This window comes from Erythrolamprus reginae, chromosome 1 (assembly GCF_031021105.1).
Source record: "Erythrolamprus reginae isolate rEryReg1 chromosome 1, rEryReg1.hap1, whole genome shotgun sequence".
In the NCBI taxonomy this organism is placed as follows: Eukaryota; Metazoa; Chordata; class Lepidosauria; order Squamata; family Dipsadidae; genus Erythrolamprus; species Erythrolamprus reginae.
This window is the reverse complement of record NC_091950.1, coordinates 354,746,874-354,861,790: the sequence shown is the minus strand read 5'-3', so window position 1 is coordinate 354,861,790 and position 114,917 is coordinate 354,746,874. Positions and strand designations below refer to the sequence as shown.

General features: G+C 39.7%; 3 protein-coding genes and 2 non-coding genes across 5 annotated transcripts; 1 reads left to right on the top strand and 4 right to left on the bottom strand.

Annotated features, from left to right (window-relative positions):
• Positions 1-51,716: 51,716 nt before the first annotated feature.
• WDR43 (WD repeat domain 43) lies at positions 51,717-82,782 on the bottom strand. The gene is made up of 18 exons (XM_070734296.1): positions 82,394-82,782; positions 78,568-78,702; positions 77,970-78,088; positions 75,900-76,020; positions 74,438-74,577; positions 72,901-73,003; positions 71,067-71,131; positions 67,114-67,285; positions 65,754-65,840; positions 62,704-62,826; positions 61,671-61,811; positions 61,309-61,395; positions 59,056-59,087; positions 58,075-58,138; positions 57,151-57,264; positions 55,083-55,152; positions 53,018-53,070; positions 51,717-52,920 (listed from the first exon to the last, which is right to left on the bottom strand). The coding sequence occupies exons 1-18, from the start codon at positions 82,676-82,678 to the stop codon at positions 52,786-52,788; spliced, it is 2,046 nt and encodes a 681-aa protein (XP_070590397.1). The 5' UTR covers positions 82,679-82,782; the 3' UTR covers positions 51,717-52,785.
• Positions 75,649-75,733, bottom strand: LOC139158206 (small nucleolar RNA SNORD53/SNORD92). The gene has a single exon (XR_011557608.1). It is a non-coding gene; the product is annotated as a small nucleolar RNA SNORD53/SNORD92 (small nucleolar RNA).
• LOC139158204 (small nucleolar RNA SNORD53/SNORD92) lies at positions 76,660-76,737 on the bottom strand. Its single transcript, XR_011557606.1, has one exon. It is a non-coding gene; the product is annotated as a small nucleolar RNA SNORD53/SNORD92 (small nucleolar RNA).
• Positions 82,783-86,202: 3,420 nt separating the features above from the next.
• On the top strand, positions 86,203-98,215 carry TRMT61B (tRNA methyltransferase 61B). The gene is made up of 7 exons (XM_070734293.1): positions 86,203-87,196; positions 88,295-88,397; positions 94,326-94,516; positions 94,818-94,909; positions 96,689-96,909; positions 97,764-97,832; positions 97,984-98,215. Exons 1-7 carry the CDS (start codon positions 86,405-86,407, stop codon positions 98,085-98,087), a joined length of 1,572 nt encoding a protein of 523 aa, XP_070590394.1. The 5' UTR covers positions 86,203-86,404; the 3' UTR covers positions 98,088-98,215.
• A 2-nt stretch (positions 98,216-98,217) lies between these two features.
• On the bottom strand, positions 98,218-114,564 carry SPDYA (speedy/RINGO cell cycle regulator family member A). Its single transcript, XM_070734295.1, has 7 exons — positions 114,511-114,564; positions 107,295-107,547; positions 106,665-106,723; positions 105,337-105,422; positions 102,611-102,782; positions 99,125-99,413; positions 98,218-98,346 (listed from the first exon to the last, which is right to left on the bottom strand). Exons 2-7 carry the CDS (start codon positions 107,527-107,529, stop codon positions 98,273-98,275), a joined length of 915 nt encoding a protein of 304 aa, XP_070590396.1. The 5' UTR covers positions 107,530-107,547; positions 114,511-114,564; the 3' UTR covers positions 98,218-98,272.
• Between the last annotated feature and the right edge of the window lie 353 nt (positions 114,565-114,917).

The window sequence follows — 114,917 nt, the reverse complement described above, 5'->3', positions numbered from 1 at the left end:
TGGTTTTACAATAAACTTTACTAACTAAAGGTTAGTAAACAGCCCTTACTTCTATTGATAAAGATATCCAAGAAGGTTAATGCATTGCTTTCTTCTTGTCTTGTGAATTGTATTCCTCTGAAGATGACGTTGCTTGTTTCAGGTGTCTTTACCTTTAGTTGTGCCTATTTTATTATGATGAAGGTGTTGTTTCATCATATCGATCTGTACTTTTGATTGTATGTGTGAGACTGCTACAGTTTCTACATGCTGTATAATGGTTTCTGCTATGAGTCCTGAGAGCAGTGATCCTATGGGTTTTTCTCTGATTCATTGGTATATTTTTCTGTCAAATTGAAAGTAGGTAGTAAGGCAAAGGTCCATGATTCATGATCCATAAAATTTATTAGTACACAATATTGCACACATCAAGACTACTCCAAGACATTTTTTTCTGTCTGCAGCAAACAACAAGATACCTTTACCATTCAACCTACAGATAAGTAGTTGAATTTTATTACTGACTCTTGTCTGAGAGAACACCCTTCTGCAACCGAGGGCAGCAAAATAGCTTGGGGAATATTAGACAAAGTGTCTGAAAAACACATGATTCTGCTCTTAAAATGAGGATGCTATCTGGGGGCTATTGCCACCATTCTCCAGCCTCTTTAACTGAAACTAACCAATTCATGCTATTTAATGACCCAGATATCAATCATGCTTTCTTTAAGAATACATATAAGCAGCAAGAAAGTGATTGTTTTGTGACAGGATTATACTATACTATTATTCCATTCTTTTTCCCAAGTCAGATTTACTATAATGGATTTGCCTGATCTGAACCCCAGATTTGTGTTCAGGTTATGCCCATGTTACACCAACACTCCTCAGTCTGCATTGATTGCCGATCAATTTCCGGTCAGAATTCAGTGTTGGTTATGACCTATAAAGCCCTTCATGGCATCAGACCAGAATATCTCCGGGACTGCCTTCTGCCGCACGAATCCCAGCGACCGGTTAGGTCCCACAGAGTTGGCCTTCTCCGGGTCCCGTCGACTAAGCAATGTCGTTTGGCGGGACCCAGGAAAAGAGCCTTCTCTGTGGTGGCCCCGACCCTCTGGAATCAGTTCCCCCCAGATATCAGAGTTGCCCCCACCCTCCTTGCCTTTCGCAAGCTCCTTAAAACCCACCTCTGTCATCAGGCACGGGGGAATTGAAATTTCCCTTCCCCGTAGGCTTATAGAATTTATACATGGTATGCTTGTATGTATGAGTGGTTATTTAAATTGCGTTTTTTTAGATTATTTTTAATATTAGATTTGTTTATATTGTCTTTTTATATTGTTGTGAGCCGCCCCGAGTCTTCGGAGAGGGGCGACATACAAATCTAATAAATACAAATACAAATACAAAGAACCCACTAAAAATTGCCACCAAACTAATAGGCAATTGGCAGGAAAGAAACATCATTAAATGCCCAAGGAAACATCAAAAATCAGCATTGAATTCATTAAATGCAACTTAAATTAATTCATGTTTAATTTTAGCTGTATGATTCTTCCATTTTATTTTTTTTAAAGGCATGAAAATAAATAGGTAGTAGAACCCTGAAGAACCCAAAACAGTCACATGGCAAAAGTAACACATGGTGATTTCAGAATAAATGCCAAATGTCCCCTGAGAAAGTAGCCCATATGTAGCATTTGCTTAAAGAGAATAAATTATTTGGATATTAGAGTATAGACCATGGAAAGAGACGGTAATATATATTTCAATGATGGGCAAAGGTTGATCATTATAAGAAATGTTTTAATTCCACAGTAAAAAGAAGAGACATTTCCACAACAAATCAACTGATCAATCATTGCAAGGGGATTGGCTTGTGAAGGCAAAATCTGGAAAGACAAATTGAGTGCTTCATGCTTGCTTAAAGAATGACAATAGAATAGGAACTTCGGATGGAACAATAAGTATTGATTCATTCTTCCAATAAAAATGAAATATTGAGAGTGCTTCTATGTATGCCTCAATGTGAAGTCAGCCAATTAACTATGACTCTGGATATAATATATTTCTCCATTTATCATACTATAACCTGTCAGCCATTGCTTAGGCATCTTCCCCGTGCAAGATTTCTTCTCTTTAGCACTCTGCTCTGTGACTGCTAAATTTGATCATATGAAGGATTAAATAAGATTAAATAAGATCATGTCAAATGCCAAGATAAATTGAATGTTTCATGCTAAAAAAAACAAACCCTGCTTATTTTATAAAGGAAACTTCAGCAATGAAAAGTTTTTTAAATGACCAAAGTTCCCATATGTCTTCTTTAGTCTTAAGGGTAATGGTCACACTTCAAAGCAAATGATTCGTCTGTAAGTGGCTCCACCATTCCCTGTAGGCTGCGCGCGTGAGCGCGCGCGCACCCCAAACTACCACCCCGCGCGCCCTTTTCCATGGGCACGCAGTCCCCATCCCCCTGCCAGCCCGCGGGGGGGCGGGGGTGGGGAGGTGCCGGCAGCAGAAGGGAAGGGAGCCGTGGCCGCCCCTGCCTCCCCACGGTGCCTCCGGCCCCCTCGGCCTTTCCGCGCTGCCCACCGCCCACCCGATCTGCCCCCTCTGCTCCTCCGCCACCTCCTGCCTTTCAGCGCAGCTCCTCCCGCACCCGGAACGCACGCCCTGCCCATCTCACCTTTGCCAAGAGCGCTTTCGTCCCTGGCTCTCAGCAAGGGGGGCAGCCGTTCTCTCAGCGGAGGCCGGCGAAGGTGATATTCAATGTTGGGGGCGCACGGGCGGTTGCGCGTGCTCCCTATCTCCCTGCTAGCCCACTCGGAATATTCAAAATAAGAAAAACCTTCGCCGGCAAAGGCTTTTCTTATTTTGAATATTCCAAGTGGGCTAGCAGGGGGATAGGGAGCGCGCGCAACCGCCCGTGCGCCCCCGACATTGACTATCACCTTCGCCGGCCTCCGCTGAGAGAACGCCTGCCCCGTCTCTCCTGCAACCCCCTTGCTGAGAGCCCGGGACGAAAGTGCTCTCGGCAAAGGGGAGACAGGCAGGGCGTGTGCGGGTCACCGCTGAGAACGGAGAGAGAACGAGAGTGAGTGAGAGCAACAGACAGCAAGATAGAGAGAAAGTGAGAAAGAGAGAGAGAGAGAAAGGGGGAGAGAAAGAGATAGCAAGAGAGAGAGAACAAGAGAGAGAAAGAGTGTGAGAAAGAAAACAAGAGAGAAAGAGTGAGAGAGAGAGAAAGCAAGAGAGAGAGAGAGAAAACAAGAGAGAAAGTGAGAAGAAGAGAGAGAAAGAGGGGGAGAGAGAGAGAAAGAGAGAGAGATGAGAGAGGAAGGAAAAGAGTGAGAGAGAGGAAGAAAGCAAGAAAGAGAGAGACAGAGAAAACAAGAGAGAGAGAAGAGTGGAAGGAAGAGATAGAGAGAAATAATAGAAAAAAGGGGAGAAAAGAGAAATGAGAAAATGATTGAGGCAGAGAATGGCAGGAAAGAGAGAGAAACAGAGAGAGAAGTGACTCTTGATTTAAAGCATATGGTAAAAGCACTTAAATAATAACAGAGAAAAAAAACCCAGCCCTCACCTGTTTTTATTAATAGTTATGTTTTGGTTTTGCTGGTTGATTTAATTTTAATAGTAATGGATTTTGGGTTTTTTTTATTATTAATTTCTTTTAATAAAAAAGAAGGGATTTTTTTCTTATTTATTTGTTTGTTTGTTTGTTTGTTTGTTTGTTTATTTATTTATTTATTTATTTATTTATTTATTTTTCTATGCCGCCCAGTCCCAAAGGGACTGTTGCTCAGACACTATACTTTTCCGCCCACACCGAAAAAAAATTAGAGGGTACATTGAGTGGCTCACCTATTTATTCTTTTAAAAGTTTATGAGACCTTTTTAGGGGTCAGTAGCATTCTCAAAAATAAAGATAATTTTAGAACTAGCACTTGTATTTTGCAGCATGCTTTTTGATTGATTGATTGATTGGTTGATTGATTGATTGATTGATTGTTAATATAAATAATCAAGTGGCAGAGAAAACCTTTAAGTACAAAATGATATGTCCACATTGGGAACTAGATGTAGGAGATGACAGGCTGAGCCTGAGGGAAAAAGTCAAATGCATCATAAGTCATGAATCCCTGGCATGCTAAACAAGAGATCTAACTCCATCCGCCTTGAAAGCCTCTCTTATCGCCTGCTCATTTCCCTTGACTGTTAGTTGGTCAGATTATTATAGAGAGTTTAAGCTTGCAATAAATCTTTATACTCATTTGAACTGCGTGAATCTCCTGACTTCCCCAGCACTTGACACTGAATTCACCAAAAAATTGCTAAGGATGGTTAAGAGAAAGTGAGAAATAAATCTACACAGCATATATTCTCACATATATGTCCACCCTCAGATAAACCAACCTTTGAATTTCTCATATGTTTTAATTTTCACAATTGGCTTATCCATGGATAATGCATTGATTATTTGGTGGGGGTTGTTGTTTTGGTTTGGTTTGGTTGGTTTGGTTTTGGTATTTTGGTTAAAAATTCCACAGATGGATTATCCACAGATGGAGAAAGAGATATTCCTGAATGACCCTCAAAGCTATATTCTTTGGAAACAAAAGAGCCCAGAACTTATTTAAAAGAATTTACAATATAGGAGAAGAGATTTTGGTGAAATGTAAATACCTCCTTGATAGTTAAGAGGCTTGTGACATACAGACCTACCAGGAACAGGCTGAATGGGAGACTTAAATACAGCACACACAATACTGGAAGCAAAGTTACTCAGCAGAACCCACTTTTCAAGTTGTGTATAACTGTGAATAATTGCAACCACCTTTTGAAATGCCCAGCTAGAATTTTTATGACTTATAATTCTTTTTTAAAAAAACAAAACAAAACAAAACAAAACATAGAATTATTAAAAATGCAAACTCAGCCACAAAAATTCATTATATCTAAAATAGAAACATAGAAACATAGAAGTCTGACGGCAGAAAAAGACCTCATGGTCCATCTAGTCTGCCCTTATACTATTTTCTGTATTTTATCTTAGGATGGATATATGTTTATCCCAGGCATGTTTAAATTCAGTTACTGTGGATTTATCTACCACGTCTGCTGGAAGTTTGTTCCAAGGATCTACTACTCTTTCAGTAAAATAATATTTTCTCATGTTGCTTTTGATCTTTCCCCCAACTAACTTCAGATTGTGTCCCCTTGTTCTTGTGTTCACTTTCCTATTAAAAACATTTCCCTCCTGACCTTAATTAACCCTTTAACATATTTAAATGTTTCGATCATGTCCCCCCTTTTCCTTCTGTCCTCCAGACTATACAGATTGAGTTCATTAAGTCTTTCCTGATACGTTTTATGCTTAAGACCTTCCACCATTCTTGTAGCCCGTCTTTGGACCCGTTCAATTTTGTCAATATCTTTTTGTAGGTGAGGTCTCCAGAACTGAACAGAATCTTATATTAGCATTGAAGTACAGTAGAATCCAGTAATAAGTTACATATTCAAAGCTTTCCCATAAGGGAAATTGTAATCTTGTTTATATTCTCAATTCTCCCAGAGCTCCGTTTCTTTAAAAAGGTAGTTACACTAAGATAGTGCATAAAGCAAGTTAATCCCAGAGTAACTATTTTGGAGACTCACTATAAGCAGAAGCATGAATTTAAATAAGGGAGGGTAGAGGCTGAGTCCTTTTGAATCCAAACTCTTGCTGTAATTTGACGCGTCTATGGAGTGGCAACTTTAGCATACTGCAAATTATTTAAACACCTTGCCCAATGTTTTCAGAGTACATATTGTTACTGTCTCCATTAGAGCCGTGGCCAAGACACACAGGTTTCTGAAAGGTGGTTGATGGATTGTGCAAGAAGCTTTCACAGTTAAACAAAGAGGCAAGGACAAAGAGTATATTCTCATTCATTTCTCTTAGGGACCGTGCAGTCAATGACATGCTTCTTTTCATTTCAATCATTTAGAGATCAGACTCTTGTGATGAAGACGCTCATGATGGGAACAGCTTCCATTTCCTCTCATTGCCCGCTTCAAAATCAAATCAGTCTGTGAGTTGGGACTTTTTGTGTTCGTGAGAAAGAGGAGTGGTTCAAACACATGCATTCTTTCTTATTCTTTCTTATTATCTCAGTATTTAGTGATGACATACAGGTATGTTCACCACAAATACAGGCCCATCCTAGGCTGGATATCAGGTCTCTCTATTCACTGTCTGTTTTCTTTAAAGCTGCTCCCATTATATTGGATCAGTATTTAATGTGTTTATTTAAAATTGAGCCAGGGATACCAGGAAATAGGCAACTATTTAGGGGACCATCTCCTGCCTCATACCTCACTGTAACCAGTAAGGGCCCACAGAGTCGGCCTTCTCTGGGTCCCGTCCACCAAACAATGTTGGTTGGCGGGGTCTCGGGGAAGAGCCTTCTCTGGGGTGGCTCCAACCGTTTCAAATCCACTGTCTCCAGAGATCCGTACTATCTCCACCCTACCGGTCTTCTGGAAAGCCGTTAAGGTCTGGCTCTTCTGGCAGGCCTGGAATTAGGAATGACTGTGTGTATGTATAGCTTTTTAAGTGGTTTTAATGTATTTTATATTATTGTTGTTTTATTGCTGTTGTACTTTTTTTACTCTTTTAGTATTTATGATTATTGTTAGCCACCTGAGTCCTATTGGAATGGGCAACATATAAATATAAATATAAACAAACAAACAAACCAGCTCAAGTGTAGGCTAAAAACAGTTACATATTATATTATATTTTTATTTATTTAATATCTATCGCCATCCATCTCAACCAAGTAACCCTGTGTGCTAAACAGTTCTAAAACAATTAAAACCAGTGCAAACTAATTATAGATTTTGAATAGAGAAGAAGGGAGAGATTTGACCATCTAATATCAAAAGTGTGAAGAAATATTTACATTTTAAGTCTGGCTGGAAAACCTTCATATTCTAAATTTTCATACTTGAATTTACCATTGAAACACTAAAAGCAGTGAGCTCTTAATGCTTTGACATCCGCAAGAGTGAAAAACTTTTTGTTCTGAGCTAAACTGTACAATCAAGGTCAGCACAAAATGCTCCTGAGCCTGATTTTATCATTTTATCTATCAATGCCTGGGCATAGGCCTGCTGGCATTCAGCCCACCATTTATTTGAGGAACCACGGCATGATTTAATATGTCCCTTCTCTGAAACGTTTTCAGTTGCCTCTCTAGAGTAGACTAGGAAGGAAGGAAGGGCAAAAATCAAGTTCCCACGTAATTACCTTTTCATTTCAAAAATTGGGCCATTTGTATATTATCCTCATGATTTGACTTTTCTACCTATTCCTTTCTGCATGACTCCACAAACTGAAACCTCAATTTCTATGCCTCATAAATTCATGTTCATTAAATAATTTCTGCAATGGGCTAGGTAGAGTTCCCTTAAAAATATATTTCACTAATCATGAAAACTGCAACGAGATCTCTTATTCCAACATTTAATCTCTCCTGATTAGTTTATACTGAATGTTCTTGCATTGTACATAGGAGAATAAGATTTCAATTTTGGACATAGCGACTATAATCCAAGATAATAATAAGGAGACAGCTGCTTGCTGTTTAATGGATAAAGAGACCATCCGGCTACTAACTTTGCTTTGCAGATATGAACGGTCTATAATAGCTGGGAATTCACTGAAAAGATAAGAAAAAAAGAGGGGACTGAAATAAAATTACATATCTGTAATTTCCTCCTGGTTAAATCCTATTAGTAGGCATCATCTCATATTGTGTGTAATGCTGCTGCTAAAATAAATGTTAAGTAAGCATAATAATAATAGCTAGAATGTTGGCCAAGCCATGCTAATCAATATAGCCATCCAAGTGGACTGTTGTAGGGTTATCTATTTATTTATCTATTTATCTATTTATCTATTTGTCTATTTGTCTATCTGTCTGTCTGTCTGTCTGTCTGTCTGTCTGTCTGTCTGTCTGTCTGTCTGTCTATCTATCTATCTATCTATCTATCTATCTATCTATCTATTTATTTATTTATTTATTGGATTGGTATGCCGCCCCTCTCTGGAGACTCGGGGCGGGTAACAGCAATAACAAGACAGCATACAATAATAACAATGCGTTATAGGGTTAACCTATAACACATTGGAATGTAAAACTTTTTTTAATCTAAAGGAAGGGAACGAGGAGTACATGTAAAAAGGAAGATGTGGAGATAGAACAGTCAAGAAAGAAACAGAAAGAAACAATTGAGCATGTTGAAACACTATGTGTTCTGGAAAAAGAATAGTCTTTGATTCTACAGAAGCAGGCTACTGAGCTTGGCTTTTGTATAAATGCAAATTATATCCTTCTAATCTTATAAGAAAACCAGGTTCCAACAGAAAGGGACAAGCACACAACAGCAGTCTATGTAGGTTCTGAAGGCAGGATGCATTGTTCTTTGCTCCTCCCATTAATTAATAAAAGCCAAATATATTATGCTAAATGAATATGTAGATATGTTTTACATTAAAAGGAAGAAGAAAAAAATGAAATCCATAGTGAGCAATATACATATATTAGGACTATCCAAATGACATCCAAAGCAGTTTTTTCCACTATTTCTTAACATAGAGATTTAGATTAACATAGTGAAAAATCAGAACACCTTTTTATTTATTTTAATTTACTTTCCCATAACCAGACAGGAAAAAATCGTTCTAACTTCTCATAATTGCAGGAAAAACAATTGCTGCCAACCTGCCTTCCATTGAGGACCTGTATACTGCACGAATAAAACAGAGGGCTGTGAAAATATTTACTGACTCCTTGCATCCTGGACATAAGCTGTTTCAACTACTACTCTCAAAACGTCACTACAGAGCACTGCACAACAAGACAACTAGACACAAGAGCAGTTTTTCCCCGAAAGCCATCACTCTGTTAAACAAATAATTCCCTCAACACGGTCAAACTATAAGTCTGCGCTACTATTACTACCCTGTTTCCCAGAAAATAAGACATACCCCGAAAGTAAGGCATGTCAGAGGTTTTGCAGAATTTGCTAATATAAGGCACCCCCGAAAATAAGGCGTAGTCAAGTTTACTTACGGTATGGTGGAAAAACATACGGTACCATTCAAAGCTGTTCATAGCGGTACCGTAATAATGTGGCGTCCCCTGCTGGCCCCTTCCATCGCTTTGTACCGTCCAGTACAGCAGACACAATCTGCTGCTGTCTCACCGCCATTACAGTCTCCACTACAGTGCGTAGACTGTAGTTCCTCTGGTGGCCGGAAGCTGCAATAGCAGGAGTATACTGTTGTACCATATAAGTGCCGTCGTTTGTGTGTGTCTGGTGCTATTCTGACAGGTACCGTACCGTAATCAGTGTACCATACGGTACACTTTCTTTGGGGGTGTCAGCTTTTCTGCCTGTGAATTTGTCTTATTTGAGAAATATAAGGCACTCCCTGAAAATAAGACGTAGCACAACTTTTGGAGCAAAAATTAATATAAGACATTGTCTTATTTTCGGGGAAACATGGTGCTAGTTTTTTCTCATCATTCCTATCACCCATTTACACCCAGTTATGGTTGTATGATTGTAACTTGTTGCTTGTACCCTTAAGCAAGAAGGGTTTTTATTAAGATTGATTGTTTCTTTATTGCTTATTTGACCCCTATGATAATCATTAAGTGTTGTACCTCATGATTCTTGACAAATGTATATTTTCTTTTATGTGCACTGAGAGCATATGCATCAAAGACAAATTCCTTATGTGTCCAATCACACCTGTCCAATTGTTCTGTCGAGCTCTCTGGTAGAATCCTCCCCAAAATGCACAGATACAATTTCAGACACACACACGTTTGAAAATTCAAAACAATGTTCTTTATACCGAAAATGCAAATAAACAGAGCACTCTTTTTGTATAGCAAAGAGCACTTGTCTCCAAACAAATTGGTAATTTGTACAAGTCCCTTATCAGTTCTGTGATACTTAGCTTGCAGCTGTGAGGCAATTCACAGTCCTTCTTCTTTCCCAAAGTGAAACACACTTTGCTCTGGGTTAGTTTCAAAGCGGAGAAAAATCAGCACACAAAGATCAAAGTCACCAAAGCAGTCATGAAACACAACGATCAGATAATCCTCCACAATGGCCAAAACCACAGGCTGCTATTTATAGCAGCCTCACTAATTACCACAGCCCCACCCAACCACAGGTGGCCTCATTTTCTTTGATAATAATCTCTCAGTTGTTGTTGCCTATGCATCGCTCTCCGCATGCGTGGCTGTATCATTAACTCTTGTTCTGAATCCAAGGAGGAGCTAGATAATTGATCTCCTTCTGAGCTGTTTGCCCCACTCTCCTCCTCCCTGTCACTCATGTCTTCTTGGTCAGAGGAGCCTTCATCAGCAGATTCCACCGGGGGCAAAACAGGCCTGCAGCATGTGGATGTCTCCTCCACATCCACAGTCCTTGGGGCAGGAGCTGGGCCAGAGCTAACCACAACACCAATAAAGAATTCTATTCTATTCTAAATGGGCAGAGCGAAATAATAATGCAGATTTTGGGTCAAAAGATTACAAGAGTCAAGATTATGGATCAGTAGTTCTGTTTTGCAATTCAGAAATAAGACTTTGACACATTCCATTCAGACATCCTGGAAGAATTATTGAATGATTATGTTCTAATAACTCTAAAATATGTATAGCCAAACTCTAACACACAGCTCCTCTACTTCGGTTTAACTATACAAGAAATAAAGAAAGGTTACCTGAAAAAAATTTAGTTGGTCTTTTATCAGGAAAGTATAACTATGTCACACTTATTGTGTGAGCCAAAAATGATTTGAGCATCTCTCAAGTCTACAATAGTTGATTTTCACACATTTCATAAAGCCAGAAGAGATCATTACAGAATGGTCAACTGCTTAGAAACAGTTACGGTAACCAGACTCATGCTATTCGTGAAAGATAGATTGGTTAGTTGCTGAAAAAGTTCGCCAATCTTATATTGCTCAGATATGTTTATTTTATTATTTAGATTTGTATGCCGCCCCTCTCCGCAGACTCGGGGCGGCTCACAGCAGGATACAACAATTCATGACAAATCTAAATATAATTTAAAATATTTTTAAAAACCCATTTACTAAGCAAACATACACACAAACATACCATGCATAAATTGTACATGCCCGGGGGAGGTGATTCAGTTCCCCCATGCCTGACAACAAAGGTGGGTTTTAAGGAGTTTACGAAAGGCAGGGAGAGTAGGGGAAGTTCTAATCTCTGGGGGGAGTTGGTTCCAGAGAGTCGGGGCTGCCACAGAGAAAGCTCTTCCCCTGGGGCCCGCCAACCAACATTGCTTAGTTGACGGGACCCGGAGAAGGCCCACTCTGTGGGACCTAATCGGTCGCTGGGATTCGTGCGGCAGAAGGCGGTCTCGGAGATATTCTGGTCCAGTGCCACGAAGGGCTTTAAAGGTCATAACCAACACTTTGAATTGTGACCGGAAATTGATCAGCAGGCAATGCAGACTGCGGAGTGTTGGTGAAACATGGGCATACCAAGGTAAGCCCATGACTGCTCTCGCAGCTGCATTCTGCATGATCTGAAGTTTCCGAACACTTTTCAAAGGTAGCTCCATGTAGAGAGCATTACAGTAGTCGAACCTCGAGGTGATAAGGGCATGAGTGACTGTTGTTGCTTCCCCCTTACCATCAAAAAGAAGATCAGTAGCCTTAGGGCTGTTTTATATTTTTTGCCCACTTCTCCTTCTTATTTGCTTTTTGTACTTGGGGACAAGAGATTCTAGGCCAGAAAAGGTTGTCATCTTCCCCTCTCCATGTTCTAAAGCAATTTTAGCATCATAGCTGAGGCACACTGCTGCAGTAATAGCAAGCAGCAAAGCAACAATCCAGAGGGAGAAAGAGTACCAGCAAACATCTCTAATAATGTGCTGAGGGAGTGTCTGCTTCATACCCCATGGGAAACTGAAAATCTTGGAGCTTTCAATGGCAGGAGAATGGCCAGAAATTTAAAAACTTTCCCAGGAATTTCCAGAAAGAAAGAACAAGTGTTGCTTCACGGATCTTGCAGCCTGTATCTATGTATCAAATCAGTTTCTTCAAAGAGAGCTTGGGTTTTACTATCTTTACTAAGGAAATTTCAAGACGTACAGATGCACAAACCGTTCTAAACTCAACTGCGGGAAATACGACTTTAGTAACCAAGTAATTGATGCATGAAACTCACTACCACACTCTGTAGTATCATCTCCTAACCCCCAAAACGTTACCATTAGACTATCTACTGTTGACCTCTCCAGATTCCTAAGAGGTCATTAAGGGGCGTGCATAAGTACACCAGCGTGCCTTCCATCCTCTGTCCTAATGTTTCTTTTTCTATTTTACTAGTACTGTATCATGTATATGAATATTATTATATCTTTATATACCTCCAATATGTACTTGACAAAACAAACAAACAAACAAATAAATAAATAATACTTCAGCCTTCATTCAGTTTATTTGTTATACGTATGCAGCACTCATACCACAGGGATTTCTACAGAAACTTGGACTCTAACACTCAAGAAAGAGAAATAGAACAAGAAGTAGAGATGGATGGGAAGTAGAACAGTCTGACATTCCTTGATACACTTAGAATTCCTCAAGGCATTAGGTACTACAACAACAACAACTATTATTATTATTATTATTATTATTATTATTATTATTATTATTTATTAGATTTGTATGCCAACCCTCTCCAAAGACTCAGGGCGGCTCACAACAACAATGAACAATGTAGTACAAATCCAATAATTAAAAACTAGAGCTAAAAACCCACTATCTTTAAAAACAGTCAATACTAACCAATCATACCACACATAAATCTTACTAGTCAACAAGGGAATACATAAATTACCCCATGCCTGGCGACATAGGTAGGTCTTCAGAGTCTTGCGGAAGGCAAGGAGAGTGGGGGCAGTTCAAATCTCTGGAGGGAGTTGATTCCAGAGGGCCAGAGCTGCCACAGAGAAGGCTCTTCCCTGGGTCCCGCCAGATGACATTGTTTAGTCGATGGGACTCAGAGAAGGCCAACTCTGTGGGACCTAATCAGCCGCTGGGATTCGTGCAGCAGAAGGTATTCTATTCCGATGCCATGTAAGGCTTTATAGGTCATTATCAACACTTTGAATTTTGGCCGGAAACTAATCGGCAACCAGTGCAGGCTGCGGAGTGTATCTGGGAAGGCCCATGATTGCTCTCACGGCCACATTCTGCACAATCTGGTGCATCAGGTGAACCTGGGCAAACGCCCTCCTCTCCACAGCCAAAAGATGGTGTTCTAAAGTTAGCTGTGGATCGAGGAGGATGCCCTAGTTGCAGACTCTCTCCGAGGGGGTCAATAACTCCCCCCCAGGGTAATGGACGGACAGATGGGAGGCAAAACCCACTGCCTTGGGTGGCAAAACCCACAGCCACTCCATCTTTTCAGGGTTGAGTTTGAGCCTGTTGACATCAGGGTTGAGTTTGAGCCTGTTGACATCCATCCAGACCCTAACAGCCTCCAGGCACTGGCACATCACTTCCATTGCTTTGCTGACTGAACATGGGATGGAGATGTACAACTGGGTATCATCAGTGCACTGATGATACATCACCCCATGCCCTTGGATGATCTCACCCAGTGGTTTCATGTAGATATTGAATAGCGGGGGGGAGGGAGGACCAACCCCTGAGGACCCCACAAGGGAGAAACCTAGAGGTTGACCTCTGACACCCCCCCCCCCACTAACACCGACTGCAACCGGCTGGAGATGTAGGAGGAAAACCACTGTAGAACAGTGCCCCTCACTCCCAACCCCTCCAACCAGCGCAGAAGGATACCATGGTTGATGGTATCAAAAGTCGCTGAGAGGTCAAGAAGCACCAGGGTAGAGGATAAACCCCTATCCCAGGGCCACCAGAGATCATCCATCAGCTCGACCAAAGAAGTTTCCGTGCTGTAGCCGGGCCTGAATCCTGACTGCTGAGGGCCTAGATAATCGGCTTCTTCCAGGGACTGCTGGAGCTGGAGTGACACCACCTTCTCAACAACCTTCCCCATAAAGGGAAGGTTGGAGACTGGATAGTAGTTATTAAATACGGCTGGGTCCAGGGAAGGCTTCTGGAGGAGGGGGCGCATGAGTGCCTCCTTGTAGGGAGCTGGGAAGGAACACTACCCCAGAGAAGTGCCATGTTTATCAATTTTGGCAAATTTAAGCTATCTGGAATTCAATTTGAAGAATTCCCAGCAAGTCCTATGGCTGAGGAATTTTGGAAGTTGAAGTCCTCAGGTCTTAAAGTTGCTAAAGTTCAGAAATACTCCAGTTAAGTATGGAAAGCACGAGACTTTGAGAAAAAAGCTTGAAGGATATAAGAATGGTGGCATTAGAATACATTCAGAGAAATCAGGTTTAGACACAATAAGAAAGACTTGAATCTTTTGAACATGCAGAAAAGGTCATGTGTTTATATTGTCAAAATCAACAAATAACATCAAATGAACGGCATCTCTGCCAAGTTTTTCAAGCTCCTCAGTAAACACCCCCCACCGCACAAACATTGATCCATATTGTTGGACTATCAGAAATTGCAAAAATTATTACTTTAGTAACACAGCCATCAAAACATTCTTCAAATTTCTAACAAAAATTGGAAGCTTATGAATTTTTTGGTAGAGCTTCATAGTTCAAAGCAATATAACTTAAATGAGCCTTGTTTGTTTCAATTTTTAGATTGCTTGAATTCTAATAGAAAGGAATTTAAGATTATCTACTTTTTTATTAGGAATTTTGGTACCATGGGCTGGAGACTCCTGTGTTCTCTCCTTTTCCAGAAAAAAAAATGCCACAAATCCTATATAATGCAAGTTATCTTCAGGAACTAGTTTTCCATATAGTTGCTGGATTTTTCCTTTTCATATATTTGATGAAATCAATTGGACATATTTAAAAAGATTTGGTTTCTTGAACACACTAAAGTAACTCATGCATAATATTAATCCGCTGTTGATAAATTTGTGCATTACATTAAGATGAGAACAAACAAACACTGCCTAATTTAACTTATGAATATGAAATGAAGGTTCCACTGGGGCAAGCCCAGCATCTTGGATGCTGTAAATCTGTTTTGGGATGGTTATGAACTTCAGCTTCCATAACTCTCAATCACAACGGACAAGTCCATACATTCACATTTCCACCTGATGGTTTTTCCCTCCAGTATTCCACCTCACCAATTACAAAAATATAAAATTATTGGATGGCTGGTAAATTACTCTGAGATCATTTTCTACCCTATGATCTACTATATTGTCACTCTTTCACAGAGGCCATTGCAAATGTCCAGCTATTTCATCAACCACCAGAAGTAAGAACTTGTCATGTCCTCCTTTGCTTGAGTCCTATGTTACACTCTTTCATTACTCCTTATAAGAATCTCATGGACAGCCCTTTTCTTTTCAGTTTTCCAGAAATAGCTATTCTTTTCTTTGGAGGGTTTGAATAGCCTCTCCACCTGGGAAGACTTGTACCAGATCTGGAACAGCATTTATCCCTTAATTTTTAAAAAAAATTAATGCCAAATAGCTTTGGGGCTGCATGGCAGGTTCTACAGGCTGTGTCCTTTGACAGAGTGAACAGCCTTAGAGGGAAGGGCTGATCCCTCGAATAGCAGTGAAGTCAGTTCTTGTCACTCACCTGTTCTAGTCTTTTATGTCAGGATCCTGAACAAATGTGCTGTGTGTGGCAAAGTCTCAGAAGGTGGGTACAAGGGCTTTCCTTTCCCCTTAATAATTTTGTCCTTCCTCGGCAGCTTTCAAAAGCTGTGGGTATCTTTTCAAGGGCAACCCTCGTCAGCACTAGGCTAATAAGCCCGTACTTGCAGGTTACACATGCAGGGCAGCAAACAGTGTCACCTACCGTGAACAAACAAGGCTGCATAGCAACCATGTTTCCTAAGAAGTCTTGAGATGCCGGTGGCGTGAGGAAGAGTTTTTTCTGGCCCGTCTCTCCTGGGGTTTGCATGCATGACAAGCACTGGAGTGATCTGTGGGCACCTTAATTCTGAAAAACTCTCAACAATAATAATAGAAAAGGGGATTGTGTGCACTGGGCTTTTGTTTCCAGGAGCCAATAACATGATCAAATGTATATTGCAAAGATGCACTAAATTCTCTAGTGTGTGTGTGTGTATGTGAGAGAGAGAGAGAGAGAGGGAGGGAGGGAGGGAGGGAGGGAGAGAGAGAGAGAGGGAGAGGGAGAGAGAGAGAGAGAGAGAATCTTCTGCTTACTGAGGGGACAAAATTGACGCCTCACAGCCTTTCCTCATTCATGCTTTCTTTAGATAACAATTACTGACTGGATTAAAATATTACTCCGAGGGAACAAATTGTTTTTCAATTGTCACATATCTCACAAATAATCCCGTGAAGTAGATAATATGACAGATTGATTATTATGCCTCATTGAATCAGTGCCTACCACTTTTGCATAAAAATTTGTAATCAAAGAGTTGGAAGGGGTAGTAGAAGTTGTCTAAGATGTCCCCCTGCTCAATTCATTATATCTCTGGAGCCGGGGTCACCAAACTTTTGGACCTCAGGGAGCACTACATTCATAATTTTAAATCCTGCGGATGACTAATATGATCAGTTGGATGGGTGTAGCTAAGTGGTCATGTCACTGGGTGGGCATAGCCAACTCGACGTCACTTACGTCAAGGGGCATCTCGCCAGCTTCTATTTGCCCCTCCCCTCCCAGCCACTCCTCACCTGCCCACCTGGGCTCCTTAGGGCCCCAACAGGAAGAAGTTGTTGGTGCTAAGCAGCCACCACAAGAAAGAGTTGGCCAAACAGCTGGCTCAGTTCAGATTGGATCTGACCAAGAATGAAGCTCAGCAGAGGCATCTCACTGAGGACTATGAGCATAAGCTTTCCAAGTAGAGGGAAGATTGGCGAGAGTGCAAGGCCAGATACAGGCACCTGGAGGCTCAGTGGGCTGAGATGGGTAGTCAGTTCCAGGCCATGGAACAAGGCCCTCTTCTCTTTGCTACAAGCAGCACTTCCTTCCATTCCACTTCCTTCCTTTGCTAAAGCCCCACACCAGGAGGCTAAAGCAGACCCCAAGTCAGAATTCTACCCACCCACCCACCCAAAAAAAACCCTGAAGTGAGAGACTCTCTGCAACAATACAAACGTCAATTGCACAAATCTGTCCAAGGGCTGTAGTTTGAGGACTCCTGATTTAGTGAAATATAAAAAATGCAATTATTATTATTATTATTATTATTATTATTATTATTATTATTATTATTAATTAGATTTGTATGCCACCCCTCTCCGCAGATTTTATTGTGGACCACAAAAATTTTTTTGCAGACCACCAGTCCATGGTCCATGGACCACCAATTGATGACCGCTACTCTGGAGGATGTTTATCCAGGCTGTTTTGGAAGTCCTCTAGCAAACTGGCCTCCCTATCTTATGTGGCAGTCTGTTTCACTGACTCCTCTGTGCAGCATACTTACTTGTAAATTTAACCTATAGATTCTTGTCCTGCCCTTTGGGATAGTAAATCCACTCTTTATTCTATGAAATAAACCTTCTGCTATTTGAAGTTTACTATCATATGTCCCTTCAGTGATCTCTTCTGGAGACTAAATGTACCTAGTTATATCATTTCCCTCTGAAAACATACCATGACTGAAAACGTACATTGTATTGTATAATATTTTTTTGTGAAAAGCTCTGATTTGTTGACTAAGACAAAACTAACTGGATTCCCACATAATTATGCAATTTCTGAATGGGAATGGATGCTATTGCTATTAGGAAGACCAAACCCATTTCTTTTCAGGTAATCCATGACTATTCTAGATATTTGTGTACTGTTTGTTGATATCATCTAATTTTCCTGGTTCACTTTATTAAACCAATGGCATGTGTGTCCTTTTTCTTTTCCATCATGTAGCTGTGATCAGACTCATTTGAGACAATGATGAATCTGCATACAGATGGGAGGTTGAACAACTATCCTTGTGGTGTGATCGGAACAATCTAGAGCTGAACACACTCAAAACCTTAGAAATGGTGGTAGACTTTAGGAGAAACCCTTCCACCTCTCACAATACTAGACAACACAGTATCAACAGTAGAGACCTTCAAATTTCTAGGTTCTATCATATCTCAAGACCTAAAATGGTCACCTAACATCAAAAACATCATCAAAAAAGCACAACAAAGAATGTTCTTTCTGCGCCAGCTCAGGAAGCTCAAACTGCCCAAGGAGCTGCTGATACAGTTCTACAGAGGAATCATTGAGTCTGACATCTGCACTCTATAACTGTCTGGTTTGGTGCTGCAACCCAACAAGACCGACACAGACTTCAGAGGATAATCAGAACTGCAGAAAAAACAATTGCTGCCAGCCTGCCCTCCATTGAGGACCTGTATACTGCACGAGTCAAAAAGAGGGTGGGGAAAATATTTATTGACCCTTTGCATCCTGGGCACAAACTTTTTCAACACCTACCCTCAAAACGTCACTACAGAGCACTGCACACCAAGACAACTAGACACAAGAACAGTTTTTTCCTGAACGCCATCACTCTACTAAACGAATAATTCCCTCAACACTGTCAGACTTACTAAATGACTGTGTGCCTGTTTTTTATATATACTGCTTTTTATGAGATTATTAATTTCAATTGGAACTGGATGGGTGGGCATTGGATTTGGTATTGTGTACTGTACTGTTTTTTATTATTGTTGTGAGCCGCCCCGAATTTGCGGAGAGGGGCGGCATATAAATCCAATAAACCTAACCTAACCTAACCTAAATCTGTACTTCTATTTCTACTAGTTTTTCTCATCATTCCTATCATCCTTTTCCTCCCACTTAGGACTGTATGACTGTAACTTGTTGCTTGTATCCTAAGATTTTTATTAATATTGTTTCTTCATTGTTTATTTGACCCCTATGACAATCATTAAGTGTTGTACCACGTGATTCTTGACAAATGTATCTTTTTCTTTTATGTACGCTGAGAGCATATGCACCAAGACAAATTCCTTGTGTGTCCAATCACATTTGGCCAATAAAATTCTTTTCTTTTCTTTTCTTTTCTTTTCTTTTCTATTCTATTCTACTCTATTCTGTTGTTTAACATCTTAAACAATAAATATCTTAAACCCTTTTTGTGATCCATCCCCCATTCACCCAACCATTGAAAACAGTCCCCATTGCATGGCGGCATGAAAGACCTGAAAATCTGCTGAGCTAAAAACTCTCAAACTTTTAATCATGGCAAGGGATGTGTTGCCCTGTTTAGACCCATATGCCAAAGACTCTCCATTTTGTGGCATGAGATACAAAGCTTTTTCAGTAATGGCATCGTTGTTCTAGAATCTGTCCCTAAGAAAGTTCATCCCAACAAGCCTCATTTGGCTGTTTGTTTTTAAAGCTTATAGTTTACAAATATATTATGTGAGGAAAAAAATATAACTATCCTACACAATACACCTGTGGGTATTTGCGCCTCTCTTAAATTAGTTCTTTAGTCGGTCATTAGTGTTTGGCTGCTACACAGATGAATTCTACTCTGAGAAATATATCTAACTAACAACCAAAGAGAAAGGAATGTGATATCTGTATTCAGATAAGTCATAGTAAGAATTCTTCTCTCATCCTGCCTCTCCACTCTGAGTTCTAACTGATAGTATTCTGCTATGGGTCCTTAAAAGGGACCAGGTGGCTTGATGGTTTTACAGATTTACATAGCAACCCTGCTGACTTCACTTTAAAATACACCTGGCATTGATCTGAGCTATTTTGGCTCTATGTAGATTCTCGCAACATTCCCGCATTGCCCATGACTTTTAGCTAAAGCAAGAGAAACAATAAGAAGTTAAAATGAATTATGCTCAATTCCCTTCTGTCTTCCAGCAGGAACCAGTTGCTGCCAAGCACCTGGATTTTTTAAGCAACTGCTTTTGTGGTGAAAATATTTTTCTTTTGCTGCTGCTGTTGTTCTTATAAGGCTGTTCTTGTTTCGTGTTCCTGACGTAGTCATTTCTCATTATTTGTTGTAGTTATATTCTATTGGGTTGCCACAAATATTGAATTAGTGAGTTTAAAGCCTCCTGGCAATGTATGTATCTGGCAACTCAAATGTTTTGCTGTTCTGCATGTCTGCAAACAATTCAAAAAACGTCATGAGTATTGATTTTGCAGGTACGAATCCATTTTAACAAACAAGTGAATTTGCAAATACAGAATCTGCAAATAACAAGAATTGCTTGTACCTGTTTCTAGAGATACGTGTCTACCGTATACATTTTGGGTATGTACTGAAGAAATGGAAATCAAATGGACAGAATGGAGGCTGCATTTGTTTTCTTCCCTGCGTTTTGGACATGATCAGGCTGAAACTCAACTCCTCTCTTTGTCTAATCCAGTCAGACCCAAATTGACCCTCCCTACTCTCCACAATCCCATCTAAACCAAAGAACGGAAGCTACCTCACTGCCTCAAGAGGCAGTCAAGGCAGCCTAAAAAGAGAGTGGCAACATAGCATTGTAAATTAAAAAAACCTCCAATCTATGTGTTTACTTCAAGACCCACTGCAACAATATAGCCAAGAAACCTAATCCTACGTAGCTTCTGCTCTGGCAATCTCACACTACTTACCAGAGCTTACAAAACTTTTGCCAGACCCATCCTCGAATACAGCTCATCTGTTTGGAACCCATATCACATCTCAGACATTAACACCCTTGAAAATGTCCAAAGAAACTTCACCAGAAGAGCCCTTCACTCCTCCACTCGAAACAGAATACCCTACGAGACTAGACTTTCAATCCTGGGCCTAGAAAGCTTAGAACTAAGACGCCTTAAACAAGATCTAAGTATTGTCCACAAGATCATATGCAGCTGTCCTGCCTGTCGGTGATTACTTCAGCTTCAGCCACAACAACACAAGAGCACACAACAGATTTAAACTTAATATTAACCGCTCCAAACTTGACTGTAAAAAATATGACTTCAGTAACCGAGTTGTCGAAGCGTGGAACTCATTCCCGGACTCCATAGTGTCATTCCCAAACCCCCAACACTTTACCCTTAGATTATCTATGGTTGACCTATCCAGATTCCTAAGAGGTCAGTAAGGGGCGAGTAAAAGTGCACTAGAGTGCCTTCTGTCCCCTGTCCTATTGCTCTCCTATATCTCCTATACCTTTCTTCTATTCCTATATCTCTTCTTCTATTCTTTCATTGATATGTTCTATTACTATATCTTCTTTTCTATTCTTTCTTAGATATAATTTACTATGGGTATCTCCTCTATAACCTTCATCATGTATTTTACTATGTGTATATAGATATATACCCACTAAAACCCTCATTGTGTATTGGACAAAATAAATAAATAAATTAAATAAATAAATAAAATAAACAATGGGCTTCCTCAGCATGTACAGGGACAAGGCCCTGCTTAGCTCCCTCGAAGGTTTCCAGAAAATCGGATCCTTTGAATTTACCATATTGTAACTCCCAATTTCTATTTAAAAATTGCTTTTCTATCCAGCCCCAACTATACTCCTTACTGAGGGATTTAACGGGAGTCATTGTGCAGGTTCCCTCTTTTTTGTAAAGCAGGCACCTGACGTTCAATGCAGTGCAATTATCAGCACACTAAACATGTCGCTTCGCCTCAGCGTTAAGCTCTGTACTTCTGAATTTCCCATGACAAGTATCATCCCTTCTTCCACTGTGGCTGCCAAAGCAACTTGAATGATTATAGCTACTGGCAAAAGCTTCAGCGTGCCAAAACGTTCGCATATCTTTTACCACCACAGGTAGAAAAAGGCTTTAAATGTAACATGGGGATGGTGCTTTGACAGGTTTATACAAAATGTTCCCTTCCCCCCCAACACACAACTTCCCCTTCACACCACACCCAGATAAATGTACAGAAACCCAGACTGGACAGAGAGTAGTATATTGCCTTGGACGGGAAATGAACACTCGGACACCAAGCTGGGTAAAATGGGTCACTTTATTAAATATTAACAGAAAGACCTGCAGGGGTCGCTAAATGGGGCGGAGTTTCCTGAACACAACATACTTGGGCAACTCAAATGGGCGTTACTCCATGCCTGGTCAGGGTGAGGCATGCCCCGCCTACTCCGACCCAAAAGCCACGCCCAGCATATGGGAGGGCTCGCCTTGCATGACCCGGAACCGTAAATGACGTAGGTGAGCCTCAAGGGCACCCCCTTCACACCTCTCTGTCCGTGGAGGAAGCTTGAGTTGTGCAATGGGGGTGCCAATCATCTTACAAAAGATGCCCAAAGGAGAACACACAGTTGCTACTGATACCCTTTCCGCCCCGTTTCTGCCATATAGTGACCAAGAATATAAACATCCAATTGTTGAATCAGAAGCTATTTACATACAGATGCACCCCGTAACCACAAATCCTTACCCTCGTCCAGGATGGAGTAGGCGAAAAACAATCCGTAGCAAATGCCATAAGACTGCAAAAATTCCTACTCGGCCCCAAACCAGGCGACCTATAAAAACATCCTGGATTGAGCGGAGGGTGGGTGGGTGTCCGTTTGGTGGTGAGCTCGGAGGCAAGAGAAGCCGGGGGGGGCAAGCAAGCCCTGATAAAGGGCACACGCCCCGCCCCTCGGCTTTCCCAGAATGCCCGAGCAGCCACTGATTACTCTGGGGCGTTCCCGCGCTATCGCGGGGAACGCCCCCAGCTGATGGGGGAGCCAAGTTGGTTCCCGCCATTGGCAATTTTCGGCCTGGCGTTATTTCGCCTGGCCTTTCATTTGTATTTATTTTGCATGCAGAATAGAGAGTTGAGAGTTTGTTTGTTGTTTTAGAGTCTGTAGTAGGTTGGAACAAGGTAGTGATTTAATAAATTTTCACACTCTGATTGTTCAGCTAGAGGGAAAGCATAGATTAACTCCATTTTCCTTGCCTGCTCTCTGGGCTCCAGCTTCAGAGTAACTGAAGAGCGAGAATCCTGCTGTCAAAAAAATGCCTTCAGTGATCAGTGGCACTGATTACATTTTAATTACCTTGCTGCTGGTTATAGAAATTGTTTTGTTTGCTCTGGAAGAGTGCTACTTCTGGTTATTGGGGGAGGGGAGCATTCTCCAACCTCCCAGTGTTTATTGTTATTTTAGATATGCATTTTATAGCCACTTAGCTTCTTTTAGTAGAACTAAGGCTGCAGTCTTATGTACGTGGGTATGCATCAAGTGTTCTTGAAATCAGTTGAGGCTGACTTGGAAACAGACACACGGAGAAATTCACTCCTAATTAAAAGTAATAAACAGTACCAGGAGGGAAGAATATTCATTTGATTTCTTATGCCACACACCCGTTTAATACACTTGGAGCAACAACAACAAGAAAAAACACAATAACATATCATCGAAAGCCAAATGGAGTCCTGCAAGGGAGATTGGGAAATGGCTGTGCCATCCAAAGGAGATGAACTTTTGATAGAAAGAACCATTCTGGAAAAACAGATTAGAAACATAATAGATAGAGCCGGGGTGGCACAACAGGTAGAGTGCTGTACTGCAGGCCACTGAAGCTGACTGCAGATCTGTAGGTCAGCGTTTCAAATCTCATCACCGGCTCAAGGTTGACTCAGCCTTCTATCCTTCCAAGGTGGGTAAAATGAGGACCCGGATTGTGGGGGCAATATGCTGGCTCTGTTAAAAAGTGCTATTGCTAACATGTTGTAAGCTGCCCTGAGTCTAAGGAGAAGGGTGGCATTAAAAAAAATGAATGAATGAATGAATGGATGGATGGATGGATGGATGGATGGATGGATGGATGGATGGATGGATGAATGGATGAATGGATGAATGGATGAATGAATGAATGGATGAATGGATGAATGAATGAATGGATGAATGGATGGATGGATGGATGAATGAATGAATGAATGAATGAATGAATGAATTATAATATTTACTACAGGGCTAATAAGGAAAAAGCCTTAATCTTTGATTCCCCCTATATTCTACCTACGTATCCAGTTCCTACCCAGCACGGGCCACACTGCGCACTGTTAGCGAAAATGGAGTGTTGTGTGCATCTCTGCATCTCCTATGTGCACCGGCATCCCAGCGAGATTTTTCTTCTGCACATGCACAAAAAGCAAAATATCACGAGGGGACACACATGTGTGAGTTTTCAGCAATTTTTTTTGCTTCTGCGGAAAAAAAATCACCAAAATCTCACGGACGTGTGCATCTTCTCACGAGATTTTGCTTCCTGCGCATGCACAGAAGCAAATCTCGCTGAGAGGCAAACGTGGCCGTGCTGGCAACCTAAAGCTGCATGTGCATGTGAATGAATGGATAGATAGATAGATAGATAGATAGATAGATAGATAGATAGATAGATAGATAGATAGATAGATAAATAAAATAAAATAAAATAAAATAAAATAAAATAAAATAAAATAAAATATAATAATATAATATAAAATACTACGGGAATTTAGGAAAGAACCAAGAAATATTAAGGGTGTAGACCAGGGTTGGAAGTTGAAAATAGATGTTCAGAAATTGTTAGTGAGATATCACCCCCACTAATTTTATTGTTCCCAAATACAATTAAATGGAAGCATCCATGAATCACCAACAGTAGAATGAAAAAAGGTTTACTATTCTCCAAATACAATCTGCAGATCCAGAGGGATCAAAAGATGAACATCGAAGGTTAATTTACACTGCAAAAAAGACAGTGCAGACCATGTTTATTAAAAAGTGTACATTCATTCCTCTTCTCCTTCAGAGTCTTATTCCAATTTAATCTCAGTTTTGTTTGTTTATGCTATGCTAAAATACACCTCTAAATTGTTCAGGGAAAATAAAATTCCCATCCACGCATATGTTTGCATTATCTGTTCATTCCCAATGCACAGAAGCCAGAATTCTGTATGATCCAGCTTTTAATGTACTGTCACAAATATCCTTCTCCAATTAAATTTACATAACATAACCATGGTGCACTAAATGCTAAACACACTTACATCCATTTTTCATTCAACAAGATCATGTTTAAATGTATGTTTTTATTGATTGATTCAATGGTTGCATTAATTTGAAATGTACTGTAGCTGCTATTTTTAAAAACTGGAGTTGATACCCATATCTTTTACATAAATAATCCTACATTTGGCAGGAAATGACCATGAGTGTTGCTAGACTTTCTCCTATAGCCAAGTAGTATTGAAAACAGGTGCCTATTCTTTATGTAAGAACTTGTCTGCTTGAGATACAACTGAAGGACATTCTTTGTTAAGGCACTAATTTCAATGCTGCTGCTCACAGTCACTCATGCCCTCATCACCTCAAGGCTTGACTACTGTAACGCTCTCTACATGGGGCTACCTTTGAAAAGTGTTTGGAAACTTCAGATCGTGCAGAATGCAGCTGCGAGAGCAATCATGGGCTTTCCCAAAAATGCCCATATAACACCAACACTCCGCAGTCTGCATTGGTTGCCGATCAGTTTCTGGTCACAATTCAAAGTGTTGGTTATGACTTATAAAGCCCTCCATGGCACCGGACCAGAATATCTCCGGGACCGCCTTCTGCTGCACGAATCTCAGCGACCAGTTAGGTCCCACAGAGTGGGCCTTCTCTGGGTCCCGTCAACTAAACAATGTCATTTGGCGGGCCCCAGGGGAAGAGCCTTCTCTGTGGTGGCCCTGGCCCTCTGGAACCAACTCCCCCCCGGAGATTAGAATTGCCCCCACCCTCCTTGCCTTTTGTAAGCTCCTTAAAACCCACCTCTGCCATCAGGCATGGGGGAACTGAGATATTCTTTCCCCCTAGGCTTTTACAATTTATGCATGGTATGTTTGCTTGTAGGTATGATTGGTTTTAAAATAAGGGTTTTTTAGTTGTTGTAGTATTGGATTTACATGCTGTTTTTATTATTGTTGTTAGCCGCCCCGAGTCTACGGAGAGGGGCGGCATACAAATCCAATAAATAAATAAATGTTCTTGAGAGATGTGCAGGAAAATAACATATTAAGATGTAATATCAGGCAGAGTCAGAGGTGGGTTGCTGCTGGTTCAGACCGATTCTTCAGAACTGGTAGCAGAAATTTGGTACCGGTAACCAAACCACCAGTGTTGATCAGTATCCCATGCTCCTGAACTGGTCCTCCAATCACAGTGGATTGCAAAAAAAACCCATCTGTGCATCACAGAGGGTCATTTCTGGGGAGTGATGCATGCGCTCAAAACATGCACTTCCATAACCATGCGAAGCGGTGGGGAAGGTAAGTAGAACCCACCCCTGGGCAGAGTCCACAGGTGACATTATAGAAAACATTCCTGATTTTTCCACAAAGCTCGGTCTTCCACTTCAGATCAGGGCTGAGATAAGTCAAGAGGGTATCCATGACTACATGAACCAAGCCATCATCTTGATTCCCTGACTCCTGTGGTTATCCCTGGCTTAGCGGTTTTTAATTCCAGCAAGGGCAATTTTTCATCAATAGTAATCTGTGTGGCAGCAATATAATCAGAGGCAAAGCCAGTAACCATGTGTTGTCAGACGTTTGAATTAACCTTTGGAAAAGGTCTTTTTGCAACTCTGAAGATGTTCATTTAAAGCTGCAGCTTTAATAATGCCTTTTCCCGAAAGAACACACAGGAAAGGAAAACAAGAAAGCTTTATACTGAGGTTGACGAGCTAACAAAGCAACCAAGTATGTGAACAAAAAGAATGGGAGGAGGAGAGGAGAAATAATGGGAGCGTTACAAATTCCGCTCAGGAAGCAAGCAGCAAAGAAGAAAAACCTTGCAAAGAGGGGCAAAACCTGTGATGTGATTGATTCCTTAGAACCTTAAGAGGGGTACTATCCAAGTGCAAATTCAAAGCATCCAAATCAAGACTAGTCGACAGACTAATCTTCGGGATGCGGAATATAGCACTGAGGAACAAACTCCTCACAGATGAAGAAGTCTCGCTGCAGGATGTCTTGAAAGTGGTGCAAGCCATCAAATTATTGGAAGCAGCCACAGCAGAAATAAACCACAGTCAATGTACTGAAGATGGAAGGAGATTAGATACCGGAGGTTCCCGAAGCAGAAGAAGGGAACCCCGACCACAAAGACAAGAGATGCCTGCAACTCAGAACATCACATGGCCGAATTCAGAGAAACCCACCAACCCTGACGAGATGCCAGGGATGCAAGGGAAGCACTAATAAAAGCACAAAACGTACCCAACCTCTCCAATGTCTTCTCCTCTTGCTGATCCCCAGAACAAGGATGTTTCAATCTGCTGAATCAAAGAGGAATGTCTTTAATTCCTTGCAGAAGCAGAGAAAATTCTCCTCTACCCGAAACTCTAAGGAAAGATTGTTCCACACACATGGGGCCATATCTTGAAAGGCCCACAATTTTGGTGTTGCTGTACATGTCGGGGAACAGTCAACCGACCCTTCCCTGCCAAACGTAGGTCCCTCAATGGTATATACCAAGATAAATACGTCACTAAGTATTTATTGATTTGATTTGATTTGATTTGATTTGATTTGATTTGATTTGATTTGATTTGATTTGATTTGATTTGATTTGATTTGATTTGATTTGATTTGATTTGATTTGATTTGATTTGATTTGATTTGATTTGATTTGATTTGATTTGATTTGATTTGATTTGATTTGATTTGAATGCCACCCCAGGGCGGCTAACAACAGTAATAAAACAGTATATAACAATAATCCAATACTAAAAACAGTTAAAAACCCATTATATAAAAACCAATCATATATACAGACATACCATGCATAAAATTTTAAAGGCCTAGGGGGAAGTGTATCTCAGTTCCCCCATGCCTGGCAGCAGAGGTGGGTTTTAAGCAGCTTACGAAAGGCAAGGAGGGTGGGGCCAATTCTAATCTCTGGGGGGAGTTGGTTCCAGAGGGCCGGGGCCGCCACAGAGAAGGCTTTTCCCCTGGGTCCCACCAAGCGACATTGTTTAGTTGACGGGACCCGGAGAAGACCCACTCTGTGGGACCTAACTGGTCGCTGGGATTTGTGCAGCAGAAGGCGGTCCCTGAGGTAATCTGGTCCGGTGCCATGAAGGGCTTTATAGGTCATAACCAACACTTTGAATTGTGACCGGAAACTAATCGGCAACCAATGCAGACTGTGGAGTGTTGGTGTAACATGGGCATATTTGGGAAAGCCCATGATTGCTCTCGCAGCTGCATTCTGCACGATCTGAAGTTTCCGAACACTTTTCAAAGGTAGCCCCATGTAGAGAGCGTTACAGTAGTCAAGCCTTGAGGTGATGAGGGCATGAGTGACTGTGAGGTAATTTGGTGTATTTGAGCGCAGGGCCTTAAATACCATCACTAACAGTTTGCGGAGAGGGGCAGCATACAAATCCAATAGATAGATAGATGATAGATAGATAGATAGATAGATAGATAGATAGATAGATAGATAGATAGATAGATAGATAGATAGATAGATAAATAAATTGGGCCCTGGCTTGAATTGGCAACCAATGTAGAGATCTAAGTGAGGCCGACACATAGGATGACATGGAAAGGTTTAGAACCACCCGAATGGCACTATTTTGGACCAGGGATAATGGACGTAATAAGCAAGATGGCAAGTAGAAAGAAGAAGGACCAGTTAAGCTGTATTGGATTTATATTTTACACTGGATTCATCTACTGGCAGAATGAGCATGCCCTATCTTTATTCTACACAGATCATTGACCAAACTCTAAAGCAGTGGCTCTCAACATGGGGTCAGCACCCCGACTATTTCACAGGGGTCGGCTAAGACAAATTTCCCATGGTGTTAGGAACTAAGGTTCTATTCTGGTGCCTTGGAACTAATGTTTACAATCTGACCAATCAGGCATTTACAGTGATCTTCCTGCCAATCAGCTTAAAGCTCTGTGGGGAGAATTGGCGCTATACTTATTGTTGGGGATCACCACAACATGAGGAACTGTATTAAGGGGTCACAGCATTAGAAAGGTTGAGAACCACTGCTTTAAGATGAATAAATACAGCGAGTTTAGCGATAGGAGAGAACTTGAAAGACAAGGCCTGTAATAAAACCTTCCAGGGTACCTTTCCCACCAACTATGCTTTAATCGGCTTGCTACTTGATTGGTTTATGGGCATAGAAATCATATGATCTGGAGAAAGTCTCATTAGGCCTCCTCTGTCATTAATCCAATTAATTGTACGCATTGTCTTAAATGCATGGCTAGCTTAGCTTTGCAGCCAATTGCACAGCATCCAATTTCTCTTGGAAATAATATGTTCGCTCTGGCTAAGATAGAAGGGGCAACGGAGAAAATAGACTTTTAATCAGTTCTAAACAGAGTTAAGCTTGGAACATTAATAAACATTAAGAAATGGTTCCCAGTTGTTGTTTTGAGATGTTGCTAGGATGTGACTTGAGCCAGTCTTTTATATCCAATATTTATGATATGGAACATGAGGCACTTTTTGTTTACAAAGCAATGCTTAAAATTAGGGGATGTGAAAAATGGGATTTCTGATTCATCTATTCATGTAAATTTGACCCCTCCAGACTGGACATTAAATCATATGAAGTCCTTCTTAGTTAAGAAAGCTAAGATTGGAAAATATTTGTTTTTTAATCTTTCTCCAAGCTAGCTCTAATCCTTCATATCTTACCTGATTTAATTGCTGATCAACAACACTCCATTCCAAATACAGTAGTACCTCTAGATACGAGCTGCTCTACATGCGAGTATTTCAAGATACGAGCCACGAGGGGAGAGACATTTCTGTTCTAGTCCTGAGCTCAAATTCGGAATACGAGCCGAGTGTCCACTAGGTGGCGCAAGAATCCTTGCTTTTGGTTATCTCGGAGGGGAAAAACAATGTCTAAAGTTATTTGTTCCAGATATGAGTTGCCTCGACATACAAGCTCCCTTCTGGAACGAATTATGCTCGTATCTAGGGGTACTACTGTAGTTGGTAATTTTGCATTGTCAAACTTTGTAAATTTGGGAAAGAGCAGGAAATATGGACCTTGAACAACCATTATAAAAATATAGCTGTTTTGAGGACCTTTACCAGGCTTTCTCCACATTGCTCCCAGCACTACATGTCTGACTGCACAAAAAAATTAACAGCACATAACCAAAAACACCATTTCTGTCCTGCACCACAACCTGAAAAACCAAGAAGAAAGTTAGCCTCATCTGCTCTCTTGGCTAACTTCAGAAGGGGGGACTCCTTGAGTTAGGAAAATCAGAGAGAACAAACTTCATTAATACTATTTAACGAATGCTGTAGTATATTTCTGGAAATTCAGCAACAAATGGAAAAATCTAATTTGGGCTGGGTTACAAATAGAGTGTACAGTGATACCTCTACTTAAGAACTTAATTTGTTCTGTGACCAGGTTCTTAAGTAGAAAAGTTTGTAAGTAGAAGCAATTTTTCCCATAGGAATCAATGTGAAAGCAAATTCAATTCAATTCAATTCAATTTATTAGATTTGTATGCCGCCCCTCTCCGAAGACTCGGGGCGGCTCACAACAACAATAAAAACAGTATTCTAGCGAAAACAAATCTAATATTAAAAAACACATAAAAACCCTATCATATTTAAAAAGCAAACACACATACATATCCAGACATAAATATTAAAAAAAGCCTGAGGGAAAGGTGTTTCAACTCCCGCATGCCTGGCGGAATGGATGGATCTTGAATAATTTACGAAAGACAAGGAGGGTGGGGGCAGTTCTAATCTCCGGAGGGAGTTGATTCCAGAGGGCCAGGGCCGTCACAGAGAAGGCTCTTCCCCTGGGGCCCGCCAAATGACATTGTTTAGTCGATGGAACCCGGAGAAGGCCAACTCTGTGGGATCTTATTGGTTGCTGGGATTCGTGTGGTAGCAGGCGGTTCCGGAGGTACTCTGGTCCAATGCCATGTAGGGCTTTAAAGGTCATAACCAACATTTTGAATTGTGACCGGAAACTGATCGGCAGCCAATTCAGGCCACGGAGTGGCATGCAAACCCATTAGGAAAGATATAAAAGCTTGGAATTTGGGTGGGAGGAGGAGGAGGAAGAAGAGGACAGTCGCTGCTGAAGGAAGAAGGTGAGGTGAAGGGAATGAAAAAAATCCAAAACTTTAAGGCTTAAAAAAAAAAGAGGGACTCTGAGGCAGCGAAGAGTAGCACGCGCCTCCCATATACCCGGTGCAAGGCTGCCTCTCATGCACTGCACCAGAGAGAGAAACCCAGGTGGGCGAGAGGGGGGAACCTCCCACTCCTTTGACCGAAAGGCGGCTGCTGCTGCTACCTGCTTCCTCTTCCTTCCCATGCTGAAGGGCTCCCCTCTCCTCTCGCACGCTCCCTTTGTAGCCGGTGCCCTTCCTTCACTGTGGTGACTCTCGGTTTGGCTGAAGTTGAGTTGAAGTGCTCCCTTTTGCCTTTCCACACCCACATGCTCGGGAAGACAACCTCATGCCGGGTGTTTGGGAGACAGCGCGAGGGAGTCACCACAGCGAAGTGGTTTATGCTTTCTCCAAACGCCCAGAGAAAAGAAAATGCTCCATTCACTCTGGGCTGCCAAAGCCTCCTTAAGTGCCACCGAAAGGCTCCTCTGGCAGCCCAGAAAAGCCTGTGATGGCAGGGATTAGAGGGGGAATGGCAGGAAACTGGCCGGGTCTTCGTGCCGCTCTCAAATTTCCTGGGAAATTTTTCCAGGCTCGGGTTCTTAAGTAGAAAATGGTTCTTAAGAAGAGGTAAAAAAATCTTGAGCACCTGGTTCTTATCTAGATAAGTTCTTAAGTAGAGGCGTTCTTAAGTAGAGGTACCACTGTATAAGGCGAACAAGATTTTTCTACAATCCATAGACATTCATACTAACCACATTATAATCAGGGGCAGACAGATTTATATGGAATTTGGGGGATAAACTGCTGAAAAGTTAGAGAATAATAGCAGGCATTTTGCCTCTAGCAGGACAGTACAGTGGGGCGGCTTTTTTATGCAGGAAAACTTTATAATGAGATGAAGGATAGAAAGGTGGAAAAGGGAGTGAGCCAAGATTTCACACTGCTGTACCTTCCTAGTGGCTGTTAGTTAAAACTAATCCTTTTTGCTATTCCAGTGGCAATTCTGGGAATTAATGGCATCCTTACACATACGAATCTGACTCATAGTGCTTCAGTTGATAAATGATAAACCCCTACTATTGAGAATTTCAACAGGGAAAATTACATGAATTTCATAAAGGCGGGTCGTTCTTTGTATCGATCCTACCACAAAAAATCTGACATTGAGTCTTACTCTCTTGTCTAATATTTCTGCCTGTAAGACAAAGAGATTTCCTCCAAATGCATAATCACATATATTGATATCTGTGTGTAGGCATGAAGAAACTTCCTCATTACTATTGCACTATCATGCTTAGGCTTCTGGGAATCTGAAAAGTTCACTGGAGTGCCAGTCAGTTTATTATAATGCAAACAGATATGGTCCGTTTTAGCCTTTTCCAAACTGGTATCTTCCAGATGTTTTGGGATGATAATGCCATCCCCCAATCCCAGATCGTGTTCCCAAGTCATCAAGGGAGGCATCCAATCAATTCAAATCCTATGGAGGATTAACTTTCTGGTCTGATTTGCTGTTTGAGTCTACGGAAAGGGATGGCATACAAATCTAATAAATTATTATTATTAATAATTAATTAATTATTGATATCTTTGCTAATTTTGGCTGTATTTAAGTCCTTGCAGAAATTGAAAGGAAAAATTGGCTGCCCATTCTTGCAATCTCTATTCTAGCAACAAAGCAGGGGCTTCAGAGAGGGGCGGCATACGAGTCTAATAAATAATATCTTTTTTAAAAGAAGGGGGAACATGGTGGGATGGAGAATATCTCTTAGGATGCCAGTTATTGGTAAGAGAAGACCTGAAAGTGTTCTGCTGTGGTTCCAGTGGTGGGCTACTGCTTGGGCAGGGGGGAACGCAGTGGGGTAGCGGAAATAACCGTTTAACTTTGGCGGCAACTTACATTTAGCCGCGTCTTAACCAATCAGTGAATTTCTTCAATTTGTTTAAACGAACACAACAGGAGCTCCACCCCAGAGCACCCAATTTGCACTGAAATATGTTGAAAGAAAATATATAAGCCACACCCACCGTGCGGTTGTAAAAATGTTTGTAGCCCTTCACTGTGTGGTTCTCCAATTCCATGAAAGGAATGCTCTGCTGGAACAAAGAACTAGCACCTTCCTCCAGGCAGGAAAGAAGTATAGGGAGAGTAGCTACTTTGCTGCATATTCTCTGGTTTTCTTTGCTGCCGGTCTGCTCAGGAACGGGCTGCTGGGGGGGCGCAGGCACAGTAGTTTAAAAAGTTTCTGCATATGCGCAGAAGCAAAAAAACCAAGATGGCACACCTACAGCGCTGCTGGGAGAACTAGCTCAGGGGTGTGGCAGGCCTGGGTTGCTGCCGGTTCTAGCAACTCAGGATGCCAAGTTACTACTGGTTCTATAGAACTGGTCCGAACCTGGAGGAGCCCGTCTTTGCTCTGATCCCATATGGTTATCACTTCTGTAGGATCTGAGGATTCGGGCTGGCTGAGGAATTCTAGGAATTGGTGACTATATTTCTTAAAGTTGCCAAACCAGAAAAATGGTGGTCAATGGCAGAGGTGTCAAACTCACATCATCATGGCAGCATTATGGGACATGTAAAATAATGCACTTGGGAAAAAGGATTCCTCAATCAGAGTATTGTATTGGCAGTTCTGTGTTAGCAAAAACTTCAGTAGAGAAGGATTTAGGGGTAGTGATTTCTGACAGTCTCAAAATGGGTGAACAGTGCAGTTAGGCGGTAGGGAAAGCAAGTAGGATGCTTGGCTGCATAGCTAGAGGTATAACAAGCAGGAAGAGGGAGATTATGATCCCGCTATATGGAGTGCTGGTGAGACCACATTTGGAACACTGTGTTCAGTTCTGGAGACCTCACCTACAAAAAGATATTGACAAATTTGAACGAGTCCAAAGACGGGCTACAAGAATGGTTGAAGGTCTTAAGCATAAAACGTATCAGGAAAGACTTAATGAGCTCAATCTGTATAGTCTGGAGGACAGAAGGAAAAGGGGGGACATGATTGAAACATTTAAATATGTTAAAGGGTTAAATAAGGTCTGGGAGGGAAGTGTTTTAATAGGAAAGTGAACACAAGAACAAGGGGACACAATCTGAAGTTAGTTGGGGGAAAGATCAAAAGCAACATGAGAAAATATTATTTTACTGAAAGAGTAGTAGATCCTTGCAACAAACTTCCAGCAGACATGGTTGGTAAATCCTCAGTAACTGAATTTAAACATGCCTGGGATAAACATATATCCACCCTAAGATAATATACAGAAAATAGTATAAGGGGAGACTAGATGGATCATAAGGTCTTTTTCTGCCATCAGTCTTCTATGTTTCTATGTTTCTACCACAGCTTAGTGAAGAGAAACTTTAGTGAAGGGAAACCCTTCACTAAACCAGGCATGGGTATTGCCAGCATGTGATGTATCTAGTGGGCCATGAGTTTAACAAATCTGGTCTATGGCATCATCAGGTAACCAATATAGAACATGTCAGGTCATCGCCTCTAATCTTTCTTCAGTTGGAGGCACCTCAAATGCCCGTTCCAACTTTTTCTGGGAGAAGTTGGAAAATAACTTTTTAGAAGTGGAAGTAGAAACCCAAGTACAGGATGCTCTTAAGCCCACACACCTGAACAAGATCAAGAGAGCAAGAACTATATAGACTCTATTATGGTACTTTAATGCAGGTCTTGTGGTAAATATCAAATCTTGGAAATTGCAAAAGGTTTTTTTTTTATCCCACCTCTGTGAAAATGAGTTCATGAAGGTGTAATATCTCTGAATGATTTGGAATGATTTTTCTTAGGTTTCTGAGTTCCGTTTTATACAATAAGTGGTCCATGGTAAATTGACTATGTAATTTCCTTTTATCTCGTAATTGTTTACATTTTTTATTACTTTTATTACTTTTCCAATCTCTTTAGTTACTCTCTTAGTTGGCTCCATGATGTGCAAGTAGCAATGGATCCAGAGGACCCAGAGGCATTGGTGGCGTGGTACAAGTGGCCTGTGTTCCTGGTATCCAAGTCTGAGAGTGAATAGGACGTGGTGTCAGAGGCTGAAGAGTAACCAGGGCTTTCTGCACTTCCTGAGATGAGTGACTCAGAAGAAGAGGAGGAGCCTCTTCTTGATGCTAGGAGTCACAGGGCTTATAGGAGGCAAGAGTGGTTCCTCATGAATAGCACTGCTGGCTACTGGCTATTTAAGGCTACATCACACGATGTTTCAGTGCAAAAGACAACGCCGTTTCGTTCCAGACTCTTCATTAGTTCAAGGTTTTCAGCCAACCTCTGTAAGTCTATGATAAGGAACTCTGCTACAATCTAGTAATTACTGTTGTGTTTGCCTATTCCTGGGATTCTAGCCAGCTGCTAAGACATTATTAGCAGCATGGTGAAGACTGAAGAAGAGACTCAAAATTGCTAAGACTTTTATTTTTAGTACTATAATATTTTAAACCAAGAACATTACCACATTATCAGTACACCCTCATTTTGGTGGAGGACGATCACTGTGCACTGTCTTTTGTGTAGTGTGTGTCTGTTTTTTATTATGATTAAAACTAATTTTAAAATTTTTTTAAAGTAAACTTTTAGTACTAAATCTGGTGATGTGCATCTTATTTTGGGGGGCTCAACACTGGGACAGAACAAAATGATTCTCCCTTCATCACTAACATAAGCAACCTTAGTAATCTATCACCTTTTCTTAAATTAGAAAAATAATTTCTTCTTCCCATATCCCATCTCCCCGAGTTTTCGGAGAGGGGCGGCATATAAATCCAATTAAATAATAATAATAATAATAATAATAATAATAATAATAATAATAAACAAATCCCTAAAGTCTCATCATTTCAGTCCCTATATCAGCAAAAATCCATTAAAGTTTACCAGTGATAACAATATATCTATTAAACCTTGATCAAATAAACCACCTTTATATTCCCACCTACTTCTAACCATCTTGATTTTTAGTCCCTTCAAATAATGTTCTAAAACTTGTTTTGTTTTCATTTTTCTTTATTCCTTTTCACAAATTTCTCGATGCTTTAAAAAGCCTCTTTTGCAATATAGGAAAATTATTCAAACTATTTTCTTAGTTTACCATTGTTATATCCCTTTTACTTAATAAAACATCAGTGTGTGTGTGTCCATCAGTCCGTCCAATATGCCATCTTTTCCATGTAGACCATAATTTTTAAATACATTTTTAGATCAGTCTCAATCTTTTCAGGTAAAACCTGTTCTACTTCCATAATAGATTCTAAACATTATCTGTTGTGGAAGGTACTCTTAAAATTAACTGCTGAGCCTATTGTTCAGAAATATCCTTTACTATAACCAATGTTAAAATAACCTGCTTTATTTTGTATTTATGAATTGAGTTTGTGTGTTCTCCTTATTTCTCTTCTTAGTTCCTTCAAGTTCCCTCTAGTGTCATATTTGTATAGTACTTTCCGCTCTCTGCGCAATGTGTTGTTTTTATTATTTTGGTTTTTTGCATATTATTATTTTTATTCTGTTCTCTGGTAGCCACAAAGAGTTATATCCTCATTAGGTGGCCATATATATTTTCCTAATAAACAAGTGAAGTCATTAATTAAGTTCCTTAATATTTTGGCTAAAGTACCTCATAGAAGGAAGAAGTAGTAGAAAATATACATAAGATAAAGAATACAAGAATTAGAGAGATGAGAAGGAAAATTTTATATAAATGGTATTTCACGCTAGTAAAACTAGCACACTTCCAGAGGAAAGGGAAAAGAAATTGCTGGCATGGTTGCCAAATAAAAGGAGTTTTTATGCATATGCTCTGGGAATGTGTTGAAGTTCAAAAATTTTGGAAGGAAGTACAGAATGAAATAAATAATATGCTAAACATTAATTATATAATTACAAAACAATTAACAATACTAGTTAAATATGGGGAATTACGAGAATTTAAAGAAATCAAAACAGCAGCTTTGGAAAGCGCTCAAGCAGTAGTGGTATTAGGGTGGAAAGATAGCAATAAATAAACAATCCAGAATTGGTATTGGTACATGGTGGACCACATCCACTTCGAAATTATGGAAATAAGATTAAATAACTTTGATGAAAATAAATTGGAGAAGCTGATGGCACAATGGAATAAGGTGAAAAATTATATCTTAAGTAGAATTTATGACGACAATGTGAAAAATAAACTCCAATCACTTTTTGTATGTAAAGAAATGTAAACCATGTCACGCTGTGTATTGCCAGCCCCAGAGACATTCAGTAATTAATTAGTTAATACTGTGTATGTTAGTTAGCTCCGCCCATTATGATGTAAAATCCTGCCTGTCATACAAGCATCACTTCCTTTCTTCTTCAGAAGAATCCATCTTCTTTTATTGTTCACAAAGATGTAACACGCATCTTAGATGCCTGAAACAGGCATTAGCTATTTTCTTTATTTTTCTTAATAAAAGTAACTTCGTTTGAAAGCTGTTTCTGTACTTCAATCCATCGCCTCCAGATTTGATTTATTATAGTCCACGTGGGCTATAATTTATTTCCTAAATCTGACAAACCAGAGCTAAGGAAGAAATGGAAACTTACTGTAAATAATATAACCCCCTAAATGGTGGTGGGGTTTTTATTGGTGTTGGGCACGTTTTCTTTTATGTGTTTTTTGTTTGTTGTTAATTTAGTAAATAAACCAATAAAAAAAATCTTTAAAAAAAATGGTTTCTGACTACTGTAGATCTCCTTATGAACAAATCTGCCAAGTAGCTGTTCATAAGTCTCCCCAAATTTACAAAGTCTCCTCAGTAGGGCCAACTCACAGAATTTGACACTAACTGCCTTTATGTTAGTGATCCTTCATGCAAGCACATTCTGCCTGGCTGGTGGGCTTCCAACATCTGCCACACTTAAAGCATCACTTCAAAGCAGGCGCCATGGCGTAGTTCAGAATAGGTAATAGACTAGTAATGTCCATAGTCTGCAGAAAGTTTAGTGACAAACACAATACAAGATTTAAAGTTTTCAGTTTCAAACTATCAAAGCCATTGATCCAATGGGATCTGGCTGAGAATTAAGAGAGTTATCATCTCCAAACAACAGGAGGTTGAAGTTTACCTCAAAATACAGTCTAATTCCCTGTACAGAAAGAAATCACAAATGCAAGCTTATCAAATGCTTCTCAATGAGAATAAATGTATCAGGGCACCTCCAGCCTGCCATATGATCCCAATTCTTTACTCACAAAAATGTAAGTCCCCCATATCAGATCTCAATGAAGTTAATTCCTCGCACATTCAATTCAGTTTATGTTTTAGTTACTGCAGTCTCCTGCTTTGACAAATCTCTCACTAAATTCCTTCTTGCTGATTTTGCAGTTACTTCTGGCTTTGTAATCAATAACATTTAATTTCACCAGGTTTCATAAACAAGGCTGACAAAATACAGCAACTCTATAATCAGATAAACACCCCGAAGGCAGAACTAGGTAGATAGTAATCCGAACTGCAATGGCAATCAGTAATCTACCTTGCATCATAATACAATCAACCATGTGTAACCAAAAATTAGATAGAGAAGGTCCACAAATCATGACACCTTCAGAGTTATAAAAATCCAAGTGTCAGGTGTAGTCTATTCAAGGATTAATTGGAAAGGGACAAAGGAAAGGAATGTTACAAAGCTCTTTCAAAACGATTATTTCCTATAGAGCTAATTTCCCCTTAAGGAAAACATTCCTTGTAGGACCAAAGAATATCCAGTCAAAGTGGAGACTTTAAATTGTAGTCCACAGGGACCTTGCTCAGCATTGTTTGCTGTACAATCCATGTGTAAAAATTTATAATTCAGTTTACAAGGAGATTTGATTGTGTTCAAGATCAGAATTGGGTACATACCCTATGCTAACAAAAAAAAATTGTTGTCTTTCTGTCTGTCTGTCTGTCTGTCTGAGGGGTCTACAACCTGCAGTTCTGGAGCCGCATGTGGCTCTTTGGGCCCTCTGCTGTGGCCCAAAGTGCTATCATCCTGAGTGAAGGACCACAATTTTTCCCCACCACACAGTGGGCGTGGCTTATTTTGTGGGTGTGGCTTGTTAACCATGTAACTGGTAGGAGTGGCTTGATGATCATGTGACTGGGGGTTGGCTTAAAGGTCATGTGACTGGCTTAAAGATGGCCAACTTGACGTCACTCACATCAAGGGTTTGGGATAGGGTGCCTAGCCTCTCCTTGCCAAAAAGCAATACAAGATATTTACTATTACTGAATATCCAAAATATACTATTTAATCATATCTATCTATCTATCTATCTATCTATCTATCTATCTATCTATCTATCTATCTATCTATCTATCTCTATCTATCTATCTATCTCTATCTATCTATCTATCTCTATCTATCTATCTATCTCTATCTATCTATATCTATCTATCTATCTCTATCTATCTCTATCTCTATCTATCTATCTATCTATCTATCTATCTCTATCTTTCTATCTATCTATCTATCTCTATCTATCTATCTATCTCTATCTATCTATCTATCTATCTATCTATCTATCTATCTATCTAGCTCTATCTATCTATCTATCTATCTATCTACCTACCTACCTACCTACCTACCTACCTAATCATATATATCTATCCTAGTCTCCCTTAATTTTCAAATTCAGCCAAAACCTGTGGCACTCAAAACTATACATTATCTAATATGTATAAGCTCTATTTTTGCTATCCCCACTGCGTCTCCCCCATTTCAGCAGCAGCCCATGACTGATCATCCTGTCATGACAGTGGCATGGCCGGAGCCTTAGTGCAGGAGCAAAGCATCTCTACTTGCCTTTGCATGGCAACATCATTCCGCCTTCATTGTGATACATTTGCTGTTGCCACCAGCAAAGAGGGCTGGGAGAGAATGGCGGGGTGGATCTTGCCGGGTGGAAGCCATCCCCAAGCCTGGCCTTCCTCCTCCCTTATTGGCAGGACCAAGAGAAAGAAAGGGGCAGCATGGGGAAATGTTCCCCTTCCCCACTGAGCATTGAGCCTGGGGTGGGTGGTGGTCCAGCAGAATTGGCCACATTGACAAATTAGATGGCAGAGTGGCCTGGCCCGGTTCTCATATTGGAACACTGTTCGCCACCTTTGAAATGTGCTGCTTTCTGTTTCTTGTCTGGGCGGAGGACTGGGGAATCTTGTGGCTGTAATGGAGCAGGGAGGGTGCACAGTAGAGAAGGAAGTGGAGGAGGAGGGAAGCACTCATTCCTCAGGCAGCCCAGATTTCCAAAAGGAAGGAAGAAAAATGGGTAGCGAAAAGCCCCAAGGAGAGCACACAGGGCTTTCTGAGAGAGTGAGAAGAGACACAGAGGCAGGGACCAAGAGAGAGCAAGATACACACAGAGAGAGGGGGGGAGAGAGAGAGAAAAAAGAAAGAGATGAGAGAGAGAAATGAGAAAGAGGGATATAGGGTTATAGAGAGGAAAAAAGAGAAATGAAAGACGAGAGGGAGGGAGAGGAAGACAGAGAAAAAGGGAGATGAGAGAGAGAGAGAAATGCAAGAGGGAAATCAATACAGAGAGAGAGGGAGGGAGGGAGATGAGAGGGGGACAAAGGGGGCAGGAAAATAGCTATTTCCCATTGAAAACAAAACACGGGGAGCCACAAAACCTGGGTAGGTGTGGCAAGGGGATCATGTGATTGGGTGGGAGTGAGTGATATGGAGTTGTCCATGTCCACCCAGACTTTGTGGCTCCCGTTGTTTTGTTTTTTTGTGGGAAACAGGCCCAAGTGACTCTCTAGTGAGTGTTTAAGGTTGCAGACCCCTGGTCTATCTAATTTAGAAATCACCCGCCTCCTTTGTAGAATGTCTATATAATATATAATAAAAAAACAGTTAAAAGCAAGGATAACATAATCAAAATGAAAAAGGTGAGGGAAGGGCTACAGAGGGCTAACCACCTCCATGACTATGTGCTACATTTTACAAACTGCAAGTGAATTGGCAAAACCAGGTCTTCAAACATTTGTGAAGGGACAGGAGCCTGGGGAATTGTCTCACCTGTAAGAGAAAAAGCTCTTTCTGCTTCATTCTTGGTTGTTTCAGATATTAACCTTTCTTTTACAGCTGAGAACATAACTTTAATGGCCAGAATTGTAGCTCAGAATTGTGCTTCATATAGAAGGCTCAATCCCTGGCTAATCTAGAGAGGGCTGTGACATCTCCTGTCCAAGCTGTACAGCAGTGATTCTCAACTCCAGCAAGTTTAAGATGTGTGAACTGGCTGGGGAAATTAGAGAGTTGAAGTCCATACCTCTTAAAGTTGCTGAGATTGAGAAACTTTGCTCTAAAGAACTGCTCTTAGCAACATGGAAGGGTGTGTGGCAAGTGGGATAGCTGTCTGCATAACAATTCAAAGTATTAACAACCAACAAGAACATATGAGTATCTGCTCTGCTTGCCCACGAATTGGGAACATCTCAATGAGTAAGTCTCCCTTTCCCTAAAACATCAACTCTGATATCATTTAAGCTCACATGGTAAGTCTGGAACTAGAATCAGACAATCATCATCATCATCATCATAACAGAGTTGGAAGGGACCTTGAGGTCTTCTAGTCTAACCCCCTGCTTAGGCAGAAAACCCTATTCTACTTCAGATAAATGGTTATCTAACATCTTTAAAACTTCCAGTGTTGGAGCATTCACAACTTCTGGAGGCAAGCTGTTCCATTTCTCTTTAGTTCTAAGTCACTTTTCTCCTTGTTTAGTTTCCACCCATTGCTTCTTGTTCTACCCTCAGGTGCTTTGGAGAATAGTTTGACTCCCTCTTCTTTGTGGCAATCCCTGAGATATTGGAACACTGCTATCATGTCTCCCCTGGTCCTTTTTTCATATCATTGCTACAACTATCCAACCCTGCTGTAGAGACAGCCTGAGGTTTAGGGATTCTGATTCAGGGATTGTGCTAGATGATTTGCCAACCTAATGAAGCTAATTTTCTTCAATAATCCTCCACACTTCTGCAATGAATTTCTTCTATGCTATACAATCACAGGAAGAATGCTGAGCAAGCCTTCACCATTTTTTTTCCCAGTTTCAAAATGAATCCAAGGCATTCCCATGCCTCAGACCTTAAATTCATGACCTCAGATAATAATTGCATGAAACAGGTACATCTGAAAGCCCTCCTTCTCCTAAATTTGGATCTAACCGGAGAAGTAATTGTTTTCTCTCTGTAAGTGCAACCACTTCCACAACCCAATTTCCCTTACCCTTATGGTGAAGAAAGCAAGGGGATCAAGAAGCCTCATAGAAGAATGCAACTCTAATGCAGTGACAAAGCCTCTGTCCCCAAGAAAGTTATTTAGAGAGGTGTGTGACTGTTTCAATAGAACTTACCTTGATAAAAATGCAAAAGTGGCACACATGGACTTTCCAGCTGGATAGAAGACCTCTTTATCCCAAACTCATTGATGCAGGCATGAAAGAGATCCTTGTTGATCCCAGTCTCTCACAGCAACTGTTGTCATGGTTATAAATCATTTCTTATTGCCCTCCCTGGTCAGTAACGGAATATTAAGAATGGATTTACTGGGTGAGCACACTCAGGCTGGCTGCTCTCTCTGAGTGAAAGTTGATAGTAATAGACTCTAGTCACATTTATTGCCAGTAAAAAAAAAGATATAATGGAAACTAAAGCAACTTAGCATCTACAGACATATGAATGAAGAAATTTATATACTGTAGTTGTTCCATGAAAGAAGCAACACAATTGATGAGGGAAATGGGAGAAAAAGAATGCACATGTTCTATGAGACACATGAAGTAAGTTTTTATTTTACTACAGGTAGTGAAGGGCAGCTGCCTAATTTGATTAATAATATTAACAACAACAACAACAACAACAACAACAACAACAACAACAACAACAACAACAACAACAACAGAGTTGGAAGGGACCTTGGAGGTCTTCTAGTCCAATCCCCTCCTTAGGCAAAACCCTACACCACTTCAGATAAATGGTTATCCAACATTTTCTTTAAAACTTTAAGTGCTGGAGCATTCACAACTTCTGGGGACAAGCTGTTCCACTGATTATTCTAGCTATCAGGAAATTTCTCCTTAGTTCTAAGTTGATTCTCTCCTTAATTAGTTTTCATTCATTGCTTCTTGTTCTACCTTCAGGTGCTTTGGAGAATAGCTTGACTCCCTCTTCTTTGTGGCAACCTTTGAGATATGGGAACACTGCTATCATGTCTCCCCTAGTCCTTCTTTTCATTAAAGTAGACATACCCAGTTCCTGCAGCCCTTCTTCATCTGTTTTAGCCTCCAGTCCCCTAATCATCTTTGTTGCTCTCCTCTGCACTCTTTTTAGAATCTCAACACCCTTTTTAAATCGTGGTGACCAAAACATGTAAAGAAATACCCAGGAGATGTAATCTTATGTTCTTTGTCTTTTTCTTTGAAGTAAGTGAATAGAATTAAACAATAACAACAAATGACATGTACAAATTGGAGGTATTGCGGTTGGTTAAGTAAAAAACATGAAGATAATCCCGTATTTTCTGACACTAAGGAAATCTAGAATTTCCGAGAGTCCTATCAGCATTTGTACTGTGCTCTACAGCCTCTACTCCTTTTGAAGGAAAGGGACCTTAAGCCACCATTAGTGATACTGTGTACATTCTGTGTACCTAGTTGCACCTGGAGATGGTCATTTGAGTGAATTCCAACAGCAAGGACAAAAAAGTTGGATGGGACAGATGGGAAGCAGGGATGACTATAGGAGAGGGTCAAAAAAATTGTGGTAGACAATGGATGGATGTAAAGCCCTGGATGTGCATCAAATCTGCTATGTTGCATTTTGTTTCAGTTTTACTCACCTGATTAATTTCTGAGAATTTTTAAAAAAATATCTTTTTAACATATTTCTACTATTACATTTTCTTAAAGTAACAGCACCATGCCAAGAAAAGGAGGGTGAAGCAATTCCTAAAATAACTTCAAGCCAGCCCTGATTTTACTACCAAGATCAGATATACATGGAAGGAAGCTGAAATGCACACACACCCATGTGAGAATCCATGTGGATTTGCACTGGCAGAACCGCCTGATAATATGAATGTAGTGCAGTGCAAACATTTTTAGATCCCAAAGGAACCTGCTCATCTTCGCTACTTTCATCTGCAGAGTTTCTACACTAACCGGGATGATTTCCTGACAAATTAAGCTAACAAGTATAAATATGAATTAGTCAATAACAGAATTTTTAAATGAAAGCACTTTAAAAAAAAAAAAAAAAGAGGGACTTTGAGGTGGCGAGGAGGAGCACGGGCCTCCCATACACCTGGCGCGAGGCTGCCTCCCATACACTGCACCAGAAAAAGAAACCCAGCTGGGCGAGAGGGGGGAACCTCCCGCTCCTTTGACCGAAAGGCTCCTACCTGCTTCCTCTTCCTTCCCATGCTGAAGGGCTCCCCTCTCCTCTCGCTCGCTCGCTTTGTAGCCAGCACCTTTCCTTCACTGTGGTGACTCATCGGTTTGGCTGAAGCCGAGTTGATCCAGCCAGGGCAAACGCCCCCTTTTGCCTTTCTGCACCCAGATGCTCTGGGAGGCAACCTTGCGCCGGGTATATGGGAGGCAGCGCGAGGGAGTCACCACAGTGAAGTGGTTTATTCCCTCTCCAAGTGCCCAGAGAAAGGGAAACGCTCGGTTCACTCTGGGCTGCCAAAGTCTCCTTAAGCACCACCAAAAGGCTCCTCTGACAGCCCAGAACAGCATGAGATAGCCTGGATTAAAGGGGGGATGGCAGGAAACTGGCCGGGCCCTCGTGCCACTCTCAAATTTCCTGGGAAATTTTTCCAGGCTCGGGTTCTTAAGTAGAAAATTGTTCTTAAGAAGAGGCAAAACATTTTTGAACACCCAGTTCTTATCTAGAAAGGTTCTTAAGTAGAGGCATTCTTAGATAGAGGTACCACTGTAATTGTAATGATGGATGGATACAGGAGAATTCAAGGGAAGATTAACCTACTCTGCTACCACCTCTACACTTTAAAAGAAAGTTGAGGTCCTTGCTTTTTCATTCCTGAATGGCTTATAGTGATTTCTAGTTTTATGCAGTTATAAAATCCGTGGAACAGTCTCTGCTTCTGACCAGAGGTTCCATTGCATTTGTCTCTCCCATGTGGTGCACACCCAGGAGTCCCATTTATTCAGCCAGAATGGTGCTACTCAGGTGAGAAGCAATGGGGAATTAGGCCCTTAATGGTACATAAAACAAATATCAATTCAGAGGTAAGGAAAAGGGGCAAAATCTGTTAGGCAAAGTACTGTATCACTTATTGTTTTGGATTATGGGGAATAGCACACAAAAAAAGAGCAATATGTGTAGAGCAGAAAAGTATTAAATTGAGCAGAAGATGAGCCAGTTATGGAAGATTAGAGTTCCCTGAAGGTAGTACACAAAGGACCTAGCTGGTAAGAGAGAACATGTGATTGTTTGAACAGGTGCATGTAGAAGGTAAGTGTTGCTCTAAAAGCACCAGAACACTTTCAGCAGCTGCAAAGAATGAGAAAAAGAATGCCTTTGAATTGAACATAGATGAATAAAAGAGGCTCAAGCAATTTTGAAGGCTCTGCAGCCTGCAAGATTCTTTAATTCCAGGTTTGACACCTACTTCTCTTGTTCTTTGTGAACACAATATATGTAGAGCAAGACTTGGTTGACAGGTAAAAATAACAGAAAAACTCAGAGGCTTCTTTTACTTGTGAAAATATTGACATTTGCAAATAAAGCTAAGAAAGTTGTGAAGAAGGTCATTTGGTTTCTGATTTAGGTGCTATAACAGGGTCGTTTTCTTGTTGGATTTCAATCTCTGTCCTGTTCTAATAATTCTATTAATTCTAATAATTAAACAAGTGCAGGCATTCACAACTTTGAGTAGTTATAGAAAAGTAAGTCAATATAATCCATAGGTTTCAATTATTGCCAGTAACAGAAGCCAAATATATATCTTTCTATTCATTAATCTTTGGAGTAGGCAGATCCCAAATTAAGATCCAGTATCCCTGCCATTACCTGGGTGCTCTGGGGTAGAGCTCCATTTTTGCTACCCCACTGCGTCTACTTCCACCTCCCCGGCCCAGGCAGTAGCCCACTCCTGGGAAATAGACTGTTTCCCGCCTCCAGAGGGCCTCCAGGAAGTGGAGGAAGGTCTTTTCGCCCTCCCCAAGCATTGAATTATGGGTGGGGGCACTCGCACATGCGCGATAACGCACGCCCACACTCTTTCGGCACCCTAGGGAAAAAAGGTTCGCCATCACTGGCCTATACTATTATGAAATAGTGTGGATCATATAGAAAGAGCTTTCAATCCCAAATGAAAAGTAAAATGCTAAGAAAAGGAGACCCAGTTCGGTATGGTGGTAAAGGCACCCAACTAGAAAACAGAAGAGTTCTACTCCTGACTTGGACACAAAGCCAGTCAGGCAACCTGGGGCCAGTCTCTCTCTCTTTCAGCTCTAGGAAGCAGGCAAAGGCAAACCACTTCTGAAATCTTGCCAAGAAAACTGCAGGGATTTGTCTAGGCAGTTGCCAGGAATCAAATCTGGCTCAGAGACAATACGCCGGCAGACATGCACCACAAAAACAAAGCCAAGAAGGAGCCAGGCAGAAAAATGTCTAACCCCCATGGCGAGTGGAATTCCCAAGTTCATATGGAGATGAACTGGGGAAATCTGTAGCTGCCCGAGTTAAGTACAAAAGGTTGCAGCCAATTGTCTACTATATAGAAAATAACTGCTGTCCCCCCATCCTGATCTTGTTTTGCTCAAGGTATGCAAGAAGGAATTTATGGAGCAGCTACTTATTTCGGCTTTGAATGTACCAGTCTCTGAAACTGTACATCTTGTTAAGCTGGGGTTACTCTCTGTGGAGAAAAGCAGTATTCTGGTCCTTAGAGAAGGAGCTAAATTTAAAATCCTGTTATGGAAGATGGGTCATAAACCAATAAAGAAAAAGCTGAATCGAAAAAATGTTTCCACTCTGTTTATAGATGAGCAGTTTTGTTTTGTTTTGTTTTTCCCCGTGGAACACACATCGCTCAAATATTTGGACCACAATGCTCTTAAACGTAACATTCTTCCCACAGGGATGGCAATATTAACAGGTTAACATTTTAAGTAGATCAGGTATCATTTGTGATTCGACTTACAGCACTATCAGGTCTTCTCTTGGGCTTAGTACTATCACAATGTATTCTGAAAGCAATCAAGAAACAGTAATATAAAACAGAATATATTAAGTTTGCAAGAAGCAATTCAATGAACAACTTTTTACTGGCACCTTGTATCATTGGCCAATTATTTACTATTTTTGTGCAGCACATATGTGACACCCAATGGCCACTTTTAGAATTATATTTCTAATGCATTAATAAGGTTTTAGAACATCCATTGGTGATTAGCAAACCTGAATGTTAAAAACTAATTGCCCAAAAATCAACAAGTGGAAAAGCACCTCCCAAAAAGAAAAACCACACAACACAATGTGTCACAGTGTATTCAAAATAAACAGTTTATATCCATGCATTTATATCCATGCATTAAAAAGCAAGATACATTATACAAATGTGTGAATGCAACCAAATCTCCCATTACCTTTTTATTAGGTATTTGGATACACCCCATTTGTTACAATGCTGGATGTGAATCTGTGACAATCTCTGAATGCAAATTATTATAGTTCATCTTAAGTGGCTTTGTTTTATTTTGTTTTTAAGATAAAGATTTTTCCTAAGTTAAACTTTTACCTACCACAGAACACATCAATGTAATTTTCCGAGTCTTCGGAGAAGGACAGCATACAAATCTAATAAATTGAATTGAATTGAATTATTGCAGCAATCAGAAAGGATTGAACATTGTCTTCATGGTTTATTTTTACACTCTGGTTGATCACCCTGGGAATTCATGTGGTCTCACATCTGAATTTTATGTATGCGTTATATTTCTATGCTGCCCTTCTCCGCAGACTCAATGCGGCTCACAACAAAGATAGGTACAACAATAAAATATGTAAGAAATCTAAACTTAAAAATATGATTTAAAGCCCCAGTTCATTAAAAACAATCATCCACATTCATCCCATATACATTCTAATTGTTGGCAGGGGTGGATGTAACACTAAATGACCCCAAAGGTGAGTTTTTAAAGCCTTGCGGAAGACCAGGAGGATGGGGGCAGTAGGAATCCCTGGAGGGAATTGATTCCAAAGGGTCAGAGTCACCACAGAGAAGGCTCTTCCCCTAGACCACGCCAGACAGCATTGCCTGGCTGACAGGACCTAGAGAAGACCAACTCTGTGGGACTTAACCGGCCACTGGGATATATGAGGCAGAAAGCGGTCCCATAACTAATCTGGCCCTTTACTAATTATATACTAGCTAAATGAGCATTTATTTAAATAAATTATTAATTTAACCCACTCTTTTGGCACCTGAGGAAAAAAGGTTCGCCATCACTGGTGTAGGGTCTCCTGCTTGAGCAGGGGTTGAACTAGATGACCTACAAGGTCCCTTCCAACTTTGTTAATCTGTTAAAAGCTTACAACTTGAAATTTGCCACGGATGTTCTTTTTGCCTTCTAGGTGCTCAGCCCTCATATGCTAAGGAGTTCTACTCCCTATACCCACCTGAAAAGAAATCTGTTCCAAATGGAAAACAAAATCAGAGGAGAGGAATTTCAGGTTCAGTTTTATTTTCACAGCAGCAAGCGGACGATAGGATAGGGGAGGCTTTTATGGGACAAGGCTGAGGGAAAGAAGGGGATAGAAGCTGATCATAACTACTCATTAATTTTCCAACTGTGTCAATTTATCAAGCCCAATCACATAGTTCCGTATTTAGCTAGTGTCTTATAAATGTACAAAGAAACTAAATTTCCTAAGTTTATATGGGTTAGGGAGAGACCCAAAGTCACTCAAGATCGATCTTTTTTATGGTGGCAATTTTCAAGGAGACTCTGAAGCAAACCTCAGGAGCAGCCAGGTGAGTCATCCATAAGATGGGAGGTATTGAAAAGAACATCTTTTTATTTTTATTTTAACTTGACAATAAGTTGCGTTTTTCATTTCTCCAACACTTTACATTAAAGTAGCTTGACTTATAACAGCTCATTTAGTGACTGTTCAAAGTTACAACAGCACTGAAAAAGAGGACTTGTTTTTCACACAACCTGTTGCGGTATCCCTGATCAAAATTCAGGTGCTTGGCAACTGATGCATATTTATGACGGTTACTGTGTCCCGGGGTCATGTGATCACCTTTTGCGACCTTCTGATATAAGCAAAATCAATGGGGAAACCAGATTCATTTAACTGTGTTGCGAATTTAACAACTGCAGTGATTCACTTAACAACTGTGGTAAGAAAAGTCATAAAATGGGACAAAACTCACTTAACAAATGTTTCACTTAGCCACAGAAATGTTGGATTCAATTGTGGTCATAGGTTGAGGACTACTTGTATTTACTTAGCTAAGAGTGTCTTTTTGATCACAGCCTGTTACTCCTTTTTGAAGTATAATTTGGGGGACATTATTGAAGGATGAACAGGTTTGTTAGAAGTGAGCTAAAATAAAAGTGTGGGACACTTTTTTTCTTCCATTATTTTCATGAATTTGCCACATTTATTTGACATTTGAGTTATAGTTTCTGCTTTTGAATTATTTGTTGTGGAAAGCTAACATCTTCTGACCTTAATGGATTTTGATTTGACCAGGAGATACCAGCTTATCTATAGGGAATTAAAGAACAGACGACGCAACAGATTCCATCTAAGCCAGAGATTGCAAAAATTATTTTGGAGTATTTAAACAAAAGAATTCACTTCAACTATGTTCCAAACAAATCGCGAAAGAGCAAGGATGTTAAAAAAGATGCAATGTTAGTCTTAAAAATGAAAATGTTAAATTTAAACGAGTGTAACAATTTTTGTTAATGTTTAGAAAGATTAACAAGTGTAAACAGAAACATAGTATATATTACTTCCCATAATTGAAGGGTGGGAGGGGGAGAAAATAATGGATTTGGTTAAGAATGCAATGTAAACTGTTTTAAAGAAAGAGTATTTGACCTTGTTTCTGTTGGGATAGTTTCTAGTTTTCATGCTTTAAAAAAAATGAAATTTAGAATTTGGTTTGAAAATTTTATAATTATTTAGAACTGGATCATAGTAATTATTGGTAATGTAAAAATGTAGTCCGTATTTATATTGGCACTTTACTGCGTTAGGAGTCAGATGTCAACACCTTTTTTCTACTCTCCCTTTAAAATCTTCATTTTCATTGTATTTTATGCTATAGTAAATGTTAATATAATTTTCGAAGTAGTTGAAGTTCTTTGTACTATTATCTTCCTAGTTTGAATGGCAGGGAATGAATACAGGATATTGGTGAACATCATTTTATTTGAAAATGCCATTGCAGTGATATAAGATGGCTTGACATGGAGGTTTCCATGACCTATCTCAGGTATTTCCAAATGTGGCAACTTTTAATAACTGTGGACTTCAATGCCTAGAATTCCTCAGCCAGTCATACCGATATACAGTAATCCCTCGTTACTTCGCGGTTCATCTTTTGTGGATTCACTACTTCACAGGTTTACAAAGGGGGCTTAAATTCATTAAATCCATTGAAAATTTTAAATCCATTAAAAATTCATAAAATTCTTCTACAGTACTACAGTACTCTATTAAAGAAACTGGTAGGATATCACATGAAATTCCAGCTGAGAAACATTATAGAATGACTGTTTAATGCAAAGGGTGTTTTAAAAGTCCAAATACTTGTTAAATACATAAAAAAATATCTTTCCTCTACTTCACGGAAATTCATTTTTTACGGGTGGTGTTGGAACGCATCCCCCGCGAAAAATCAGGGATCACTGTATTTATAAAGTATCTCCATATTATTTAGTTAAAACTTAATGTTTACAGGGGTTCATGGAACCCACCCAACCCATGTTTCAGCTCAGATATGAACAAATTCAAGTTGCAGAAAAAGAACAAAATACACGTAGTGTTTATTGTCCACTTGTTCAGCAACTGAAATTGTGATGGCGCTGAACAAGGGATACTTACAACAGGTCCTCAAGGTCGTAGTGGCTGCAGTCTCCATGGTGATATGATTGCAATTCAGGATCCTTGGCAACTGGCTCACAATTATGTCACACACAGCGTCCTAAGTACATAACCAGCATATTCAACCTTCACATCTGGCTTCCGGACAACAAAATCAGTGAGGAAACCATCTGAAGGTCAAAAATGGACATCAAAACTTGTGAGATGTTGCAGCCACGTGGGATTCACCTAACTATCAGAACTGTTAAGTTGGTGCAGCCAAGTGACATTGTATCTTACCATTCCGTTATTTAACAATGGGGCTCCCGGTTCAAATTATCATTGGTAAGTGACAATTACCCTTTACAATGCAACAAGGCAGCTCGAAAAAACTAGAATTTATTCCAAACTTGCTCCATGATAGCAAAAAAGGGCTTGGTGCATCTTCAGTACAAAATTCTAGTTACAAGCATTTCATTACATTCCATATATCACAGACTAATACTTCATAAAGACAATGTATATTTATTCACTTTACAAAGGAGAGCAGCATTAAGTCGCAACAGCTCCAATTATAGACAAATTAAACTGTACATTATACTGGTGAATGGCTCAAAAAACTTTACCCAATTGTTTATATTCAACTTAATTGAGCTACTAGCAACGCCCTTCTTCCCAAGATTAAAAATTCATAATAAATGTATGTTTTGTGTAATGTTGTTCACAAGTCTCTGCCCTCCCCCTTTTCATTATTTTTCTCCGTCCAAAGAACTCTCCCTAGATCAGCAAATAAATTTATATACAAGCGCAAAAAACCAAACATTTAGGATTAAGCACAAGTCTTTTTTTTTAAGTACATGAAAAATGACTGATTTACACACACATATAAAAAAGTCAATTTAGTCTTATAACCTGGTTTGCAATGTATCATTGCTTAGGTATGAATAATTCTCTTATGAGAATGGATGTTGTGGAGGAAAGAGCAAGGAGTACCAAGAAATTCAAAGTAATGTTTTTGAGTCTTACAAAAATATTTATTTTCTTCCAAAAAAATGTAGCAAGATGCCAACTAGGAAAGTACTTAACTAAGGCAGATTAGGAAGATAGAGTGGTCTTCAATCCATCAGAACTTAAAACAAAGCTGCAATAGGGCCATCACCCAATGGGGATAGATAAGCTATTAAACTTGAGCTGTAAAATGAATATCCAAATAAAAAATAATAATTTGCTTGCTATGTGGAAGAAAGTTGTTTCACTGTGATCCCTAGATATATAGAACTGAGGAACGATAGCATCATTGTGCGCTCCAGATTTGGAAACAACAGTTTTCCAATATGCCACCAGATATATTAGGAATCAAGTGTGTACTCCAAGTGGCTTCCAGCATGGCAATCCAGAAATGACCGATTTTGGTAGCCAGCTCCAACAAGTTTCCTTTCTTTAAACAGTGTGCTATTCTTCTTCACTTTCATTTTCTGGATCCAAATCTGACTCTCCATTGATTTCTTTTTCTATTGCCATTTCCTGTTCATTGTCCGACTGTTCATCTCTCTCATTCTTCTCTTCATCATCTTCATCCCAATTTTCCTGAGGGAGAGAGCGAGAGAGCATTACAAAATATGCATTCACTATAATCACTTTTAACCTCTTAAATATGTGAAGAAAGACACTGAACTTTACTTACATCTGAATCTCTCTCCCCAGCCATCTCGTCATCTGAACCATCGTCTGATGATTCTGTCGATAAAGAACACCAATGTGTGATATTTGCAACTAAATGAAAATAAACATGGTCCACTAAATAAAGAAAATGGCCACCCAAAATGTTTTTGAGAACTTCTCATCAATATATCTTTGGGTGCATCTCATCAGTATAGCTACAAGTATATTGTAGTCCTTGACTATAGTTCATTTACTAACTGTTCAAAGTTGCAAAGGCATTGAAAAAGGTAAATTGTGACAATTTTTCATACTTATGACCACTGCAGGACCCCCAAGGTCGTGTGTCCAAAATTCAGAAGCGTGGCAGGGTCATGTAACCTTTTGACAAGCAAAGCCAATGAGGAAACCATAATTCTCATTGAATACTTGTATTCTCATTGAATACAAAGTTGAATGTGCATACAAATTTGAGTTAAAGACAGGAACAGAACCTGATTCTTAACCCAGGGGATTGTCTGCATAGGTAGTCCTTGTGTAGTGACCACAACTGTGGCTTTCAATTCTGTCACTAAGTGGCAGAAAAATCATGTGTCCACACCAGAACTATGACAATGCTTTTGTAATTAATCAAATTACCATGCTGTGAAGCGAGGCTTCAATCACATGACTGTGACTTTCAATTTTACTTCCATGTTCTCCATTAATTTTGTTTATTGGAAGCTCATTGTGAAGCTTGCAAATGCAGATGACGTGACTGTGGCATACTACAATGATCATAAAAGCTCATCAGTTTTGCCCAAATGGTGATTACATGAAAATGGAACTCTTAAACAACTGTAGATGTGAGGGTTGGTCAGAGACCTGTCTCCTCCCCTCCCTCCAACCATTGTTCAAACTGTTATTAAACAAAGTGGTCAACAGCAAAGACTAATTGCAATCAATCACCTGTTGTACTGGGGGAAGTTCAGAGTCAACATCTGCAAAGTTAGCTACTCTACGTAGCTAGAATGTTGGTTTATGGTCTTAGAAGGTTTATGCTTTTTTTCTCTACATATTCAGGCTGTGCACAGAGAATGTGTCTACTGTCAACATGTCAAAAATCTGTACTTTCAATTTTTTAAAATAATTTTTTTATTAAATTTTTATTACAACAAACAAACAAAAAAATCTTAAAGAAAAAGTGCCCAATACCAATAAATCCCACCACTATTTAGGGGGTTAAATTATTTACAATAAATTTCAATTTCTTCCTTAGCTCCGGTTTACATTCCTTTACATACAAAAAGTGATTGGAATTTATTTTTCACATTGTCGTCATATATTCAACTTAAGATATAATCTTTCACCTTATTCCATCGTGCCATCAGCTTCTCCAATTTATTTTCACCAAAGTTATTTAATCTTATTTCCATAATTTCGAAGTGGATGTGGTCCACCATGTACCAGTACCAATTCTGGATTGTCCATTTATTGCTGTCCTTCCACCCTAATACCACTACTGCTTGAGCGCTTTCCAAAGCTGCTGTTTTGATTTCTTTAAACTCTCGTAATTCCCCATGTTTAACTAGTGTTGCTAATTCTTTCGTGATTATCCAATTAATGTTTAGCACATTGTTAATTTCATTCTGTACTTCCTTCCCAAAAATCTGTACTTTCAATTAAACGTCTGATGCTCCTCCCTTTTTAGACATCGCACTGAGGGCATTGAAACAAGGACAGGAAGTATAATGTGGAAAATAGGGACAAAACCCATGAGCAAAGTATCTAAAGAAATCTTTGAATTGTTTTCCTAAGAAGTCTGATTTAAAAATTTACTATACTTCTCTATTCCCCAAGCATTCAATTTTAACTGACAGGATTCAGCTGAAAAGTCGGCTAGAGCCAGAAAGTAAAAAGGAATACACTATCTTGAGGGGCCCTGGGTGCTTTCTGATGTTACTTAGTTTGGGTAATGAAATATCGGCAAGAAAATGACCGAGCTCGGCGAGCACGAAGGAGCCCTAATTTTAAGCCTGAGCTACAGAATATTTTCCTATCTTATTTGCTAATTGATCCAAATTGATTAATACCAAATTTCTTTTGCTTACCTTCTTCATATACTAGTTTTGCAGTCTGATCAATATCAGGAACATCCTGAACCCGTTCTAATGCAGCCACCTAAAAAGAAAGTATTTGGTATCAACAGAGATTGTAGCTTATGTTGAATTCAAATTACATTACATCAAATAGAAAATATTGACTGTACAAAATTTTATAAGTGCTAATTCTGTACACTATCACTAATTTGTCAAATAATGAAGTTTTAATTGCAATAAAATAAAATGATTGTTTAAATTATATTTTCACAAGTTTAGTAATACTTGATTTGCCCTCTTTTTAAATTGTAATATTGTAAAAGCAATATTTGTATGTTTTGAGTAAAAATATTACACACTATTGTGTCGAACCTACTTTTCAAAAAAAAAACCTCAAAATATCTATTAGCCTGTAGCAAGTAGTGAAGGCATCTTACAAACTGATGATGTCACTTGACACAAACTTTTTAATGTCTATCACAAGAATCTACATTATTATTTATACAGAACAGGCTCTAACTAACTAAAGCTTTTATTTAGGTGCAACTGAAAGTGACAGTGCAACCACACTGTCCAGTGCTGTTATATGCTTAGGGTGGCAACTAAGTACAGGGGGGGAATATCTAGAGAGAAAAAGATAACTGAAGCTCCAACCCAAATATTAAAAATGATTTCGTTTTTTTCTGAAATTAACAGATTTTTTTCTCTACTCAAAAAATCAAATTGTTTCTGCATTAATAAGACTCTGGAGCATCTCTAACAAATTACATGTTTTATATTTCACTACAAGAGCTGAACTGAATAAATTTTGACATCAAGAAAAGAAACAGCAGCTGCTACTAAATTACAGTGAACAATGGCCATTGGAGATAAAAAATGTTTTAATCTATTTATTTTCCAGCTAAATATCATTATAGGCTTGTTCTATTCAATTTATTAGATTTATGTTCTGTCTTTCTATTAATAAATATATAATTAGGCAGCCTTATGAAAACATGAATACATATGTTATTGTGCTTTAGCATCCATCTGAAAAGAAGATATCTCTAAATATATTATAACCCCATCCCTGAAGATTAGGAGAAATAAATTTTGTGCGCCTTTATCATTGTATTCTCAGTGACTCTGTAAAACTCCACTACTAAACAAAATTATACAGGCCTCTAGTGGGATAAAAGGCTTCTTGACATTAAAAGATTGGAAGTTCCTTGGATGTCTTAACATAAATGTTTTCTTTTTCCAAATTGATTTACCTTTTATGAAAATAATTGAATTATCAAACACACAGAAATTCTGCAGCCTCAAACGGTCAACGGAAAGCTACTCTTAATATTGGGACTCACCTTCTACATTTGAAAATTATGCATTATAGCTGCACTATTTTACAGAAAATTATCATAGATGGAAAGCTTTGTAATTAAGACGGCTACAGCACTGATCATATGTAGTTTCATTTCTCCCAAAATCACTCTGAGGGGGATCATTGGAGTTCTTTCGTGTTATAAATTCTGGTGCACTGGCAACCCTCCCACATTTAATAGAAGATCTCATTTTTATTAGTAACATAACCACATCGGACCAGAATATCTCCGGGACCGTCTTCTGTCACATGAATTCCAGAGACCAGTTAGGTCCCATAGAGTTGGCCTTCTCCGGGTCCCGTTGACCAAACAATGTCGTTTGGCAGGGCCCAGGGGAAGAACCTTCTCTGTGGCGGCCCCGACCCTCTGGAACCAGCTCCCCCCAGAGATCAGAATTGCCCCCACTCTCCTCGCCTTTCGTAAGCTCCTTAAAGCCCACCTCTGTCGTCAGGCATGGGGGAATTGAGATATTCCTTTCCCCCCCAGGCCTATACAATTTATGCATGGTATGTTTGTGTGTATGTTTGATTTTTAATAAGGGTTTTTTAGTTACTTTAAATATTAGATTTGTCATATGCTGTTTTATTATTGTTGTTAGCTGCCCTGAGTCTATGGAGAGGGGCGGCATACAAATCTAATAAATGAATAAAATAAATAAATAAATTTTATGTTCATAACAACACTCTTTCTGTGGAGTAAGATTATCAACTTTAACTTACTTGAGTGATAATAAGATACAGTTTTCCATGCAAGCGAGACAGCTTTTGCAAAGTTTTTACTCTGCTTTCCATTAATTCATATAATGTTCCCAGCTGGGAGGCTAGATCTGGCAACTGTGAGGGGGATAAAGAAAAAAAGGAGAATAGTCAACAGAGAACTATGAAGACATATGCAAATGTAGTCCTAGGCCATTTCTATAATAAACATACAAAATATTTATTTATATTTATATATAAACCTTGCTTAAAGACTGCTCTAAGTGATCGCATAATTTTTAAATGTGTCATCTGAACGATTAAACACTTGACCTCATCCAATTTCAAATTTTGTCAATTTTTTCATCTTAAGAGGCAAAAATTATACTGCCATGCTATACACTTAATATGATGTTCACTTTGTATTAGTGAACTTTGGAACAAGAGTTAATGGCAATGGCAACTGTGAAAGGAATTCACTTTAAATAAAATAATTCAAGAAGCATAAATTCGACATGAGGGAAAATTGTATACAATAACTGCAGAAGCAAAAGGTAATTCATGAAATCTAATTTCCTTTCTTCTCTGTTTTTGGCCCTCTAGCAGGTTTGAATCAATTCTCTTTTAATTTAGCAAGCCTGTGCAATATAGTCAGAAGAGTAGACAGGCAAGAAGGATTGGATGGTCTGAAAATTATTAGGAACCCCTGTGGAGTTGTCTGAGCTTGGTGGTTGTTTTCTTGCAGCCATTTCATTACCTAAACTAGATACCTAATTTGGGTAATGAAACATCTGCAAGAAAAAAAGCAAGCAGAGAGCACCGAGGATTTTTTTTATTTCTACCGTGAGCTACAAATGTTCTCCTTTATTAGTCTGGAAATGCCTTCTCTCCATGCATCCACCAGATGAAACCAAAATGGTAAAAAGCCCTGTGTATCAGAGTACTTACCGTTGAAAGGTAGGAGGCATGCATCGTTAGAACAGGTTTTAACCATCGAACCATTTGTGCAGCACTAGAAAATAACAGCAAAATCTTTCATTTATTACAGAGGGTCAGAATTTATTTATTTTTTTAAATTATATTTCAAGATGATAAGTTTAAACTGCATCTATAAAGATACAGATGAATAAACTTCCACACATTAATGAGAAATAATATTATATATAAAAGTATCAATGGAATATCTTTTATCAGCTATACAGTTCACAGGCAACAATAAAAAGAGAATTAGAGCCAGGGTGGTGCAGTGGTTAGAATGCAGCACTGCAGGATAGTTCAACTAACTGCTAGCTGCAGTTCAGCAGTTCAAATCTCACCCTCGGTTCAGGTTGACTCAGCCTTCCATCCTTCCGAGGTGGGTAAAATGAGGGCCCAGATTGTTGGTGGCAATATGCTATTTTGTAAACCGCTTAGAGGGGGCTGTAAAAGCACTACGAAGCGGTATATAAATCTAAATGCTATAGTTAGGGTTCCCCTTATTTTTCTAAAACAGACGAATGTACAACATACGGATATATGAACTTTATCCTTTTTAACCTTTTAGAATCTCAGGTATAAAGTTAATGTTGCAGCTCTAATCTGCAGTTATATAATCCCATACAGATTTACATTTTAAGAAATCCACTTTTTAAAGCAAATGTGTCTCATAAAGCAGTGCTATGTTTTCTTTTTAGGCTTCTACAAATGTCTGGTTTAATGAACACCAGGTGCTGCATTTCCAGAACTTCTAAGGATTTTTTTCCAAGCCATCTTTGAACCATGTATTAGTTATAATTAAACAAGCAAGTGAAATATACAAAGAACACCCTATTCAACATGGCTTTGAAATGAATAACCCAGCTCAATATTTTAAACAGTGCCTGTTACAACCAACCCTTCACCCCCACTATTTGTTATTATCAGAAAGAATATTAGGTAATCTATTCTTACCTGTATGGATGCCCTTGTAACCTTTTTGTGATCTAAAACAGAAGTGGAGAATGTAAAGACTGAGATGCATTCAGATTCTTATATAAATTATAATCTTCAACAAAATGCAGATACATGAATTCTCAAACAGTCTAAATAATTTCAAAATATTTGTAGTTAAAATTAAAAAGTATATAAACTAAGTAAATTCTGTAAAATGAGGTTCCCCCCACCCACCCAACACAATGACTCTTAGTTCACTTAAATATTACATCAAACTAGAGAAATGTTTACCCTGAGATAAACAGAAGTCCATAAATTTGAGTTTCAAGGCTTACTTAAACAAGACAGGGCAAGCCAAAAATTTGGAAAATCAAAGATAATCTCTTTTCATACACTGGATTACCAATATATCAATTCTATTTATTATGTACCGTATTTTTCGCTCCATAAGACGCAGTTTTTTTCCTCCCAAAGTAGGATGAAAAATCAGCCTCGTCTTATGGAGCGAAGATACAGGCAGGGAGGGGGGGAGGCTGCGAATTCGGAAGCGCCATCCCGCCAGCTGGCTGGCTAGCTGCTGCCTGGCCCACCGTTCCCCGTAAGCTACGCCCGTGAGCAGGCGTGCACCCCCAAATACACCCGAGCGCCCTTTTCCACGGGCGCGTGCTCCCCATCCCCCTGCCAGCCCGCGGGGAGGTGGGCGGGGGCGGGGAGGTGTGGCAATAGGAGTAAAGGGAGCCGCGGCCGCCCCTGCCTCCCCACGGTGCCTCCGGCCAAATGCGCCCCTGGCTTCTCCACGCTGCCCTATTGCCCGCCCGATCCGCCTCCTCTGCCACCTCCTGCGTTGGGGCGCGATCTGCCTCCTCTCCTCCGCTGCCTCCTCCTGCCTTGGGGCGCAATCTGCCCCCTCTCCAACGTCGCTGCCTTCTGCCTTGGGGCGCGATTCGCCCCCTCTCCTCCTCCGCCGCCGCCTTCTGCCTTGGGGCGCGATTCGCCCCCTCTCCTCCTCCGCCGCTGCCTTCTGCCTTGGGGCGCAATTCGCCCCCTCTCCTCCTCCGCCGCCGCCTTCTTCCTTGGGGCGCGATTCGCCATGAAGAGAAAACGGCCGACTTTTCCCTGCTGCCGGAGCCGTTTCCTCTTCATGGCGCAAAGCCACACAGTCCCGGACTCCCGGATTGCTCACCCAAGGCAGGAAGCGGCGGAGGAGGAGAGGGGGCGGATCACGCCCCAAGGCAGAAGGCGGCGGCGGCGGAGGAGAGGGGGCGAATCGCGCCCCAAGGCAGAAGGCAGCCATCTGCCCAGACAGAAAGGAAACAAGAGAGAGAAAGTGAGAAGAAGAGAGAGAAAGAGGGGGAGAGAGAGAGAAAGAGAGAGGGGGAGAGAGAGAAAGAGAGGGAGAGGGAGAAAGAGAGTGGGAGAGGGGGGAGAGATAGCAAGAGAGGGAGAGAGAGAAAGAGAGAGGGAGAGGGGGGGAGAGAGAGGGAGAGGGGGGAGAGATAGCAAGAGAGAGAGAGAAAGAGAGAGGGAAAGGGGGAGAGAGGAGATAAAGAAAGAGGAGAGAGAGAAAGGAAGAGAAAGAAAGAAAGGGATAGAAAGAGAGAGAGAGTGAGAGATGCTCAGTGAGCCTTTCTTTGAAGTTGCCTTTCTTTCTTTCTTTCTTTCCTTCTTTCTTTTTCTCTCTTGCTCTCTTGCTCTTTCATTCTTTTTTCTTTCTCTTGCTTTCTTTCTCTCCTTCCTTCCCTCATTCCATTTCTTTCATTCCCCCTCTCTATTTTTATTTCTCTTTCATTTTCTTTCTTTCTCTCTTTCTTGCTTTCTTTCTTGCTCTTTTTCTTTCTCTCTTTTACCTTCCCTTCCTCTATTTCTTCTTTTCTTTCTCCTTCCTACCTTCTTCCCTCCCTCCCTTCAGTCCTTCCTCTCTTACTCTCCCCTTTCATAAGTTTCCTTGCTTCCTTCCTCTGTTCCTGTCCCTTCCCCCTTTCTTTCTTTCTTTCCTTCCTTCCTTCCTTTCCTCCCTCCATTTCTTGCTTTCCTTTTCCTTCCTCCCTTCTTCCCTCCCTCCCTCCCTTCTTTCACTCCTTCCTCTCTTCCTCTCCCTTTTTTGGCTCAAAATATTTTTTTTCTATTTTCCTCCTCTAAAATCTAGGTGCGTCTTATCAGCAGGTGCGTCTTATAGAGCGAAAAATACGGTAATTAGAATAAAAAGTTTAATTTTTATTATAGGTATACTAGAAAAGCTAAAATTGCAGTAGTTAATATTAAATCTTTTACCTCACGCAGTAGTGGAATAACAGAATATATAGGAATTCTGGCTACTGTTTTCTTTATTACTGCTTCCTTCTTGGTTTGAAGCACTTTCTGTTAAAAAAAAAAGAATGGGTCTTAAGGATCTTGGAGGAGATAACTTTTTAATCCTAACGGATATAAAATTTAGTTTCATTGTTTTCCTTCAAAAAGTGGGAATATAGTTGAGCTTGAGTAAAGTCCTTTATTAAAAGATTTATGTGTCATTATTCTATAATAAACAAGCAAGTGTCATAAAGATACAAAAACCTGCAACACTCCAAATATAATGAAGTTTCAAGTTTTGATAATTTTGTGATTTTATAGAGATCCTTACTTTTAATACTTACATTTAAAATCATAGGATCACTGCTTTCCAAACCCTGAACCAAAAGCACTGCAAAATTATCAGTCTGTGGAAGGCTTCCGGATGGCTGTTTTACTTTCATCACATCAATATCCATAGCACTAAGGCGATCTTCAATGCTCTCCTAGATATTAAAAAAAATTATACAGTAAGTTTAGCATTTTTGTGCTACCTGTTGTGAGCATTTCTCCTTTATAATACTATAACTGCATGTAACAAAATTGATAGCTCATTGTGCTTCCAGGTTTAAGGGCATGGTAAAATCCAGAGTCAGAGATAATTGAGCTTAAATGTTTGAATTTAGAAAACCGATCTTCAAAAACAGGAGAAATGGTAGATATTCAACAATTTTATCCAGTCTTCACTCTAGCTATAGGTAGTAGGATTTGTAATCAAATACATACTAAAGGGAATAGTTTTGATTAGATTTTTGCTGCCACAAATCTCATTTCCATCACAGAGCACATCTCCATCACTTAACAGAAAAATCAGATTTGACTCTTCAGTTATTGATCTACATAGCACCTATCTTATGTATGTTGTATTTTGAATTTCTTACTCTAAACAATGACTGGCTCTAAAGCCAGGCTTATTCTACTGTTCTCCTTCCATTAAAAAAAGAGAAAAAAAGGAGTAATGACCTTCTTCCCACTGGAGAAAGGGATGGAATTGACTTAACAGGCACAGATGTTTATCTCAATATTTTGGGCCACCTACTTTGTTCATGTGAAATTACATCCTTGGACTGCCTCTGCCTACATGAAAAAAACACAATGTTTAGAATGCACCTAATATTCTCCAGTGGTGGGAATACTTTCTTTCAGAAAAAATAAATGTGTGGTAAAATCTGTATTTCCTCTCTGAGGAAAATACAAATTCTCAAAACACAGCCTGAAAATTATACTCTAAAAAAATCAGTAAGTGCTAATTAAGAGTATGAAGCATAACAAAGCAGATTATTAATATTCAACAGTTGGTTTGGGTTAAATACAGAATACTGGATGGAGAATAATTACCTCTTTGCCATCTGTCTTCCTTTTATTTTTATCCCCGCATACTGAAGATTTCACAGTTGAACTATGACCAGGAATCCCAGGTACTAATGTTTTGACCTCAGAGTTGATTACAGGAGTTTTCACCTAATTTTAAAGGGAACAAAGATATTTATATGTTCTTTATTTAATATTTTTGATCAAACTCAATATCTGAACTAATTTAATTAAAAATCAAACTTTTCTTTTTTTTAAATTGCACTGAACAGCTAGGGCATATATATCACAATTTACAATCCTAGAGAAATTCCCCCAAAATTTCCCTAATAGAGTGCTTATTTCTTCATAATCATAAATTTGAGAGCCCAACTAAGGCATCCATAAATACCAAACTGCTACAAATTCTTCATCAATTGATACACTTGCACCCACAGAAGTTTGAATTCATTAATAATTAATTGAGAATGCAATTGTACAGTTCATCTTCCAAAAAATACAATCAATATTTTATAGTTCAAATAATGGTTTTGTTCCAACAAGGAAATAAAAGCTAAATGAACTTTGATGGAATTCTTTAGATATATATTGATTAAGTGGGTGAAAATTTGATAAAAATATGCTTCACCTTTCCAATTATTTTTATACTTTTTGTAGCAAAATTCATAGGGCCTTTCATTGTTTTTCTACACATGTGTTCCTCAACATATGACAATTCAGCCCAAAATTTCTGTTGCGAAGTGAAACATTTGTTAAGTGAATTTTGCCCAATTTTATGACCTTTCTTATCAGTTAAGTGAATCATTGCAATTATTAAGTTAGTAACAGTTAAGTGAACCTACATTCTCCATTGACTTTGCTTATCAGAATTTCGCAAAAGGCAATCACATGACATAAACATGAATCAGTTATCAAGCATCTGAATTTTGATGTGACCATGGAGAATGCTGCAACAGTTGTAAGTGTGAAAAATGGTCAAAAGCCACTTTTTTCAATGCCACTGTAACTTCGAATGGTCACTAAACAACTGTTGTAAATTGAGAACTATCTGTAGTTAATCTGCTCTGAAACATGGGGGGGGGAAATTCCCTGGAATTTACATGCCTTTTCTTTTATTCTCAAAGAAGCACAATACATTTATATTTATCACTTATGGAATTTAATTAAGAAGCCACAGTACCTATTTTACAATACACATAGAACTGCTGATTCCCGCTGCTGGATACAATTTAGATACTATGCATATTACAGAAACTATTTTCAAAATACAGTGATCCCCCGGGTATTGCGATCCCGATCATTGCGAAACGGCTATATGGCGATTTTTCAACCCGGAAGTACAAACACCATCTGCGCATGCGTGCCCTTTTTTTCTATGGCCACGCATGCGTAGATGGCGCCGGGCAGATCAGCTGCTGGGCGGCTTCCCTGGGTCTTCCCCCTCTTGCTGGCGGGAGGGTGGGTGATTGCAGCTTAAGCCCAAGCTTTGTGGGTGATTGCAGCTTAAGCCCAAGGAAATCCTGCATCCAGACATAATTAAAATGGAATGCCACCATAAATCTTCTGCTTGTTTAAAGGCCCTCCCCAGCACCCGCTCGCCCGCCGTTCGCCCGGCCACCCGCCGTTCGCTCGCTGCTCGCCCGGCCACCCGGGTTCGCTCGTGCCGCGACTCAGTTGGGAAGCCGCGCAGCTGTTTTAAAACGTCGCCGCCGGCATGGGGGGCTTGCCAGCACCCCCCGGACCCCCAACCCGGGTTTGGGGGGCTGCTAGGAAGCCCCCCATGCCGGCGGCGACATTTTAAAACAGCCGCGTGGCTTCCCAACTGAGTCGCGGCGCGAGCAAACTGCGTGGGCGGGCAAAGGGCAGGCGAGCGGGCAGGCAGGCGGCGGGCGCGGCAGCAGCGAGGAGTGGGCGGCCGGTAAGACCCCCAGCGCCGCTTCCCAGCTGGGAAGCGGCGCGAGCGAACGGCGTGGGCGGGCGAAGGGCAGGCACGCGGGCGGCGGACAAGCGGCGGGCGCGGCAGCAGCGAGGAGTTGGGGGAAACCCCAATCTTCGGCTCCTCGCTGCTGGGAAGTAAAAACACCATCTGCGCATGCGCAGATGGTGTTTTTACTTCCGCAGCGCTACTTCGCGTAAAACCGATCATTGCGAGGGGTCCTGGAACGGAACCCTCGCAATGATCGGGGGATCACTGTATAGCCTATGAATCTAAATGAACATAATTTTCATAAGAAATGAATATCCCTAAAATTCCATCTTTGCTATCTAGTTGCTGAGGACCTGCATCCTATTTTCTTTGGAAATGCCAGTGTTATGTATGCCATTAAAGATGATACAGGTTATTTGCAGTATGAACAATAAAATCACGATTTATGGATTACATTTAAGAGACATCAGACAGAACCAACAAAACTGACTTTGGACTTCACCCTTAAATAACAGAAAAATCAGACGTTGACAAATCAGTCCAAACACTGAATGCATATTTTTAATTCAAGAGATAATCCTTCCACAAAATAACCCATTGAACTTTTGCTCTAGTCAGAAAATTGTGAAAAAAGCAAATTATATTCTATAATAGCAGGCCAAAATGCTTTAGACAGCAATTCCTTTCTACCCATTATTCTATCTGAACGATGTGCTCAGCCGAGCTAAGACAAGGTGTCATCAGAGAAATTCAATGAGTACAACCAAGTCATCACAGCACATCCAAGGATCCGTAAACATTCTGTTTCATGGATTAGCGTATAAGCCATGTAGCTAACTTGTTGCACTGATTTGTTCATCCATGTAAGCATGCAGGTAAACAAAATATGAGTAAAGCAAGCATGAAACTATTTTGTATGCATTCTTAAGTGCAATACAGATCTTTAACTGTATTAACTCAACCAAACACAGAATATGCTAGTTATTATTGAAGTAAAGGAGCTAAATTGGTTTAGGTTTTATTCAATTACAAAACATTTGTATTTTTAAAGAACTGGGATATATATTTTAAATCCTGTTGAAGTCCATCTCATTTCATAATAACAACTGACATATCTAATTAGGGATCAAATATTGATTTCAAATCTCACCTTTGTTATAGCCATTTCAGTTTTCAGGGTCAGAGTCTTCTGAATATCCCTTACAAAGCAGATGTGTCTTTCCGTAGTATTCAAAGTCTATTAAATGAAGATGATAAAGAAACAACTTTAATATTTTTGTGGGTTTTCATTCTTCCAAAGCAGATTTAAGTTGTTTAAACATTTAATCTATGCCCTAATAGGTCTAGCAAAATATCATTACTAAATAGTATGTAACAGTGTACAGTGTACAAAGTTAAGAATATAGATTTACTGGAGGGGAGGGGGAGGAGTTTTTCTGAAATCAGTATTTCTTGAAGAAAATACATAAAATGTAGAATTTTATAGGTTACAGTGATCTCTCGATTAGCGCGGGGGGTTACGTTCCAAGACCTCCCGCGCTAATCGATTTCCGCGTTATAGTGGTGCGGAAGTAAAAAACACCATCTACGCATGCGCGCCATTTTTTTTCATGGCCGCACATGCGCAGATGGTGGAGTTTGCGTGTGGGCGGCGGGGAAGACCAAGGGAAGGTTCCTTCAGCCGCCCAACAGCTGATCTGCTCCGCAGCGCGGAAGCAGCGAGGAGCCGAAGATGGGGTAAAGGCAAAGGGGAAACCCCATCTTCGGCTCCTCGCTGCTGCCGCGCTGCGGAGCGGATCAGGTGTTGGGCGGCTGAAGGAACCTTCCCTTGGTCTTCCCGCCGCCCAGGCAAAGGGGAAACCCCAAGATCGCTTGCCGCTTGCCGCATTGCAGCTTGGAGCCTTGCTTCGCCTCCTTCGCTGCAATACGGCAAGCGGCAAGCGATCTTGAGGTTTCCCCTTTGCCTGGGCGGCGCTGGGGCCATGCGGAGCCGCTCATCTAGGGGGGCGTGGACCGGCAAGGTGCCCTCCGCTCTCTCTCTTTCTCTCCCTGTTACCGGTGTGGTATAAGAGAGAGAAAGAAAGAGAAAGGAGGGCGACTTGCCAGTCCACGCCCCCCTGGATGAGCGGCCCCGCATGGCCCCAGCGCCGGACTCCGCCGTTGCCTCCGCCCTTGTTCGGCTCTGCAGCTGAGAGGCCACGTCCACCCCCTCCTCGGTGTCCCCGGCACCCAGCGTCCCCACACCGCCTCCACCTCCCGGTAATGCGCCCGACCTCTGCCTCTCTCTTTCTCTCTCATATACCACGCCGGCAACAGGGAGAGAAAGAGAGAGAGAACTAGCGCGGACTTATTTTTTAATTAATATTTTTTGAAAAACCGCGTTGCAGCGTTTCGCGCTAATCGAGACCGTGCTAATCGAGGGATCACTGTATTTAGAAAAAAAATAAATTTTATCTAGAAGTTTAAAAAATATGTTATTAAAGGTTGGAATTTAAGAAAGCCATACGTACCACTTTCTCAATAACAGGATGTAAGGAATTCCCATACACAAGTAGCAATGACTCCTTATCTGAACAAAATGCAGCTGCTAAGATAGGGACTGGCTTTGGTGTGGAATCATTTTCTTCTCCAGGTGTTGCTATCTGGATTGTACATTTGGATATCAAGGGCTTTTTGCAATAACTACAGAAAAACAATTTGTTGAACATATAAACAACATTTATACTGTAATGGTTTCACTTACTAAAAATAATTGAGTTATCATATATTTAATAACCAGAGTATGTTTGGCTTAGATATAAGATAATGTAAATTCAACTAAGTTGGTAAAACCTAATACTGTATGATGCAGTAAGTTATGTAAAGTATTTGTATGGGGACTTGGAACCCTGCTGTTCTGTTCGGGTCGTATGTGACCCGAAGCCAAGTTTGAGTCCCTGTAAAAATTTTTCCCTGCATATCTGAAACTTGAAATTTCATGTAGGTTCATCATTTCAGGGGTTCTCTCTATGATAATTTTTTTGGGGGGGTGGGGGGCTTAGTTTTTGCTGGGCAAAAAAAGTTACAAATCTTATGTTCCTGGGTCACCCTGACCCGGACCGAAAACTCTTCATTTGCAGTGCTTATGTTTGGTCTTTTTGAAAGCTTTTTTCACTTGGAAAGTAGTCTGAACATTTCTGCACACAATGATATGAAAATTGAAATGAAAAAAGTAAATCTTATTGGTTTATTTTGCGGATATAATGCACGCCCCCCCCCGTTTTTGTGAAATTATTTTCAATTTATGGATAGTTTTGCTTGCAAAATGCATTCTATTTTACTAAAGTTGGTGTGGGATTGGTAGCTTGAACATTTCTGAATATAAGAAAAATATAAAGGAACTGAAAAAAATGATTCTTATTGGTTTTTTAACATCAGAAATAAGGCCTCCCTCCCCCCCTTGGCTGCTTGCAACCATTTTCACTTTTTATTTTTTTATGCTCCAAATCCGAAATATTCTTTAAAATCTTAGGCATTCATTTACTCAATTTAACAATGCTGATCATCAAAAAATATTTTTGGGGTGGTGGCTAATTGTTTTCTGGGCAAAAAAAAATCATAACTTTGAATCTGTTTCTGTTCGTATGTGACCGGACCAAAAATATTTTTTTTAGGTACTTGAATTTGATCTTTTTGAAAACTTTTTCAACTGGAAAACTAGTTTGAACATTTATGAACATAATGATATGAAAATTGAACTGGAAAAATTGAGACTTATATTTTTATTTTGATCAAAAAGCCCCTCCCCCCCATCCTTTTTTAATTTCGTGTCAATTTCTATTTTTTAAGGCTACAAATCCCTAAGGAATTTTCCCCCAAAAGGTTTGATATACTAAATTGAACATTTCTGAATATAAGAAAAATATAAATGAACTGAAAAAAATGGTTCTTATTGGTTTATTTTTGCCACAAAAGGGCCACCCCCCCTCGGCCTTGCTGTGTGCCATTATTGTCACTGTTTATACATATTTGTCTAGAAATATTTGGAATATCCTTTTGAAAATCAACCACATTGTAGCCAGAGAACTAATTTTATGAAACAAATCCATTTTACTAAAAAAAAGTATGTAAGTTTGAAATTAACAGCATAATTTTTATATAAATTGAAATAATTGAGGCATACTTTATGTGCAAAATAAACCAATATGCATCAATTTTTCCAGTTCAATTTTCATATCATTATGTTCAGAAATGTTCAAGCTACCAATCCCACACCAACTTTAGTAAAATAGAATGTATTTTGCTAGCAAAACTATCCATAAAGTGAAGACTATTTAAAAAAAAACGGGGGGGCGTGCATTTCATCAACAAAATAAACCAATATGCATCAATTTTTCCAGTTCAATTTTCATATCATTATGTTCAGAAATGTTCAAGCTACCAATCCCATACCAACTTTAGTAAAATAGAATGCATTTTGCAAGCAAAACTATCCATAAATTGAAAAAAATTTCACAAAAACAGGGGGGGCGTGCATTATATCCGCAAAATAAACCAATAAGATTTACTTTTTTCATTTCAATTTTCATATCATTGTGTGCAGAAATGTTCAGACTACTTTCCAAGTGAAAAAAGCTTTCAAAAAGACCAAACATAAGCACTGCAAATGAAGAGTTTTCGGTCCGGGTCAGGGTGACCCGGGAACAGAAGATTTGTTACTTTTCTTAAACAGAACAGCAGGGTTAAGATATTTACACATACATACAATCACATCTTGCTGAAAATTAGGCTAAGATCACATTATAACTGAGAAAATTGTTTGGACTTCATATTAGTTTACATATCCTGGCAGAATTTATGATTTCCTGGCCATTTCTTACTGTTTGGCTGAAGCCATTTATTATCAATCAACTGTGTTTACTCTTTTGCAATCATAATGACAACAGAGACTACCCAAATGACCTTAATCACAGGTTTACATAGCCCAATTCTTAATATCAGTGACAGCTTGAAGTCTTTTTTTGGTACGTGTGTATGAGGCTCTTTATTTTCTCAGATGGTAAAGCTGTCCGTTCTTCCTAGCAAAAAGCCACCAGGTTGTGTAAATTCTTGGGCTGTCTTGCATGAACTGCATTTTTGAGATCTTCCCAGAGAGGCTCAATGATATTGAGGGTCAGGAGACTGAGATGGCTATTCCAAAACTTTCACTATATTCTGCTGTAGCCAATGACAGGTCAACTTGGCCTTGTGTTTAAGATCATTGTCAGTACATCCCATGCGCAGCTTCCGGGATGAAGAATGCAAATTGTCCTCCAGTATCTTTTGGTAACATACTGCATTCATCCTGCCATCAATTCTGACCAAATTTCCTGTGCTCTGGTAGCTCACACATCCCCAAAACATCAGCGATTCATCTGTGTTTCACAGTAAGAATGATATACTTTTCATCACAGCATTCAATGTAGCATTTATGGTTGTGGCCGAAAAGCTCAGTTCTGATCTCATCATTCCAAATGTCTTTGTGCCAGAAGGCTTGAGGCTTGTCTCTCTGGATGAAGGATGCAAGGGTCTTTCAGGCAGCCAGAAACTCATTGGCCTTCTATACACACACAGATTACATGCAAACAGATCACAGGTGAGGATGGTTACCTTTAATAGCCATTCACACCCCTTTGTGTCAACCTGTGTGCATGTTATCATGCCCAAAGTACCAGAGTATGTAAACTTTTGGTCAGGATCATTTGGGTAGTTTCTGTAATTGCAAAAGAGTAAACACAGTTGATTCAGCCAAACACCAAATCAATGACAGAAAGGTTTTCGTATTATCATTCATATTCTCTGAAAAATGGCCAGGACATCATGAATTCAGCCCAGGTTTGTAAACCTATGAGCACAACTGTACTAACACTCTGAGAATCAAAACTGGACCTGGAAGTCAACATGGACTGAAAGTACTGTACTCTTCTACACAGGAATGTTAGAGGAACACGATACCTACTATTTTCTAGTATGTTAATAAAAAATCATTGGGCCAAAGTGATAAGCCCAATTGGGCCAATTTACTAAACTCAAATAATCCAATTTTGCAAGGTTTCATCCAGTTTCACAGGAACTGGAATCTATTGAGAAAAAATATGCCTTTTTTCTTATGCTTTTACTTACACACACACACAAGCGCACACCAAAATAACCTGCAACGAGTCCAGAATTTACAGTGTGTCCACAGGTATCAGAAGGACACTTATTGAATGCAATGGGGAAACAAAGAAAATATCCTATTGTGAATGGACTTCCACACCTGATTTATAAAGAATGGAACCACTGGCCACCTGCTTTTGCTTGGAAAACATTTAGATATACTAGCAAAAGATGATGAATGATTGGATATATTTTATTACCATTGAAACTTGTCTCAGTAATTCTTTCAAGAGGCTTGTTTATTTTTATAAACAGATTAAACATATGGTTTTTTAACCTTACTTACCCATTCAAAACTTGCTCAAACAAATGCAGTTGTCCATCCCTGCATACTACTGCTATCTTCACTGGCTGAAAAAAAAGCATAATTTCACCATCAAGTTTTAAAATGCTGTAATTTAGTATATCCAACTATCCATTTATCTTAAACAGAATGAGACTTAAATAAATCATCTTAAATATATGATTACTGATTTAAATCAAAATTTCCTTTTAAAATTCAAACATGGAAACATTTGTCAAGCTCTGAAAGAGTTGAATATTTTCATTTTCCGCTCAGTAACAACTTCATCCAAACCAAGAGCATACAGTAATGCTATTTTCTTCAATGCAATACTTGTAGCTACTAAGAGAGATACCTCTCTTGGATCTAGCAGATTCTTCATCTTACAATAGTAAATTAAATGTGAAACTTTTCATAGAAGTGATGCAATATTCCTAAAATATGGAATTTACTATGTAGTCCAGATTTAATTATAAGCTTAGCAACTGAATTAGTATTAAATACTATGCATCAAGGTTGACTCAGCCTTCCATCCTTCCGAGGTGGGTAAAATGAGGACCCGGATGGTGGGGGCAATATGCTGGCTGTTAAAAAGTGTTATTGCTAACATGTTGTAAGCCACCCTGAGTCTAAGGAGAAGGGTGGCATTAAAAAATTGAATAAATAAATAAAATAAATAAATAATTATTAATGAGTCTAAGGAGAAGGGTGGCATTAAAAAATTGAATAAATAAATAAAATAAATAAATAATTATTAATGTAAATAATGTTGTGCATGTATGCTTGTGTGTATGTATATGTATATAAAACTGTAATATTTGTTTTCATATTATAATCACTATATTTAATTTGCTCTCCTGGTTACTTTCTGACCCAATGAAAGAATTTTAAAAATAGGATAAAATGGTTTTAGTTTATATCCAATAAATGTTATCTATACATTGTGCACGTGTGTATAGCAAGCTCAACAGTTAATAACACTATGTACGACAGTAAGATGAAAAATGCTTATATCTCATCTCCATCTCAAAATGTTCCAAGACTTAAAACAGACATTTTGAATATTCTAAGAAACAAAACACATTTTTGTTTGTCAGCAAATGAAACAAAACAGGGTGAGATCTTTGCTGTGATTATTAAAAAACATTTTATGCTCATGAAACACACAGATTACATGAAAACACAATTTCATGCATATTTATAAAAGTTATATTCAAGTGCTTTTCTTTACAATTCATTTCAATGAAAATACAAGTTTAGATGAATATATGCAAAGCCAAGTAAAGATCTTTTATAGCTACAAATTCTTTGGGCAACTCTTGGTTAACTTCCTTTTCATTCTTCTTGGCATTGTTCAAATTTTGGACAATATACATAAGAAAACAGAAATAAACATTAGTCCCTTTCAGACTTAAAAAGTTGGAATTTATAAACTATAATTATGATTGTGTGTTATTAAAAAAAGGTAGTCTTTGACAGGCAGTCTTTTTGACTTACAACCAGCTTAACAATGGAAATGACTCAGTAACAACTATAGCAAGCAAGGTCGTAAAATGGGGAAAATTTACTTTAATAACTGCTGCTTAGCAATGGAAATTTTGGGCTCAATTGTGGCCATAAGTCGAGGATTACCCGCACAAAAAATCAATACCAAATTAATACCAAAAATTATAGATCATCTATAGAAAAGAAACCGAAATCTACAGGGACACAAAATGGAGATCACTGATTCATTTTAATTTGCCATTAAACCAGATTTTACCCCCATAGTTATCTGAAGTGCTTTCAATTGTTGCACTCGAATGTTGATGTTGAAAAAAGAAGCTCTATTTCTTACCTGTTCTTTGCTTTCTGATATTGTCAAGTCAATATGTATTGGCTCATCTGTTACTGTGAAACTCATCACAGCATTCTTTTCTTTCCTGTCTGATCTCACCTGCCTTGAGAAAGAACAGGACAGATTTTTAAAAATGAAGAAGAGATATATAAATAAAAATGATTTTGGAGAGCATAAGAATGTAAGTAATGCCCAATTGGAGTGGCCTCTAGCCAATCTAGCACAGAAGTCTGTTCACACAGCGGCCAACCAAAAGCACACTGATCTCCATGTAGATGGCCTTCATAGACAAGAGGCAATCATACTGCATTTAGGGTACTGCCCAATGGATTGCCAACACTTTGTGAAAGCTAGACAAGTGGTAGTGGAAGACTATATTGTGTGGTAATGAATTGTATGAACAAATAATGACGTATGTAAATAATTGTTTTCAACTGACTGCCCCTATTTTTCCAAGATATACAAAAATGCACTTGGGGAAAAGGAATCCTCAATCTGAGTATTGTATTGGCAGTTCTGTGTTAGCAAAAACTTCAGAAGGATTTAGGGGTAGTGATTTCTGACAGTCTCAAAATGGGTGAGCAGTGTGATTGGACGGTAGGAAAAGCAAGTAGGATGCTTGGCTGCATAGCTAGAGGTATAACAAGCAGGAAGAGGGAGATTGTGATCCTGCTATATAGAATGCTGGTGAGACCACATTTGGAATACTGTGTTCAGTTCTGGAGACCTCACCTACAAAAAGATATTGACAAAATTGAATAGGTCCAAAGACGGACTACAAGAATGGTGGAAGGTCTTAAGCATAAAACGTATCAGGAAAGACTTAATGAGCTCAATCTGTGTAGTCTGGAGGACAGAAGGAAAAGGGGAGACATGATCAAAACATTTAAATATGTCAAAGGGTTAAATAAGGTTCAGGAGGGAAGTGTTTTTAATAGGAAAGTGAACACAAGAACAAGGGGACACAATCTGAAGTTAGTTGGGGGAAAGATCAAAAGCAACATGAGAAAATATTGTTTTACTGAAAGAGCAGTAGATCCTTGGAACAAACTTCCAGCAAACGTGGTTGGTAACTGAATTTAAACATGCCTGGGATAAACATATATCCATCCTAAGATAAAAATACAGGAAATAGTATAAGGGCAGACTAGATGGACCATGAGGTCTTTTTCTGCCGTCAGTCTTCTATGTTTCTAAGATTGAATTTCACTGTGTGATCCCTGGTTCTAGCATTTTAGGAAGTGGAAAGTGGCTTCTCCTTGCCCATTTTTTCTACACCACATATAGAGCTCAACTTCTCAAAGAAGCTTTCATGCTTGCTATTAATAAAACCAGAAAGCAGTATGTAGAATATTCACAGAGTAGCTGAGAAAGTCTCTTCTACAATGATATGCAAAAGTCAATGGGTTTAATTTTATATTATAGATGTGCACTGCAATGATCCGCAAGCCTCATTTATTTCATATTTTTATTTCTTAGTTTGGGACTAATAATTATTATCAAACAGTGATTGTTAGGAGTTTGAAAAAATACATACCACACACTGAGTAACCGATCATGCATTGCTCCAGATAAGAAATAAAGGCCTGTAATTCCATCAAAAGGTTGATTTTCAGCTGGAGGCCACATTGTGATGAACCTAAGCATTGAGACTGCTGTAGCATGTCCTGTGAAATGCTGAACAAGAAATGTCACTTAGATTGATAAGGAAAACACAGTATTTAAAATGCATAGAAAAATTCAAAGATTCTGTATCCTGACAAGAATCAATTAGCCCTAAAATAGTGTTACACAAGAAACTCATTTTTCCTAAAGTAGGGAATGAATTTAGCTTCAGAGTAGAAGCAGTGTGGTTGGAAAGGAACTCTTTTTAAATATAATCACAATCAGGAATTTAAGTTTTCTGTTGAGCTAAATGAAGAGTAATAAATTGATACTGTCAACTTCTAAATGATCAGACCTGCCACAGCCACCTTTCAATTTCTCAGCTTGCCACACAGTGTGTGTGTTGGGAGGTGTGTGTGGGGGAGTCTGGAATGTCAGACCAAACAAGGTAAGATTATCCCATGGGAACCAAGGTCATCTCAACAGGTGCTGGCCAGAGACTGAGGGGAGTCGCCAAAGAGATGCCAGAACACCTAATTGTACAATGTAGAATGTGACTAGGAAGGAGGGAATTATCTATTCTTTTAATTCTACTGAAACAGCAGAGCTGGTTTTGTTTTCATTCAGGCAGAAGCAGTATATTCAATAAAAACAGTCTTTTGAGAAAGCTGAAAGTCTCAAGAGTGTTGAATTAGTTAGGTTCATCAGTTGACTTTGAAAGATAATTCATTTTCTACCACAAAGAATGTAATTACTTTTCCTGGGCTTCAACAAGACCTTGAATTTCATTGGACTCAGTCTTTATCACTCAATAAAGTGATAAACTGATTCTAACAATTAGTCCTTCAGATTTCCATGGAAGATAACATTAAAAGATTTGGGTTTTAAAACTAAATGGCTAAGAATAACAAGAAACTGGTAAACATTTTACCGAATAATACAGTATATAGAGTATGCTCATGCTCATTGTTATCATAAAATGCTTAATGATAAAAATAATTATCTTTTCCAAAGTAGTAGGTTTAACAATCATTAATGCTTTCATAATTAACAAACACCAAACCAGACATTATTCCTGTGATGTGTACAGCAATAGTGTTTGCAGGAAGTCAGATTGATATTGTCAAATACTGCTGTGGGGCAGTGCTCAGACACAGCCAAGGAATTTCATGTCCTCATTCAACTGTCAGTCAACTGAAACCACCTTTTAAAAGTATCATCACAGCAAACTGTCCAGCAGTCTCCAACTATACTTGTCTTCGGAGAGGGGCGGCATACAAATCTAATTATTATTATTATTATTATTATACTAATGATATTATTAAACAAGATGAAGCAAAGCAATTGATTAATGAGTTAAGAGCATTTAATTCACTATGTCCTTGAATACATACTCTGTAAACTTCTTTGGTCTCCAAGTCCCACAGTTTGATAGTTCGACCTGCTGAAAGTAGTACTTTTCCATCTGGACTAATGCACAATGAGCTCACACTGCTGTTATCTCCTTTCCATTTACTAGGAAATTTAAGAAAAATGAATTAAAAAGTACTGTAATACAGAATTATTTAATAAAGGGTACAAAAATACATATAACCCTGCAAATTAGAAAACTGGACTTTAAATGTGTTAAATTACTAAAACTTAAATTTAAAATCTTAACCCAAAATATTCCTTGAATTGGCTAATTCCCAGCAGCCAGAAAAATTCAACCAAAGAGTAAAGTTACTTGTTAAGTTGCTTTGCCATGACAGAGATATTTGGGTAAGAAAGACATTTATAATTTTGAGAGCATGTACACCCAATGACTGTCTTGGAAACTATGCTTATTCACAAAATGACTCTTACACACATCCACTCCATTTTTGGAAATACATGTGATACTAAAATCATATAATTGGATTTCTAACATCTAGGAATGTTTTAATTCTATTTCTTATAGTTTATATAGAGAAGTTTGAAAAATATTATGTGTCTACGTTCACTACCTTTAAAAAAAATATTCTGCTCAACCAGCTCTTATTTTAACATTGAGAAATTGAAGAAAAAATGAGTTTAATTCTGGACTTTTCCAACTATGTACTTGCTGTGATATTTGATAAGCTTTAACTTACTCTAACCTGTACTCAAGTTATTAAATCTTGACTTGAAGACAGCCTGCTCAGACAGCCAAGAGAAAATTATCCTCACTAGGTATCAGAAGTGAGTGAAACCAATTGGAAATCATCACAGCAGGGTATTTTTAATTGAAGACTGCACTTTTAAAATTAATAAATTGTTTATGCAAGATTTTATTGTTTTATTAGTTTTTATGTTGTTTAAAAACTGTTTATGCAAGATTTTGTTTTATTCCTCATATATAACCAGTAATTTAAAGAATAATTTATATACATTTCCCCCCCCCTTTACTGCTTACAAAAAGTAAAGATCATAAACAGATGGTTTATATCCCTAACAAAGGGTTCATGTTGTAGTCCTGGGTTTTATATTACATCTCAAAAAGATGTTATCTGTAGTGTGCCTTTTTTCTCTTGCAAATTTAAGGTACAGTAATACCTTGTCTTACGAACTTAATTGGTTCTGGGACGAGGTTCGTAAGGTGAAAAGTTTGTAAGATGAAACATTGTTTCCCATCGGAATCAATGTAAAAGCAAACAATCCGTGCAAACCCATTAGGAAAATCCAAACTTTAAGGCTTAAAAGAAAAGTGGCAGGCGGACAAAGTGAAGGTTAACGGAATGGAGACAGACAGCGAGGAGAAGTGAGGAATGGAGGTCCTAGCGAAGGCTAACGCTGCCCCAAATCTCTCCCAAATCGCTCCCCCAAAAGCTTTGTATCTTGCCCCGAATCTCTCCAAAAACCACTCCCCCAAAAGCTTTTTATCTTGCCCCAAAACTCTCCAAAAATTGCTCTCCCAAAAGCTTTGTATCTTGCCCCAAATCTCTCCAAAAATCGCTCCCCCAGCCAAATCAAGGTCCTAATGAAGGCAAATGGAGTGAAGAAAGGCAGCAAGGAGAAACGAGGCATTTTGAAAGGAGGTGAGTTTGGAAGACTTTGGAAGTGATTTGGGGTGGCTTAGGTAGCTTTTGGGGGAGCGATTTTTGGAGATTTCACAAAGGCACAATAATGATCCCTTAAAACCTGATTCTTAACCTACACCTTGGGTTTGCTTGAGAAGCAGTCTCTTAATGGGATTGCTGTATGTTTGAGATTGTGCTTCTTAATAAGGTCTGTAATGTTATTTTCTCATTTGTTTTGTAAATTTACTTTTCATATTATTAAATAAGCAAATAATATTCATTTTAGTATTTGGAGATGAAAACACTTCTTACCCAGTCTTTACACATTACTTAATTCTACCTAAGATAAATTGATCTGATTTTTATTGTAAGTCGCAAAGTTGTGTCTGAACCATCACGACCTGGCAAAAAAGAAATTTTGACTCTTATATACTAGGCCAGACTCACCATTTCACTTTACACGTCTGCACGTTCCATTCCACAATATGCTTGTCATCTGAACAGCTATATAAACAACCATTGTCCTGATGCCACCGTATGCAGTTTATTTTATTGTCATGTCCATTCTAGATAAAAAGAAAAGTTATCAACAGATGTGATACTTTCATCAAACCAGTTGTGACAAAAATGCTTTGCAGGTGGTCCTTGATTTACAACCAACTTTAAATCCCATAAATTGCCCTCCCAAACTTGCCCATTTGTACAACATAGAAAGATTTTGAGGCAGTCATTATTCTAAGCTGCTTTATTTCTGAAAGCACCAGTTTTACTTACAGCTTATGTCTCCTAACTTCCCAGACAGAAAAAATAACTTTGAGTATCTTTTTAATACTGTTAATACCCCTAGCACATTGGAAGAACTAAATAAATAACTCCAACCACTTTGCTAGTGTTACCCCCACTCTGTGTGTTTAAATCAGACAGATTTAAAGCAAAACACTGCTATCCCAGACTGATAAAACATTGCATACTTCAGCTTCTCTTTAACAATTTTAAATCAATTGTCTCTTAAGAGAAAAATAATGTTACTAAATATCACACTTACTAGTTTATTCTGTAATTCTCCTTTGACTGTGCTGTATAATAAAATGCCACCAACAGCAGTACCAATTGCCAAAAGGTCTAACTGTTCAGCTGCTTCTACAATTTCAGATTTCCTCTTCTTCCTTTGAGGACCTTCCTGTAAAACAGTTAAAACAGTCTGCATATTAAATAACAATTTTACAAGACATAGGAAATAAAAGCATATTCAAAATTGTCAGAGAGCATAAAAACAGAATCATCATACCTTTGAACACTTAGTGCTGAACTAGCTCTATCAACACAATCCAAGCTCAAACCTAAGTCATCTTTATCTTGTTAAAATCCAACTAATATGAAAAACCTTCAAACATGTACATAACATGCATGGTGATCAGTGACCATAAATATTGATTTAATCTGATATAATATCCTTATTAATAGTACTTAGGCAGTTCAAAATACACAAATCCAGTTTTTTCCAACCAAGGTACCTTGCTTTATTAATAGAAACAACCTATTTCTGCAACATTAACTGTCTAATGAGTTTTCAAATAACTTTTCTCCTTCTATATCTAACTGAATACTCCAAGTGTTTCTTTCGTAGACACTATTTTCTCCTGCTACTATTCACCACAGATCTACAAGACTCCTTTATTTCTGTGTCCCTCTGCACGGATCACTGCAAATATACTTATCTCCTATATGTTTCAAATTAAAATTATCTCTGAGTTGCAGTTCCAGCTCTTTAACTCCTATATGGTTTACTGTACGTTTGGAATTAAATACTATGGAAACCACAAGATTTTCTCCAACCAATCCTGGCAAAAAAACCCTCAATCTGATTTCAGAGATCATAGATAAACATGTATAAAAGTTCATACAAATTGTTTCAAATGTATCCCAGTTGATGAGACAGCTAGTGGCGAAAAATATCTGTGTTGTGCAGATATATTGGGGTAGACATGTAGAACATCAGAGGAGTGAGTTGTTGGTTTGGAATGATACAAGTGATTGTTTAGTACAATTTTGCCAAGAATTGCCAAATTTAGGATCACGAATATATGGTTCAAACAGCATAATCAACACTTATATACTTATACACCAAGTGGACTTCACCATAATTGGATTGACTGTCCTATGCCATATCAAAGTGCTGTTTGCGGTCCAGATCACTTGTTTGCCAATTTTTGCATTAAAGTAGTCCAGGTTGTAAACAATGACTTTTTGGGGCATTTGTTTCATAGTTTTTTGGAGCAGGGCATAAAAGCCCTATTTCAAGCTCTGCTTCAGCAATCATTGGGAATAGATTTGGACAACTGTGATGTTGAGTAGTTTGGCACAAATTCTGATGGTCATAATTTGGTTACTGACAGATGAAAAGCTTTTTTCATTGCTTTAGCAAATTTCCTACTTACAATAAATACTAATCCATTTTCCCAATATCTTGTCTTGAATGACAGTAAAGTACTCAGATTAAAAAAAAGCCAGTGTCCGACCAGAGTAATTTACTAACACGAAGGAAATCAATTTCCAATCTGATCATCTCACCTTTGACAATATTTACCAACTCACTCCTCTGATGTTCCACATGCCTAGCCAATACATCTCTGCACAACACAGATATTTTTCGCCACTAGATGCCTCATCAACTGGGATTCCTCTTGTCTATAGTTCAGCACACTAGATGTTTGACACTCATTCCACAGAATTTTCTTGGTGAGTATTTCGCGGAATAGGTAGCCAGGTCTTTCTCCATTAAAACGTTAAAATTTACAGTATCTCCTAGTTTTGATAGATGTACGAAATATAATCCAACAATAAATGAAGGCCAATATATTGATTATTTGAGACTTGAGTTGTGAATATGAAATTAAAATGTTAAATTTTAATATTTGCACAAGGATGAATTTTTTTCCACAGCCTAAATTTTGTACACCTGAAACTGATGTAGTAATTGGATAAACTTGTTTTAAAAAGTGGTACAAGTGAAAAGAGGAAATACGGGAACATGCACTATTTTCTTTCCATTACAATCCTTTCCATTTTAGAAATGTTTACTCAGCAAATGCTCCTTTTCATTTACATGTTTAAATCCCCTTTGATAAACCAAGCTTCTCTCATCAGTAACAATCTATACATTTTCATTCACTTTCAAGCAACATATACTGGATTGCAATCGCAACATAGCAAGAGTACTCACAACACTTTCCCTCCATTAACATTTATTTTGCCACTTTATCTCTATTGAAATAAAAACAGAAGCATAAGGTCCTTGAAAAACTAAAAAAGGCTAGTTGTGATTCAAAAGCACTTTAATTGTCTGAATTTATAAAAAGCTAACATAAATTACTTTTAAATGCCTTTTCGCAATTAAAGCTACAGATTTTTCAAGTCTGATGGAGTGGAGAAATGTAAAATCCCTTCCAAAGGCCCATATATTTTATTTAAAAAAATAAAAGCCCAAGTGAAGTAGATGTGTACATGCAGGGTGCACACATACACATGTACTGTATATCACAAAGAGTCACATAGCCAACTCAGAACAATTTTAAAAAAACACACAGACACACACACAAACGCTTGACACTCTAAATTTCTCCATCTAAATTGAAGTAACTGAGGAGGTCCATTAGGATTATAGCTGTAATGGAGATCAAATCTAAAAAGACACCTTTAGGAACTCCAGTCTAAAACCAAAAATGCATTGGTTACACATTTCTGGATGGCACTAAAACTGCACATAATCTGGCAAAACGGAGCTTTCTTGTGTGCAGCCTATGTGCCACACCAAAGCAGAGTCCCATGCCAAGCCAAACTGGGAAAGTATAGACTTAGCTGCTCCAAATCGGGAGCACACCATGTGCTCGGTAATGCTCAAATAAACTAGACCCCCAGTGGGTTCCGAGGTGGCTTTCCTTTTTCTGTTTTTCCCCCCAAAAAATTTATTTTTCTCCTCTACATCACATACAGGTTAACATGTACTTACCTTAAAATATTACAAATAGCATAGTTACATATTTTTTATCAATTGTTCAAAAATCCATATCTTATTCTGCCCTAACATCAAGAATCATCAGTTTGCCCCCTCCTTCTCCCCCCCTTGCACTCCCCTCCTTAGGATTTCCTTTTTCCAAGATCGACACTTTTATCTTCTGGATTTTGTACAAATGCCCCCCTGGAGGAAGGAGGGGGAGAAGGGGAAGTGAAAGGGGAAGGAAGAAAGGAAGGAATGGGGGAGAGGGAGGGAGGGGGAAAGAAAGAAAGAAAGAAAGAAAGAAAGAAAGCAACCCCCTTTTTAGAGAGGGGTGAGGCCACCAAGTGTCACGATTGGCATGAACCCTGACGCATTTTTGTCTTCTTCTTTTCGGCACTTCAAGCCTCCACGCGTCGGGCAGGGGCGGAGTCAGGAAGAGCACACACACATGTGCCGCTTCGGCCCTTTGAGGAGGGCTCGTAGCTTTGAGGAGGCCCGAGCCCCCCCCCACTTCCCCAAGCAGAAAAGCAACGGAATTGAAGGGGGGGTGTTGAGAGAGTTGCCGGCAGGTCCGTCCTCGGGTCCTTCAGAAAAAGCAGAGCGGCTACACAGGGCCCATCGCACGTGGCTCCAATTTGCACGCGAAAAGGGGGGGAGGCTGTGATTTGTTTAATATCCCAATTAATAAGTTTCACCCCCCTCGCCCGTTTTTTCTCCCACCTCCCGCTGCCCTCGGTGACAGGCCCGCCTCGCTCTCTGGGGCTGGGCGCTTCCACATGGTCCGGGAACGGAGGAGGAGGCCTCATACAAACCCAGGATGTTAGTTCTCGGCAACCGTGCACTAGACACCCTCTCCCCGCCACCTTTTGAATACCTTGCTATGAGGCGTCCGGCCTCCTCCATCGCCTGGCGGTGCCCATGCCAGGCAGGTACAAGCGGCGCTGAGGTGGGCAGAGGGCACGTACTCGTGGTGGAGGCGGCTGCTGGCCGTCTCCCACACGCGAAGCCGCCCGTCCGGCCCCGAGAGAGCCAACAAGCGCCGCTCGTGGGGAGAAAAAGCACAGGGGCTTCCCGTTACGTAGACGGGGTTCTCGAAGGCCTCCGCCTGCTCCCGCTCGCCCGCCGAAGACCCTTTTCCTCGCCCTCCTCCTGCCGCCATGTCGCTCTTTGCAGGCCCGGCCCTCTGCTCTCCCAGCAGGCAGGCGCGCGGCCACGTGGTCGGCCTTCCCGTCCCCGAGCATGCGCATTCGCACGCCCCGACGCGCTGTACTCCGTCATCCTCACGCTTCCAAGGCGGAGGGTTGACGTCGCGGTTTATGTAGCCTCTGGCTGAGGGGCAAAACCCGTCGGCTTTCTTCCAAATAAACTTCCCCAGCGCAGCTGAGAGCCGATTTTAGAAATCAGGGCACGCCTCGTATTTGAAATGGGCTACTGGAATTACGACAGTAATCGTTCATAGCGTTTTTTATCGTAATAAAGAGTTCAGTTACAATCGGCCGAAATCAGCTGGCTGCGGAATTCTGGGAGTTGAAGTCCACAGATCTTAAAAAGTTGCCCCGGTTGAAAAGCGCTGGGTCTAATAGCAATAGCATTTAGACTTACATACTGTTCCACAGTGCTTTACAGCCCTCTCTAAGCGGTTTACAGAAAGTAAGCATATTGCCCCCAACAATCTGGGTCCTCAGAGAAGAGAATTATTTGCAACTCAAGGTTGAAGTCTGGTGTTCTCTGAGTTTGGTTGTTTTCATGCCGATGTTTTATTACCCAACTCGATGGTAACCTAGTAGGGTGGGACGTCTGCAATAAGAGACTCAAGCTCAGAGCTCTGTTCTAAATAGCATCAGCAATATGGAGAAATAAAAATGTGGAGGAAAACATTGCCACCCACATTTCTCTATGTTGCCCAATTTTGTTAACATTCCTAAATTCACTTGTTTGAAACAAATAGTCATGTGTAAATCAGTTGGCGGGATGCATGTGAGTAGACATTGATAGGAATGTGCTTTTAATTCTGTGTTCAGTGTATGGTTAGCGGAATTGTTCATCCTCTAGTCTAGAACAGAGGTCTCCAATCTTGGCAACTATAAGACTTGTGAACTTCAACTCCCAGAATTCTGGCAGTCGAAGTCCACAAGTCTTAAGGTTGACAAAGTTGGAGACTCCTGCTCTAGAAGATATCCTTTCACATATTTAAAATGTGCTGTCAATGTTATTTAAAACTGCTTATAATTCATTTATCCTTTCTGCATTTAAAAACATGTTCATTTTTAAAGAACCTAAAAGAGTTAAAGCTGAAAAAAGAATGAAGAAAAAGAAAAAATCATTAAGATTCACAAAATACAGAATTACATAAAGAATTCTAAGATTTTTATTAATATTGTTTCCTCATTGCTTATTTGACCCCTATGGCAATCATTAAGTGTTGTATATCACGATTCTTGACAAATGTATCATTTTCTTGTATGTACACTGAGAGCATATGTACCAAAGACAAATTCCTTGTGTGTGCAATCACACTCGGCCAATAAAGAATTCTATTCTATTCTACCAATTCAGACAAATGGTTATCCATTATCTTCTTAAAAACTTCCAGTGTTGGCGCATTCACAACTTCTAGAAGCAAGTTGTTCCACTGATTAATTGTTCTGTCAGGAAATTTCTCCTTAGTTCTAAGTTGCTATTCTCCTTGATTAGTTTCCACCCATTGCTCCTTTTCCTTCTAGGTGCTTTGGAGTAATGGATGCATGGAAGGATGCATGGATGGATACATGGATATACATACATATTAGAGACAGATAATTTCTAATGTCAAATATATTAGCATATAGGGGTTTATCAAGGCCGGTAGAACTGGCAGAAAAAACAATTGAGGACCTGTATACTGCAAGAGTCAAAAGACGGTGGGAAAAATATTTACTGACCCCTCGGATCCAGGACATAAACTGTTTCAACTCCTACCCTCAAAACATCACTACAGAGCACTGCACACCAAGACAACTGGACACAAGAACAGTTTTTTCCCAAAGGCCATCACTCTACTAAACAAACTGTCAACACTGTCAGACTTTTTACTAAATCTGCACTTCTATTTCTACTAGTTTTACTCAGCATTCCTATCATGTTTTTCCTCCCACTAAGGACTGTATGACTGTAACTTGTTGCTTGTATCCTAAGATTTTTATTAATATTAATTGTTTCTTCATTGCTTATTTGACCCCTATGACAATCATTAAGTGTTGTACCACATGATTCTCGACAAATGTATCTTTTCCTTTTATGTACGCTGAGAGCATATGCACCAAGACAAATTCCTTGTGTGTCCAATCACACTTGGCCAATAAAATTCTATTCTTCTATTCTAGTGTCTTAGCAAAAAGTATCAATGTTTTTAATGCAATCAATAGTTGTACTGCACACAAGAAGCAGAGGGGAGAGCGAGTATAAATTAGCCTTCTAAATAAACAATAAAACAACCAAGGGAAAAGCTCTAAAGAAAATGGGAGGAGAAGCAAGCCCAAAGACAATTTATTGCCGTAGAAGAATCAAAACACAGCCAATATCGCTTCTGTGGAGAGTCACGTGACTCTTAGCCGGCGCAGGGCATACGCATTATCCCTTGTACAGTACTAGTCTCCCCGCAGGGCTAAGATCCGACTATTTTATACCTTAACTTCCGGTTCTCAATTGCAGTTAACAGGTCTCCATATGCGGGCAGGACCACTATACATACGTAGAACTTAAGGGTAAAAAAATATAAAATGCTTAAGGTTTAGTTGTTGGATAGGTCTAAAAACAGAAGCCAGATACCGACACTGTGGCAGGTTATGCCTAGGTTATTCAAACCGAAAGAAAACATTGAGTTTTTGTATTTCCTCCATTCCGAGGATCCGATCCACGTCCTGCTATTTGGATTCGTTCTTGAGAAACACTAGAACACGGCTTTTAGATTATTACCGTGTGAAATTCAGCAGGCAGATTTTCCCGTCACGGGGATACAGGTAGTAGTGAAGAAAGCAAAGTCAGTTAAGCCTCTAATTCTCTTGGAAAAGAATATGTCAGCGACGTTGCATGTCGACCTCTCCAGGTTTCCAAGAGGACTGTAAGGGGCGTGCATAAGCACACCGCTATGCCTACTGCCTCGTCCTACTGTCCTATTGTCCTCTTTTATCGTTACTTTTTACTTACGTTATGTTTATACAAACTACTACTATCCAATACATGTTTGATAAATAAATTAGATAGATAGATAGATAGATAGATAGAGATAGATAGATAGATAGATAGATAGATAGATAGATAGATAGATAGATAGATGCACACATACATAGAAGGGCAGAATTCAAGGGGTATCTTAAGAGTAGTTTGTTCCAAACCTCGACATCAAGGGGCATATAAGCGCACCAGCGTGCCTTCCGTCCCCCGTCCTTAATGTTCATTTTTACTAGTTGCATGTATCTGAATATTATTTCTAATACTCTTATTCAAATTTTTGACTTTTACTAGTATCATGTAACTTAATATTACCATATTTTTACTTGACAAAACAAACAAACAAATACATAAATAAATTCCGAATCCTTTCCCTTGGTACTGTATTTCTATTACGATAATATCTACCCTCGCTGCCTTGAGCCCTCCCCCATTGACGATTTCATTTATAGCCGGAAGTTGAAGAGGAAACTTACAGCAAAGGCCCCTTTGACTGGATTGCGATTGGCTCCGCAGCTCTCCCGGGAAGAAGAAAAAAAATCGCGTCTGCGTCCTGTTGGCCTTGCAAAACCAGCGTGGTACCTTTGGCAGGAGTTGTAGAGCGGCGGCAAGCGTCAAATACAAGAAAGCGATCAGTGAATTGTCGGCATCTGCTCTCCTCGAAGCCCCGGAAGCCATGATGGCCTGCTGGTGGCAAAGGCTGGGCCTGGGGGCATCCCAAGGGGGGACTTGGGCATCACTCCGGACCAAGATGAAAGAGGATCGATCCTTACGCGACGTTGGGAGGAAAGTCCTGCACCTCCGCGCTGGGGTGCCAGGGATGCTGGTCGGTCATTCCAAAGCGCCCCGGCACCAGCTGCAAGGAAAGCCCACAGTGGATCCCCAAGGCGTTGGTCGCCGGAGATCTTCTACCTCGGCGGGCGACGAAGGGGATCAGCTCCCAGAACAGGTAAGCCCTAAATCTCAGCCGGGCTCCTTTAGGTCGAGGGAGACGAGCAGAGCATGGAGAGGGGCGCTGTCGCCCTTGGAAAGGCTCAGCCGGATGATTCCCCCCGAGCTTCACTCTGCGGAGATCAGAGCTCTGAGAAGCGCGGAGGTGAAGAAGGAATGCCGAACGGACGTCGCAGAAGAGGGACCCTTTCCCGGAGCAGATTCCCAGCTGGATCGAGGCTCGCTGGCCGAGGAAATGAGAAGCGCGCCTTCGAGGAACTGCCCCTTCCGAGTCGGGGAGCTGATTCTAATAGAGGCTCATCGAAAACACGGCTCGAAATGGAAGATCCAGCGCCTGCTCACCGATACCGGGATGTGTAATACTAGTTTGGGTTTCATCCGATTCTCTGAGATCGTAGGCAGACTCCCCGGACAGCTGTTCCAAACGTCCCAGAGGAAAATCTTGATGATTCGGAGACCGTCCTTAGAAGAATATGTTTTGCTAATGGATCGAAAACCTTCCATCATCACTCCGAAGGTGTGTGTGTGTGTATAATTTATTTATACAAATCTAATAAATTATTATTATTGTTGTTGTTGTTGGTATTATTTATTATTATTATTGTGGTTGGTTGGTTGGTTGTTAGTTGGTTAGTCAGTCAGTCAGTCAGTCAAACAAGTATAGAGTTATAGTTTGTATTAACATAACAAAGTATAAATAAGTGATAAAAAGGATAATAGTTCTGCACTCCCCAATTCCCATTCTGGGTACTGACAAGTATGTTACCATTCCATTGTTTCAATAGGCTCCATTGAGATCTTGTGGGCTCATTTTTGAAAATGGAATTGGTAAAATAGGCTTTTGGCTTTTTAGGACCCAACAAGACTTCCCACCTAATCTTTTGTGCCTGGTGTATATTTCCTATTTCTTTCCTTGGCTACCACATCAGACTTCTCCCATGGTTTTAAGCCCCAGTCTTGTATGATTCCTTGTATGATAGCCCAATGATCCTTTCTGGGCTGCGGAACTATAGGAGTTAAAGTCCAAGCACATTAAGTTTGCTGAGTTGAGAAAGACTGCAATTAATAAGCCCAAAATTGAAAGAAAGTGATGCACCTTTACTGCTTCATCTTATCATTATAAGGCATCCTTCCCCAACTTGGATGTTCTTCAGACCATTTGGACTTTCCTTCCTCCCAGAATTGTCCAGCCAGCATAGCAATTGATGAGAATTCAGAGTTGATCTATTTATTTGGAAAATACCTGGGCTAATTTAGACTATAAGGTAATTTAGACTGCAAAGTTGACTCAGCTTTCCATCCTTTGGAGTTTGGTAAAATGAGGATCCAGGTTGTTGGGGGCAATATGCTAACTCTGTAAACCCCTTAGAGAGGGCTGTAAAGCACTGTGAAGTGGTATATAAGTCTAAGTGCTATTGCTATAAACATATTAGATTATACTTGCTCCTGTTCTCTGTAGGAGTTGCATGCAAACATCCGCTACAGCTGTTGTTCAGTTATACTGAATATTAATTTGATCTGCATTGAAACTGGACAGACTAAAGAAACATCCCTCTCAATACTATTTGAATAGTAGCTTTGAAATATCTGTCAACTTTGTTCTTTTAACCTATAGGATGCCAATACAATGCTGCTGTTAATGGATATCACTCAAGGGGACATAGTATTGGAAGCTGGTTCTGGTTCTGGCAGTATGAGTTTATTTCTATCAAAAGCAGGTAAAATGACAGATTTTGGACAGGGTTTTCATTATTGGTGTCAGCTAACAGTGTTTCCATCTTTTATTGCTTATGCTAAATCAAACTTTGACATCTATTCTGAATGTATACAAATACTCATCTTTTGCCAGGTTTCAGGCAGAAAAAAAAAATATTTCATTCCTGCCACTTTTATCATTTTAGTAGGAGGTTAAGACCAGGATTTCCGGCACAGATTCCATTATTCATACCGTGTTTCCCCGATAGTAAGACCCCCCCGATTGTAAGACATATGGGGGGTTTCAGGGGGGTCGGCTAATATAAGCCATACCCCGAAAGTAAGACATATGTCTTGCTTTCGGGGAAACACGGTACTAAAAGCGAGGGAGGCGTTGGAGCAGTTCGCGGCGCTGGCGAGGGAGCTTCGCGCCCAGGAGAGTCTCCCAAACCCGGCACGGATAAGAAGGACTCCTCGGCCGTTCACGCCAAGGACAGGCAGCCCCAGTTCCAGCGCCTCAGCCTGCTCGCCCGGCCTCTTGCCCGGTGGGGAGAGAAAAGGCGGCGGCGGGAGTAGCGGAGGCGAGGCGGAGAAGAAAGAAGCGGCGGATAGCTGGCGAGGCGCCGGCTAGAGGGCTGGACCCCGCCGCTCCCGCCGCCGGCTTTGCGCGTAGAAACACGTTCCCAAGCAGGAGCAGCGGTGGCGGCAAGGAGAGGAGCCCTGCCTCGGATATGAAAGGCGGACCCGGGCGAGCGAAGCCGAGTGACAGCAGCAGCACCTCAGGGGCGAGTCCAACGAAGGGACTCCAGCTTTCCCTGTATTCCTGGAGCTGCCGCGCCTGCCTCTTTCCCTTTTTTTCCCGGTTGTGCGCGCCACTTGTGCGCGCCGTGTGTGGTGTGGCGCGGTGTCTGTTTGCAGCAATGGCTGCGGCGGCAGCAGCAGCGAGCAACAAGGTGTCGGGAAGGCTCCAGGGGAATGCGGCAGTAGCCTCCCCAGCTGGGAAGAGCGAAGATTCTCTCTCTCTCTCTCCCCCGTCACCCACCCTCATGTTCCCCTCGGACCTCCTGGCGTTTACGCGCCGGCTTGGGATCCTGCGCCAAGAAGCCTGAGGGTGCTCTGGCCCAGCCTGGCTGTGTGCTTGAGTGAGGGGCTGTGAAGGTGCTCTCGTTCTCGCTGGAGAACGAGAGCACCTTCACAGCCCCTCACTCAAGCACACAGCCAGGCTGGGCCAGAGCACCCTCAGGCTTCTTGGCGCAGGATCCCAAGCCGGCGCGTAAACGCCAGGAGGTCCGAGGGGAACATGAGGGTGGGTGACGGGGGAGAGAGAGAGAGAGAATCTTCGCTCTTCCCCGCTGGGGAGGCTACTGCCGCATTCCCCTGGAGCCTTCCCGACGCCTTGTTGCTCGCTGCTGCTGCCGCCGCAGCCATTGCTGCAAACAGACACCGCGCCACACCACACACGGCGTGCACAAGTGGCGCGCACAACCGGCAAAAAAAGGGAAAGAGGCAGGCGCGGCAGCTCCAGGAATACAGGGAAAGCTGGAGTCCCTTCGTTGGACTCGCCCCTGAGGTGCTGCTGCTGTCACTCGGCTTCGCTCGCCCGGGTCCGCCTTTCGTATCCGAGGCAGGGCTCCTCTCCTTGCCACCACCGCTGCTGCTGCTGGTGCTGCCGCTGCCACCGCTGCTCCTGCTTGGGAATGTGTTTCTATGCGCTACCGCCGAGGACACGAGACGCGGGAGGTGCAGGGTTTGGCCACGTCCAATAGCCCATTGGAAGGGGGGAGGGGGGATGGAGGGGGGGTGATTGGAGGGAGAGAAGACGGCGTGGAGGTGGGGGGGTGGAGACCGAAAGGAAAGGTTCGGCAGGGGAGGGGGGGCGACCGCGTCCCTTCCTTTTCCTCGAAGCGTTTGTGTGCTGAAATGCCCTCCCTCTGACTCGCCGAAGCCCGAAGACGAGCCGGCCCCAGTGCCCGGGACAATATAAGACATACCCCCAAAGTAAGACACAGTGGGGCTTTTGGGGGTAAAAAGAAAGTAAGACACTGCCTTACTATTGGGGAAACACGGTAGCTATGAAATAGTTTTTATAATGCAGTAAAAGTTGTTGGGTTATGCCTTAGATATTTTGATATTTAATCCATCGTTCATGTTTAGTATGTTGCCTGAATATGTCACTATAATTTATTTATTTATTTATTTATTATTTAGATTTGTATGCCGCCCCTCTCCGCGAACTCGGGGCGGCTCACAACAAAAATATAAACAATCGTACAAATCCAAATAGATTCAATAAATTTAAGTACTGTATTTAAAATAGTTTAAAAAAGAACCCCACTATATTAACAAGCACACACACAAACATACCATACATAAATTGTACGTGGCCGGGGGAGGTGTTTCAGTTCCCTCATGCCTGACGACAAAGGTGGGTTTTAAGAACTTTACGGAAGGCAGGGAGAGTAGGGGCAGTTCTAATCTCCGGGGGGAGTTGGTTCCAGAGAGCCGGGGCCACCACAGAGAAGGCTCTTCCCCTGGGGCCCGCCAACCAACATTGTTTAGTTGACGGGACCCGGAGAAGGCCCACTATGTGGGACCTAATCGGTCGCTGGGATTCGTGCGGCAGGAGGCGGTCTCGGAGATATTCTGGTCCGATGCCATGAAGGGCTTTAAAGGTCATAACCAACACTTTGAATTGTGACCGGAAATTGATCGGCAGCCAATGCAGACTGCGGAGTGATGGTGAAACATGGGCATACCTAGGTAAGCCCATGACTGCTCTCGCAGCTGCATTCTGCACGATCTGAAGTTTCCGAACACTTTTCAAAGGTAGCCCCATGTAGAGAGCGTTACAGTAGTCGAATTTCGAGGTGATGAGGGCGTGAGTGACTGTGAGCAATGAATCCCGGTCCAGATAGGGCCGCAACTGGTGCACCAGGCGAACCTGGGCAAACGCCCCCCTCGCCACAGCTGAGAGGTGGTTTTCTAATGTGAGCTGTGGATCGAGGAGGACGCCCAAGTTGCGGACCCTCTCTGAGGGGGTCAATAATTCCCCCCCCAGGGTAATGGACGGACAGATGGAATTGTCCTTGGGAGGCAAAACCCACAGCCACTCCGTCTTATCCGGGTTGAGCTTGAGTCTGTTGACACCCATCCAGGTCCCAACAGCCTCCAGGCACCGGCACATCACTTCCACCGCTTCGTTGACTGGGCATGGGGTGGAGATGTAAAGCTGGGTATCATCGGCATATTGATGATACCTCACCCCATGTCCTTGGATGATCTCACCCAGCGGTTTCATGTAGATGTTAAATAGCAAGGGGGAGAGGACCGACCCCTGAGGCACCCCACAAGGGAGAGACCTCGGAGCCGACCTCTGACCCCCCCACTAACACCGACTGCGACCGGCCAGAGAGGTAGGAGGAGAACCACTGAAGAACAGTGCCTCCCACCCCCAGCCCCTCCAACCGGTGCAGAAGGATACCTTGGTCGATGGTATCGAAAGCCGCTGAGAGATCGAGGAGCACCAGGATAGAGGATAAACCCCTGTCCCGGGCCCGCCAGAGATCATCCATCAACGCGACCAAAGCGGTTTCCGTGCTGTAACCGGGCCTGAAACCCGACTGCTGGGGACCTAGATAATCAGCTTCTTCCAAGGACCGCTGGAGCTGGAGTGCCACCACCTTCTCGACAACCTTCCCCATAAAGGGAAGGTTGGAGACTGGACGAGAGTTGTTAAGTACGGCTGGGTCCAGGGAGGGCTTCTTGAGGAGGGTGCGCACAAGCGCTTCTTTATAGAGTGATGGAAAAACTCCCCTCCCCAAGGAAGCGTTGGTAATCTCCTGGGCCCAGCTCCGTGTCACCTCCCTGCTGGCCGAGACCAACCAGGAGGGACACGGATCCAGTAGACAGGTGGCGGAACTCACAGCTCCAATAGCCTTGTCCACTTCATCAGGTGTCACCAGATCAAACTCTTCCCAGAAAGGTGGACAAGTACGTGCCCCAGTCACCTCGACTGACTCGTTGTCAGTCGACTCTGTTTTACAATTGGAGTTGAGGTCGGCCCGGATCTGAGCGACTTTATCAGCGAAAAACGTGTTAAACTCCTCGGCACTACTCTGCAAGGGCTCCCCAACTCCCCCCTGGTTAAGAAGGGAGCAGGTCACCCTAAACAGAGCGGCCGGGCGGGATTCCGCTGATGCAATCAAGGCGGCATGGTACGCGCATCTTGCCGCCTTGAGCGCCACTTTGTAAGTCTTAATAAAAGCTCTTACAAGTGTTCGATCAGATTCAGACCTACTCTTCCTCCATCGCTTCTCTAGACGTCTCTTTTGGCGTTTCAACTCCTGGAGCTCCTTGTTGAACCATGGGGCTCTACGGGGTCTAGCGCCACGGAGAGGTCGCAAAGGCGCAATCCGGTCAAGAGCCTCCGCAGCAACCGTATTCCAGGCCTCCGCAAGAGACTCCGCCGAACTGTGGATGAGTGCCTCTGGAATAACCCCAAGCGCCGTCTGAAAGCCCTCTGGGTCCATCAGGCGTCTGGGGCGGAACATCTTCATTGGTTCCGACTCCCTGCGGGGAAGGATTGGAGCCAGGAAGTCAAGCCGTAGTAGGAAATGGTCTGACCATGACAAAGGCAATGCTTCTAAGCCCCTTAGTCTCAGACCATTACTCAATTGCTCGGAAAGGAATACCATGTCAGGTGCGTGCCCTCCCTCGTGAGTCGGACCCTGTACTACTTGAGTCAGGTCCATGGCTGTCATGGTGGTCATGAACTCCTGTGCCAACCCAGAGGTTTCGCCGAGTGACGGCAGGTTGAAGTCCCCCAGGACAATGAGTCCGGGGAATTCCACCGCCAACCCGGCTACCTCCTCGAGTAGCACAGGCAGGGATTTTGACACGCAGCTGGGAGGCAGGTACGTGAGAAATAAGCCCACCTGAACCCCTAAGTCCAACTTCAGCAAGAGAGACTCGCAACCTGCAATTTCCGGAGCAATGAGCCTACGCAGGCAAAGGCTCTCCCTGGCTATAATAGCCACTCCTCCCCCCCTTCCCTGGGGTCGAGGTTGATGCCATATCTGAAACCCGGCTGGGCAAATTTCAGAGAGAGGAACACCTCCCTCCGGGCCCAGCCAGGTTTCAGTAATACAAGCCAGGTCATCCTCCTCATCCAGGATCAGGTCCCGGATGAGGAGAGCTTTATTTACCACCGACCTGGCGTTAAGCAGCAGCAACCTGAGTCCAGGGCCAGAGTTACACTCATCACCAGTACCCAAGGTTGGGCTCACAGAGCCAGAACAAGGGACCGTTATTAAGCAACGGTCCCTCGTTCCCCTGGAACGGCTAGCTCTGTGGCCCCCACCATATCTGCCTCTCCCCAGCAACACAGGGATAATGCTGTCTAAAATAAGTAGAAAATTATGCGTCTTTTGGCTATAAAGCCACATTTGAGATGAAATATAAGAAGATGCTTTTCAGATAGTATTGCCATGCAATTATTGCATTCTATTGATAGGGTTTTTCTCAGGTGTTTCTTTCTGAAACTTTCACACATTTTCCTATTGTTTATTTGTCATCCTTTTTCTTACCGGTACTACAGCAGTTTCTTAAGGGCTGAAGTGAATGACAATTTCTAGGGTATCACTTATTGCTGACATCCCTGGAAAAACCTGACAACCTGCAGATATTATGCAGATGGGTTATTCTATTATATATCACCATGAGGATCCCTTAAATCAACAATTAAGGGTTGTTGACTAGTAGCTAGTCAGAGGTGAATGGAGAGCAGCTAAAATTAGGAAAGGCGGGTATGGGAGAGAATAAAAGTCAAACAGGAAGAAGAGTTGTGGTAGATTTTGGGTTTTCCCTGCAGAGTGGCTATTTAAGTATTCTCTATATCAGTTATGAAATAGTTTATATAAAAGTAAATCAATTGGATTATATTCTGTTTTCAGTTGGGTCACAAGGTCATGTTATAAGTTATGAAATCATAAAACAACATCATAAATTGGCAGAGAAGAATTTTTGGCAGTGGCGTAATACATGGAAAATAGGACATGGCAAAGAGTGGCCAAATAATGTGGATTTTATTAATCAAGATATTTTGACTGCAGCTGAGGATTTGAAATCTGTAACACTTGATGCTGTAAGTACTATATTTCTTTTTTTTTTAAGTCAGAATTTCCTGTTCAAAGTGGATGAGGGACTTAAAACAGATAATGCTATTAGCACTATAAACAAACACCTTTAGTTTTATCATTAACCTGTAATGTAGCCAGTTATGGTTTAATTATGGTTTGTGAGTACTACTAATACTTTATGCCTTAAACAGATACACCTGTCACAAGTCTTATAGTACAATAAGTAATTCTAATATAAGTGGTCATTAAAATCAATCCCTATTGTGTTTTACTTTAATATTAATGTTTTTCTTTCCCTTTTGATAGATAGTTCTGGACATGCTTTCCCCTCAGAATGCTTTGCCTGCCGTTTTTCCAAGTCTTAAACAAGGGGGGGTCTGTCTTGTATACTTTGCAAAGTAAGTATTCATTCCTTAAATCTCCAGGTTTTGATTTTAGTGCTTAGAGAGCGCAATTGAGCAGAGTATTAGAAACTTTATTTTATGCATGAATAAAGCGTCCTTTTCAAACTTTTCAAACAGACAAATATTTCCACAGACTAATACTCCTGCCTTAAAGCTGCACCTTGTTGCTTCATATATATGTATATGAAGGGGCATTTCAACTTTGTAGGAAATAATGCAATGAAGTAGCTATGATGCAGGTTTATATGAAATCAAATAGAAGCAGAAACTGCATCAAACTTTTTCATTAGACTAATTATATCCAGTTATTTTAACAAATCTTCATAGGATTTAACCTTCATCTTTAACCTTGCCATTTTTAAAAAAGACCTTTCTTTTCTAAAAAAACTAAAACCTATCTGCTCTTTTTCATTCTGCATATTAACTCAATACTCAGGCTTGTCATGTCTCATGTTATTAACTTCCAATACTAGCAAATTGTGCAGTTCCTCTTTGTAAAATGCAGACCATGTGTTCTTTTATCTGTTTCCCAGTTGAGAATGAGAAGGGTTGTTTTTTGCTACCTTTTATGTAAAGGAAGTTTGTAATTAAAAATATTGTTATGGCAATACTATAGGATATACAATATTTATGATAATTAATGAGACTCCAACAGAGCAGACATGTACTACAAATATCTTGGAGTGAAACAGCAGGCCTCTTTATCTTAGAGAACACAAGAGAAAGCTAGTATAATTCAACATTGCTCCTTGACTATGTTGTTTTCTCTTCAAAGGGAACACACTTTATTCCTGCAATGTCTTCTTCCTAAAGTTATTTCTTAGCTTCTTTAGGGTGCTCAGATTTGTTCTTTTTCAGAATTCAATGTCCTGGAAACTGTTCAATCCAAGTTTATAGGACTTATTTTTACAGTTCCAAGACACAGTATAAGAATGCTGATTTAGAAAGAGGTTTGGTTTCTATGGGTGCCATAGCTTGGCACTAACATATTCATTTGTAATTAATTTCTTGGAGGTATGGCCCCCGTTGGTTCTCAGCTACTGTTTCAAATTAACTTGGCTAAAAAGCGCTAATAGCAAACCTGTCCTTAGATCTCTGTTTTTTGTTGAATGGCACATGCAGCCTCAGGAAGAAAGCCTGACATGGCAAGCAGCTTTGCATAAAGCCAGACCCAGTATGTCAAGCTGTGGTATAAGATAGCAAAGGAGTACAGTTATATAAACATTACTGAAATAACAGTACAGTGATACCTCGTCTTACGAACCCCTCGTCATATGAACTTTTTGAGATACAAACCCGGGGTTTAAGATTTTTTTGCCTCTTCTTCCGAACTATTTTCACCTTATGAACCCGCCGCCGCCACTGGGATGCCCTGCCTCCGGACTTCCGTTGCCATCCGAAGCACCCATTTTTGCGCTGGTGGGATTCCCCTGCAGCATCACAAAATCCGGAGGTGGGGTTACCCATGGAGGGGAGCCTCAGGGGAATCCCACCAGCGTGAAAACAGGTGCTTCGGCTGGCAAAAGGGGTGAATTTTGGGCTTGCACGCATTAATCGCTTTTCCATTGATTCCTATGAGAAACATTGTTTCGTCTTACGAACTTTTCACCTTACGAACCTCATCCTGTAACCAATTAAGTTCGTAAGATAAGGTATCACTGTATACCACAAGTCATTAATAACAGTGATGCCAGATTGAATAAATATGCATTAAAATTGGGCATTTTTTAGAAATTCATTTGCAATTTACATAATTGTTTATTTTTCTACGAGTATCACTCAGGTTATTGAATTGATGGAAGCTATCCGGATCAGAAAATTAGCCCTTTTTTGTGAAAATGTTTTGGAAGTTACACATAGAGATTGGCTAATATGCCCAGCTACATGGGAAAAGAGAAATGTTCTTAAAAACATAGAATCTGAATTAAACACCAATGATGAAACTGTTTGTCATTATGAAAATGATGTTTCTGCTGAAGAGAGAGGAAATGAAGGTAGGAAATAAATTGGCTTCTTTGTAATAATAACTGAAATATTGTAACCTAGTGATATGTCTTGTTCACAAGAGATAGGTTGGACTTATGCATACTAAATCATGTTTAATTTGCTGATTGTTGGTTTTATTATTATATTTTTACTGCTTTTTATTGCTATTGTATTTATGATTGCTGTTAGTCACTCTGAGTCCATTTCAGAGTGAGCAGCATATAAGTACAATTAATAACAATAATAATGACAATGATAATGATAATACTAACAATAATAATAATAACTATTTTCTTGAATCACACATTATGAATGAACCATGGAGACCTAAATGGTCTCTGGACATGGTTGTTTGCTTGCAGACATTTAGTTACCTAACTACCTAACATCTATGCTAGTGAGTCTGAAGTTTGTTCCCTGTTTATATAGAAAGCTTGTTGCCCTGCTAGTATTGGTGGAGATGTAGTTTATCTCCTTGGTGGTTCTTTGATTAGGGTATTGGGGTTTTGTTTTGTTTTTTGTTTGTTTGTTTGATTGATTGTTTGCCTGGTGTTAATCCCTACTTTTATGAGTCTTGGTTGCCAGAGGATAGGGATGTGATCTGCCCCTTTTGTTTCCATCTTAGCTTTTGGTTGTCTCTTTTCTCTGTGTCTATTGATGGTTGATTTGTCTAAATACTAATGTCTGATATTGCTTTCCCCTTCAGGGATGACAATATGAAATAAAATTCATGTCCTCTTATGGGAAAGGGTGGGTGGGTGAGAATTGACAGAAGGATGAAAAGTTTGATAGCAAATTTATTTCAATAAGAAATTGGAATTAAGGAATTTTAGTCATCTACATTTTTATTTTATCTCAACAGCTCTTGCTTCTGCCAATATAAGAACACCCTATGTTGCTAAACCTTTCCCACATCAAATTGGTCACACAGGTAAGAATGACTTAGGAAAAATGTTATAAGCTATTCATTTCATTATTACTATGTTTTTCATAAGCACTGTGAAAACATTTTTAAAATGAATAATTTACAAAAATGCTAATGACTGTTAAAACATTAGTTTTCCCCCCTCCCTTTCATATAGTATTCCTTGTCAAGCTGAGGAAATTCAATTCACTATATCCAAATACTGCTCCAGATGGTATGTGCCAATTTGAAGACTCTGCTTCATCAGGAATAACACATTAGAAGAAATTTTCTTTTATGAGTATGATTTAGGAAACAACGGATGTGTTTATATTGACTAAGATACAATATGTTTCAATATATGAATGTGTTTATCAAATAAAAGAAATAAAAGAAATTTAGATAAGAAATATTTTGACGTATTTTATGTTTAATTTTCTATTCATTTTGAAGCTTGTTAAGATTTGTTATTCTTCATTTCCAGTAAACCAATCCATGGATTTATCTCGACTCCTTTTTTCCCCATTTCTAAGTCGGTCATCTATTAAAAAAATGAGTATTTGGGAGCTTAAAATGTCATTATAGATAAGCAAGCATGCTTTTTTATTCAGGCAGTTCTCAATTTACAACAGTTCATTTAGAGACCATTTGAAGTTACAACATCACTGAAAAAAACTGATTTATGGCCATTTTTCACACATACACAATTATGGTCATGTAATTTACATTCGGATGCTTGACAACTAACTCACATTTGTGACAGTGTTGCAGAGTCCCAGAGTCATGTGATTGCCTTTTGTGAGCTTCTGACAAGCAAACTCAATGAAGAAACTACATTCACTTAACAACCATATTACTAATTTAATAGCTGCAGCGATTCACTTAAGAAATGTGGTAAGAAAAGTCATTAAATGGGGAAAACTCAACAAATTTCTCACTTAACAACATAAATCTTGGGCTCAATTATGTTGTAAGTTGATAACTGCCTGTAATTCAGATCAGATTACATAAATAGGAATAGAATAAAAAATACAGCTAGCAAAATAAAATTGTAAAAGGCTTTCCAGTGAACTATATAGTTGCTTAGCCTACTTTCTATTGTTCTTGCCTTCAGGTAATTAACTGAGCTCATTAACTTGCATTAGATGTTCTTTAAGTTTAAACCCATTCTCTAGTTTTCATATAGGCACAAAACATTGCCAGCAAGAGAGACACACACGCGATCTCTAAACATACAACCTTTTGGATTTCTTGGCTCTAGTTAGACTAGACGTTTAAGCATTACAATAATATTTTATTTCTATGTTCACTTAACTTACCTTGAGACTGACAATGATAAGATGGATCAAGAAGCATTTTATCTGTTGTATCAAGCAAACCAGGAGTGATATGTTGCTCCATCATTTCCAGAGTGTCAGTGGAGGAAGAAGATGATAACCCCAGCCTTATATATCGTGTTTTTTTCCCACAAAGTGAACAGTCTACAGGTGTGGCATTGGGTCCTCGAGGCAACTGTACTTTGTTTCTGCAACTATTTCTTATGGCTCCACTGTGGTAAAGAGACCGTTCCCGCTGCCATACATAATGTGTTGAAGCAATTGCCATTACCTGTATCAAAGACTCTTAATGTCAGAAAGGACTGCATCAGGACTATTGTATAACCACAATGCACAGAAATTATAAAGGCTAGCAGGCAAAATTGATTTTCTTAACAAGAAATAATTGTAAAACATTTAAAAACTGCTATTTGCAAAATCAGTCTAATAAGTCCTCAGAGAGGGGTGGGATAAAAGTCCAATAAATAAATAAAGTATAGACAAAGTGAAAGGGCAGGCACCACTTTCGAATGAATGCTACATCTATGTTTGGAGAAAGCTGAACTAAAAAGTCAAAAATGCAGAGGAGAGGTTGCACGGAGCACTGAAGGCTTGACAGCTTCATCAGCATCTGAGTTAAAGGTGTCCAATTTTTGTGTCACGTGGGTCAGCCTCTTCTGGAACTCTGGAGATCTTCAAAAGGTAAGTGAGCGGCTGGTAATGGGGTGGGTGGGGTGGAGCAAGTGAAATCTAGTGGGCTTGCAAAACAGGCCCAGTGACTGGAGATCAGGCAGGACAGGATGGGGAGGGGAAGCAACTGGGTACCCCAAGGGATTGTAAGCAGAGCATGAGATATCTTGGTGAGGGGAGACCCTGGGTGGTTGGAGTAAGTAGCCTGTTTCAGCACATTGCCCCTATGGTCTTCTCCATTCTGAGATATCTCATGTGCATTCAATTAATGAATGCCTGTACTGTACATTCATTTAATGAATGTGTTGTGAAAAACAGAATCCAATGTGATCCAATTAACGAATCTTCAGGTTATGAATATAATTGCCATGCTCTATTAATTCGTAACTTAATAATTACCTATAGACAAATTAGCAATTTCCCAAGTGTTTGGATTTTTTTTTGTTTTTAAGCATTAGATCCTCCTATGCTGTATATACCTTTTTTGGTCTTTGGCAAGTACATCAGCATCTTCCCATGTGATGTTTAGAGTCTTTTACGTTTTCAATGAATGTTCTTCACCAGGTCATAATCTCTGCATGGAAAACATGACCTGCAACCTGGAGCGTTTGCATGCTGAAATATTTTTGGAGCATTTCTTCATTAGTATATTTACAGATCCCTCATATCCTGGACATAAATTGTTTCAATTCCTATCTTCAAAACGATGTTATAGAGCACTGCACACTAGAACAACTAGACACAAGAAGCGTGACCGCCTTCTGCCACATGAATCCCAGCGACCGGTTAGGTCCCACAGAGTTGGCCTTCTCCGGGTCCCGTCGATGAAATAATGTCGTCTGGCGGGACCCAGGGGAAGAGCCTTCTCTGTGGCGGCCCCGACCCTCTGGAATCAACTCCCCCCCCAGAGATTAGGACTGCCCCCACCCACCTTGCCTTTCGCAAACTCCTTAAAACTCATCTTTGTTGTCAGGCATGGGCAAATTGATTCCCCTGGGCTGCTTCCACTTTACGCATGGTCTGTATGAGATGTATGATTGTTTTTATACTAAGGGGTTTAAATCATTTTAGTATTGGATTTGTATTGTTTTTGTTGTGAGCCGCTCTGAGTCTTTGGAGAGGGGCGGCATACAAATCTAATAAATAAATAAATAATGAATAAATATTTTCCCCCCAAATGCCATCACTCTGCTAAACAAATAATTCCCTCAACACTCAAACTATTCCTAAAGTTTGCATTACTATTACTATTAATTTTCTCATCATTCCTATTACCCATCTCCTCCCACTTATGACTGTACCTTTGTTGCTTGTATCTTTACCATTTATATTGTTTCCCAGTATTATTTGATTGCTTATTTGAACCCTAGACTATCATTAAGTGGTGTACCTTATGATTCTTGATGAATGTATCTTGTCTTTTTATGTAGAATGAGAGCATATGCACCAAAGATAAATTCCTTGTGTGTCCAATCACACTTGACTAATAAAGAATTCTATTCTATTCTATTCTATTCTAGTAATGTGGTCAAGATTGTGAAGCTTTAGGATTCAATGAAGGCATCTTGTTGACAAATATCAGGTATTTTGTTAATACTTGGTGACACCTTCCAAATCTTGTTAGCATAAATGGTTGTCAGGTTACTACAGAAGCAAGCAAACAGAATTTCAGTTTCAATGATATAGATGATGAGGACAAGATTTTATTCATCATCTGAAAGACAGCTGTTGCTTTTCCCATGCAGCACTTGATATCCATCACCATTTTGGACAATTACACTACCCAGAGAAGTAAACCTTTCTATTTTTTCAAGCCACTCATCTGAATGTGATTTCCTGTATCTGTTCAGTGAAGCTAACATACATGATCTTTGATTTCTTGGCACTTATCCTGAGTCCAATTTAAGCTGCTTCTTCGTCTAAAGCAGTCATCACTTATTGTAGTTTTGGCTTGTTTTCCTCAAATAAGACAATTTCATCTGTAAACTCTAGGTCGTCAAGACAGCCTTGATCAGAATAATGAATGCCTTTCCTGATGCATGATGTTCAGCACATAACACAGTCAATTTGCTTACCGTCCAAATCGCTCTGCTATTTCTTCTGTTCTCCATCTGAGCTTGGCACACTTAGAGGAAAGAAACACTTATATGTGTGAATGCTGTTTGTTGACTTCAGTTTGGTATTTAATTCAATCATTCCTTATCATCTAGTAGACAAACTGGGCCTTTTAGGCTGTATGCAAATGGATTCTTGATTTTCTTATTGATAGGCCCCAATTGGGACTAATATTTCTAACACCATTTTCTTGACCACAGGTTCTTCTCAGGGCTGGGTCCCAAGTCTGCTGTTGTTTATCCTGTTGACCCATTACTGTTGTGCTAGGTTTGCCACCAACCATATTGTGAAGTATGAGGATGATACAAGGGTAGCTGGCCTTATTCAAGATGATGATCAGGGTGCTTATCGCAAGGAAGTAGAAAGTTTGAACTGGTGTAACAAAAAACAGCTAGCATCTAATTATATAATGTACACTGTATTCATAGGTTATTTCATATTTTCTAGTAAGTGCTAGTATGTTTTTTTAAATATACGCCCACTTTGATGAAGATCAATTATTCATTAGAATGCTTTGAAAAAATAGTATCAACTAGCAATTAAAATGAGTAATGATAATTTTGACAATATTTAAAAATAGCTACTAGAGTTCTGAAAACAAGGAAAAGTGCTGTATTAGAAAACAGAAATTTATTATTATTTACTTATCTTCTTTCTTAATAATATGAAACATACTTTTCGTACCTCTTCACAGCAACGTCTGCTTACTATAGCTCTATAACCCATCTTACTCCACAGTTCATCCCTTAGAGCCAAGAAATCTGGGAAGACTTTTCTCCAAGTTTTTCCTAAAGCCCATGGGAAAATCTCATATTTTGACTCTTCATCATCTTCTTCAACTGTATTTGCAAGGTATCTACAACATGTATATGACAATTAAACATAACTTTAATAAAATGTTCGCCACTGTCTCCCATCTTTTTTTCTTACCCCCATTCCCATGTCATTACAGATTGCTCAAAACAATTTAGTTTGGACAATCATCCCTAAGCTTATATTTCACATTAGGAAAATAGATAAAGATTTCTGACATTTGCTTATCTTAACCGAATATTCAGGGTAAGAAACTTAGAACTATATGTTCAAAGAAAGTCAAAAGCCAAAATACAGAAATAGATTTTTTTCAGGCATCCTGAAAATCTCAGTTTTTTAAAGAAAGGAAAGTATTGCCATTTCAGAATATAGAGACAATGCTAAATGCAAATCAAGTTAAAATATCTGGCTTTATATTGATTTATATTGCTGCCATCTTCAAATATAGACTAGAAACAATTAGAACAATATAAATATGTAGAAACACAAATATAAAATTAAAAACCACCCTACTATAATAACAGCGGTGGGCTACTAGCAGGAACACTAAATTGCGCTCGCCGCCATGACTCGTAAGTGCTCGTGGGGCCAGCACCATTTTGCTTCTGCTCCTGTGGAGGTAGCAAAATTGTGCACGGAGCCACAGGTGAGGCCATGTTTCGGCATGTGCAGAAGCAAAAAAACCCTTGCCAAAACATGAGTTTTTATCACCATTCAGTGATAAGAAGTCAGTAATAAAATTTTGCCTTGATGTATAATATTACATTTGATATGGTTGTAGGGCCAGATACCATCTGGGCAGACATGAATTGTTATCCTTCAGTTGTTGCAGCCCATGTGGGTAAATATATGTGAATAAATCCACAAATATATTTACCGTAGTTATTTATAATTAATGATATACTGCACTACTATTACTACTAGTTTTTTCTCATCATTCCTATCATCCATTTCCTCCCACTTATGACTGTATGACTGTAACTTGCTGCTTGTATCCTTAAGATTTTTATTAAGATTGTTTGCTTCCTCATTGCTTATTTGACCCCTATGACAATCATTGTTGTACCTCATGATTCTTAAAAAAGGTATCTTTTCTTTTATGTACACTGAGATAATATGCACCAAAACAAATTCCTTGTGTGTTCAATCACACTTGGACAGTAAAGAATTCTATTCTATTCTAGAAGTCATAAGGTCCAAGACATATTATTTCTTCTGTATTTTACAGTTTATCCCTTTTTCTTCTTTTGTTTTATGATTGTGTGCACACATACATTACACACAATTTTCTGAATGTCTAATAAAGTGTACTAAAGTTATCTGGAAGATCTTCTTTAAAGGAGTTAAACTATTAGAGAAAAGAATAAAGCTTACTTAGCTTCTCAGCAATTTTTAGGAGTTTCCACAAGAATGTAGTTTTTTTCTTAATAAAATACTGTTTTGACATCAAATCAATAATTTGCTTTTACTGTGGACAACTTAAATATGAGTTTATATCTCATTTAATGGTGGCTTGTGCTATTCAATGGAACAGTTGAAAGGAATGCAGGCATGAAATCTTCCAAGCCTGCCAGGTTTGGATGGTTTAATAATTAAAATGTTACTTTAAAAAATGGAAGTTTTTAAAAAGTTTTATACTATATCTTGATTTAGTGTTATGCGTGAACATCAGCAATTGTTCATATTTAATAAATTATGGTTTAAAAAATCCCATAACACAGTCATGAGTCTTGTCCACCAAATAGCTTTCTAAGGATACTTATGATTACAGTACTGCCAAAATGTGATTTCATGGCTTTTCACTTAGACTAAGGTAATTGAGCAAAAATACTACTTGGTCCAAATAGTGGACAGTAGTATAGAAAATAAATACATTAGGCAATTATATATTTAAAACACAAATAGTAGGCTTAAAATATATAATTGCCTAATGTTGTACTTATTTTCCTAAAATTTTAATAGTTTCTAGTTTTGGCTTATGGACAATTTCATTAAAGTTGTCTTTAAACTGTAAACATTAATTTTTCCCACTAAACAAATCACCTAAAGATTTAGAAATTTAAATTAAGTTTTTGCCTCATTCTTAAAGTGAAGCCTATTCAAATCAAGAAGTTTAAGTACCTCATTGGAATATAGAACTCCAAAAATATGAAAGTTAAATAACCACTCTGGTAGAGAATTAATAGGGCTTTATCATCTCTGGTTTCTTTTCTTTTTTTCTTTTTACAAAGCAAGATTACACAGCACCACTATATATTTTGGGTTTTTTTCCTATGAACATAAAATATAAATATTTCCATTCTTAACTTTCATTTTAAAATATTAGAAATCTGCAGAAATCTGTCACTCTTCTACTTAGTTTTCACAACCAATCTGGGTTCATACTCCATTTTACAAATTAAATTTATATCAGCCTGTTAGTCCTAAGGTACTTCAATATATAAATATTATAAGTATAATTATAAAATTGCAAAATGTATAAATATAAATATTTATTTATTGTAGCCAGCAAGGCTTTATTCTAAGTACTCTTCTCTCAAAAGACAAATTCTCTCTCTTGCACTTTAATCACAACTATAAAGTTTAGAGTTACTTACAGAGCAACAAAGAAATTAAGCCTAGTGTGTTCGTTTATACTATAGCCAGCCCTCTTGAAATAAACAAAAGTCATTGCCAAAAGATACTGTTGAAAAAAAAGTAGAATATTAATGTTTCTCTTTTCCCTTTGGCCTAAAAATGATAAAAGTCATTTGAAAAAATTAACAACAAAAAAATTATTAACCAAAAAATAAAGAAAATAATTATTTTTAATTAATTGCCACACAGAGAATGGTTTTAAAATTAGCTGAATCACACCTCCGACTGGATTTTTCGGTCATGCTCTGCCACAGAAACTTGATTCATGTTCTCACTGTCTTAACCTCATTAATAGGATATAAAGCAGGGCTAGAGATATTGCTCCTAACGAACAGATTAAGGATCAGGTAATTTTTCAGTTATACTGGAAATTTAGAAAACAGTAAACCAATGTAAAACAGATATAGAGAAAAATGGACTAATAAATTGCAGCCACTGGCCTTGTGCTGCAGAGTAAAGTGCTGATAATTACATAATAGCCTGTCACATAAATGGTTAGCATGCAGTGGGTCACTTTCTACACAATCCTGTGCAGGGATGGGCTGCCGCCCGGACTAGGGGGAAACACAGTGGGGTAGCAAAAATGGAGCTCCACCCCAGAGCACCCAATTTGCACTGAAAGATGTTGAAATAAAATGCATAAGCCACGCCCACAGTGTGGTAGTAAAAATTTTGATAGCCCTTCACTGATCCTGTGGTGTTGTACAGTATTGGGTACCAATACCAACAGCCACTGCTCTCAAATTCTTTGCTGTTTCTAAGCTTTAACAGATGTCAGGTAGCAGAACTCAACTTTCCCAATAATATTTTATTCATTGCAGCATTTTAATATTAGAGTTAAAATTATTTTAATAACTACATTTGGGTTTTGAATAAATACTTTTTTAGACTTTTAATTCAGCAAATGAATAAATAAAGCTGTAGGATTATTTAGACAAATAACTTAGACTATATTAAAATGAGCCTCCTACTTACTAGAACTAGATAGTAATGTCCAGTATGCATGTATGTAAAATTAGGGCCCTGTTTATATTTATTTCTCAATAAGAGGTATAAATTATATTTATTTAGATTTATAAAATGTTGATTTGTATTATTAAAATATTGATCTATGTGAGTCACATAGTCACAAAAACCACAATATTTTTAAATTTTATGTTACTTAAAACAATAATTTAATTATTAAGTTGAAATTAGTATGAGACAACAGGGTTTGGTATATGACAACAGAATATACAGTAAGTCCTCTTATTTTTAAAGATATACTGGCTTAAAAGCATAAGTCTACCTTGTCTGCAATTTTACAACAACAGTCCATCCACAAGAAATCTTGTATCAAATCATCATCTGTAAAATAAAACAGCAGTGATGAACTAATTATAATCTCAAGGTAGGTTTTCTCAAAACAGCCTTTTAACAATAAAATTATATTTTTCATCAGTTCTGATTTGACTATAAATTCACCAGCTATTTGGGGTGGGGGAGGCAGGAAGGATGTTGTCTTTAAAGAAAACCAAAACTAAAGGAAAAATGGTATAAATACAAAGCAAACTTCTTTATAATACATAGATTTATGAGCCTTATCTAATTTCCAACTTTCACATATATGAAGGCTGAAGAAACAGTCATTACTATCAGTAAGCACAGGAAATTTTTATTTATATTTTGGTTCCCATGAGAATAAAATCAGAGTGCTAAAGAGTTTTAATGTTGTGAGTTTCTGAGTTACATCTCATGCACATACAATCAGTTTGCATATTTTATTGATATATGAAATATTATGTATCTATTTTCATGTGTATATATAAATAGCCTGATAGCACATAATCAATATACATATATAATGAGCTATGTACTATTTGCATATGTGTGTATATACATAGATATAACATTCTATTAATGTACAAAAAACCCCTACCAAATAGTTTAAAGAAAGCTGTCATTTCCTGACGCTGAATAATTAAACATGAACCTTTTGACTGTTTTGGTTTAATATTATGATTAATGTTTTTTCCAGAGGTCTCCCGGCAGTCTTTAAATTTTGGGCGCTTAAGCGCAAGTGGCTTTTTTTGCTGGTATGATTTAGATTCACTTGGTTTTACATGAATGGTAATAGTGGGAGGCGTTCGACAGCAGCTCTGGTTATGTTTCATTTTCCTAAATGAAGTTATCTGTTGAAATAAAGATAAATTCTTAGCTGAAATTAATGTTATAGAAAGGATATCATAAAAATACACTATGGACACATGCTATATCTTTATTCATATTCTATGAGCAAATATTATATCTTTTCCATATTTTTCCTACATAAAGTACAATATAATTGAATTTTATGTATATAGTGTATTAAAGTCACTTCTGCAAGTTGCAAGTTGGTGTTTTAAAATACAGTATTACTATATATAAAAAGTCACATAGTAACTTAAACTAATTGTATTGATCATATCTACACTTATTAATGGGTATAATTATAAGTTTAGACAATGGATAACCTCAATGATATTATCAATTGTATGCTGATATGTGCTAATTTGCAATTTAATTATCTATTTTATATTAAAAGCAGAATTACCTCTGTTCTTGGTGACCGTAATTCTATATGATTATATTTTTGGACAAAATGCAGAGTTGTCATAAATCATTAAAATAAGGCAGGCGTGGGCTACTGCCTGGACAGGGGGAGGGAGCGCAGTGGGGTAGCGAAAATGGAGCCTCCACCCCTGAGCACCCAATTTGCACTGAAAGAACTTGAAAGAAAATGCAGGGCCACGCTCACAGTGTGGTAGTAAAAACTTTGGTATCCCTTCACTGAAATAAGGGCAGATTTTACAAGATGAAATTTAAATTTGATAATGCATAATCATGATATACATTACTTTATTGAGATTATTTGATAATGCATTCTGAAAGACCTAATTAAAAATTTGGCCTATGTAATACTTTATATAATATATAATTTTACTTGTTCTTATTGTTGTTACTGACAAGAAAAAAAGGGAGCAAATCAACCAATTTTGTTGTTTAGAGTTCTCATTCCTGCAACTGTTATTTTTTAAGTGCAATGCAAGGTACTAACCATAACCCTTAAAGCTTCAAATGATTCTCCATTAGAATGCCTTTTCCAGGTTAAAACAATTTGCTCAGTAAGATCAGGGAGACAAAACTGCAGGCAGTTTCACCATGGAAGAAATTGCCATCTCCAGGAATCTTATAGGCCCTCTTTCTTGGTGATGATTCCTTCCCCTTGAACCATCTATTGGTAGATACCCAGACTGCCCTACCTATTTTGTTTCTACTGAACCATGTTTTTATGGCTCTTTGGAATGGCTTTTGTGGATGAATAAAATCATAACAATGGCGATGCATTAAATTATTACAATTTTTACGGACATATTTTATTCATTCATTCAATTCAATTCAATTTATTAGATTTGTATGCCCCCCTCTCCGAAGACTCGGGGCGGCTCACAACTATAATTTAGTAAAAAGCAAAAATTTCTCCTTTTATATCCACTCTCTCTCTCTTCCTTTTCTATTTTGAGATCTTTCATACCGCAATAAACTTTTCTATACCTTAATTTCAAAAAAGGGAACAAGAAACCTCCGTAACATGATTTGCAACTAAAAACTGGGAATTATAGTTTATTAACTTTCTAAAAGGCAGAGGCTCTAATTTCTGTGTTAATATTAAACAAAAGTGTAGAAGCAAAAAGATAGAAAAAGGCTATCAACAGTATTAAAATGACATTAAGTCAGAAATGCACTCCCAAAGTAAGATCTTGTCTTTATTACAGTACACTTTTGTTCTATTCCAACTAAATCCCATGTGAATGAAGTAAGACATTATCAGTGACAATTTGTCTAATCATTTTTTTAGCTCTATTGCCTTTTAAATCCTTGCAGGGGGGAAAAAGGTGAGGAGAGTGTATTTGCAGGGGATATAAGTACCATTTTTATGACTGCTGATTTGAAAAGCCATTGTTTGCCTTTCCAAGTGGGTTTCAAAGTGTTGGGATTAATATTTTTTTTTAAAAAAAAAAGTCTGAATGTAAATACCTGTATATATTAACTTGCTTGTGAGGGCCTCTGGGGTTGCAGCTTGCTATTTATTCCTAAAAGCATAGGTTATTTCAAAAAATGGCCTAACACACATGCAAAGGGACCTAACCCTGCATATGTATTTATTATTTATAAATAATGACACCCTAGAATTTCCCTTACCTCAAATACCTTAAGGGCATTTTAAAAAAACAGGCTCTCCCTAATATTTGAAAAAGAAAAATATTCCTCTTTGTACATTTCCTTCACCCTGTAGAAAATAAAAGTGCTGAAAGGGGCAGAAATATTCAAATGGCCCCTTCCTCCCTAGAAATACACATTAAAATGGCAGCCTTCCCCCAGATAATAAAGATATTTGTCACAGTAAAGGGCTTGAAATGCTCAAATCAGGCCTGTAACGTGTTTATTTTAGTTTTATTTTTTTCCTCCAGAGGGTCTTTGAGCCAAAGACTAACAAAGATTTATATTTAGAGCATGTAGTTATTAGGAAAACAGGAAACATCCTGCATGCTACATTTACCTCAGATTTAAGTGCCCTTACATGGGAAAAGGAAAGGGGGAGGGGTCACCGCCTTTTTCAGCCAATGAAAATTCTCCCCCTCAGACTGGCTTCTTCCTTCAGTGCAGAGCACAATGTTTTCTGGGCAGGAACTATTAACACCCTTCCTTCCCCCATTAAATTCCCATCCAATCAGAACCCAGGCATTATAATTCTCAGCCAATTGAAACAGAAGGAATTCATCAATCCAGATAAGGATGACTTAGTTTTAAGAGTGTAGGTAAACAGGCAGAACATAATCAGAGTATTAAATAATGGGCAAAACCAGATCTTGTTTCTAGAATGGGCGAGAAAATATTAAAAAATATTATTGTTCTATTTCTTGTTAATTCCCCATTATGATTATGATTTATTAGACTTGTATGCCGCCCCTCTTACTAGCTTACTTGTCATTTATTATGTTCAGTCCTTACAAAAGGACATATCTCATTTATAACCTATGTGTTTAATATTAGTTTGATTTATTTATTTATTTATTTATTATTTATTTATTACTTAGATTTGTATGCCGCCCCTCTCCGAAGACTCGGGGCGGCTCACAACATGTAAAAACAAATCATAAGCAATCAGACAAATTTAAAATATTTAAATATTTAAAAAACCCCATATGCTAACAGTCACACACACAGACATACCATGCATAAATTAAACGTGCCCAGGGGGAGATGTTTCAGTTCCCCCATGCCTGACGGCAAAGGTGGGTTTTAAGGAGTTTACGGAAGGCAGGAAGAGTAGGGGCAGTTCTAATCTCCGGGGGGAGTTGGTTCCAGAGGGCCGGGGCCGCCACAGAGAAGGCTCTTCCCCTGGGGCCCGCCAACCGACATTGTTTAGTTGACGGGACCCGGAGAAGGCCCACTCTGTGGGACCTAATCGGTCGCTGGGATTCGTGCGGCAGGAGGCGGTCTCGGAGATATTCTGGTCCGATGCCATGAAGGGCTTTAAAGGTCATAACCAACACTTTGAATTGTGACCGGAAATTGATCGGCAACCAATGCAGACTGCGGATTTAACCCATGTTATAGGTCTTACTTTTGGACCCCTTCTTTTACATTTGTCATTGTCTGATGGACTGATCCCTCTTTTCCAAAGCTTTGAAGATTAGGCGAGCATGAAGTTATAGATGGTGATGTTACCTGTTTATTAATAAACTCTTCTTTTAAGCGGGATAATTTTAACTATGATAGAATTTTGTTCCATGGAGTAAATCATTAAAAGTATTTTCCATATTGTTCATGCAGCTCAATGTTTCCTACCAGCTCCTACCCACTTCAAGCAGATCTGCAGCTAAAGATGGTAGGCCTTCCCAACAGATTTTTTTTTTTAATGGTATGGTAGCTGAGCATACAGAAAACAATGTAAGAATTCCTTAAATGTAAGTGCTTCTCCAACTACATGTAATTTGTCACACTACTTTGCATCCAAGATGATGAATGAGATTATGGATAATGGTCAGGATTCTAAACACTGCTTTTTTAAATGGTGAATTTATAATTTCTGTTTCTTAAAGTATAAAATATGGAAAATATGAGGAAATCTTTTTTTTTCTTGAAAAGTACATATCAGATTAAGAACTAGCAACATCATTATGCAAAATAGTAACCTTAGCCAAATATAATTTTGGTCACTAAAATGACACTACCTAGTTTATGTCTCATTCCAAAATAAGTATTTTGTTTTCATAATTAGTTGGACAGCAGGGGGCAGCAGACATCCACTGCCAAAATCAAACTTAATTCCCTTGCAAAATCAGTTGCCTTACAGAATTTAAGTTTCTAAATATGGGATCATTTCCATTTGGTATGGTGCAGTGCATGAAACTGGTTATTGTGACTCATGTAAATTGTTGTATCTTAATGCTACATTATCAAATGCAATATTTATTTGTATATTGTCTATCACAGCGGTCACCAACTGGTGGTCCATGGACCACTGGTGGTCTGCAAGAAAATTTCGGTGGTCCTCAAACTATGGCCTTTGGGCCAGATACGTGCAATGAACGTTTGTGTTTCTGCAGACAGTCTGCTCCTTTGGGGGGGGGTTTGTGTGGATTGGAGGGGAGCAGAAATTGGGATGTGCTTCAGACTCTTGGTCCAGGGCTTTGATGCCATTGGTGGTGAAGAGCCAGAAGGCCTCGTTGCAGTGGGACTGCATCACGGCCTGGAACTGGCTGACCATCTCAGCTCGTTGATCTTCTAGGGGCCGATACCTGGTCTTGCACTCTTTCAGGTCTTCCATCTGCTCAGCCAGATCCAATTTGAACCGAGCCAGCTGTTTTGCCAATTCTTTCTCATGCTTTCTGTTGGGGCATTAGGCAGCAAGAAGTGGCTGGGAGGGGAGAGGCGAGTAGAGGCTGGCAAGACACCCCTCGATATGATATTGAATTCGCCATGTCCACCCAGTCACATGACCAACTAGCCACGTCTACTCAGCCAGTCATTAGACAGATTACATTAGTGGTCCGTGGGATTTAAAATTATGAATTTAGTGGTCCCTGAGGTCCAAAAGTTTGGGGACCTTCAGTCTATCAGAATTCTTATGGTTTAGTTAGAAATAAATTCTCAGAAACTTTGCTGGATAGCTTCTAAACAATTTGGGAGGCAGTTTTTGTGAATTTAAGAGAAACAAGGAAAGTCAAACATTATTATATAGGACTTGCTTTTTGCATTATGAAGTTTGGCAAATATGCTTTATTCTCAAGGTTTATGTACTGAATTAAAGCACTGTGGATTTAGTTTAGTGCAGCATATGAAACTGAACCAAGTGAATAGTTGATAAAAACAATAACCAAACTTTGTCAACTGCTGATGTCAATCCAATTAAATGCAAATAGAATGTCAAGTAAGGACAAGCTTTTATTCTGAAAATTTATTATACTACAGTATAGCCATGCAATACTGTACAGATGTTTGTTTCATGGGAGGGGGGATGACAAATCTTTGCAAAAATGTACATGTAGAAACAACCACAATTCCAAAGATATAAGATGGAAAGATATATAATACCATGGATTTTCTACATATAATGCATGGCTATAAAAACTGAATGAAAATAATAAGAAGAAGAAGAAGAAAAGCTGGGGGGAAATTAGTGCCTTTGAATGGTGTTGGTGAAGACTGTTGAAAATGCCTTGAACAGCAAGAACAAAATTCAATACTTCATGAAATAAAATTAGAGTGCTCGCTGGAAACACTAATAAAAATGATTAACACCCAAGTTTGTGTGTTAATAGATACCTAATGCGGAAATATAGAGTCTTTGAAGAAGATTCTGCCTGGAAAAACAAAATTAATAGCAAGAGACCAGCAGAAAATAATTTTCATATTGAAAAAAACAAGGCTTTATGTTTAAGAGGAGAAAAGAGTTCTCCCTTTTCTCTCTATCCCATAGATATTTTAGTGATTTATACACCAATTTTTATTCACCAATTTTTATCACAAAGACATAAACTCAGGAATAATAATTAACAAAAACATTTGAATTTTAAATTTTTTTGTCACTAATCAATTGAATATCCAGCATTTTCCAAGTAAACACCCAATGTTAATTTTATCCCAGATCCCATAGCTAAGTTCTACCCAGGAAGACAGAATTATACAGCATTAAAAACCAGCACTTTCTTGCAATATGTTGGTTCACCAACTTTGAGCAGAGGGATTGATGAGTTCTGGTAAATCCATTTAAAATGCTCAGAAATTAAAGTCCAATTTTGTGTAGATATTTTGAATCTTTCTAAACTGTTGAATTTTAGATTCTGAATTTAGCTAAATTTATTGCATATTTGTAATTAATATTTTGTTTGGAAAAAAACATGGTCATAATAAATGGTTCCAGCACCTCTCCAAAGAGGCTCAACCCCTTAAAGGGAACTGATGCCACCAGCCTCCATTTGGAGTGTAGATTGGCTTGCCAGGGTTTGAGCCACAATAAGTGGCATAAAGTAACATTTGCTGCTAGAGCCCTAGAGGCAAATTTCACTGCATTTAGCATAGCATCTGCCAAGCATTTAGTGGCCGCTATGATCTAATTGATGTCAAATTGGAGCCTACAGTCCTCAAGCAGGAAGGCTAACCTGCAACTGTCCTAGCTGGATCAGGGTTAATCTATTGAAGAAAGAAGCTGCTGTGGCTGCTTTAATGGCCCAAGCAGTTGACATGGGAGCTTTGTAGTATGCCATCTCCATTTTCTTCTCATCAGCCTTTAAGGCCTCTGAGGAATCAGCTGGGAGGTAGGCCGGTGACGATATTGACACAAACAAGCTGTCAACCTGGGGCAGCTGGAAGTCTTCTATCTCATGCCCCGCACAGTACAATTTTTTATCAGTGCCTGTGGGAGCGGTGAGCATCGAGATAAAGCCTTAGCTCTAGGTTGAGCTGATCGTTTGGCTACTGGGGGAGGTCCCTGTTGTGACTGGGATTGAATCATAGCCTGATGGGAAAACCAGAGGCAAGACCCTGGGACATAGCCTGAGTGATTATGTCCTTAAGATCTTGAAAAAAAATTGCCCCTTGAGCCTCACCTGAGTGGAGCCCTGCTGAGGTTGGGGTGAAGGTGGCCTCGGGAGGAGGATCTCCTGACAAGGTGGCAGGTTGAATATTCATCCCAGAAGTGCAAAGTAATGGGAGGAAATGCTCCTCATTGTATGGAAGGATGGAAGGAACTGACTCCTCGGGACCTTCAGAAAGCCAGCCCAGATGTCTTTCCCTGAAGGACTGGGGTGATAGCTCTGGAAGAGGAGAATCAGGCACCCCTTCAGAGATGGCCTCCTAAGAAAGGGGTACAGAAGTGTCTGTCACCTTGGATACTTTGGCGAACTGGCGCTCCAAAGCCCTGTGGCATCGCTCGGCATCTTTCTCCAATGTGGAGGAGGAAATAGCAGCCTTGGTCCTGCAGGAGTCCCCTTGTGGGGAGGATCAAGAAGCTGTC

Bases quoted from the DNA above. Each gene is read 5' to 3' on its own strand.
- WDR43 (XM_070734296.1), bottom strand. From the start codon at position 82,678: ATGGCGGCAGGAGGAGGGCGAGGAAAAGGGTCTTCGGCGGGCGAGCGG. The intron at 73,004-74,437 runs GTATGTATTTTT...TTCTTTCTCAAG, and splicing joins GATCGGTTACTCAGTGTGTG to GCAGGTGAGATCAGACAGGA. The intron at 62,827-65,753 runs GTGAGATTTGAA...CTTTAAAATTAG, and splicing joins CTGAAATGGCTATAACAAAG to GTGAAAACTCCTGTAATCAA.
- TRMT61B (XM_070734293.1), top strand. From the start codon at position 86,405: ATGATGGCCTGCTGGTGGCAAAGGCTGGGCCTGGGGGCATCCCAAGGG. The intron at 88,398-94,325 runs GTAAAATGACAG...TTCTGTTTTCAG, and splicing joins TTTATTTCTATCAAAAGCAG to TTGGGTCACAAGGTCATGTT. The intron at 96,910-97,763 runs GTAGGAAATAAA...TTATCTCAACAG, and splicing joins TGAAGAGAGAGGAAATGAAG to CTCTTGCTTCTGCCAATATA.
- SPDYA (XM_070734295.1), bottom strand. From the start codon at position 107,529: ATGAAACATAACCAGAGCTGCTGTCGAACGCCTCCCACTATTACCATT. The intron at 105,423-106,664 runs GTAGACTTATGC...TTTTTTCAACAG, and splicing joins GTTGTAAAATTGCAGACAAG to TATCTTTTGGCAATGACTTT. The intron at 98,347-99,124 runs GTAAGTTAAGTG...TTTTTTTAATAG, and splicing joins TTATCATTGTCAGTCTCAAG to ATGACCGACTTAGAAATGGG.